This window comes from Physella acuta, unplaced genomic scaffold, assembly GCF_028476545.2.
Source record: "Physella acuta isolate Inbredline_101_S28 unplaced genomic scaffold, ASM2847654v3 ptg000622l, whole genome shotgun sequence".
Lineage (NCBI taxonomy): Eukaryota > Metazoa > Mollusca > Gastropoda > Physidae > Physella > Physella acuta.
This window is the reverse complement of record NW_026732141.1, coordinates 108-120,220: the sequence shown is the minus strand read 5'-3', so window position 1 is coordinate 120,220 and position 120,113 is coordinate 108. Positions and strand designations below refer to the sequence as shown.

General features: G+C 41.1%; 2 protein-coding genes and 1 non-coding gene across 7 annotated transcripts; all 3 read right to left on the bottom strand.

The window, feature by feature from the left end:
• Nucleotides 1-18,583: 18,583 nt before the first annotated feature.
• Nucleotides 18,584-84,640, bottom strand: LOC131948092 (filamin-A). 4 transcript variants are annotated; one of them, XM_059309600.1, is made up of 43 exons: nucleotides 84,541-84,640; nucleotides 58,403-58,861; nucleotides 51,284-51,535; nucleotides 50,532-50,629; nucleotides 43,856-44,122; nucleotides 43,654-43,731; nucleotides 43,215-43,377; nucleotides 42,754-42,960; nucleotides 39,571-39,708; nucleotides 39,244-39,386; nucleotides 38,891-39,011; nucleotides 38,584-38,774; nucleotides 38,175-38,318; nucleotides 37,955-38,068; nucleotides 37,591-37,711; nucleotides 37,204-37,428; nucleotides 36,434-37,006; nucleotides 35,440-35,613; nucleotides 35,094-35,204; nucleotides 34,279-34,491; nucleotides 33,995-34,165; nucleotides 33,431-33,708; nucleotides 32,745-32,934; nucleotides 32,325-32,569; nucleotides 30,248-30,289; nucleotides 29,571-29,694; nucleotides 28,968-29,108; nucleotides 28,671-28,799; nucleotides 28,384-28,557; nucleotides 28,059-28,220; nucleotides 27,625-27,828; nucleotides 27,236-27,388; nucleotides 25,952-26,080; nucleotides 23,562-23,726; nucleotides 23,246-23,347; nucleotides 22,866-23,003; nucleotides 22,561-22,691; nucleotides 22,268-22,385; nucleotides 21,545-21,715; nucleotides 21,166-21,266; nucleotides 20,856-20,970; nucleotides 20,506-20,703; nucleotides 18,584-20,399 (listed from the first exon to the last, which is right to left on the bottom strand). In XM_059309600.1, the coding sequence occupies exons 2-43, from the start codon at nucleotides 58,734-58,736 to the stop codon at nucleotides 20,212-20,214; spliced, it is 7,236 nt and encodes a 2,411-aa protein (XP_059165583.1). In that variant the 5' UTR covers nucleotides 58,737-58,861; nucleotides 84,541-84,640; the 3' UTR covers nucleotides 18,584-20,211. The 4 variants fall into 4 exon arrangements, with proteins under 4 accessions (XP_059165583.1, XP_059165582.1, XP_059165584.1 ...); XM_059309599.1 differs by lacking the exon at nucleotides 84,541-84,640 and adding an exon at nucleotides 69,378-69,493; XM_059309601.1 differs by lacking the exons at nucleotides 30,248-30,289; nucleotides 84,541-84,640 and adding an exon at nucleotides 69,378-69,493.
• A 16,268-nt stretch (nucleotides 84,641-100,908) lies between these two features.
• Trnas-cga (transfer RNA serine (anticodon CGA)) lies at nucleotides 100,909-100,990 on the bottom strand. Its single transcript has one exon. It is a non-coding gene; the product is annotated as a tRNA-Ser (tRNA).
• A 6,658-nt stretch (nucleotides 100,991-107,648) lies between these two features.
• LOC131948069 (solute carrier family 41 member 1) lies at nucleotides 107,649-117,071 on the bottom strand. 2 transcript variants are annotated; one of them, XM_059309557.1, is made up of 11 exons: nucleotides 116,923-117,071; nucleotides 114,165-114,582; nucleotides 112,200-112,343; nucleotides 111,598-111,777; nucleotides 111,274-111,418; nucleotides 110,791-110,937; nucleotides 110,080-110,227; nucleotides 109,593-109,666; nucleotides 109,198-109,335; nucleotides 108,433-108,581; nucleotides 107,649-107,918 (listed from the first exon to the last, which is right to left on the bottom strand). In XM_059309557.1, exons 2-11 carry the CDS (start codon nucleotides 114,552-114,554, stop codon nucleotides 107,733-107,735), a joined length of 1,701 nt encoding a protein of 566 aa, XP_059165540.1. In that variant the 5' UTR covers nucleotides 114,555-114,582; nucleotides 116,923-117,071; the 3' UTR covers nucleotides 107,649-107,732. The 2 variants fall into 2 exon arrangements, with proteins under 2 accessions (XP_059165540.1, XP_059165541.1); XM_059309558.1 differs by lacking the exons at nucleotides 114,165-114,582; nucleotides 116,923-117,071 and adding an exon at nucleotides 113,361-114,013 and having other exon boundaries at nucleotides 112,200-112,310.
• Between the last annotated feature and the right edge of the window lie 3,042 nt (nucleotides 117,072-120,113).

The following is a 120,113-nucleotide window of genomic DNA, read 5'->3' as shown; positions in this document are numbered from 1 at the left end:
CTGGTAACAGCCAGGGACCACAACTCTGGTAACAGCCAGGGACCACAACTCTTGTAACAGCCAGGGGCCACAACTCTGGTAACAGCCAGGGACCACAACTCTGGTAACAGCCAGGGACGACAACTCTGGTAACAGCCAGGGACGACAACTCTAACAGCCAGGGACGACAACTCTAACAGGCAGGGACCACAACTCTGGTAACAGCCAGGGACCACAACTCTTGTAACAGCCAGGGGCGACAACTCTTGTGGTGTAACCACTGTCTGGACACGCGTGGAAAACTGACCGTTCATCAAAGATGTCAAAATCTGGCACTCGTGTCGTCGGAACAATGTAGACGTCACGCTAATTTAACTGCCATCTTGGGAATCGAGGGGGGAGGGTGGAGGTCAGGGGGGGGGGGGGGAAGGATTTATTGGCGATATTTCGGGGAGTTAATTTTGGTTTCGACCTTGTGGTATTAAAACTAATTATCGGATAGAAATGTTTGTTAGAATGTCTAAGACTAATTATCAAATAACATTGATTGACTTGGCTAATGGAAATAAAAGTTGACAGTTTACAGTCAAAGTTAAACCCGCTGGGTGTCAAAGTTTACGGCCCTATACAAGTGTGTAGGGGCGGGGATGGGTGGAATCATAATGGCCGCCCAGATGGAGATAACACATTAATCTAGAATCTTCCGCCCCACGCTTACATTTCATGTCTAATCTTGTCAGAGCAATCTCTGATTGGTCAAAGGGTAGTGTAGACCAAGATCACGTGACATGACGTCACAGGAGAGTAATTATCTCCTCTTAAGTGACGTAATCACTTGACCACTGGGATGGCATGACTGACCGCCCTTAGTTTTATGGCCGCTCGCTGGCCCAATAGGTCGCGTTTGTTTGTGTTTCGACTGGTTCACGCGGGGGGGGGGGGGGAATGGTTGAGGGTGGAGGGGTATTTGAGAAGGGATTATTAGAGGGGTATGTGTATCACTACGCCTGATAAAATCTTAGCATGAAAGTAGACTTGCAACGAAAAAAAGTAGACTTGCAACTAAGCATGAGAAGGGGACGAGCTAAATTAAAGTGTTCAGTTTTAGATGGAAATATTTTTTTTTTAAAGCTCTTGTTTGTTATTATTTTATTTAGTTATACTTTCATAATTAGCGCAGTTTAAAACATTATTTGTTGGGATTTAACTCTTTATTGTTGAATTATTAGCGTTACAAACTATCCTTTGATTGTATTTCTATTTGTTAGCCTTACAACTGTCCATTGAGTTGATTGTATCCCCACGAAGGCAGCAAGGCAGCCAATGGCGTCATCGACTGTGTCAGGTTTGTGTTGTCATGGTAACGACGCCATTCATGGTGTGTATCCAGGGAGCAAATAGTTACTCTATCTAAACCGGAAGTACCTGTCGACTTTGATGCACGAAAAATGGGAAGGGGTGGGGTGGTGGGGGCAGGTAAGCCTTGACCTACATGTGTGGTGGGCTGTAGGCTGGACCAGCGCTGGCCGCCACGGTAAAACTCCCGAGTGTGTGGCCACTGGTCCGTGACGTCCCGGATTGCTGGGGGGTGGGGGCTCTAGGCCCTGGGGCTATCGGACACGGCTCACTGACTCACACGGGACCCACAGTCCAACAGTTCCAGATGGCAGAACTGGTCACGTGGTCAAGAAACTATTCTAGTGCGCCTAGTTTCGATTCTAGTTAGCCTAGTGCCGGCCAGTTAGTCATAGAGTCGAGTGTTAGTCATCGCTGTCTGCTGACCACGGGTTGACACCAGCGACTGCTACAGTTGTAAACATTCGACACATCCCAGAGTTGCCGTAGTCTATTGACACGGTTCATGGGAGAGTTGCTCCATCGGTTTCAGCTGTTATTAACACTTGCTTTTTTTTTAGAATAGCACAGACAAGGGCTATAACTCGGAATTTGATTACAATTATTCGGTATGCGTGGCTTTATGAATGGTTGTATTTATATCTGTATATATAGCTTTAGAAACCTTAGTCTAAAATACCCCCATCCCACTGATATGTGATACAAACGGTTGAGATTTGAGTTGTGTAACAAAATTCTACCTAAATCTATCTCTAGCTGAGATGTGGAAAATATATTTTAAAAGAAACAAACATTGTGTTTACAGGCTCAAATACAAAGAAAATAACGATAGCAGGAAAAAAAAAAGATATATAATTTGATAGAATGTTCCAACCTTCTCGGTTTTCATCGCGTTTTTTTTTTTAAATATTAACTTTAAATTATCGTGCTGCCCTCAACTCATCACAAAAATAGTTCACCTGTACTGCACACATTTTTCTCGCTCATTACATAACAAAGTATAGGCTCTAAACAGAAGGCCGACAGGGTATAAAGGCTGGCATTGACGCAAAACGTCAACAACACACAATATTTATGGACAAGGCCGACTGAGGAGAAGCAGACCAAGGAAAGGGCTTCGGCAAAAACATACGCAAAGCACAAAGATGTGCCTAAATTTCTTATATAACTGATGTTTTTCTACCGCTTATTTACCTAATTACGTTACAAAAGTTGAGGTTGCTGTTCAATTATCTTGTAGTATTTTTACTTATTATTGTTAAAAATTATAATGCTATTATTATATGCTACCACAAAAACACAACCCACATCAATTAACTCCCAAATTTTACAATTCTCAACAATCAAATCAAAATGTTTCTTAAAAGATTTTCTGTGACTTTTTTCCGATAAAACTTTTCCTTTATGACTTATTTCCTGTGACTTTTTTTTCTTTCACCACAATGACAACAACCGTTTCGGCCTAAGGTCTTCCTTGTGTATTTACCTAAATGTGACAAATCACCAAAGTTGCACCGACTATGCCGACAGTCCTAAAGTAACAAGGCCGGTAACTCTGTATGATGTGCCACGCCCACGCCCTGCTTTGTCTGGCCCTGTGCACCACTCCCTGCCCACCTCCCTGTGCACCACTCCCTACCCACGGGCAGGTTCACGCCGGTGTCAAGGTTAATGATGTGCACATGCAGGAGTGTTGTCCAGCGGTCGTGCCATTCTGCACGCTGGTGGGACAGTGGACCGCCGACTTTATGACTGGACTGGACCGCTCAAGGCCCAGCATTTGTTCCATGTCTGATGAACTGACTCCAGTCTGTTACATGTCTGATGAACTGACTCCAGTCTGTTACATGTCTGATGAACTGACTCCAGTCTGTTACATGTCTGATGAACTGACTCCAGTCTGTTACATGTCTGATGAACTGACTCCAGTCTGTTACATGTCTGATGAACTGACTCCAGTCTGTTACATGTCTGATGAACTGACTCCAGTCTGTTACATGTCTGATGAACTGACTCCAGTCTGTTACATGTCTGATGAACTGACTCCAGTCTGTTACATGTCTGATGAACTGACTCCAGTTTGTTCCATGCCCGGTCAACTGACTCCAGTCTGATGAAGTGACCGAAGTCCAGACATTTGAATTGTTCAAGACATTGCTGTCCATTACTTCACAACAACCTTATCTCATACACCAACAAACTTGAACCGTCTGGAGTTTATAAAACGTTGGATGCCAAAGTGCCGCCCCCACAATATCGTCTGCATGTCTTCAGGCTGACTATCAGGAGTTTAGTGCGACCCCCCACTCCCAGATGTCTTGTTGACAGGTCAAATCTGCAGGTCAGGAAAGTATGTGCTATTAATAACATTCTTTATTTTAAAGTTTATTTGTGTCGTTTTAACTGAGTTATAGATAATATTAATAAAGATAACAGTTGGATATATCAAAGATTCTCAGTAGACCACTAAAACTGATTTCTGAGGGATCGAAGACTTAATCCTGTTATCATAAATAATATAGATCTAGACTCATGTTATCTTTTAGATCTAGACTCCTGTGTCACATAGATCTAGACACCTGTTATCATATAGATCTAGACTCATGTTATCACATAGATCTAGACTCATGTTATCTTTTAGATCTAGACTCCTCTTATCACATAGATCTAGACTAGTCCGTTCCCCGTGAGTTTAGACCAACTTATAATTTCAAATAAGAAACCTCTGATATTTATGCATTTAATAAGTTAATATTTTTGCTCTAAACATTCGTCACAACAAACAATAACAGCAACAATTCTAGCAAAATATTGTTTTTTTTTTTTTGTTAATAAAATATGACAAAACACGTGACGTCGAATGTTTTTAAAACGATTTTAAAAAAATGTTTTACTACTGTTTGCAACTAAAGATTTGGACCAATCATCGTCTCTTCATGCCAACACATTGTTTTTCAATTGGTCATGTAGATAGAAGAAATGTATTCTCAAAAAACAAATGACATAACAATTGACAAAAGTCATGTGACGTAAATTGTCAGTGGTTATCGAGCTTTCCCCAATGGTGATGTCAGTGACTGAACATTGTTACGGGAACCACGTGATATTCTTGTGGTACATTTTACGTGAGTTCACGCCTGGATGAGCACATCAATGGTGACATTTGAAAGTGACGTCAGAGAAACATCTGCGAGTATGCAGACCTAAGTGGCTGGAGATTTGCACCAATCGCTGGCCAGCCGGGGATTTGAACGTCTGCTACCATCACACTGCAGCAGACAAAGACATGCAGACACACACAAAGCCCGAGGTGGGGGAGGGAGGGTGAGTTGAGGCGGTTTTAGAAAAGTTAATTCAACGGCCGCCCACTGAACAGTACAACACACCCCATCAAACACTGAGTAGAGGTCTGGTCAGTGGTGTAAATGGTTGACACTGAGTAGAGGTCTGGTCAGTGGTGTAAATGGTTGACACTGAGTAGAGGTCTGGTCAGTGGTGTAAATGGTTGACACTGAGTAGAGGTCTGGTCAGTGGTGTAAATGGTTGACACTGAGTAGAGGTCTGGTCAGTGGTGTAAATGGTTGACACTGAGTAGAGGTCTGGTCAGTGGTGTAAATGGTTGACACTGAGTAGAGGTCTGGTCAGTGGTGTAAATGGTTGACACTGAGTAGAGGTCTGGTCAGTGGTGTAAATGGTTGACACTGAGTAGAGGTCTGGTCAGTGGTGTAAATGGTTGACACTGAGTAGAGGTCTGGTCAGTGGTGTAAATGGTTGACACTGAGTAGAGGTCTGGTCAGTGGTGTAAATGGTTGACACTGAGTAGAGGTCTGGTCAGTGGTGTAAATGGTTGACACTGAGTAGAGGTCTGGTCAGTGGTGTAAATGGTTGACACTGAGTAGAGGTCTGGTCAGTGGTGTAAATGGTTGACACTGAGTAGAGGTCTGGTCAGTGGTGTAAATGGTTGACACTGAGTAGAGGTCTGGTCAGTGGTGTAAATGGTTGACACTGAGTAGAGGTCTGGTCAGTGGTGTAAATGGTTGACACTGAGTAGAGGTCTGGTCAGTGGTGTAAATGGTTGACACTGAGTAGAGGTCTGGTCAGTGGTGTAAATGGTTGACACTGAGTAGAGGTCTGGTCAGTGGTGTAAATGGTTGACACTGAGTAGAGGTCTGGTCAGTGGTGTAAATGGTTGACACTGAGTAGAGGTCTGGTCAGTGGTGTAAATGGTTGACACTGAGTAGAGGTCTGGTCAGTGGTGTAAATGGTTGACACTGAGTAGAGGTCTGGTCAGTGGTGTAAATGGTTGACACTGAGTAGAGGTCTGGTCAGTGGTGTAAATGGTTGACACTGAGTAGAGGTCTGGTCAGTGGTGTAAATGGTTGACACTGAGTAGAGGTCTGGTCAGTGGTGTAAATGGTTGACACTGAGTAGAGGTCTGGTCAGTGGTGTAAATGGTTGACACTGAGTAGAGGTCTGGTCAGTGGTGTAAATGGTTGACACTGAGTAGAGGTCTGGTCAGTGGTGTAAATGGTTGACACTGAGTAGAGGTCTGGTCAGTGGTGTAAATGGTTGACACTGAGTAGAGGTCTGGTCAGTGGTGTAAATGGTTGACACTGAGTAGAGGTCTGGTCAGTGGTGTAAATGGTTGACACTGAGTAGAGGTCTGGTCAGTGGTGTAAATGGTTGACACTGAGTAGAGGTCTGGTCAGTGGTGTAAATGGTTGACACTGAGTAGAGGTCTGGTCAGTGGTGTAAATGGTTGACACTGAGTAGAGGTCTGGTCAGTGGTGTAAATGGTTGACACTGAGTAGAGGTCTGGTCAGTGGTGTAAATGGTTGACACTGAGTAGAGGTCTGGTCAGTGGTGTAAATGGTTGACACTGAGTAGAGGTCTGGTCAGTGGTGTAAATGGTTGACACTGAGTAGAGGTCTGGTCAGTGGTGTAAATGGTTGACACTGAGTAGAGGTCTGGTCAGTGGTGTAAATGGTTGACACTGAGTAGAGGTCTGGTCAGTGGTGTAAATGGTTGACACTGAGTAGAGGTCTGGTCAGTGGTGTAAATGGTTGACACTGAGTAGAGGTCTGGTCAGTGGTGTAAATGGTTGACACTGAGTAGAGGTCTGGTCAGTGGTGTAAATGGTTGACACTGAGTAGAGGTCTGGTCAGTGGTGTAAATGGTTGACACTGAGTAGAGGTCTGGTCAGTGGTGTAAATGGTTGACACTGAGTAGAGGTCTGGTCAGTGGTGTAAATGGTTGACACTGAGTAGAGGTCTGGTCAGTGGTGTAAATGGTTGACACTGAGTAGAGGTCTGGTCAGTGGTGTAAATGGTTGACACTGAGTAGAGGTCTGGTCAGTGGTGTAAATGGTTGACACTGAGTAGAGGTCTGGTCAGTGGTGTAAATGGTTGACACTGAGTAGAGGTCTGGTCAGTGGTGTAAATGGTTGACACTGAGTAGAGGTCTGGTCAGTGGTGTAAATGGTTGACACTGAGTAGAGGTCTGGTCAGTGGTGTAAATGGTTGACACTGAGTAGAGGTCTGGTCAGTGGTGTAAATGGTTGACACTGAGTAGAGGTCTGGTCAGTGGTGTAAATGGTTGACACTGAGTAGAGGTCTGGTCAGTGGTGTAAATGGTTGACACTGAGTAGAGGTCTGGTCAGTGGTGTAAATGGTTGACACTGAGTAGAGGTCTGGTCAGTGGTGTAAATGGTTGACACTGAGTAGAGGTCTGGTCAGTGGTGTAAATGGTTGACACTGAGTAGAGGTCTGGTCAGTGGTGTAAATGGTTGACACTGAGTAGAGGTCTGGTCAGTGGTGTAAATGGTTGACACTGAGTAGAGGTCTGGTCAGTGGTGTAAATGGTTGACACTGAGTAGAGGTCTGGTCAGTGGTGTAAATGGTTGACACTGAGTAGAGGTCTGGTCAGTGGTGTAAATGGTTGACACTGAGTAGAGGTCTGGTCAGTGGTGTAAATGGTTGACACTGAGTAGAGGTCTGGTCAGTGGTGTAAATGGTTGACACTGAGTAGAGGTCTGGTCAGTGGTGTAAATGGTTGACACTGAGTAGAGGTCTGGTCAGTGGTGTAAATGGTTGACACTGAGTAGAGGTCTGGTCAGTGGTGTAAATGGTTGACACTGAGTAGAGGTCTGGTCAGTGGTGTAAATGGTTGACACTGAGTAGAGGTCTGGTCAGTGGTGTAAATGGTTGACACTGAGTAGAGGTCTGGTCAGTGGTGTAAATGGTTGACACTGAGTAGAGGTCTGGTCAGTGGTGTAAATGGTTGACACTGAGTAGAGGTCTGGTCAGTGGTGTAAATGGTTAACATTGAGTAGAGGTCTGGTCAGTGGTGTAAATGGTTGACACTGAGTAGAGGTCTGGTCAGTGGTGTAAATGGTTGACACTGAGTAGAGGTCTGGTCAGTGGTGTAAATGGTTGACACTGAGTAGAGGTCTGGTCAGTGGTGTAAATGGTTGACCAGCGCTGGCCGGCTATCTCTGGCCGGAGTACGCCCCACCCCCTTACAAATATTACGGAGAAACCCCCCTATCCCATTTTAGAACTGTAATAGCAAGTCCAAAATCACGGGGGGGGGGGGGGGGACAAAACAGTTACAGGTAAAACTTTCCAGGGGAGAAAATCACAGGGAAAAAGTTGCAAGAGTTTATTCACGGGTGAAAAATGTACACGGGAGAAAAGCACATAAAAAATGAAAGAAAAAAGATTACATCAATTGTATGTACAAGAAATATACTGTAGTTTATTATGAGAACAAATATTAACATTTAAGATAAATTCGCCCTATTTACTTTGCTTTACAAAAGAGATGTTGGCCAAATAGAGGACAAAAGAAATAGGCCCTGCTTATGTATACATTGAGATCTATTAAAACCTCTGGTGGGGAATACAAACTTAATGATTCCAGCCAGCGATGCCAGATAAAAGACCAGTGAACTCGAACTTGTGTGCCAGGTCAGATTGTCCCTCGGTCTCAATCTTGACCAGACGTCATTTGGTCCCTCAGTCTCAATCTTGACCAGACGTCATTTGGTCCCTCAGTCTCAATCTTGACCAGACGTCATTTGGTCCATCAGTCTCAATCTTGACCAGACGTCATTTGGTCCCTCAGTCTCAATCTTGACCAGACGTCATTTGGTCCCTCAGTCTCAATCTTGACCAGACGTCATTTGGTCCCTCAGTCTCAATCTTGACCAGACGTCATTTGGTCCCTCAGTCTCAATCTTGACCAGACGTCATTTGGTCCCTCAGTTTCAATCTTGACCAGACGTCATTTGGTCCCTCAGTCTCAATCTTGACCAGACGTCATTTGGTCCCTCAGTTTCAATCTTGACCAGACGTCATTTGGTCCCTCAGTCTCAATCTTGACCAGACGTCATTTGGTCCCTCAGTCTCAATCTTGACCAGACGTCATTTGGTCCCTCAGTCTCAATCTTGACCAGACGTCATTTGGTCCCTCAGTCTCAATCTTGACTAGACGTCATTTGGTCCCTCAGTCTCAATCTTGACCAGACGTCATTTGGTCCCTCAGTCTCAATCTTGACCAGACGTCATTTGGTCCCTCAGTTTCAATCTTGACCAGACGTCATTTGGTCCCTCAGTCTCAATCTTGACCAGACGTCATTTGGTCCCTCAGTCTCAATCTTGACCAGACGTCATTTGGTCCCTTAGTCTCAATCTTGACCAGACGTCATTTGGTCCCTCAGTCTCAAACTTGACCAGACGTCATTTGGTCCCTCGGTCAATTTGACCTGAGGTCTGCGTGAAACTTGGTCGTATGGTAGAAATGTTGATATGTGAAATGTTAATTAGGTAGCATCTGTGGTCTGATTGATTCACGTTGTTGAATACCACCTGGGAACCCACTTTGATGAATACCACCTGGGGACCCACTTTGTTGAATACCACCTGAAGTTATAGGCTTTTGAAAAATTGAAAATAGAAAAAGTTCCACTTCCGGTTATCGGAAATCGCTGAAAAGTTATACGGATCTACAAATTTGATATAATACTTATATATGAAATTTCATCAACCTAGCAGTAACGGTACTCAATTTATCGTGTTTACAGACACACACACACACACACGCGCGCACATACACACACACTGACATACGGACAAGATTGCAAAACTATGTTTTTCCGACTCAGGGAGCTGTAAAATGTCGAGATTTGCAAAATTCTCGATTATTATTTTTTTTTTTTGCACGATTACAAGACTTTCTCTATACTTCGTTTATACGAGAAAGTAAAAAAATGATCAGTAGTAGAGTCACACAATATATACTCCCTGCCAATAACATGGATCTAGTCCATAATGGATTCCAGATTTTGTTTTAAGTCATTGGAATAGGCTTTGTCGTCAACAAAAGTCAACATTTTTTGTCGTCAACAGAAGTCCACGGGTTTTGTCGTCAACCGAAGTCCACGTTTTTTTACAAACGCCACTCATGATATACTGAGGGAATACAAATTAAAACATTTACGTCATGTTGTATGTTTAAGCTGTCGGGGCCTATGTATGTTGTATGTTGGTGGCTGTATGTATGTTGTATGTTGGTGGCTGTTGTTAGCTGTCGGGGCCTATGTATGTTGTATGTTGGTGGTTGCATGTTGATTTATGTTGGTGGCTGTATGTATGTTGTATATTGGTGGCTGTATTTAATGTTGTAAGTTGGTTGTTGTATGTGGTATATGACTGTCGGCCAGCTGTCAGTCAACCTTACATACGCTTTATATATGTTGTCGGGATCTTTCCGACCGGTCATTTATCCATATCCAAACCTAGTGGATTGTAATTAAGTGTGGATAGTTGTCATATGATATGCTTTATATGTTGTGTTGGCGTATAGTGTATTAAAGGACCGGTACGATGAAAAGACAGAAATCCAGAGTTCAACTACTAGCCACATACTACCGATTGCTAAGTTTGTTAATGACATACATCCTGGGATACAGACAAATAAGTTCAAAATGTGTTTTCTCATGTGCTACACCCCCACCCCTTGTAACACAATTGGTAGAATAAGGCCTTCTCCCCCCCCCCTTTTGCTACACCCCCACCCCTTGTAACACAATTGGTAGAATAAGCCCCCCCCCCCCCCCAATAAAGTTAAAATTGGAAACAATGAGCACCAGTTCAACAGCCATGGACCATTCCTCGCCCCTAGTTTTCATCTACTTAAAAAAAAAGTCAATTTGTGTAGTTTGTTGTTTACGATGTGAGAGCGAGTGTCAAACGGTTGAACATTTCCCACACCGGCACGGGGCTGTCACCTAGTGGTGGGACCCACTGAGCTAGAGTTCAGATCCCCACTATAACACGGCTGTGCTCCTGTGAACCACTCGCAACTCGACCACCGAACAACGCTGAACCTCTCGACCAGGTGCCGTGGTTTCTATCTTCTGCTCCTGGCTAGTGGGTCAAGCCGACCTTGAGCACACACCGACCACGTCATGGCGTGCTGGTCTGCTAACAAGCGTGGGCTTGTCCAGTGGTCAGTCCGCTGGTCAGTTGAGCCGTGTCGACCTGACCGCTGTGCTGGTTACGCCGGCGTGCAAACGCCGCCTATCGGCGTCATGCTGGACTTAATGACGCAATCAAGGTCAGTACGGAGGGTTCTGATTGGCTACTTCCAAACTGGACTTTACGTGGCCGAGACCGAAGTTACGACCATCTGACGTAGGGCCTTCAGACAGTGGAGCGAGCGTCAGACAAGCTGAGCAAGTCGAGCAAGAATTAAAATTACAGCCTGAACTAGAATTGTTCAAGACTTTTTAAAATTACAGCCTGTACAAGAATTGTTCAACTTGTATCCAGTTGCAAGATTTGACAACCTCCTGCTCGTAAGTAATTTTAAATTTACGTCACAGCAAGGTTTTGTGTGCATCTGGTTTGTTACGTTTTAGTCTTATAACTTGTCCATTGTATTTCTGTTGAATAGTCTAAATTTTGAGCTGGTTTCGGATTGAACATTTAACTTGTAGGTGTACTCTTGGCTAGCTATTAGTACAAAGTGTATAGTCTAGTCTTCTTATATCGTGTATATACATTGTGTTACTTGAATGTTTGAGTTTAACTAGGACGTACTTGTTCCCTGTGCTTGTCAATGGAAGGTTATTGAGGCTACAAGAGTGGACGAGATGACGTCACCTGTCGGTCAATGGCACTGGTAGAATTCACGGGTGTTGATAAACCGCCGTGTTCTTCCGGTACCATCCATGGGCAGTGACAATTCTTCAGATACCAGCACCAGTCTGTACATCATAGCATCATCGGTTTTGTTGTCAGCAGAATATTCATTAGTTTACAAAGAATGTTCAAATGCATAGAAAGCCGTGAAGCTAGGTAGTAGAGTAAAACGAGTAACTACCATGCCAAATGAGGGTTCGATCCCCTCAACCATTTTTGCCGTTATTCATTAAGGGTTACTTTCCTTTTCTAGTTCGTGACGTAATTGCAGGCAATACAAAACACGTCCACTAGATTTTTTTAGACAGAATTATTTGCACGTCATTTAAGAAATCTTTTTCAATGTTGTTGGGCAAGTTTCGTTGTATATAACTCCAAATTAAAGGAATAAGTATCCCCTAATGCTTGTTTATTGCATCTTGTAGGAATTTCCTAGAGTCCTTGACCTTTTGTAAATTAAAATAGCTTATGTGCACACGTCATGAGTAGTGTGATGGTTACAGAAACTTGGGTAATTAAATGTTACAGTAACATTCGTTCGGTTATCTTACCGTGTTGACATTAATTCATCTAATTAGTACTAATTACGATTATTTTAGAAGCTATGACGTAGTCTTATATCGGAAGTTTGAATGTCATATCACATCTCAATTGTTAACTAATGGACACGCTTTGAGATGGTTTCTAGATTCTATATTTTGTTAACATTGATAGGAAACTTTTATCAATGTTGTCAGCAGATCGGCAGTTATTTTTTAAAATCTTGAATAAATATATATTTCAGAATTTTTAGACCCTACCGTTTTTTAATTTTATTTTCAAGAATGATTTATGAGTTTAAAATGCGGTGAAGGTTAAATCCATTTTTGTACGTCCTACCCTTCCATTTATTTTCAACAAACCTAAGTTATACCAAGAAGTAAAGACAAGACATTGATTGGCTCTTAAAAATAAACTTTGTAGGCGTAATATTCAAACTTGTGCCGATAATTTTCTAAACCTTGATTCTATGCTAATTGTTTTTTATTTTAAAAATAAACTTGATTAGTTACCGAAAATACCATAAATAAATGCATCCATCCTATCTCCGATAAAAATCATTCTAACGCCAAACACTTTTTATAATTAAAAAATCATTAGTCTTCTCGTTTGGTCCACTCTAATCAACCTAGCGTTTACATCTATAAATGACTAAGGCAAGTAGCGAACACAATCAGAACTATAAGAGCTGCGAAGGTTGGTCAGTATAGTTGAGGAAATAGTGTAGACTAATATAGATCAAAGGCGATTGCTATTGGTCTATTTCTAAGAGTATAACTCAAGATTAAAAGATTTAATTTCTCTGCAATTTTACGTAGAAAACCGCATCTATATATTAAGACTATATTTGCCTCTAATTTATTTGAAGAAACTATTTTTGTCTGGGTGTTCAGCAGACTACATCCGGGCCACTCTTAATATTTAGCATCGATCTGTCAAGTGAAATATCACAAGTTATCTCTCCTGGCAGGTCCAGTTGCCTGTCTGGTTGTCATGCATGTCTATTTTCAAAACGTTCAGTTCCGAATGAGCTAACTAGTTGACTTGAACAAATTGATGGTGAATGTTGAATACAAGAAATAGCTGAAACGACACAAGTGCACGAATGTAACATACACAGGCATGATTAAATTTAAAATCCGCGTGGTCAGACCTCCACTACCCCATCGCTGCTTTACTAGGCAAACTGTTGATCTCAAAATGTGAGTGCTGCTTATCATTAAGGGATGTCTGGTAAATTTTAGTTAAAAGAAAAATAACCCCTCAAGTCCGAAAACCCTTGCATATGGTCAGACTGACGTCATAAATCCCCATATAACGATGGCCAGAGTGACGTCATAAATCCCCCATACAGCGATGGCCAGACTGACGTCACAAATCCCCATACAACGATGGTCAGATTGACGTCACAAATCCCCATACAACGATGGTCAGACTGACGTCGCAAATCCCCATACAACGATGGTCAGACTGACGTCACAAATCCCCATACAACGATGGTCAGACTGACGTCACAAATCCCCATACAACGATGGTCAGACTGACGTCACAAATCCCCATACAACGATGGTCAGACTGACGTCGCAAATCCCCATACAACGATGGTCAGACTGACGTCACAAATCCCCATACAACGATGGTCAGACTGACGTCGCAAATCCCCATACAACGATGGTCAGACTGATGTCACAAATCCCCATACAACGATGGCCAGACTGACGTCACAAATCCCCAGACAGCAATGGCCATAAAAACCCATTTATGAGTTGCACATTGACCTCTGACGTCACAGCTGCAGACGTACAGCAGAAGACCGACGTCAAAATGACAGAATAATCTTGTCGCCCCACCCGCCCCTCCCCGGAACTTGATACTTGACGTCTGAATGTTCATCATCGCCGCCACTGGTCAGATGTGGTCACGTGACACAAGCGCACGAGATCTCCCAGCAACAGATTTTTGTTTTGTTGTTTTAAACGTGTTTTAACGGCCAGCGGTAACAAGACAAATATTGATCTGCGGCCAGTATGTCGTGTGCCCACTCGCTCATCCCCCGCACTACCCCCCCCCCCCCCCCACCCCACCACGCGGGTGGGTGGATTTACTACTCACAACTTTATGAATGAAACTCGCGCGTAACCCAAGTCTATAAATGAAGTCTGCTCACACGACTTGTCCTAGTTAAACAGCCGCTGTCATTGATGTCGTAACGGGCAGATTTGTGATTTCCTTGCGAAGAGTTTCTGCAGCTCAGCACTTCGCACTCATGCTGCATGTGGCAAACAGTTTCACTGTTTCAACTTTCATTCATTTAATTTTTCGTTCATGAAATTTTCTAACGCGGAAATGTTTTATTTGCCCAGTTAGCATTATTACGACACGGTGTAGTGTAAAATAACGCCCGTGTTAATTTAACCACTATGAGTTGTCAGTAAATTATTATTAAGGCAATGTATTTTTAACAAACGATTCACCAAATTAGTCAAAACCTTAGTATTGGTTATAGTGGTGCCACCTGGAATAATTTAAAGACAACCACCGTACCTTACATTGCCCGATGCCCATCTACTGTCCGGTGTGCAGTAAGTTATTTGAATGTAGTGTGTATATGTTGACCAGTAAAATATCGATGTGCAATGTTTGTGGATAAGGTTTACTCTTTTTGTCCGATTTTACGATAATTGGTTCTAGCCTAGCCAATTAGCATATTATTATTAATTTGTACCAGATACAGCATAACGATTTGATTAACCATCAATATTCTTTCATCAAAGGTATTACATTTTCCCCCAATAATAGCTTGTTTTAAACGAGAGGCATTGTCTTCATGATGTAAATTAAAATGTAGCTTACGTTGTGCTTTTTATTATGTAACTATTTACAAGTGACATATTTGTTGCTTAAAATTGATTTCAACCACTGTTCCCCCACCACCGTCGCGACAAGACAGACCAGTGGTCTAACTTTTCATTCACTGCTGGGTCTATTTGTTTCTCGGGCAACCGTAGCCCATTTTGGCCATGGTATAGATCTAAACACCAGGTATAGGGTTAAAACTTTTTTTTTTACATCGAAACTAAGATTTAGAATTTTTTAAATTAACAGAATTTAAATGAATAAATTTCCAAATGCATTAATTTTTACTTGCTTACTACATTGAATATTGTATTTATATTTTTAAAAAAATCATTGGTACTTGGATCGTATCCGATGACATACAAGTTCTAAATGACTGAGCTACAGTAAGAAATATGCAATTATTTGCAAATTAGTTCCAGCAATTGTTAATTTCTTTTTTTTTAAATTGAGGTTTTAAAAACTTGTCATCGCAATTTTCAATTTTCTTTTATTGAAATTAAACTTTGTTAATGGTTAAATCGGCAAACCTGAATCGTTCCCCCCTAAAAAACAATGAGCTGAATAAATATTGATTACTTCAACAATAGTAGCCTAAAGTCGATATCTACTGTATAAATGTTAATTTCCGATTTAGAAATTTATCGGCGCAAAATAATGTTGAAAAGAAACTCTTGAGAGGAACGCGCTAGAGAGCGATCACGAAGAAGCCATGAAGATGTGAAACTCTAGACTCGTATCTAGTTGCAGCTGCAGTTTGAAATATCGCAAAAGTTATTGAATGGTTTTTATGTTGTGAGAAATTGTTTGACTGTGGGTTACTTTGTTTCTAATATTAACTAACTCACGCCTAAGACGCGGTTTAATATTTTTCTTAAAATTCTCAACCTTTAACATCGACATAGGACCTACTGTTTACTACTGACTTTAATTTTGACAAAAGGGCTGTTCAAATATAGTTTTAATTTTAGACAGACTGTGGATGCAGCAGGTTTCACTTTTTAAAAATGAAATCTAAATCTAATAATGAAATTAAAATACGAAAAGATAATATTTATCAAATAAAGGGCTACTACTCGTTTCTCCAAAAGCTCTAAACGCACTATTAAAATATCGCACCTTTACTTGGTTTCTTTTCCTTTTGTTAGAATTGTCAATCCAATAACATTACTGCTATTATTATAAATTCAATTAATCTACTAATCTTCTCCGTTTCCTTTTTTTTATAAAAGTTAAATTTAAAAAAAAAACTAACTGCTTTCATTAATAAAAGGCATTGATTTCTCACATAATTTAGAGTCCAAAGAAAGCAAATACGTTTTATTTTCTTATTTTCAGTGCATTAAAAAGCTTATTATAAAATATTCAATTTATTTTAAGTGTTGTATTTTATCAAAGTATGTGCTTAGTAGAATTGCTAGTGTTTATTTTTTTTTGTACAAGATTTTAAAAATCAGTTTTATTTTTGTCTGTCGTCATGTGTGGAAACACATTTTCCTCCACTTCACGCCAGCAGATTTGATTCAAGATCCCGTAATACAATGTGGCATTATCTTAGTTAGATGTTTCATTCATTATATTTTTCAAATTTGCTATATTATTATGAAGTACCAAAATGTTCGCGTTTTAAAATTTTCTTGATGCCAAAAGTAAAAATAAAATAGCCTATATTAAACGTTTTTAATAACAGGATTTTATTTATGCACCAAAAATGTGAATAGATTCAAAGAATTATATTTTAATCTTTTAGCTCATAAATAAAAGCTTGTTGTTATAAATGTTTTTGAATATTTTAGTCGAGTTCTAAGCCAGACATAAAACTTAAAAGCCAGTTCTCTTTTAATGCATCCGTCGGCTTTGTATGCTGCTAGTATTCATATCATCTCTAGCTATTAGTGAGGAAGGGGCGTCAACAAACCCTGTTTAGTCCACTGTTAACACTTGGACAGTGGACAGTCGAACCTTTTTGTACAGAGATTCAGATATTTGAGAGGTGTACAGTAGATATTTGAGAGGTGTACAGAGATTCAGATGTTTTAGAAGTGTACAGCAGATATTCAGATAATTGAGGTGTGCAGATTCAGATAATTGAGAGGGGTGTACAGCAGAGATTCAGATATTTGAAAGAGGTGTACAAAGATTCAGATAATTGAGGTGTGTAGATTCAGATATTTGAGAGGGGCGTGCAGATTCAGATATTTGAGGTGTACAGCAGAGATTCAGATATTTGAAGTGTCCATGGGGGAGCTAGGAAAATCGCTTGCCGAAAAACTGCAACTGTTTAAGGAACTCAACTCTTGGCACCAAAGAATTCACTGTAATTCTATGAATCCAGTGGTTTTCTGGTTCCATTCTTTGTGTTCCGAATGTCAACCCTTGGTGAGCAGCACACGGTATTCCTATCTTTGAGGATCATCTGCACAATGTGTGTGTGTGTGGGGGGGGGGGTTGCATTACTGAAAAATAATTGGTCCGGAGTTTCGGAGCAGATACTTCTGGCCATTAGACGTCCACTCTGGGCAGACAGGGCATGGAGGTAGGAGGACCAGGGCATTAGACGTCCACTCTGGTCATTAGACGTCCACTCTGGGCAGACAGGGCATGGAAGTAGGAGGACCAGGGCATTAGACAGATGGTTGTTGCCCAGATTTCAAATACTTTGTGTGTTACACTACAGAGATCGCTACCTACGATTCTAGGTAGGAGAAAAAAGTCAAATACCCAGTAGCGTTTGTAACCATTAGTTTACCCAGCGTTATGCAAATATCCGCTCATTGAAATTCTCGCATGCCGCGCCCTGCAGACAATCCGGATAGGCTTGACCCCCCCCCCCCCCCATCCACTGACGCTGGTTATCTGGGGTGCTGCCCCACCCTCCCCTTTTGTTGGTATCTGGACAAAGCGAACCTCCGCGTGCTCCAAAGGTCAGATTACGGCGGGCCCCAGGGAACATCCGCTGACCAGCAGTCCGTGCATCAAAGAAACATTCCTGGTGGATGTAACCTCTGTGTGTGTAGCCTGACACAGCGTGTAGCCCCGACACAGCGTGTAGTCGACACGCACGAAAACTGGAGAGTTTGGACACATTGTGACGTAGTCTGGTATTTTCTTGCTGGGCTGGTCACCGATACGGTTGGGTAGATAGAACAAGTCATGTGCAAGAAGGGATGTTTGGGGGTGGGAAGGGCGGGGCGATTTTAGACTGACCATAGACGGAAATGTTGCCAAAACTAGATCTAGCTCCATCAGTTATCTTTTAAATGTTGCACTAAGCATCACCTCACTAAACTATACCTTCACCCCTAACAAACGTGAAGACAAACAAGGGCCTATAGTATAAATTTGATTGTAGGAACAAGTCACAAATATGTATTTGCATGGAGTGTGTGAATACTTATTAAATATTACAAGAGTGCAGATCATTTTATATATAATAGATTGTTCCAACCTTTTCACTGTTTTTTAAATAATATTAACCTTTTCGTATTTTTTTTTCCAATTTAATTTTTCTTTTGTGGCTTTTTTCTGACTTTTCCCTCCCAGAGCCCCTATATTTGCTTTTTAAAAATTAATGTGGTAAACTGTTATGTTAGTTCACTATGAATCTAAATTAGTCTACCCTATGAATCAATAACACAGAGCCCAAGTTTACAAAAAAAATTTAATAAAAGAGCCTATAGTTTGAGAAATATATGCACTTTAGCCAACAGACTAGCAGTCAAACACAAGATGAGTAGAATATTGAGCTGATGGCCAGCATGAGATTTTGATTGGTTTCTTCATGGCAATAAACCACACATCCATTACAGTACATTCACAGAAACCACTCTATGATGTTGTTACAAACATTCACAGAAACCACCCTATGATGTTACAGCAGGATGTAGTACATTCACAGAAACCACCCTATGATGTTACAGCAGGATGTAATACATTCACAGAAACCACCCTATGATGTTACAGCAGGTTGTAGTACATTCACAGAAACCACCCTATGATGTTACAGAAGGGTGTAGCCACAGTCCCACGACTGTCTTCTATGATGAGTTACAAAAACCTCACAACAAAAGCAGAAGTTGATTCCCAGGAAAATACAACTGGCATGTTTGTATCAGAGCAAAAAAAATGAAAGATATAGCAATATGCAAATTAGGACAAGTTTTATACAAAAAAAAATCACAAGCAAAAAGTTTTTTTTAAACGTAACAGCCACATATTTACAGGGACTGAATGCAAAACATTTTTCTTTGCTACACGAGGCAATAATAAATATAGATTTATATATTATATGTGTTATGTATAGATAAAAAAACATACAGCACAAAGATCTATATCATTTTAAATAACAAAATTGTTAATTAAAAATCTAATATACGCCAGCGCATGCACACACAGCAGGCGCTGAGATGTGCTCACGCTTTAGACAGTAAAATGAAAGTCGGACTAAACCACCATAAATAAAGTTCCAGATTGCTTGAAATAGCACCTTGATCTAACACAGAAGTAGGAGCGAGTAAAACAACAGTACTCACCAGATAAGTGATGACACAAGACATGAAAGAATACATGAATCAGTCAGAGCTCACAAAAATAATCTACTATTTACATTTTTTTATTTTTAAAATCTGATAAAAAAAACTAGATAGAAAAAACATTTACTAGAAAACTCTTCATGTAATTATTTTGTTTAAATTAATTTAAACTCTTCTTTTAGTTAATTTTTTATTATAAAACCCAATGGTTATGTATCTTGAAAATTTCACAACCAGTAAAAATTTTAATTTTGTTATCAAAGAGTTAAAAAGTTATATCAATAATAATTCATTGTAACTTCTAATAATTTAAAATTTTCATTAAAAAATATCACACCGTGAAGTAGGCACTTTGAACTGGACGTGCTAGTCTTTCATTCAACAAAGATTTATACAGTTTTAAAAACTTGAAATACTAGTTTTCATCAAATTATTTGTTATTCTATGTTTAGACAGCCCCTAGAGATACTAGTAGCAGAGTGACAAACTATCTTCAACTACACTTCTCTTTTATAAATGCATGAAAGCACCAAATACAATTACCAATGTTGATTCCAGAACGTCGTGTTTACAAGTGATGACCAGTGACCACTTGTGTCCAGTGGTACCTAGCTAAAAGCAATCTGTCACTGACTTGTACGCTCAGCATTTCATCATCAACACACATCAAGGAAATTCATGTTTCAAATCAAATGCACAATAATTTGCATTAGTACTAAATGTTATTAAATGAGAACGGCATCCTACTGGACCTCGACAGCGAAGGGGCTGCCAGGGATCTCCTGGTCACCCCACTTGATGATGAGCATATAGCGTCCACTGTCCTTGACTATGTAGTTGACTGAGTACTTGAGGCTGCCCTGGTGCTTGACAATGAGTTCCTCACATGGACCTTTGGGTCCCATCATGCCAATGTACATGATGTTGTTACCTGAAACACAAACACATCTCTTGAAGGCTCACAGCACAACTAATTCCCTAATAGATAAAACTGATTCAAAAGTTGAACTATACAATTAAAGAAAAAACTTTCTTACCGGCACCAGAGGCGTCCACTGTGAAAGATGCAGGCTTGCCACGGAAGGCTTGGGTCAACCCACTGCCCTTGGCTGTGACCTTGCTGGCATCAGAGCTGAACCTCTGGATACCGCTGAACCTGGTGGTGGTGCTGGTTTTGGTAACTGTCTCCACAACCACGGACGCGTGTTCTTGCATGGCGCTTGGTTTGCCTTGACCTGCAGGCAGTATGTCAGCCATTAGATCAGTTTGATATCCTACCTACCTAATCTTACAGTCTGATACTAGACCAAACACACAACCATTACATTTTCTTACGGAATTTGTCATTATGTTTTTTAAATTACTATGTTAATTTAGTTGTACTTGCCTTCAATCTTAGCTTTGAAGGGACTGCCAGCAATATTGACACCTGCATAGCGGATACAAATTAGGTAGTCACCTGGAGCAGTTGGACTGTAACTGAACTCATAGCCGTCTTCAACCTAAAGGTCAACATAATAAAACTTAGAATATAGGAGAAAACATAAGGACATTAAAAAAGGGATGGCTAACTAGATTTAATGGAATAAAGTAGAACATTTTTGGTCATTTCAAAACAGGCATGGCTAGCTAGAATAAGACATTGGTATTGAAATGACGGCTGGCTAACTATGAACTTTGGCTACTAAAGAACTGACCTCTCTACACTCCAGTTTGACTTTAGATGGACCCTCCACTGTGACAGCCAGAGAACCTGACCCAGCATTTACTGTATTGACGATGAACTTGGCTACCTGGCCTGGAGACAACAACAAGACACATTACATGAGATTCTCATGTGGGAGGTTGTGTTAAATAGAACTTTGTTTTGTTTCAACACATTTTTGTAGAATCAACATACATGTGCCAAAAGCATTGTGTAAACAGCAAGGGTCTCTTAAGGAGGTAAGTTAGTTTATGATTTCATTGTATAGCAGTATGGAGGTAGTGCCTCATTAATGTACAAATATTTAAAACGATGTTTTTTTGAGTAACTTTAAAAAAATAATTATGTGTGACTATAGCGAGATGGCCGACCTGTTTTGCCTGATACAAGCCCCTCCCCGTATGCCGTCACTTTGCCAGCATCAGCATCAATCTTGCCGACACAGATCTTAAATGGAGATTCTGGGATGTGGTAGTTGTCAAACAGTACGTGGACAAAGTGGACACCATTCTCACGTGGGATGAATCGGACAGCGTACTGACCTGGACACATGTATCAGACAAAGTTAGAATTATGGTACGACAAGAATTATGGTATGACAAGAATTATGGTATGACAAGAATTATGGTACGACAAGAATTATGGTATGACAAGAATTATGGTATGACAAGAATTATGGTATGACAAGTTATGGTATGACAAGAATTATGGTACGACAAGAATTATGGTACGACAAGAATTATGGTATGACAAGAATTATGGTATGACAAGAATTATGGTACGACAAGAGTTATGGTACGACAAGAGTTATGGTACGACAAGAGTTATGGTATGACAAGAATATAATATTTATGACAGAGATTCTTTTAAAATTGATTTCCCTTTAAATTTAAAAAACAAAGATCTTAAAGAAAATGTTAAAAAATACAATAAAATGCATTGGATAACTCATTAAAGTAGCCAAACTTAAAGTATGTGACAATACATATACTTATTAAACCGTACAAAAATGTTTTAGTTCTCTCCACATATATGACCTAAATTGTCCCCCCCCCCCCCCTACTCACAATCCACCCCTCCCTTCAACTACTCACCATCATCAACTTCTTGCACCAAAGCTTCCTCTTCAGATCCTGAAGGGGAGACAACTAGGGCTGTTAACCTTCCTTTGGCGCCGTTGAAATTGACAATAAATGCTGCTGGTTTGCCCACCTGCAAGTACAAGATAAATTTTGAGTATCAGTTTTGTTGGTTCAAAGTTGAAGGGCTTAGCCTTAAAACAAATTTTTTAGCATAAATCTTGTATTTGTATCCCAATGAAATTCCTCCAATGCAATATGAATTATTTGAACAGAGAAAGGCGAGTGAGTGAGGTTTGAACAACTACCTGCAGCCCTCTGTCCTGGAGAGACTGTACTGCCACCTTTCTGGCATCACCAATAGAGGGAGTGATGTTCACGCGGAAAGGTGAGTCTGGGATGTGCTCATCATTGAACTTGACAGACACATAATATTCTCCTGGAGATGAGATAAAAAAAAATACATAGAGGTCAGTTTTTGTCTCAACATTGGTACAAGTGTGGGAATTTCAGGTAGTAGAGGTTACAGGTAGAAAAAGGTGAGTGGATCAACTTTGTATGAGAGGCAGGTAGCAGAAGTTACAGGTATAAAAAGGTGTGCTGATCAACTGACCTGGCTCTGAGACTCTGTATGACACCTGGCAGGATCCATCCTTCTTGTCTTGGAAGTCTATCTCAGCCTTGGATGGACCTTCAACAGCAATGGACAAGCCTCCAGCTCCTGCCTCTCTGGTGTAGATGTTGAACTCATCTGGGGGTAACAACAGTGTGAGATTGTTATCATTGTTAACACACAAAGCCATTGTTAACTCATAGAGGAAATGTTAATATATATAACATAATCAATACTTTTATCCCTTTGTAGATAGAGGTTGAATAAATACATTGATCACAACCAACAGATAGAGCAACAACCGACTTAAGAGGCCACCATAAATACATTGATTACAACCAACAGATAGAGCAACAACTGACTTAAGAGCTAAAACTTACTGGGGACAATGACCTCTCCTCTCTCAAGACCTGGGCCTGATGCATGCACCTTGTGAGCACCTCCTCCAGCGATAGGACCAACTGTAAACTCAAATGGACTTCCTGGAATAAGGATAAATGGATCAGTAAAACAAATCATGTGTCATGTAAACTCTAATGGGCTTCTTGAGGTAAGGATAAATGGATCAGTAAAACAAATCATGTGCAGGCAGCACATAAACTAACAGTGTTGTCACATAATGGTCGGGCACTAGAACGTGAATAACTGTTTTTGCCATTCACCTGGAATATGCATGTCCTTGTGCTTGCTACTCACCTGGAATATGCATGTCCTTGTGCTTGACGCTGACTGTGTGGACTCCCATCTCTTTAGGAACAAACTTAATGCTGTAATGAGAATCGTCCAGGCTCTTGACGTCACACAGCTCTGTGACTCCTGATGGGCTCTTGACTGACGCTGTCATGTCAAATGGTGTGGTGCCTAAAATAAACACATCTTTCATTTACTATGTGTTTGTTGACATTGTTTAAAGAATGTCTGCTTGAAATATATGACAGCAACAACACCAGTGTGACAACAACACCAACACACCTGAATAGGTCTCAGGCCTTACTGTCATTGGTAGCTCAAGATTTAAAGATGGCTGACAGGACCAAAGAGGGTGGGACGAGTGAGTGACAGACATGACCTGAGCTTTTCTTACTTAGACAATTCAAGTCCTCCTTACTAGCTTATAAGGGATAACTTGAGTCAAACATAACCAATTAACTCAAGTCCTACACAACACATAATGGGAAGAACCTGACAAAAGCTACTCCCAAATTTATAACATTCTTTTTTAACACTGTGGAGTTTTTCTTAAGATTGAACATTTCCCAATTAATAAAAATGTATTTTTATCAATTTTAAAATTAATAAAGGTCAACTTTTTAAAAAAGTGTAATTTAAAAAAGGTTATATTAAATTTTAGTATTCCCCTGGCAATGAATTTTGATGATGAATAGCTCACAACCTCAAAAAAAGTGTGCTGAGTCTTTAAAAAAATGTCGTTTTAGAAAAAGCAAGAAAACTTAAAATTGACAAGTTCCTGCTTTAAAAATATAAACGAGAGAAGCTGATATTGATCTTATTTAAAATAAAACAGATGCACTCATCAGTTTTAATATTTCTCTGAATTTGTCTTGGGATCCACAAAAAGAAAAAAAACCCAATGAACTCCTTAAATTACATGCGGGAAAGTAAAGTAACTAAAAAGTCAATGTGTTCCATTTCATGCCACATTTATTCTTTAGAAAATTCCTCTGTGGAAATGCACAGGTTGCAAATTTTACCTGTGCTGAATAAAAGTTGTGAGGGGGAGTTTGAAGTCTACCTGGTAATTCAAAGGTAGGGGGAGGGGTGGTGTAAAATCTAATCAGCTGTTTCTGACCAGAATATCCCAGACACTAGGAATCACAGGTGCTTAAAATATCCCAGGTAATGTAGGTATATGGAACTGTAAATGTACATACACAGGGTATGAATAAATAAAAAACTAAAAAATCACTATAACTTTAATAGAGTGAATACTGAACTGAATGTTTGAATATGGAACTGTAGATCTTAAATAACGTTGAAATATGGAACTCAATGTATAACAGTATACTTAGAGTCAAACAATTATCAAAACTTCAAACTTTTAAGTTTTCTACAGAGACACATTTAACCTTTTCATTACTTGAATTAATGTTGAAAAATCTAATTTCCTTATGTCACTGGCTTATCAAGTGATACCAAATTAGAAGGCAGGGTATTGGCAAGGTATTGGTTTAGACCCCCATAGCTTTTAAATTAGTATTTCATTTCAAACAGTCTACCTTAAAATTAAATTTTTAAAACTACAACAAGTTTTAAAACAAAATAGTTTTTTTTTTTTCAAACTGTGAAGCCCATGCAAAAGTAGGATGACAAAAATAAAGTGTCACTTTCAGCTTAAGCCTACTGCTCTCAGTAAAAGTAGGATGACAAAAATAAAGTAAGTCACTTTCTGCTTAGGCCTACTGCTCTCAGTAAAAGTAAAAAAAAAAAAACCTAATTGACTTGAACAGGTTTTCTGGCTCATCAGTTCTAAATTTAGATTTAGTGAGTAAAAATACTTGAGGTACCCCCCCCCCTATCCACCTGAGCTGATAAGAGACAGCATAAATCAGAAGGAGTGCTGTGCAACCTAAAGTTTTTCACAAGCATCTGATGACTCAGCTTGAGCAGGTCTCTTATCTGTGACCTACAGTCTGATAGCCAGCCAAAGTTGCTGGCTACAGCCAAAGTTGCTGGCTACAGCCAATCCTAGTTAGCTAGCTACTACAGCCTGCCAAATCCATAAAGATAAACATAACTACACCATTGCAAAGTTGGAACACTTTTTTTTTTACCTAGAGCCATTCCATCTATGAATTGTGAAATGAGCCATCACAGATTCAATTACCTTTTTTAAGTGTTTAAAAAACCATTTTCTAGACAGCAAACTGAAAGTAATTGGCATGATATTCCTAGTACTGTAGGCCTATGTCTACATTGACTTTCTACTGCAGATAAATTACTTGTTAAACTAAACTGTAGCTCCATGAACACTGCTGTACTACAGAATCCCCCCACCATTCTGCTGAGTCTGAATACAACTGGCATGATATGAAGACAAGTATAGATGTAGGGTAGAGGAAACTCACCAGGGATCTTTAAGCTCAGCTCACACTGGCTGCCTACATGGGTCACATCTGCAGCTTCTTTGTGACGGGTGATACGTTCTGTGATCTTGGCTGAGGGTTCACCTCCAATCTTCACAGTGAATGGACTGCCTGGAAATCAAAGAGTGGCATGTTTGAACAAGCTTGTGACACACTGGACAGATGACCACAGCAAGAGCTACTAGACCAAGTACTGGAGGGTTACTGTAACACTGGACAGATGAGGTTTGACCACAACAAGAGCTACTAGACCAAGTACTGGAGGGTTACTGTAACACACTGGACAGATGGGGTCAAACTTTGACCACAACAAGAGCTACTAGACCAAGTACTGGAGGGTTACTGTAGCACCCTGGACAGATGAGGTTTGACCACAACAAGAGCTACTAGATCAAGTACTGGAGGGTTACTGTAACACACTGGACAGATGAGGTTTGACCACAACAAGAGCTACTAGACCAAGTACTGGAGGGTTACTGTAACACACTGGACAGATGAGGTTTGACCACAACAAGAGCTACTAGACCAAGTACTGGAGGGTTACTGTAACACACTGGACAGATGGGGTCAAACTTTGACCACAACAAGAGCTACTAGACCAAGTACTGGAGGGTTACTGTAGCACCCTGGACAGATGAGGTCAAACTTTGACCACAACAAGAGCTACTAGACCACGTACTGGAGGGTTACAGTGGTAGTGACTTACCAGGGACATGCTGGTCAGCAAACTTAATGTTAATGATGTATGTCCCAGGGTTACTGTGGTAGAGACTTACCAGGGACATGCTGGTCAGCAAACTTAATGTTAATGATGTATTTCCCAGGGTTACTGTGGTAGAGACTTACCAGGGACATGCTGGTCAGCAAACTTAATGTTAATGATGTATGTTCCAGGGTTACTGTGGCAGTGACTTACCAGGGACATGCTGGTCAGCAAACTTAATGTTAATGATGTATGTCCCAGGGTTACTGTGGCAGTGACTTACCAGGGACATGCTGGTCAGCAAACTTAATGTTAATGATGTATGTCCCAGGGTTACTGTGGCAGTGACTTACCAGGGACATGCTGGTCAGCAAACTTAATGTTAATGATGTATGTCCCAGGGTTACTGTGGCAGTGACTTACCAGGGACATGCTGGTCAGCAAACTTAATGTTAATGATGTATGTCCCAGGGTTACTGTGGCAGTGACTTACCAGGGACATGCTGGTCAGCAAACTTAATGTTAATGATGTATGTTCCAGGGTTACTGTGGCAGTGACTTACCAGGGACATGCTGGTCAGCAAACTTAATGTTAATGATGTATGTCCCAGGCTCTGTGGGCTTGTAGGTCACACGGCAGGTGCCGTCCTCGTTATCATGGCATTCAATGTCAGCCTTGCTTGGGCCTTCAATGGACAGTGACATGCCTCCATAGCCTGAAAAACAAGGTTCAATGGTTAGCTACTACACACTGAACATATTACTTGCTACAACTACGATTCCATAGTCAACATATCATCATCTAAGGTATAAACATTATGTATTGACTAGAGCAATCAGCTGTGAACATAATATTTGCTACAACTACGATTCCATAGTGAGCATATCATCTATGTATAAACATGTATTGACTAGAGCAACCTGCCCTGGCTGGAATCTTCCGGTCACTCACCTGCTTCACGTGTGTCCACAATGAACTCGTTGACCTCATTGGCCATGCCTTTCTCCAGACCTTTGCCATAAACCTTGACCTTGCTGGCATTGCCGATCTCACTCTCACCAACAGTGATTTTGAAGGGAGAGTTGGCGATGTGTTGACCATTGCGGTACACATTGACCAGGTGTTCCCCTGTCTCTCGTGGTGTGAATGTGATACCTAGAGAAAAAAAACACAGGTAAAAATATCTGCAAGTTACAATATTTACAGTTGGCATAGGAGAATAAAAACCACCAGAATTAAAATAGCAAAGGGTTAATTATTTTAAAAATAATTCAATTAAAAAAAATGAGCTTTATAAAAGACAGAAAAAATATATAATAGAGTTCTAAAATACAATATGAACAAATGTAGTAGGATAAATTAAAGCTGCCAGAACTGTGGCCTACCTAAATGACCATTAGCAAGACGTTTGAGGAAACAGGGCTCCTCTCTGCCTGATGGTGATACAATGCTTGCGGTCAAGCTCTCAATGTCCTGCTCTGTGACCTTGAGGGAGACCTCTGAGCTGCTTCCAACCATGATTTGGTTCTTGCGTCTGGGTTCTCCAGCTGAAAAACAAATAAAAATACCACTGAACTATCAGAAGGAAAACCTTTAGCACGAAACATCAGCAATTTCAATATGAGTTAACAAAGTAAACCACTAGAAAGTTTGAGCACATTTATCACTAATGTCTTACGTGTAACTTTGGCAGTGAAAGTAGTGTCTTACGTGTAACTTTGGCAGTGAAAGGTGAGCCAGCGATGTGCTTGTCAGCAAACTTGACAGTGATGAGGTACTCTCCTGGAGCAGTGGGCAGGTAGGAAACAGTGCAGGTTCCATCTTCGTTGTCCTTGCACTGGATCTCAGTCTTTGATGGCCCTTCAATGGCCAGTGACAACCCACCTGATAAAAACAATTCAAAAACATTTTGACTCAACAAGAAGGACAGCAACAGTGAGGTTAGAGCAGTCTGACATCAGATAAAAGGTGTGAAGTGTGACCACTAGATGACCCACCTGCGCCTGCATTCTTGGTGTTGATGGTGAAGACAGCCTGTTCGTGTACCACACCATGGCTGAGGCCAGGTCCATAGGCTGTCACATAGCCTGAGTCAATGGCCTCCACATGGAACAAGAATGGGCTACCTGTAGACAGACAAACATGTTAGTATTGAAGAATTAAAGCAGCTGTTAAATAAACAGGCATCGAGTGGGTGAATATACCAACAAACTGTATTAAGAAAATAAACTAAAACAATGGGTCAAGTGTAGTTTTTAAGTAAGTAACAAGTAAGTTTATCATGTATAAGCTACCTTCAATCTCCTCATTGTTGTACTGCATGTGTAGCTGGTGCAGCCCTGTCTCAGTGGGCTGGTACCTGACAGTCACAGTACCGTCCTTGTTGTCCTCTATGTTGGGGTAGGCACGTTTGCCTGATGGCATCACCACAGTGGCTGGAAAACATTTATAACAATAAACATCTCAGTTTGCCAAAACCAGATATATTAAAATAAGCGTCTAGGTTTACTTAAACTTTTCTCAACTCCATGCCTTCCATAGGGGACGGAGTGGTCTAGTGGTAGATAGCTGGACTTCTAACCCAAGTGTCTCAAGTTTGAATCTGGGTTCAAGTTAGTAGACCGTCCCTGAGTCCACCCAACTCAGATGGGTACCTAACTGATGTTAGGGAAAGTAAAGGTGGCTGGGCATAGTGCTGACCACACTATCTCTTTATATGCCGAGGTCACAGAAACAAGTGAACTCTACTTCACTTGCCCTATAGACCGTCAGGTTTGAAAATGGGAACTTCATGCCTTCCACACTAAAACAGGATAAATGTAAATAACACAAATTGTAAGAGAGCTAAACCTAGGTTTCATGTTTTACTTTCAGCAGAGTAAACAAAGTTGACTTACCAGAGACAAAGTTGAAGATTGGACCAACAGGGAGGGTAAAGTCCACGGGCTGGAACAGGCCAGACCCAGGGGCCTGGGCGTGGAGGGAATCTACAGCGTCAGCCCTCATTAGTTCTTCATCAACCTGAACAAAAAGTTGATGACATTTTAAGACATGACATCTTCAACCATTGACATCTTTAGTTAGTAATATCCTTATAAAATGACATTTATATTTTTTTCCTGCTATTATATTCATTTTAACAGCACTGTTGGTGTTTACAAATATCTCTCAAGTTCAAACAAAAACAACACTTGAAAAATCCTTAAACTTACTTAAATACCTGAGTAGATTTTTAAAACCTGACACATGTGTGTAGTTAAAAACATATCAATAACGGGATGGATTATAAAAACTGCTCAAACACCAAATACCATGCAAGAAATTTAATTTCTTATTTCACTGAATTAAGATAATGGAAGACCTAAAACATTTTATTTTATGTCAGATTAGCTGCTGCTCCTATATATAGAAACATCAGTTCTGTATAACACTAAAAAAAAGAATATCACTTTTTTAATGCTAAGTATTTCTTAGATCCAATAGAATTAATTCATAAAGTTTGTTAGATGAAAAATTTTAAAGTGTAAAAGTAAAAACCTGAGCAAGAAATGAGCTGAGTGGTGCAAGAACTTACCTTAGTGGCCAGGTATGCCTGGTATTCCTCCTCTAGGACTGCCTGATAAGATACATAAAAGGGGAACAACTCATCAACTTCATGCAAATCATGCCAACAGGTGAGAATGAGGGTGTGGGGGTTGAGTGAAGTGGTGAGGGGTGGGAGGGGGTGGGGGTTAGGAGAAGTGGTTTGAAAAAAAATATTTTAACAATAGTGTAGACCGCTTTACACCACAAACACTTGACATATAACTCATGAGGTGGTGTATATTTTGTAAATTGTTATATTTTCCTATTAAAATAATTCAATACAATTCAGTAGAAACTATATTCATGTGTTTAGCATTAGTAAGGAGTTTGTTGAAGTGGATGGGGAAAAATGGTGCATAAACTCATTAGTTGTTAAATTTGTTAAAATAGAATTGGCAGAGATAGAGACAATTTTTCTGGCATCAGTTCTACATCAGTTTGGTTAAAAATGCGAGCCTACAGCCTGGAGCTAACAATGCCAATATTTTAAACTTGACAATTGCCTTTCTCTTAAAGCTATTGCACAAGCAGATGAGTCATAATGAAGCCAACAATCTTAGGGTTGGTAACATTAAAATTACTCTGGTCTCTGGCATTTAACACACAGAAGCTCAAGACTGAATCCCACATAGTAAGAAAAAGTATAAATCACAACATCAAAGATGAACTGAATCAACCATCCTATGTACCTAAAGTACCAGGGAACCAGCTAGCTAACACATGAAACATTTAGAAGCTGTGTAGAGAATAGCAAAGAAGATAGCCAAGCATATCTGATGGTTTGCAGAGATCAGCCTTTATCTCAGTGACACCAGCCAACTGTTGAAGGGGGGGGGGGGGGGGCAGGGGATTCATGGGTGCTTTCAGTGATTTAAAAGGAGGGGTGGGGTGGGTTGGGGAGAGATCGGTGAGACAAACCCTGAGAAAGAAAGTGTGGGTAGGATATTTTATACCCCCTCCTCCCAATCCACTCTATTTCCACATTTTTACCTTAAGTAATGTAAAGAAAATTATCTATAACACTAACAACTAGGATTTTTTTTCATAGTAATGTGCTACAGGTAATAGCACACTGCACACCAGGTAACTACTTTTCAGGTAAAATTTACAGAGGCAGTCTCACGGAGTGACACTTAAATTCTTGGGTATAGAGGCTTTTTAACAACAGGCTAATGTCTGCTAGCCAAAGTTTACAGAACTATCCTGCCACAGAGAACTATCCTACCACAGGAGAACTATCCTGCCACAGAGAACTATCCTACCACAGGAGAACTATCCTACCACAGGAGAACTATCCTACCACAGGAGAACTATCCTACCACAGGAGAACTATCCTACCACAGGAGAACTATCCTACCACAGGTGAACTATCCTACCACAGGAGAACTATCCTGCCACAGGAGAACTATCCTACCACAGGAGAACTATCCTACCACAGGTGAACTATCCTACCACAGGAGAACTATCCTACCACAGGAGAACTATCCTATCACAGAACTATCCTACCACAGGGGAACTATCCTACCACAGGAGAACTATCCTACCACAGGAGAACTATCCTACCACAGGAGAACTATCCTATCACAGAACTATCCTACCACAGGCTGATGCCTGCCCAGATAAGAGAAGTGAAGCACTTTACACCTGTCCTGCCTGGAGCATCAAGTTTCAGCAGCATGATTTAGCAAGTTAAAGAATCATAAAAGTGTCACACATAGACAAATCTGGATCCTAGTATAGCGGTTTCTTTAGCAATAGCTTGCAGTAGTTGCAGCACAAAGTTGCGTGAATGATAGTTAGATAATCTACCTTTATATCAACAGATGGTTCAGTATTTTAAGTAATCAAAAGGAGAACAAAATATTGATTTAATTGTGGACCAGCCAAACCACATTAAAGAAAATCAATTTTTGTCTAGATAAGTGTAGAAAATATTCTCTGATACCCATTTATAGCCATTAAAATAAAAAAAATATTTCCTGCCTATGTAGAACTGCCAGAATGTAAAACTCAAAGATAGCTTCACAACAACCTGCAGGGCATGCACATGTTGACACTGTACTCACCTCAACAGTGTAGCTTCCATTGGGCACCAGCTCCCCACCAAACTTGATCTCAATGGTGTAGGGGCCGGCAAACTGGGGTGTGAACGAGATGGAGAAGGTTCCATCACCTTGGTCGATGATGTCGATGTCAATGTCGCTGCCGCTAGGGGAGCGAATCCTGCATGTCACCTTACCAACTCCAGCTTGTGAGGCATCAACAGTGATGACAGTTTCCTTACCAACTGGGACAGTACGGTCATTTCCATCTGGTGGGAACAAAATAAATTAGTTGTGACACATCTGGCGGGAACAAAATAAATTAGTTGTTACACACACCCCAGCTTTAAATAAAACCCTGCACTGAGTGGAGTTTGAACAATTTTTCTAACTCTACTAACTCCTGGAGCCAGTAAAATTAACATAGATATAGGAAGATCTCACCTGTAATTTTGCACTTAGAGGCATCTCCTGTAGGTGTGGCTTTAACATTGAAAGGTGATCCTGGGGCGTTTTGTCCTCCATACTTGACAGTGACATCATAGACACCCAAATCCTCAGGTGTGTACACAACGTCATAGGTTCCATCATTGTTGTCTTGGATGAAGGGTCGGATGTAGGTGTCATCTGGACGCTGTATTACATTCAGTAAAACTAAAACATTGTTTACTTTACTGATATTACTGGTCATGTAAAAACATTGTTTACTTTATTGATATACTGGTCATTTAAAAACATTGTTTACTTTACTGATATTACTGGTCATGTAAAAACATTATTTCCTTTACTGATATTACTGGTCATGTAAAAACATTGTTTACTTTACTGATATTACTGGTCATGTAAAAACATTGTTTACTTTACTGATATTACTGGTCATGTAAAAAAACATTGTTTACTTTACTGATATTACTGGTCATGTAAAAACATTCTTTACTTTACTGATATTACTGGTCATGTAAAAAAACATTGTTTACTTTACTGATATTACTGGTCATGTTGATTACATAATTAATATTAAAGGTAAGTTGTCAAGAAATATTTAGTCTTTATTATAAATATATAACCAGGTAAACTATCAGCAGTTGGATTGAGAATACTTTTGCTGTTAAGTAAGTTAACCTACATACCCTGACAAGGACTTCCAGGTCGGCATCTCCTGCCCCACGGGTGTCAACTTTGAAATGAGCAGGTAAACTGGCAGGTGTGGTGCCACTGACACCAGGTCCTGTAACCTTCACCTTGCTGGCATCAACACCTGGCTGGGCATTGACCCGGAATGGACTGTGGGGTACCTGCTGGTTGGCGTGCTTGACCTCCACCTGGCATGGTCCTTCAGCAGTGGGGACATAGGTGGCCTCATAGATGCCATCATCCACAGGTACAAGCTGGGCTGGGCGTTTAGCACCTGTGTGGAGTGGTCAACTGATTAGGCTAGAATTTTTAAATTATTTTCACATTTTTTTGTAGAAGTGAATAAATTTACTTCCAAAAGGTTTTAGTTTTGATTCATATGTTTAAAGTTGACATAATAAGTTTAAATTTTTTTTTTAAAGTTTGTTAATTGTTTAAACAGCTAAAAAAATTAAGTCGTACATATTTTAAAAAAACAATTTGAGCACTTGTATGATGTTGTTACCGCTAGTGAATAAATTGAAATGATTAAAAACACATTTTGGTTTGAAATCTTTTACCTGTCTTGTCAGTGTATGTGACCTCAAGAGGGGCTTCCCCTGCCTCTGTGGTGTCTACTGTAAAAGTGGCTGGGGCTCCAGCCCTGACATTGGCACTATCTAGACCTGGGCCGTAGCACTTGACTTTAGCAGGGTTGACAGGGTTCTTGATGTCCACACGGAATGGACTGCCTGTTGGTCAGTTCAAAGGTTCAGTCAGAAATGTGTGAGGGATGAGATATTTAACAGCTAAACCTATTTCCATGTAGGATAAGCACACAGGTACCACAATGTTGAGCCCCTACCTGGAACATGCTGTTCATTAAACTTGACAGTGATGTCATAAGGTCCAGCTTTGGTAGGTTGATAGACCACCTGGCAAGTGCCATCGTGGTTGTCCTGGCACTGCATGGGGGCTTCAACTGGACCTTCAATGCCCAGGCCAAGCCCTCCCTTGCCAGCCCCTTTCATGTCCACAGTGAAAACAGCAGGCTGGTCAGTTATACCACCTTCCAGACCTGTACAATTAATTTCAATGACAACATTTGCTAATATTAGTAATTTTATTTTATAACAAGTAAACATAACAAGGACACATACCTGGACACTAAACTAATGAGATGAGTAAATGAGTGACATGCTAGCCACATACCTGGACACAAAACTAATGAGATGAGTAAATGAGTGACATGCTAGCCACATACCTGGACACAAAACTAATGAGATGAGTAAATGAGTGACATGCTAGCCACATACCTGGACACTAAACTAATGAGATGAGTAAATGAGTGACATGCTAGCCACACACCTGGACACAAAACTAATGAGATGAGTAAATGAGTGACATGCTAGCCACGTACCTGGACACTAAACTAATGAGATGAGTAAATGAGTGACATGCGAGCAACACACTTGGACACAAAACTAATGAGATGAGTAAATGAGTGACATGCTAGCCACGTACCTGGACACTAAACTAATGAGATGAGTAAATGAGTGACATGCTAGCCACATACCTGGACACAAAACTAATGAGATGAGTAAATGAGTGACATGCTAGCCACACACCTGGACACAAAACTAATGAGATGAGAAAATGAGTGACATGCTAGCCACATACCTGGACCGTAAGCCTTGACCTTTTTGGCATCAAAGCCTGGCACAGCTGTGACAGTTAGTGGAGACTCTGGGATGGGGAGGTCCTCATAGGTCACATCAATCTTCTGTTGACCTGTGTTAACACAACATGTATTATCAATCTTCTGTTGACCTGTGTTAACACAACATGTATTAAACAACCAATCTATCAATCTTCTGTTGACCTGTGTTAACACAACATGTATTAAACAACCAACCATTCTTAGGATCTTCTGTACACATCCCATTTTCACACAATTTAAGAGTATCAATTAAAAAGTCTCTAGAAGTTTTTAAATTGATGTTAGACATTTTTTAAAAAGTTTTACCTTGTTCAAATGGTGTGTAGAGAACACTGTACGTGCCATCTCCATTGTTCTTGACCAATGTGTCTGTCTTCTGACCGCTTGGGCTGGTCACTATAGCTCTGACCTTACCCTGGGCATTGGGTGAGACAGACCTGGCATCAACAGTGAACTCGTTGAGACACTCCAGGTAAACTCCTGTAGAGAACACACCTGGGGTTAGCTTGTCAGTCTCAACATGTTAATAAACATTTTTCTCATTTCAACATTTTGTCAGCCTACCACAAACATTTGTCACTTTTTTTTTTAAAATATTATAACTATCTGGAGAAATTTTTTTTTTAAGGTATCTGTTAATGTCTAGTTACACAACATCAAGAGGAAAAATAACTTATAAGTAAATGTAGAGAATATGTGTACATTTGCATAACAATTTGGCTGTTGAAAAAGAAATAATGTGACAACATTCATAAGCAAAAAGTTATTAACTCATGCAGTGTAAAATACAGCATGACTATTACAACACTGACAAAAGGGACATAACACGTTTTAGAGTTAACACTAACACAGGGGAAACAACTTGTTCTTTGTAATCTCAAGTTTGGACTAGTCTGCATTACGCCTCTTTGGTAATGAAATGTTATGTAAAATATGGCAGCTAATATAATCTTAATTCTACCACATTGACCAACTGAATTCTATTAAAAAAAAGTCTCATTAAAGTTAGATTTTGTTCTTTAAGCCATGCATATAAACATGCTCTGTGAGTGAAAAGGATTACACAGATCAACTAAATTTTGGACAGCTAGTTAATCAAAAAAGTTTTTACTTCTAAACCCAGTTATTTAAAATAAAATATACTGAGAAATAAATCTGCTCTGATTAAGATACATAAACAAATCCGAGACATGATATTAGGTCAAGAGGTAAAATAATATAGTTAGGCTGCAGTAGTGAAGAGAGTGTAGGTTAGTCATGGGTCATTCAGACTTGGACGTTCCATGCTCTGGTGGTTTACCAGCTGGGTCAAGTCCTGGTCCATACGCTCTGATGCCACTGACATCTAGGCCAGGCTTGGCGGGCGTGATGTTGGCCTTGAAGGGGGAGCCTGGGATGGGGCGTTCACCGTAGGTCACATTGACATTGTAAGGTCCAGGGACCGGTGGCAGGTAGGTCACCTCGCAGGTGCCATCCTTGTTGTCCTTGCACTGGATCTGGGACTCGGCAGGCCCCTCCACAGAGAGGCCCAGTCCCCCAGGTGTTTTCTCCTCCCTGGTGTCAATGGTGAACACAGCAGGCTGCAGGGCCTGTCCTCCGGTCAACCCTGGACCATAGGCCTTCACCTTGGGGGGACCTTGGATGGCATCGACCCTGAAAGGTGAATCTGGCACAGGTGCGCCACCATAGGTAACGTGCACCTGGTGAGGGCCAGGCTCCAGTAAAGCAAATGTGGCTTTGGACCCGTCACCTGTGGCGGTGGTGGGGACATCCAGGACTTGGTTGGTAGGGGAGACTATCTTTACCTTGGTCTCTGCTTTAGGCAAACCCCTGGAGAGAATGCTGATGTCTTTGGGCACACCAATTGGCATGGCTAGAAAATTGGGTTGTACAAGATATATATAGTTCCACATGGACAACCATCACAATAACATCACATCTTTTTCAGGCTTTTAAAAAGCACTTGGTTTTATTAAAACAAAACCAAAAAACAAAACAAAACATGAACAATTTCAGACATCCTATCTTTTCAGGTAAATATACACATTGGTCAGTGTACGTCAGACTTACTTGGTTCAAGACCAATCACTTTAACCTTGCTGACATCAATGTTGGGCTCAACCTTGACCTTGATCGGGCTCTGGGGCACCTCCTTGTTGGCGAAGTAGACCAGCACGGTGTACGTGCCTGGGCTCTTGGGCTCGTACTCCACGGTGAACGTGCCGTCTTGGTTGTCAATGGTTTTAACTGGTACGTCAACGCCGCGCTCGTCAGTCAGACCAACGGCAACATCACCTGCACACAAGAGAATGTTGAGGTTATGAATCCAAACTTTAACAGCAGTAAATAATAATAATTACAATTTTATATGAACCAAGCGTCTTAGTTTTACCAGATAGTGTATTACTGATTACATTAAAATACAGAAAACCCTTGGTGATTGTGTTCAACACCTACCTGGACCGGCATCTTTACAGTCCACCACAAAGTGAGTTGGTGAAAATGTTTTAACACCTTTCTCCACACCTGGCCCAAAGACCTTCACCTTGGCAGGGTTGCTTGGCTCAGAAACATACACCTGGATGAATGAAATCATTGAACTTAATACAATTTTGGGTCACCATCAGTTGACTGACTGCCATCAAGTAGAAGAGAAATGTAATCACTTGCATTGATGTGGTGCTTTGATTACATATCTGAGCATTAGGTTATAGCACTAACTGGACTTGATGATTGACATTTAAAGGATATTCAACTTAAGGTATGCAGAGTACAACATGACAAGTCCCTCAGACATACCATGATCAAGGTGAAAACTTACCCTGAAGGGTGCATTAGGAATCATGACACCACCAAAAGTAATTGTAACGGTGTGCTTGACATTTCTTGTGGGCTGGTAGCGGCAAGTGTATGTGCCATTGCCATTGTCTTTCACCTGTGTAAAGTTTTAAAAAATAATTACCTCGGTTGGCCATATGTAAGTGAACTGTGAATACAGACAGCGAGTTAGAGACAGCTGATAAATCTGATGTGGTATTTACCTCAACATTAACTGGCTTGTAGTCAACGTCCATGCAGCTGATGACCAGTGGAGCCTTGCCAGCAGCACGTGTGTCAACAGTGAACTCGGCCACTTTGTTGGTCTGGACTCCAGTCTTCTCCAGGCCAGGACCCTTAGCAATCACCTACAATACATGGTTATGTAAATATAGGGCTGGAGTAGGTGATTAGGTCTTGTTCCTATTCATGAAGCATTCTTTCCAACCCTTACACAATGTACTATAGTAGTGGCTAAATAAAACTTTTCATGTACTTTGAAGTTAGATTAATGCCGAGCATATCCTGTTATCCACTTATGGGACTGTGACTTCAGGGAGAAATAGCAGCAGTGGGATTTAAAGCTCCCAAAAGTAACATAAGGTGAGTACAGTTTTAAGCATATCTACACACCTTTCCAGCATTGAAGGGCTGGGCTGGGATGATGTTGGCCATGTATGGAGAGTTGGGGATGTCCTGGTCATTGCACAGAACATGGACAGCATACTCTCCAGCCTGGGTTGGCCAGTAGGTCACATCAGCTGACCCATCACCGTTGTCCTTGCAATCAATCTTAGCCTGAGATGGACCCTCAATGGAGAATCCTATTCAAACAGGTGTTAAAGAGTTTATTTTACATGCCATTACAAGAATTGGTTTAGAAATTTCATCATATTATAAATAAGTTAGAGAACAATAAGTGTGAGAAAAGCCGCCATACCAAGTGCACCAACTTCCCCGTTGGTTTCTACAGTGAAGACTGCAGGCTGGTTGACCACTCCTCCTTCCAAGCCTGGGCCATAGGCTCTAATCTTTGTGTTCCAGAATGGGCCAACTTCAACCTACATTCAACAAACACTTGATATACAAACTGTCTTGTAGAGCTGTACATTCAGTTATAAAAATGTCCACACAAAACTTGTCTATAATGAATTTTTTGATTCAACAATACAAATGGAAAATTTGATTTCACTATTAGCGAACCTTTTTGTTGGCTTTCTTGTGATGTGTGATAGATAAGGGTGACATGGAGGGGTACTTGTTAATGTCTGGTCAGCTGTGATGGTGACCTACCTTGAAGGGGGATTTGTTGATGTGTTGGTCAGCAAAAGTGACATTGATGATGTAGTTGCCTTGTTTGGATGGAACATAGATACATTCATAAACTCCCTCTTCTCCCTTCACTGGCTTGATCTGACACTTCTCTTCAACACCACCTGTTCAACAAATTACAACACCATGTTACATGCAAATTGTACATAATCTCTTTAAACATCATGTATGCTTAAAAGGCAATGTCATTACAACTTTTAAAATCCACTAGTTTCAGATAAGCTGTTAATTTTTTACATTTAAAAAACCTATTTAAGGCAGGTCCTGGTGTCCATTTCTTTAACTCACCTGGTCCAAAAATTTGTACAGCTACCTCCCCATCCCCTGCACCTTTGGTGTGCACGTAGAAGACAGCATTGTCTTTAACTCTGATGCCGCGAGGCTGGATACCACGTCCAGTAGCGTAACAAGCTTTAGCATTGGATGCTGCAAGTAAAGAATTAAGAATAGTCAAACTTTGCATCAACTGGAACTAAATATTGTCAACAACAAAATTAGGATTTTAAAATACGGCAACTACTTTCTAAATAAAAAATTAGTATTTGTTTAATCAGTCTAAAGGCGTTCTTAACAAAAAAAATTAGTATTTGTAAAACATAACTAAGAATTTTCTATCTAAGGCTTAGTCACAACAATACATGCTAAATTGTTTTTTAACTACTTGTGTTCAAGTTACTATTCAACAAATCAGATTTACTGTAGAACTTGTGTTGGTCACTTAGATGATACTTAATTATAAATATGATATTACATTTTATTGTATAAATAGACAAGAAAGGAAAATAAAAAGCATTTTGATAATGCAGAAACAGCATATTACTAAAATAATTTATAGGTGACTAGTGTCACTAATTCATTAAATTCTTTACTTGAAATGGTTAAGTCAAACAAATCTAGAATTGAACATTTAACAGCAAAAAGTTTACTTTTGATAAAGTATGAGATTTGAAGTTAAGTTTTCTTAAGTGTGTAAGAAAATATCTTTAACAAAAATGTTATAAACATTAAAAAAGTGATTGCCAACCAAAGTTTAAACGTCTAAATTAACTAAAGAAAGGCAAGCAAGCAACCATAGAACAAATACCACTGGGTGTTTCATTCAATTGACTCCTCTATTCATTGTATTCTTCCTAGAAACACATCAAGTATTATAGGACACCTCAGTGGCATAGACATAACAACATCTAACAAGAGTAGAAGTATGACAAGGGTATATTCTGTTTGATTATATTAGAGGATTACAAAGGGCAAGAAGTGTGTCCAAAATTGACATCCATCTCAAGCAAGAAGTGGTTGAGAAAGACAAACCAAGCACATTTTTACTATTCCTTTAGGCAAGCAATTTAAGAGATTGTCTTCATATTTTTTTGTTTAAAGAGTTTGATCATATCAAAAAATTAATATCAACCATAAATTTGGTAGTTAACAACATTACAAAAAAAGGTCATAAGTTATGACTGAAATTTTTTTAGGCTTTTGATTTAAATTGTTAGTAGGGTAAATTCCGAATGATGGAATAATGCAAAATATGACAAACATACCAAAGTCTGAAATAAAAGGTGAATAGAACTGATTAATAATAAAGAAATGATGAGACAATGTTTTTGTGGGGTCATGCTGTCCATGTGGAAACACAAGAAAACATAATCGTAATGTTTATAACTTGCTAGCACGTGCAATTCATGTTTAGGTCAGGCCTTTGGGTTAGACAGCTTAAACATGTCTTTTTTATCTTCTTGGATAATATTTAGCTGATGTCTGGGAGATCTCAGTCATGCAGACAATGTTGGTGATGTAAGGGTTGATGCTGAAATTGTTGGACCAAAGACTTCAGTCATGCAGACAATGATGGTGATGTAAGGGTTGATGCTGAAATTGTTGGACCAAAGACGTCAGTCATGCAGACAATGTTGGTGAAAGAATGTTGATGCTGAAATTGTTGGACCAAAGACGTCAGTCATGCAGACAATGATGGTGAAAGAAGGTTTGATGCTGAAATTGTTGGACCAAAGACTTCAGTCATGCAGACAATGATGGTGATGTAAGGGTTGATGCTGAAATTGTTGGACCAAAGACGTCAGTCATGCAGACAATGATGGTGATGTAAGGTTTGATGCTGAAATTGTTGGACCAAAGACTTCAGTCATGCAGACAATGTTGGTGATAGAAGGTTGGATGCTGAAATTGTTGGACCAAAGACGTCAGTCATGCAGACAATGTTGGTGATGTAAGGGTTGATGCTGAAATTGTTGGACCAAAGACTTCAGTCATGCAGACAATGTTGGTGATAGAAGGTTGGATGCTGAAATTGTTGGACCAAAGACGTCAGTCATGCAGACAATGTTGGTGAAAGAAGGTTGGATGCTGAAATTGTTGGACCAAAGACTTCAGTCATGCAGACAATGTTGGTGATAGAAGGTTGGATGCTGAAATTGTTGGACCAAAGACGTCAGTCATGCAGACAATGATGGTGATGTAAGGGTTGATGCTGAAATTGTTGGACCAAATGCAGAAATTGTTGGACCAAAGACGTCAGTCATGCAGACAGTAAAGGGATGAATCTCAAGTCTAAAAATGGCAAACTACTTACTCTTAGCTGTTTTAAGATGATGAAACAAAAAAAATGAAGGATGAAATCAGCTATCCACTTAACAAGCCATAACCTAATCTAATCCAAACCACACACAAAAATTCACCTACCGTGCAGTTTAATCTTTTAATCTACTTAGCATTTTCAATAGTTGTTAAACGACTATGTAAACCTTTGTTATGAAATTGTCATGTGCATGTCTGGTAAAAAATTCATTTTGTTTTCTTTTTGTATTTAAATATTTAGTTCTAATAGCTACTAGTAAATAAAAACTTGTTTAAATAGTGCTGGTACTGGCATGCACAAAACATGGAGGAGCCGACATTTAATGAAACAAAACTGATAGAATTTAAAGGCTTCAAAATGGAAATTTTTAAAAAGAAGTATGAAAAAAAAAACAGTGACATCAAAAGTTGAATACAAAATATGAAAATTGTTTTTACTCACATAATAATATTTTTTTTCTTAAAAATTGTTGAGAATGTTTACATGGAACCAGATGTTTTAAATATTAATGTCATTCATGACAAAAAAATTACAAGTTCAAAATATTTACCTGCTTACTCACATTTCTTGTTAAATAATCATCAACATATTTTTCTAATACATTAATTTAAGATGCTAAAAAAAATTATTTTCATGACACTAGAATTTATTTGTATTCACCGATTTAAAAAGTTATTTCCCTTGCTTCACAAGGCAAACAAATATCTTTGATTATTTAAATCTTTGTTTAGATACATACTCTAGCTTGTGTATCAACCAATATATAAAAAAGTTTCCCAGAATTGTCTCTATTAAAAGAAACCAAGATGAGAAATCCCCTAGATACGAAATGTTTGAACTAATCAAAGTGAAAATGCTGCCATGAATAAACTTACCAGGAGCAATATTGACACCAAATGGACTTCCAGGGATCTGTTGACCAGAGAAGAAGACATTGACTGAATGAAGTCCAGCATCCATGGCGGTGTACTCAACCAGGTAGGTTCCCTCCTTGCCGACCACTGGGCTAATGGCAGGGCGGACTTTGTCCTTGTGGCCATGGGGGTCCAGAATGGCAACATCAATTGTGCCTTTGCCAGCAGCTAATCAAAATTGAGGAGTGTGGTGAATCAATACAATATGCAAGGGAATTTTCACTTTAGTATTACATTTCAAATAACTGAGTTATGTAAATAATATGAAATTTTATTATTAGCTCTAGCATGATTCATAAAGTGAAAGCTAAATTACGGCAGAATTCTTTAACTTTAAGTGGTAAATTTGGTGAAATAAAGAATGGTTTCAAAACTTATTTTGACAACTTAAAAAAAAAAAAAACAAGCAAGACATTCCTTACATTGTGTGTACACCTCAAAGTAGGTCTTCTTGCCAGCAATAACACCAGTCTTCTCAATACCAGGTCCAGCAGCAGTGACCTTGGTGGGGTCACCAGCTGCCCCTTCAACCTGCACAGTGTATGGGGACTTGGGAATCTCCTTGTTGCTGAACTTGACAATCACCTGGTCAATACATGGAGTATTACATAACTTGTGATTCTCTACACTTTATATTTTGTAGCTTTAAAGTAAGGTTTCTGGTCAATACATGAAGCATTATATTAACTTGTGATGCTCTACACTTTATATTTTGTAGCTTTAAAGTTAGGTTTCTGGTCATTAAATGAAGTATTTTATTAACTTGTGATGCTCTACACTTTATATTTTGTAGCTTTAAAGTTAGGTTTACATGTGTGAAATAAGAAGCTTGAATAAAACCTAATAAATAAATGTACAAACCCTGTAAGCTCCCTCTTGTGTTGGTACATACACACATGAGTAGGTCATGTTTCTGTCATTGTTAAACACAACTTCACACTGAGGAAAAACAACTTCTGTTAATACTTGACACTGTAAGCAATTAGATTTTGTACTGGACAATTATCACCTCAGCTACTATAAAAATAAAATACATTTAGATGAATACAAAAAAGGTGCATACATTTTCTTTAGCTCCCTTGGGGTTGAGGACAATGATCTCAAGACTGCCCTTGCCGGCACTGAAAGTTTCCACGGTGAAGCGAGCTGGTGCTCCGACCTGGTTTCCTGTTGGCTCAAGACCTGGTCCGTAGGCTCGGACACGGGATGGGTTCAGTCTTGGCCTGACAGGGGCGCCTGGCTTCAGCTTGGCATTGGGGAATTGGGAGAGATAGGTCATCATACTGAGGTCATCAACCTTAGGGTTGGTCATCTCCTCAGGTCTGATCAGCTGTAAAATACAAACAAATACATGGATTCAAACAGTGGCAACAAAGATACTAACACATACAGAGACTAATGTGTGGCTACACTTATACACAGACATATAGTTAAAATAGACTTATCTGTGGCTACACTTATACACACACAAATAGTTGAAATATCTGAGGCTACACACATTGGAAATAATATATGGCTAAAATAGACTAATCAATAGCAACACCAATGAAAACATCAATGGTTTAGCAACATAAAACAAATATATGACTTTTTACTGAAAAGTTTATCAACCTGGGGAAACCCATGGAATAGATGTGCCAAACTCAAAGTTACAAACTACAAATATTGTAGGACATGAATTTTGTGTAATATGAGTGTCTGTGTATGCATGGGTAGTATGTCTATGACAGAAAGTGCAGCTTACATATTGCTGGGTAGCTTGAATGTAGATTACTAAAAATACATTAAAAAAGTATGTGTAACAATGTGCTTCTACTTAAGACTATATTTCAGAGCTTAAAACTTATGACATCAGTAGCTAAGTAGAAAACTATCAGTAGCTTCCCTTTCTATGGATTACTCCCCATGATTCAATTGACTTTGAAATGGTGGAATTAACTGATTACTCATTAAACAACAGATGGTCCCTGACATTACACGCTGGTGGTTTTACAACCTGCACATAGAGGCCAGCTGTTTTAAAAGGATTTACAAGATTAGCTGGGCCAGCTACTGCTCTAAACAAGTGAATTGATCCCTCTTTTGTCAGATTACTGTAACAATATACACTTCAAGCTATCCACTAAAGAATGAGGGGTTCATTTTCTATTTTTTCTCACAAGTGTGTTAACATTGATCCAAAACCTAACAACATGCATAGGTAGAAATGTAAGTTAACCCCAACCATAACTATGCCCAATCAACAGGTAATGCTAGATGTTTATTGTATAGAAAGAAAAGGTCTGCATATTTAATGTTGAAAGCCTATCTGAGTGAAAACTCTTATGGTTTGTGTGCTGTTTATACAGTCATTTTTTATTTCATAATCTGTTTTCACATCAATCTTTTAACTGTCCTGAGGCACATCTGTCAAGTCCATGAATCTGGATTATTAACACTGTGTAGGCTAGGTAAAACCAAAGGCATGGGTGTGCTTCTACAGGTGGATACACTAGGTTTATATGTGCTGCAGTACAGAGGATAAGTTTTAAATATGCTGTTTACAGAAGATATACTATGTTTTAAATGAGCAATCATTGGTGTATGAGCAATCACTGGTGTGTCAGCAATGTTTAGTACTTGTTTTACCCATGTAGATGGCCACTCCCATTCAAAATTACCTTTTTAGTTGTGAGGAAACTAGTGTGTGAGATGGTTATGTACAGTTGGCAAATAGTGTGTTCATTAACTCTTCTGCCTGTCTGAACTTGCACAGTCAGCAGTTTTTACCCTTAAGATAACATTTTTGTATTCCTTTAAAAACGTAGTGAACAGGCTAGGTAGAGCTTGGTGTAGCCTAGGTAAGCAGTGTAATTAAAAGTGTGGGGATGTTGACAAGACCAGTGAGGGGGAGCTAGTGAGGTTTTACTTGCCACTAGCTGGCTGACAGTGAGCTGTGTGCTGCACACCTGTGCTCTCTTCAGCTGAGACAAGCACAGGTAGATGCTACAGCTCTCATATGGGGCGCCATGTTTGAATAGATGTTAGCCCAACTGGTGGCTACCCTGGGACACAGGTAAAGGTACCCAGGACACAGGTAAATGTACCCGGGACACAGGTGAAGGTACCCGGTACACATCCTGGCACATCTGTAACACATCATCCGCTACTGGTGCGTGCTGCTATTTAAACATCGCTGGGAGTTGTCACCCTTGTTTTAGCGGCTCTACTCTTGTGTGATGCTACCGGTCTTACTGTTGTGTAAAACTATCGACCCTACTGTTGTGGGATGCTATCGGCCCTACTGTTGTGTGATGCTAACGGTCCAATAGTTGTGTGATGCTAACGACCCTACTGTTGTGTGATGCTAACGGCCCTACTGTTGTGGGATGCTAACGGTCCTACTGTTGTGTAACACTATCGGCCCTACTGTTGTGTAAAACTAACGGCCCTACAGTTGTGTGATGCTAACGACCCTACTGTTGTGTGATGCTATCGGCCCTACTGTTGTGTGATGCTATCTAACACTATCGGCCCTACTGTTGTGTAACACTATCGGCCCTACTGTTGTGTAACACTAACGGTCCTACTGTTGTGTAACTCTATTGGCCCTACTGTTGTGTGATGCTATCGGCCCTACTGTTGTGTAACACTATCGGCCCTACTGTTGTGTGATGCTAACGGCCCTACTGTTGTGTGATGCTATCGGTCCTACTGTTGTGTAACACTATCGGCCCTACTGTTCTGTGATGCTATCGGCCCTACTGTTGTGTAACACTAACGGTCCTACTGTTGTGTAACTCTATTGGCCCTACTGTTGTGTGATGCTATCGGCCCTACTGTTGTGTAACACTATCGGCCCTACTGTTCTGTGATGTTAACGGCCCTACTGTTGTGTAACACTAACGGCCCAACTGTTGTGTAACACTATCGGCCCTACTGTTGTGTGATGCTATCGGCCCTACTGTTGTGTGATGCTAACGGCCCTACTGTTGTGTGATGCTATCGGCCCTACTGTTGTGTGATGCTAACGGTCCTACTGTTGTGTGATGCTAACGGTCCTACTGTTGTGGGATGCTATCGGTCCAATAGTTGTGTGATGCTAACGACCCTACTGTTGTGTGATGCTAACGGCCCTACTGTTGTGTGATGCTAACGGTCCTACTGTTGTGTGATGCTAACGACCCTACTGTTGTGTGACACTATCGGCCCTACTGTTGTGTAAAACTATCGGCCCTACAGTTGTGTGACACTAACGGCCCTACTGTTGTGTGATGCTAACGGCCCTACTTTAGCCTGATGTTACCGGCGCGTTGTGTATCCTGTTAGGGACAGTGTATTCTGTAACCGCGATGTCAACAGCAGTAACGTTATCTGTTGACGCGAGCACAATGAGCCCAGTAGATGGTTCCGGCCCGGCAAAGTGCTGAGCATGCAAGTAGCTGGGGTCAGTCAACGAGAGTCTTCCGTCGGTAACATCCCCGCGTCGTCTCAACACTTCAACACCCAAGACATTTCTAATTGTGCAGCGTCAGCTGTTGACATGCAGCAACTGGCGGATAATGTCTCCGTTTACAACCTAAGTGTTGTGTCAATGTTGCTGTACGGCGCAACTCTTGTTTGATCAAAGTAAAAAAAAGTTTCTCTACTACATGATGGTAGAACACAGTGTGTGTCTGTCTGTGTGAGTCTGTCTGTCTGTGTGTCTGTGTGTGTCTGTCTGTGTGAGTCTGTCTGTGTGTCTGTGTGTGTGTCTGTCTGTGTGAGCCGATCACCCAGCTACTGCCAACTTAAGGGCCCGATAGAGCAAACACAGCCCTATAAACCAATCTGGCGACTAAACAATCCTTCAAGATACAATGCAAGACTTAAGGTACAAACTTGCTGGTGGAGACCAATACAACTGAGATGAGATATTTGTTGACAGGTGACTGGACACGGGTCAGACCGGCGACCAATGGGATGATATTCGCTACTGATATGTTGTTATCTATTCCTAAGCCATCTGGCCTATAGCTCCCCCTCATACAAAACATTACTCATCCTATTAAATACAAGCTACATCCCCAGATAACGTTGCATTTTCTTTAGCCTATAAGAACCAATAGCCCCCTCCCCCCCCCCTATTCCACAGAATGATGTAATGACGCTTATGGTGTAATGTCACCTAAAGCCATAAAACTACTACAACCGATAGCTCCCCCCTTCCGTGCAGGAAGACGCTGGCGCTAATGATGTAATGTCACTTAAAGCTCCCAGATGACACTAATGATGTCATGTCACCTAAAGCCCATACACCCAACAGCCCAAGATGACATTAACGATGTTGTGTCACCGAAAGCCCCCAGATGACACTAATGATGTCATGTCACCTAAAGCCCCCAAATGACACTAACGATGTAATGTCACCTAAAGCCCCCAGATGTCACTAACGATGTCATGTCACCTAAAGCCCCCAAATGACACTAATGATGTAATGTCACTTAAAGCCCCCAGATGTCACTAACGATGTAATGTCACCTAAAGCCCCCAGATGACACTAACGATGTAATGTCACCTAAAGCCCCCAGATGACACTAATGATGTAATGTCACCTAAAGCCCCCAGATGACACTAATGATGTAATGTCACCTAAAGCCCCCAGATGTCACTAACGATGTCATGTCACCTAAAGCCCCCAGATGACACAAATGATGTAATGTCACCTAAAGCCCCCAGATGTCACTAACGATGTCATGTCACCTAAAGCCCCCAGATGACACTAATGATGTAATGTCACCTAAAGCCCCCAGATGACACAAATGATGTAATGTCACCTAAAGCCCCCAGATGACACTAATGATGTAATGTCACCTAAAGCACCCAGATGACACTAATGATGTAATGTCACCTAAAGCCCCCAGATGACACTAATGATGTAACGCCACAGAGAGCATATTACAGCGGGAGCATATTACAGCGGCATATTTTCCCGTGAGAACAGTTAGGAGTTTTCATTAGAGGCTTATAAAAACAGTTCATACACAGCTAATGACATGATAAACAGCACAGCTTTTATCAAACACACTTGACTCAGAATCAAAAGAAAACAAACACACTAGTGCACTGCTAGTGACGCTATAATAACAGCACACATTTCAGCAAGGTGGGGCACCATACAACATGAAATGAGACCTATACTAGTTAACAACCAGGCTAGCTTAATACAGTTAGGCCTAGTTGAATAAGATCAAATTTCAAGTTTAATACTGATCATAATTCTAGTTGAATAAAGATAACATTTATATTCGCTTTTAATCCCATTGAACATTCTAGTAGCCTACAAAAACAGCTCTTTAAAATAACACAAGAAAGCGAAAGGTAGGTTAACCTGGTTATAGGGGGGGGGGGGTGTAAGTAAACACGGGCTATATTTGACCTGGGTACTGGAGGGGGCGTGTAGGTGTTTTCTCCACTCCTAGGGTACGCAGTCTAGCAGAAAGCCGCGCTAATGGCCCACCGGCACTAGACCACACCAAACTTGTGTGGAAAGGGATTTATTGCTATACTCTAGTCCAGTATATGACTTTAAAGCTTATACCCGACTAGCATACTAAACAATAATAACAAGTTAATTCACCCCCCCCCCCCTTCTACAATTCTAACAGTAGAACATGAGCCGGCACATTTCTAGCCGCTGTACACTACCCCAAGCTCCCATTAACACCGACCCCAGCACATCAGCAGTTCTCGTGCTAATTTCGTTTGAACTCGCCCTCTCGGGTCACGTGACAGGAAAGTTGTGTTCCACCCCACCTCGTGACAGCCCTGTTATGTGCTACAACCATCCCCTGTCTACACTCCCCGATAACCCAAGACATAAATTCACCCAACGAGGAAACTGCTACCAAAGGAATGAACACGACATTTAAAAACTGGCTCCTTCAGTAGCACTGACGTGTACCGGAGGAAAAAATTCGGTACCGACCCTACTCCCCCCCCCCCCCCCCCCCAACATTGCTACCAAAATGTGTTCTCGGCGTTCAATTATTCCCGTGCCAGATTACTGCTGGAATCAGCTTAGCTGTCTACAGGCTCACACGGGGAGGAATACCAAGGCTAATGCTCTTATTTTACACACCCTCTTTCTACAGGTAGTTTACGTCCTGTGCCAACCCGAACCAACTATGCCAACCTGCTCTAGCTTTTACTGTGCCAACCTGCTCTAGCTTTTACTGTGCCAACCTGCTCTAGCTTATACTGTGCCAACCTGCTCTAGCTTTTACTGTGCCAACCTGCTCTAACTTATGCTGTGCTAAGCTGCTTTAGCTTTTGATGTGCCAACCTGCTCTAGCTTATGATGTGCCAACCTGAACTAACCAGGTGCCAACCTGAACTAACCAGGTGCCAACCTGCTCAGGTTTAATATTTCTGGAATGTTTGAATACACCCAAACATCCTCAATGTACCCAGGACCATTCTACATTCCTAGCTGTTTTTGTTTTCAGATGCTATTGATTGCATCATACATCAATCAGTATTGGCGATTAACTAAAGCAACAGAAAAATATTTCTCCCTCTTATCTCCCCACCCGCCCCACCCCTCTGTGAGCGATTTGTTTACCTGGGCTATTACATTGTGTAAGAACGGTTATCCGCCAGGGGAGGGAACTTGTTTTCTCTTCTCCAACCAAACACAACCTTGGGGTGAGCACATGAACACATACAGGTATAAACAGACAGGTATAGAGAGACAGGTATAGAGAGACAGGTAGGCTTACCTGTGGCACATCCAGCCACTTCTCTGCAGCATCCATGGCCTCTTTAGCATTGGCCTTGTTCTTCTTGGGGTCCCAGTCTTCCCAGTCTGGGCACAGACCTGCAACAACAAACATGCATCAGTAGGGGCACCTCTACAACACCAGTAGGGGCACCTCTACACCACCAGTAGGGGCAACAGTAGGGCACTTCTACAGCACCAGTAGGGCACCCTACAACACCAGTAGGGCACCCTACAACACCAGTAGGGCACCTCTACAGCATCAGTAGGGGCATCAGTAGGGCACCCTACAACACCAGTAGGGGCTGCTCTACAACACCTCTACAGCACCAGTAGGGGCACCTCTACAGCACCAGTAGGGCACATCTACAGCATCAGTAGGGGCACCTCTACAACACCAGTAGGGCACCTCTACAGCACCAATAGGGCACCTCTACAACACCAGTAGGGGCATCAGTAGGGCACCTCTACAGCATCAGTAGGGCACCTCTACAGCACCAGTAGGGCACCTCTACAGCACCAGTAGGGCACCTCTACAGCACCAGTAGGGCACCTCTACAGCACCAGTGGAGCACCACTACAACACCTCTACAGCATCAGTAGGGCACCTCTACAGCACCAGTAGGGCACTTCTACAGCACCAGTAGGGCTCCTCTACAGCACCAGTGGAGCACCACTACAACACCTCTACAGCAGCAGGTCCCAACTAGACTACACAAACAAGCCAGATGCCACCAAGACGAAACAACTGACCTGGTCCCACAGCATCAACAAGAGCACCAATAGCCTTGCCGTCATTCCAGTCGGTGGTGAAGTTGTTGATGGGCAGGTCTGGACACTTGGACTGGATCCAGTTCAGCAGCCTCTGCTTGGGCGTGGGCGCCTTCTCTGAGGGCGTGGGTTCCTCGCCCTCCCACATGGGCATGGAGATGGAGTAGTGGAGAATGAGGGTCCATATCAGACCCAGGATCAGCTTCAGCTTTTTGTCCACAATATCGGTACTGTCTGGGGAACAAAAAGATCATGTATCATACAATCTATCTCAGTAGTGACACAATATGGTACCGCCTGAAGAGGGACAAGTTCACACATAATACAATGTATCTCAGACTCGACAAGACGGAAATATTTTAGCTAAATACCATAGTTAGAGCAAACGATTTCCAAATTAATGTGCCCAGAAAAAATAAATCGGAGCCAGTGAATATTTTCAACACATGAAAATGTGATTTAAATACAAGTTCTACTAATTGATTATCTATACATCTTTTATTACTTCACTCAAACTATCAGTAAGGTAACGTGGTGGTGGGGGTGAGAGAGGGGGGTATGAGGTTAGAATATGGTTATGACAGTGATAAAGTGCAGCAATCACCGGCCCGAGTGTAATGAGTGACCTCAGCGGAAATGTCTTCTAGCCCTGCCCACACTTTAAGCTAGACGACGCGCTGAAAACGCCCTTACAGCGTCAACCATATCGACACCACACTGCGACCGGTGCAGTATAAAAATGTGTATTAACAGCCCACACGGCCCGGCAGCTACATAAGATTAGCCAGCAGAGTTTACGATCATGGGTGGTTCAGCTCTCTACTTCACCTAACTGAGGGGACCCAGTGGAGCACTACTTAACATAAATCTGTCGACTTAGTCGGGCCGAGGTACGCTCGTCGGATCTCCATTCATAACGTCAACAGGTTAGCCGGAACTCGCCGGCTGACAAGAACCGGCTATGTTTGACCGGTGAAGCACTTACGTAGATTAGCACAATATTAGTATTCAACGGTCAAACCTAGACCGTGATTGCCTGCCCCTCAACAGGTGAACGGTCAATAGACAGGTAAGCCGCTGGTCGGCCGGGGGTCAAGTGAAAGCGGTAATGATTGAAATCCTGGTGGACACCACGTCCGTATGAATGGCGTGACGCAACCGTTGAACGTGAAGATCCATACTGCTGTAAAGCTCAGATCAAACAGCAAGTGTCAACATGCCATGTGTCAAACACTGGTTCTACTGCTAAGACTGGTGCCTACAACATCTACACACCACTACCAGTACCATTTGCCCAATGAACCGTGAGGTCTAATCTTTACTTCATCAGTACAAATCACTGGCCTATTCAGGTAAACCAGTGGACATCAGATCACCTCGATGAGGTTGTCTAATAAATGTACTACAGATTGATTGGTAGACGTTTTCTTCTAAAAGAAAAGCCACAAGTATCGTTGATTGTAATCCTTCAATGCTGAGACGCCGAGACCAAGCTAATCTTCTACACCAGTTCAGGGAAAGCCGGAATTTTACACACACGACCGGTTGCCCGTCCAAGGAGCAATGTCTCGTGGTCGGGTGGATGGAGGGGGGGGGGGGGGGGAAGCAGCACGTATATGTATGCGGGCTTACAAAGTGTTGTTGACATGAAAAAATGCCACAGATAAAGTCTAGATAAGATTCTCTAGTCGAAAAGTAATGAAATAGCGACTTATATTTGGCCCGGAATAAATCACAACCTGAAATGTTCGTAGTCATATTAAAATAGTAAGGCAGCAACGCAGTACTGTCCACAACACAATACTGACCACACACTTAAAAAGGAAGTAAATACTGTACTAATTAAACATACCATTATTCTCTCTTTAAACAAAATAAAGATTGTTTTAACTTAATGATAATTAAGAGGGAAAAACTCTAAGCTATAAATTAGATATCATGATAAGCAAGGCTTCTGTACGACATACACCATTATATAAAGTGCATACACCATTGTATAAAGTGTCAACACCAAGTGTCAGCCATACAACGTCCACGTTGGCCACCACTAGGTGGGGCGAGAACTCGTGGGACGGCCAGACGAGTATTTAAACACGGATTCTTAGAATAGTTACGTCCCCTTTTAGCCAACAATTTTTTTTTTATATTGGAAGTTGACAAACAAGTTGGCCCCAGCTTAATCATAAGTGCCCTTATAAGGTTGGTGTGTGAAAGGATGGGAGACCTCGTCATGCGTATGTGTGTGTGTGGGGGGGGGATACACAAATCTGTCAACGTAAAAGTTTGTAGACACAAATCAAAAGGAAGAAGCCCCGAGGTTTAAAGCATAGGCAGGCAACTGGTGGGGGATACTATGAGAATTAACAGCGGGACATAATAATATGCTGACAAACAGGATCATGTGGCACACGCTTCACGCCCTGAATGCTACAGAACTATTTACGACAACCTAAAGTACTATAAGATTGGGTAGAACCAGTTTGTGTAGCTAACACATAGCTGAATGCTACAGAAATATTTACGACAACCTAAAGTACTATAAGATTGGGTAGAACCAGTTTGTGTAGCTAACACATAGCTGAATGACACACACAACACTATTTACGACAACCTAAAGTACTATAAGATTGGGTAGAACCAGTTTGTATAGCTAACACATAGTTGACTGCGGTACCTACAACAATATTTACGACAGTCGAAAGTACTAAAAGATTAGGTGGAGCCATTCTGTATAGAAAACACAGCTGAATGACACACACAACATTACCAAAGCTTTTAGCAAGTGAAACTAGTAGAATTCATAGCAGTCTATAATCCCGAACCAGCTTTCCCCCCCCCCCCCCCAGTTATATCGCCTGAGAACCGTGACTTAATTACCATCTCAAACATCGGCGTTAATTGGCCATGACCTAATTCAATCACGGCACCATACCTTTCCAAATTATTTCCCTGCCTAATCAAACCCAAATCCCATATTGTAGCTACAAGATGGTACCGCCCAGCACCGCCACGGTAGACCGTTACTCCCATACCTAGCAGCCCAGGCCACTTGAGGTGATCTACGGCGCGTGTCGTCCCACCCCGTGCGGACTAGAACAACGGTATCGGTACAAGCCATCAGTCGGGCTTAAAGAACTGGATACGGCAGAGATAACATTCTTCTCAACCACTGTGTGGGACATTGTCAGGCCTAAGCCGGGGCTGATTGGGGCACACACCGCCCCCGACATTTGTAGTGGAATATCAACCCAGCAAGATGTAGGCGCCATAGGGTTAGCGCATTCTTAGTTAGGCCTAATCCTTTGGGCTGTCCCCCATTTCCGGCCCTACACTGGGCTTGACATCACACTTGACGTCACATTCAACTGACTAGGCCCTAGAGCTACCACCACAATCTGGTATACACCTCGACCCAGCCTCGTCAATTTTTTATCAGCCCAGTACAGGCTTGCCGTGTTGAGGCACCTAACTTAACACCACATTGACAGCAACGGCAGTGTCTCTTTCAGGAATCTTTTGGGGGTGTGGCGCTTCCCGAACCAAATAAAAATAAAACAGTATCTGTATAGAAATACATCGCCTACACAGACTCAATGATGTCGCAGATAAAATGATGAGTGACGTACTGAAAACGTTCAAGCCTATTTTAGTCTATGAAGTAAATGTACTTAAACACAAGTAAATAAATCGCAAACAGCGGACAGCGTACTTTAGGGACTATCTCTGAGCGTTACTGTTGCGGTTTGTGTGAAAACTGTTGGCTATGCGCATAATGCATGTAGCTGTGCTAAAGATGTTCATTGATCGCCGATGTTTAGCGAAAGCAAATAATCTCTTATCACATTTCCAGGCTAAAAATAAAACAGCGGACTCGGCTGAAAAACACGCCCTATAGTCGGCCTTTCGAGGCGCCTGTGTGACGGTTTAACTTCCATAACTTTGAATTCTTATGACTTTTACGCTTGACAAATCTGGTCGTGTGAACTAGTAAAGTTGTAATGGGGGAGGGGGAGAATGGGAGTATACACGAGGGCTGGTCCATGAAAGGATTCCTCAGCAAACTACGCCCCATACAAGCTACACGTACTTCAGTACTAGGAACTTGTAGATTAGCAAAGGGACAAGTATAACTATCATATACCATGTTTATAATACGATGGAATCAATTGACACAAGTCTAATGGAGATAGTTTATCGAGGTCAGCAATACTATATTTGGGTAGCTTCATGAATAGCAGTTTCTACAGCTACAGTAATGGGGTGAGAGGTCACACCTCCGATATTTGGCTCGTATAATTTATTTCTCCTAATATCAGAGTGACAAGTTTGTCAAGGCGAAAACAGGAATCTTTAGAAATGGTTTCCAAATGGGGCTTTTTGTGGAGAGTCCTTGTATCAACACGACGCACTCTGTGCTAGTGTTCCTAATATGGTAGGGGAGAAGTCTTTAGGATGTGTGACGTATCTTTACGTTTTATCAAAGACTAGCTTGTACAAAAAAATGTCAGTATACTGGAGCTTGAGAAGCTATAAAGATAGAATATAACCTTTAGTTACCCACACACCAAGTAGAGATATGAGCCTTAAATACCCAAACATCAAGTAGAGACACGAAATCTAGGCTGCACATAACAAGAAGCCTGACAGCAACAAGCATTTAGTATGTGACAACATCAGATTAGACTGAAACATCAGCATCTGTGTGCTAGATGAGGGTGACAAAACCAGCTCCCACTTATCAGACAGTGAGAGAACATCAACAATCACATCCACCTATCTAGAGGACAGTCCACAACAATCACACCCACCTATGTAGAGGGCAGTCCACAACAATCACATCCCCTATCTAGAGGGCAGTCCACAACAATCACACCCACCTATCTAGAGGACAGTCCACAACAATCACACCCACCTATCTAGAGGACAGTGCACAACAATCACACCCACCTATCTAGAGGACAGTCCACGCCTAGGTAATCACATCACTGATATCATTTATCTAGGCCTGCACTTAATGCACCTTGACAAAAGCTATGCCACAAAGGGAAAGTCACTCAGACAATCATGTACAGACATCATCATGACATCACTGTAGGCCATCATTGGCTAAGCTACACATCATGACATCACTATAGGCTATCATTGGCTCAACTACACATCATGACATCCTCATAACATCACTGTAGGCTATCATTGGCTGAGCTACACATCATTTATTTATAGTAGACTCACTAAAACTCTAATAGCTAACAACTACAAATATCCTATACACGAAGAAACAGTAGAGAAATAAACTCTCATAATTTACCAGTAGAAAGAACAGTAGTAGTAGAACAACTTTTGGGGTCAAATTCTCATAGAAATAGGTCATGTTTATATTGCTGTATGAGACTGAGGCTATTTTCAAGCTATTGATTTTTTTAGAGTACCTGTAGCCCACATCAGGCTATGGTTGCAAAATGTTTGTGGCACATATGGACAAACAAAATGGTCAACTTCAACACAACTTATTTTGTTGACAAAAAATTTCCTTTTTTTTATATTTGTTAATATAATTGTGTTAATTTCTAAATATAATGTTTTTTGTAATACAAAGAATTAAGAAAAAAAGTATATATACAAAAAGACTGGAGTCTCTGTCTGCAAATCAATTAAAAATTTACCTATTTTAGGTATTTGACAAGAACATGTCTGAGTTTAACAATGGGTTATACCCAACACAAGCTGTTATGGACACAGATAATAACAGACTTGCAGAAACTTAATTTATTCAACTGACCCTATTCTCAAACATTGCTCACTAATGTTACTTCAGCCTGATGCCTAAATCAAAGAGTTTATATGTCATTGGAATTACTAACATAATCACTTTACGAATTATCTTAATGCTTTAATTAATGAAAGGCACAATTCAATTCTAAAAATAAATACAGGACATTTTCCATATAATTGACAATTATAGTTAATATGCAAGTAGACCTAAAAACAATCTAAGAACTATAATTATTGAAATACAGTGATAGGACCTATCCTTTTTAATTGCCATGATACTACATGTTACCCCTCTGTTAGCATTTATTTTATTTATTTTCAGGATTACTCAACAAGTATTCTTAATTATTAGGCTAATACTTGATCTCAATCCCTGCTGGATGGGCCAAATATAAACTAAGAACTGTTAAATGCTAAAATCCATATGTTGATTATCAGCTTTTAAATGTTTTAGTATAGTAACCATACTTAACAGTATTAGTTTATTTAACACTTTAAGGCCAATACATGAAATATAGTGTCACTCAGTTATTTTTTCGTAAACTATTCTATTAGTTAGGACTAATTAATAAATTATTAATAAAGGTCAATACTCTAAAAGTTGTGATTGACCATAATAATAGTAATATTCTCTAGCCTAGGTAAAATCTATATTTTGGCAGTTAATCATATCTTTATAGATTCTAATATTAAAAGTATTTAGGCTAACATATTTTTATATAGAACCTAGCAAAGCAACAATTCGTAATTATTGAAAACTTAGCCTAGGCCCTAGGCCTATTTACTATTTAATCATATTAAATTTATTATTTAGGCTAGATATTCTAGATCTAATATTCTGAAATTAATTAAATTAGGCCGTATTAAAAGTATTATTATTAAAATTCTTATTAAAAAATATTTTGGCCTAAATAAATTAAAACCTAGGCCCTAAAAATAAATATTAATAATAATAGGCCTATAGTAAATATAGGCCTAATTACACACAATTATTAATTAAGATGTAGATAGATCTATTCTAGATTATTGTAGCAATGTAGATTCTATCACTCTCTAGGCGTCTAGCAGCAGCTAGATCTAGAGTCTAAGTCTAGAGTACTCTAGAGTCTAGCAGCTAGAACGGCTAGAATATCTAGAGTCACAGACAGTGACAGTAAGTCTACTCACTGAGTGAGTAGAGAGTGTGTAGTGTGTAGACTTAGTTAGACTAGTGTAGAGTCACATATAGTCTGAGTAGATCTATACGTGAGTGAAGTACTAGAGATCTACTACTACGCTATACGCAAAGAAAAAGAAAATATGTTCTACTGGATTAGCATAATAACTTACCGATATTGACAATTCGAATTCCTTCATCTTCTTCCAAAAACTTGAGGACCATGGTGACATTCTCAAGCTTTTGGGTTCGGAAGTTGGGTCGTTTGTTGACATGTTTGAATTTTTTTCCTGACAACACTTCGACTAGAGAAACAAGTCGCAATCCATCAGAAAAATCAGACTCTAAATCAGCCAACTGCTTATTAACGGTTTTCAGGTGCTCATTAGCCCACCTAGAAAATGTATTCTTTTGAATTAACTTCCATTGTGCGTCGTCTGCGAGCTCTCTTTCGGTCGTAGTCATCTCTTCCTCCTCGTCCCAATCGGGATCTTCCGCGGTCTGCATGGTGTTTCTGTTTTTATTTCCCTTGAATAAAAGACAAGCGGTGTCCCGTCAAGTTTTGCGGGCTTGTATAACAATCCTACCTCCAGTCGCGTTGGAGAAGTTTTATTTTCTTATCGAAACTCAACCTGCAAAGATAGACAGGTGATATGAAAATATATTAATTGAATGAGAAACTCTTTATGTACACAAAAAACTTCACGTAGGCAGAAAACATGCGTGGTGTATGCGCAGTTCTCCCTGAACTAAAATGAGCTCTAGTTGCCACTGCAAGAAACGGTCAAGTGCCGAATGCTTACTATTTATGTCAAGTTTGCCACTTCAGACCTCTTTCTTTTTTGTTCTACTCCTATTTAGGCGTGATAATAAATACGACTTCACAATTTGACTTAGTGAGTGCCAGTGAAAAAAAAAGAAGGGAGGGGCGTTAACGAGTCTTCCTCTCCTTAACGGGAGTAGGCCTATATCATCAAGTTTAGAAACATGTCAAACAAATCTAAGTAAATACAGATCAGCATATGGGGACTGGGGACTGAATGAATGCACCTGTACATATTGGAGAAATATTTCCAGGCAAACTGATAGGACTGATATATTATGTCACTAAAATATGACTAACCTGTCTAGCATGCATTTAGTTTTTTTAAGCATGCTAATTAGTATGTCAGTGTTAAATTAATTAATTATTTTTTGTGTTTTTAATTTGTCGAGCAATCCCACCCCCACCCCGGTGTTCAACCAATAACAGTTAGTTAATCCCTGTGGTGTCTCCTAGTTCAAGTTATTGTTTACTAAGACGCGGAGTGCATGTGTACAAGTACATAAGCAGTAAAAAAACACCCAATCCCACCGTTTAAACTTGATCGACATACAATCCCAGCGTTATAGGATTAGATCGTCCCATTCATAGCGAGCAGAGACCTAGTACAAAGGTGACGTCACGCCGGGGCAGTGGGACGGTGCCACAGAAAAGATATCCGTTAAGTGTGGGCTGGACACACCTCTTAACTTGGTGCATGAGAAACGTTTGCACCACTGTATTATGTGTGTGTGTGGGGGGGGGGGGGGGTGAGTGAGGTGTGTGCATACATATAGGAATGATTCACCTGTATTGTGTCATGGCCCGCATTGTATTACTTTTTTAAAGTTTCACTATGCTATTCTGCATGAAGATATCACACCACGACAGTGTATTGTAGTTTTGTGCTTCATAAATACACTGAGCACAGGGACTAAGGCCCAGGCCACGTTCGTTAAAACAATATATGTCGGGCTGTTTCAAGGCTCTTTTTATATAACACGGCTTTTTTAATTTAGAGAAAGTTTTTTTTTAATCCGACAGCTTAGATTTAAAGCTGCTGTGATTAAGGAACATGGAGGGTGCAAAATGTATGGTTGATACCTCCACGGAGGTGGCATGCAAGGGGGGTAACTGATACTTGCTTGCATAAGGGGTAACTGCTACTTGCTTGTATGGGGAGAGGGGGGGGGGGGTAACTGCTACTTGCTTGCATGGGGGGGGGGGTAACTGCTACTTGCTTGCATGGGGAGGGGTAACTGCTACTTGCTTGCATGGGGGTGGGGGTAACTGCTACTTGCTTGCATGGGGGTGGGGGTAACTGCTACTTGCTTGCATGGGGGGCAACTGCTACTTGCTTGCATGGGGAGAGGGGGGTAACTGCTACTTGCTTGCATGGGGGTGGGAGTAACTGCCACTTGCTTGCATAAGGGGTAACTGCTACTTGCTTGCATGGGGGGGGGGGAGCTGTTACTTGCTTGCATGAGGTGGCTTAATCATTATGCAAAAGGAGACACCATCGCAGGTGTGTTGCGTATCACTTTTACAATTTAAAGGCTCACTGTAAGGTAGTTGATAAATTAGTGTGCGATACTTCAGCCAAGAATAATGCAGGCCGACATATTATTCAAATGGTGTCTTAGAATCAGCAAGTTTTGAACTGTGCAGGCAGACACCTGGGTTAGGGCTGACACTACACCAACACGTGACAGTATCGAGCTACACATAGACACGCTACACATACATAAAGTACCTACAGCATATGTCATATAGGCTACAACATATTCAACACAAACTTCCTACATTTATATAGGTGCATACGGAAATAAAATGGGCTTTATAACATGGTCTTCATAACATAGCTTAGTTGTGGTGTGTGTGTGTGTGTGTGAGTGAGGAGGGGTAGTTATAGAAGTGTTGTAATACTGTGTGAGTGGGGAGGGGTAGTTATAGAAGTGTTTTAGTGTGTGTGTGTGTGTGAGTGGGGAGGGGTAGTTATAGAAGTGTTTTAGTGTGTGTGTGTGTGTGAGTGGGGAGGGGTAGTTATAGAAGTGTTTTAGTGTGTGTGAGTGGGGAGGGGTAGTTATAGAAGTGTTTTAGTGTGTGTGTGAGTGGGGAGGGATAGTTATAGAAGTGTTTTAGTGTGTGTGTGTGAGTGGGGAGGGGTAGTTATAGAAGTGTTGTAATACTGTGTGAGTGGGGAGGGGTAGTTATAGAAGTGTTGTAATACTGTGTGAGTAGGGAGGGGTAGTTTTTTATCACGATAATTAAAGTTAGACTTTTCAAATTAAAATCATACTAGTCTTCTACTAGTGTTTTTTTTTATTGTATAATATATAATTGTTATCCACAACGTGACTAAGATTTACCTCCCAAGAAGAACAATCTGGATGCGCCCATGTTGTGTAGCCATCCCAAATAAAAATAAGTATTGTTTTACTTAGACGGTTTATTTTACAACAAAGGGCATGTTTTCTGTCAACACCGCTTACCGCTCCCAACAAGGATATGCTTATTTAGTGTAAAAACAAATGACATTAACATTCCCTACGGTGATTTAGATATTATTGTTTTAATTGTTTTCAGCAAAATATGTTTTTTAAGATATGGCTCTAAAATTATTCATTTAATCTAAACAGAAGAGCTAATATAATAATGACTAGCATACAAACATTTAATATTATTTCTGTTTAGATAGTAATAATGGGCAAACAAGACATCATAACATTTTTCAAGACAGTCGTTATACTCTTACGCTATACGAGACAGTTATTCAAATATTACAGCATTTGAGACCGTCGTTCCGATTTAACAGCATACGAGCTGCTGAAGCATACAAAACCTGAATGACAATTGACTGAAATTCAATTAAATTTTTTTTTAAATGGGTAAACTCTACTGGATAATTTTAGTGGATAAATGTATACAAAGTCATAATGTTCTATTGGCTCGGCTTATAAATATAATCCTAAAGTAAACAAACCTGTTGAATAGTTTTTGGTCTATCTTTTAAAATGTACATAATCTAATAGTGAAAAAGTTCTGGAATTCCTCCGATAGTGAAGTCATTTATGGTGAACCATGTAATGTTGTAATATTAAGACTGAGTTGGAATTCAAGTTTTTACAAGTCTGGGGAACCTGTACATAATTTTTACAGCTAAAAGAAGGGGAACATTTTAACGTGACACCGTTGCTAGGGAAACACTCATTAAGACCTTTGCGTTGGTTTTAATTTAAGCTTGTTTGAAATGTGAGGTTAATCGTAGTGTAACAACACTAGATTTGTAGCTTGTAGTCTAACTATAGCAGTAAAACTTGCGGGACTTGCTAAAAAAATAATTTTTAAATAGCAAATATAGAAGTAGCATGAGAATTTTGATACTTCCGGAAACAAAATGTCAGACCCGCCCTCCCCCCCCCCCCCCCCCCCCCTTTAACTTCCCAAATCCACCGGTCCATTGAAGTTCTCAGACCAACGTGTCTAGCCCTGACGTGTAGACGCGTGAGCCCCCAACACACATAGACTCACGCTAATACAGGTAGGGGATGGGGTGGTGGGGGTTCCGCTCTGACGTCACACATAACACACAGCACACCTTCCATAGTGGGAATGTAAATAATTCATGAACTATAAAAAAAACCTTTTAATTTGTCTTAATTTTCCTGCTACTAACTTCATAATAAAACTAGTTTTTAAATGAACTTTTACCTCGTAAGAAAACTCCTATACTAAGCATATTTAAAAAGAGCATATTTAAAGAGCATATTTAAAAAGAGCGAAAAAAATGTATTCGCGGATTTGAGTCGAGGCTTGGCTTGTGCGTATTGACATTTAACGGAAATTGTTTAGATGAGAGTTATCTTCCTTGTGAACGTGAAACCGTTTTAAGAGACACACCCACATTCCCCACCCACCCCCTCACACATACACTCACATCCTCAATCAACTCATCCTCACACACCTACGTTCATAAGCCTGCTCAACCAATCTTTTCAACCAGCACGACTTATTCCGAATATTATCTTGACAAGACAGACTTCTAAAGGGCTGAGTCGATGGTCGCTAGCCCAAGACAGACTTCTAAAGGGCTGAGTCGCTAGCCCAAGACAGACTTCTAAAGGGCTGAGTCGCTAGCCCAAGACAGACTTCTAAAGGGCTGAGTCGCTAGCCCAAGACAGACTTCTAAAGGGCTGAGTCGCTAGCCCAAGACAGACTTCTAAAGGGCTGAGACGCTAGCCCAAGACAGACTTCTAAAGGGCTGAGTCGATGGTCACTAGCTCAAGACAGACTTCTAAATGGCTGAGTCGCTAGCCCAAGACAGACTTCTAAAGGGCTGAGTCGCTAGCCCAAGACAGACTTCTAAAGGGCTGAGTCGCTAGCCCAAGACAGACTTCTAAAGGGCTGAGTCGATGGTCACTAGCTCAAGACAGACTTCTAAAGGGCTGAGTCGATGGTCACTAGCCCAAGACAGACTTCTAAAGGGCTGAGTCGATGGTCACTAGCTCAAGACAGACTTCTAAAAGGCTGAGTCGGGGGTCGCTAGCCCATGACAGACTTCTAAAGGGCTGAGTCGATGGTCACTAGCCCAAGACAGACTTCTAAAGGGCTGAGTCGATGGTCACTAGCTCAAGACAGACTTCTAAAGGGCTGAGTCGATGGTCACTAGCCCAAGACAGACTTCTAAAGGGCTGATCGATGGTCACTAGCTCAAGGCAGACTTCTAAAGGGCTGAGTCGCTAGCTCAAGACAGACTTCTAAAGGGCTGAGTCGATGGTCAATAGTTCAAGACAGACTTTTAAAGGGCTGAGTCGATGGTCACTAGCCCAAGACAGACTTCTAAAGGGCTGAGTCGATGGTCAATAGTTCAAGACAGACTTCTAAAGGGCTGAGTCGATGGTCACTAGCTCAAGACAGACTTCTAAAGGGCTGAGTCGCTAGCTCAAGACAGACTTCTAAAAGGCTGAGTCGGGGGTCGCTAGCCCAAGACAGACTTCTAAAGGGCTGAGACGCTAGCCCAAGACCGACTCCTAAAGGACTGTCGATGGTCGATAGCTCAACGGATAGATTTCGTTCTGAAGTGCTACTGGGTCAAATGGGTTTAGCATACAAGTGCCATCTTATCTCTGCGAGCGGGGACAATTTGGTTTCTTTTGATGTGACTAGCACAAACAGAGCAAGTCATTAACACCCAGGTGTTCGGGAACTTTAGAACAGGTAGATCACGAGCAGATCCTGACACGTGGAACAGAGGTATCAGCTTTAGAGGTGCTGGCATTTATTCTCAGGATTTTTTTTTTACCTGGCTATATGGAACAATGACATGGCTTTATATCTGCTGGGATTTATTTTTATGTTGTTTTTTACGTCAAAAGACCCGCAACTCTGGAGGCAAGCTGGTCACGTGACCAAAACTATAAATAAATGCAAACAGTTTAGTTTTAAATAGAACTCTTGTTATAGAGAAGCGACAAAACATGTTCACACAGAGAACATTTGAATTGAAAGCTAAACAAAACTTGTGTCTCTGTATACACGACAAATGAATAAAAAAAAACTTCGCGGCAAAAAAAATAATTATGATCTGTATTCATGTATTTGATATACAATAGCATACCTATAGAAAAATACTTAATTTATTTAGAAAATATACAACTTTAACAAGTTTCAGCGCCCCCCCCTCCCCCCCGTCAAATTTAAAGTGGCCCTCTTTGGAAGCTTCAAGTGACCCCACCCCCCCCCCCCAACTCGCCGAGGAAAAAAGTGTTTAAAAGAGACCTTGATATAGATTCAATTGACGCATTACTTAATTTAACAATATATATATATATTGAAACGGCTGATCATCAATACAAGTTATTTCTCAAAGATAGCCTCGCGCTGTTAACTTTCAGCTGACGCAGCGGTTCCCCCCCCCCCCCCACCGGTACCAACCGCTGATGGTGAGTACAGTACCATCAGCCTGTAACAAACATGGCGAGTACACAGTGGAAGCCCGACCTTGCCCCTTCACGTGCGACTGGAAACACGTGAGCGTGTGTGTGTGGGTGAGTGCACATGTAAGTCACGAGCAGCTTTTCAATGGTGCAGCGGTAATGCATCACACCTTCGACAGGTGAGGCTCAAATGTTTACCCAGGTCTTTGATCTTGGCCTAATTAAGATTTGGCTGATGAATTTATTTTTAATAACAAAAAAAAATTGTAAAAGAACGCCGCTGTATACAGAAACAATCCGTTAATTTCATCTAATTACCTAACCCGATTATGAAATCATGCTTGAATTCCCCCCCCCCCCCCTCGCCAACCCCCACCCGTCGATTCGTTCCCACAAGTTACACATAAAATATTTGGCAAATAGGGTTTAGGGTAGTAATTAACGGGCGTGACTTAATTTTAAAATAATCAATGCACACCACTAATACCACTAAACAATTAAAACGTGTAACGAAATTGTGAATGATTTAGGTCAAATAAATTCAAATCTAAATTAGCGACCAGTGTGGGGGATGCACCAATGCAATGTGTATCTACATTTCAAAAGATAAAAACGAAAGCAATCTATTCTAATCATTGAACAATACAGTAGCCTTCTCCAGTTTGTTTCTTGATGTATCGTCTTTTTTAGGGTCGACATGATAATTGATTCCCCCCCCCCCCCCCCCCAACTTCACACGAACACGCCAGTTGGGTGACGCACACCACATCAACTGTGTGACGCATCCCTCCCGTCACTGAAGCAACAACCACAACAGTTATTTGACGCCCCCCCCCCCCCCACACACACACCACGTCAGTTAGGTGATGCACCCCCCCCCTCCATTGAAGCAACAACCACACCTGCTCCTGCTGCGTGAAGCACCACCTACAACACACCTGCTGTATGAAGCACCACCTACAACACACCTGTAACATGAAGCACCACCTACACCACACCTGCTGTATGAAGCACCATCTACAACACACCTGCTGTATGAAGCACCACCTACAACACACCTGTAACATGAAGCACCACCTACAACACACTTGCTGTATGAAGCACCACCTACAACACACCTGCTGTATGAAGCACCACCTACACCACACCTGCTGTATGAAGCACCACCTACAACACACCTGCCGTATGAAGCACCACCTACAACACACCTGTAACATGAAGCACCACCTACAACACACTTGCTGTATGAAGCACCACCTACAACACACCTGCTGTATGAAGCACCACCTACAACACACCTGTAACATGAAGCACCACCTACAACACACCTGGTGTATGAAGCACCACCTACAACACACCTGCTGTATGAAGCACCACCTACAACACACCTGTAACATGAAGCACCACCTACAACACACCTGTAACATGAAGCACCACCTACAACACACTTGCTGTATGAAGCACCACCTACAACACACCTGCTGTATGAAGCACCACCTACAACACACCTGTAACATGAAGCACCACCTACAACACACCTGGTGTATGAAGCACCACCTACAACACACCTGCTGTATGAAGCACCACCTACAACACACCTGGTGTATGAAGCACCACCTACAACACACCTGCTGTATGAAGCACCACCTACAACACACCTGCTGTATGAAGCACCACCTACAACACACCTGCTGTATGAAGCACCACCTACAACACACCTGCTGTATGAAGCACCACCTACAACACACCTGCTGTATGAAGCACCACCTACAACACACCTTGTATTTTCTCGACTCCCCACGTTAGGTTGTCGTTATTTAAAAAAAAATAATTGCTGCGGCGGCGATTAGGGGGTGGGTTGGGGAGGAGAAGGGTGGCGGGGGTAAGCGTCTAAACAACAAGTGTACTTGTCCCTTCCTGGCAACCTTAGGATGACTGGCAATGTCCATGTTTACTGCAATATTTTTAAAAACCACCCTCAACCTATTCTTGAAGTCAACCGGAATGGCCAGGGAGAGTAAAACAATGAAAGTCAGATCTACAGTGCATAGCGTAGTATTGTATTTATGTTAAATAATATATCTTTCCCTATCACCACAACATCCTAACTATACTAATCTAAATAAAAAATAAAAGTGTTTGCTAAAATACTGTTATATTACTAGTAATTATTTATATGAATATTTCTTGTCTTAATAAAACCGGAAGTCATCTCGTACTTAATACACAAATGTTCAATTTTGGTTGAAAAATATGCTTTCTGGCAACACAAATTTGGAACCACTTTTCAAGTCTATTTAGCGTCATAAAGATAACCATTTCATAGAATTTTATCAAGAAAGACAGGAGAATGAAAATATTCCTGCTCACTGTAAGTTTACTGTTATTTAACTGTCTCATACTTGAGCTTTTTATTTCAGGAACGTTTTAACTTTTTCTTCGATAAAATAACTTCCTCTGATTCCCCCCCCCCCCTAGGTAAATTTTTTACCTCTTGACGTCACGGGAGCAGAGCGGGTACACAGGTGTGTTGCTGGTGTTTCTGCTTACCTTGCTCATTCCGGAACAGCCAGGCACGTGAATCTGTTGTGTGCCAGAAGGGGCATAACTCTGCCCGTTTCTTCCTGCAACACACGCCTGTACTCCAAAATACGGTTTATTTCTACCTGCAACACACGCCTGTACTCCAAAATACGGTTTATTTCTACCTGCGAAAACACGCTCGCACTCCGAAATGTGTTTATTTTACCTGCAACACACGGTCCTACCCCAACACACGGTCCTACCCCAACACACGGTCCTACCCCACGGTCCTACCCCAACACACGGTCCTACCCCAACACACGGTCCTACCCCAACACACGGTCCTACCCCAACACACGGTCCTACCCCAACACACGGTCCTACCCCAACACACGGTCCTACCCCAACACACGGTCCTACCCCACGGTCCTGACCCACGGTCCTATATCACCCCACGGTCCTACCCCACGGTCCTACCCCAACACACGGTCCTACCCCAACACACGGTCCTACCACAACACACGGTCCTACCCCACGGTCCTACCCCAACACACGGTCCTACCCCAACACACGGTCCTACCCCACGGTCCTGACCCACGGTCCTATATCACCCCACGGTCCTACCCCACGGTCCTACCCCAACACACGGTCCTACCCCAACACACGGTCCTACCACAACACACGGTCCTACCCCACGGTCCTACCCCACGGTCCTGACCCACGGTCCTATATCACCCCACGGTCCTACCCCAACACACGGTCCTACCCCAACCCACGGTCCTACCCCAACACACGGTCCCACCCCACGGTCCTACCCCAACACACGGTCCTACCCCAACACACGGTCCTACCCCACGGTCCTGACCCACGGTCCTATATCACCCCACGGTCCTACCCCAACACACGGTCTTACCCCAACACACGGTCCTACCCCAACGCACGGTCCTACCCCAACACACGGTCCTACCCCACCCCACGGTCCTGACCCACGGTCCTATATCACCCCTCGGTCCTACCCCAACACACGGTCCTACCCAATGGTATATTTTCTACCTGCAAAAAACCCAATCCTAATCCAGAAACACACATTTGTCTACCTATAAACCATGGTGGGCCTATACTCTGTAGATCTATAGAACAACTGCCCATCCTTCCCCCCGTACATAAGTTTCTGGCTATTTAAGAATCCAATTGTGGACTACGGTATTAACAACTGGCAAATACACGGGTAAACAACTGGGTTTTTATTTTATTTTACTTGTTCAGACGGTAAAACCCAAGACTATTGGATGTTTATTTTATTAAAAACCTGAAAGTTATTGCCTTAAAATTATTAAATTTCAAAAACCTTGCCCAAGGAGGAAAAAATGGACAATAGAGAAACTAGAACAATAGAAAATCTAGACCAAGATTTAAACGTATAGCATCGAAGACTGCTGCTAGGGTTAGCTTCGTTTATATGCTGGCTTTTTCTCTCTACCCCTGCACAACTGAACTAAGGTTCATTGCAAATCTAATGTTGATAACTCACTTTTACACATGCACTCAAAATAAACACAAAAATAAAAGATTTACCAGAGATAACCGAACTTTTAAAACAGAAACTACACAAATCCGGAGAGAATAATGTCCCCTCCTCCAGAAATTTCACCACGAATTTATTTAAACGGGTCTTCTTGCCTCGAGCTTTGCCGACTTTAAAGTGCGACCATACACCGTGTTTACTCACCTCAACGCCTAGAGAGAAAAAATACAGGTGCTTCATGAAAACGTCACAACGCAAACAGAATAAAAAAAGGTAAGTTTGAAGTTTAAAGGTTTAGCTTTAACGTCTTAAATTTTAACACTAGGGTATCACGCTAGGCGATAGAAAAAAAATGTATGTACCGGTGTCTCGTCTGCTAAGGTTTCAGTTACGAAGGTGATGGTATCCCAGTGTCTGTGAGGATAGTCAGCCCCGACAGCAGACGATTGCTGGTAATAAGCCTTTGGTACACACAACCACCACAGAAAGTGATGACGTAGTCAGCACTCACCCAAACGGGGCACGTCTTATAGGTAAAGGATGGATAAGATATGATGTGTACGGGGGTGGGGGCGGGATAGGGGGTGGGGGGACAGGATGGAACCAGACAGAGGTGTACATTGTGGGGATCAGACGATAAACAGCCACCCCCACCCCCAGGCCAGGAGAGTGGTTGATTAACCTGCCACGCGCAGACGATGAGATTTCGCGCGCTCACAATTCTAGCGTTTATTACAGGCGGATGGGGCGGTACATAGCTCAGACATGTACAATGTTTCAGGGGACAGAACCCACACTTCAATAATGTTTCAGGGGACAGAACCCACACTTCAATAAAGTTTCAGGGGACAGAACCCACACTTCAATAAAGTTTCAGGGGACAAAACCCACACTTCAATACAGTTTCAGGGGACAAAACCACACTTCAATAAAGTTTCATGGGACAAAATCCACATTTCAATAAAGTTTCAGGGGACAAAACCCACACTTCAATAAAGTTTCAGGGGACAAAACCCACACTTCAATAAAGTTTCATGGGACAAAATCCACATTTCAATAAAGTATCAGGGGACAAAACCCACATTTCAATAAAGTTTCAGGGGACAAAACCCACATTTCAATAAAGTTTCAGGGGATAAAACCCACATTTCAATAAAGTATCAGGGGATAAAACCCACATTTCAATAAAGTATCAGGGGACAAAACCCACATTTCAATAAAGTTTCAGGGGACGAAACCCACATTTCAATAAAGTTTCAGGGGACAAAACCCACATTTCAATATAGTTTCAGGGAACAAAACCCACATTCCAATAGTTTTAGGAAACAAAACCCACATTTGAATAAAGTTTCAGGGGGAAAAAAATCACATTTCAATAGTCTTAGTAAACAAAACCCACATTTCAATAGTTTAAGGAAACAAAACCCACATTTCAATAGTCTTAGTAAACAAAATCCACATTTCAATATAGTTTCAGGAGATAAAACCCATATTTCATTTGATACGAGTAAAAAAAATAAGATTCCTATTTCTAAAAATGTTTCAAAACATCCACTACAAAGATGCTTCTATTCTTGTGCCCCCCCCCCCCCCTTTCCACACACAGATTCGCCCACACTAATTAACTGCCAAGGAGGATCTTTTTTTCTGAACTTATTTTGAGAAGCGTAAGATGATTTTCAGTTTCTTATCCCCGGAATCAGAAGTCAGGTGTAAGCAGATCTGTGATTGGATGATGGTGTAAGCTGATCTCTCATTGGATGAAGCTCAAGTATTACAAATATTACCTGCTGTATGCGTGCAAGTGGGTGTCCAGAATCATCAAAACATTAAAATTTTAAAACTCGCATTTTTCACAGGTAAGTCAACAACTGCAGACCACATTGCAGACTGTCAATAGACAGACTGTAACGGCCGCTAATTTCCATCACTGCAGGGTAAACTTACTGAATGTCTATTTGCATTAAATAAGGCTGGTCACGTTCTAGCAATAGGCAAACAAATTTATTTATCTACAGGAGCCTTTGTTTAGTTAAACTGCTGACAGCGTCGTTTTGTCTACTAGGCCTAACCTTAAACTAAACTCGATTTTGGGGCGTAGTCACAAACTATGTTCATCCAACGTGTTATTTCTTCATATACATTTTTTTAAGCTCATGTGAGTGCCAAGACAGTCGAGAGCTTAGAACCGTGGAGAATTTCTTTCCTGTGCTTATTTTTATATTTCCAGTGTGTGCCACGGATATTATCTTAGTGGCGTCAGTAACACCGCATTGTGACGTGTCGACATTACCCCCCCCCCCCTCCGGCCAATCAACCCTGCCACTACCCCCCCCACACCCTATCCAGTTATGTCCTGCTCCAATCACTAGGGTACGTCTCAAATATACGTCTCAAATCAAACAATATGGCACCTAAAAGAAACAGGGCACCTAAAAGAAACAGGGCACCTAAAAGAAACAGGGCACCTAAAAGAAACAGGGCACCTAAAAGAAACAGGGCACCTAAAAGAAACAGGGCACCTAAAAGAAACAGGGCACCTAAAAGAAACAGGGCGCCTAAAAGAAACAGGGCACCTAAAAGAAACAGGGCTACTATTGACTTGGAGCACCTAAACTTACTCGTAGTACCAAGTCAGATGCACTAAAGACAAAGGTACCTACCTACATACACAGAGAATCGCTAGGTGCACTAAAGACAAAGGTACCTACCTACATACACAAGGAAGAGCTCTAGACATTTGAAATAAGAGTTCCGATCTGCAGCAAATAAAATTAGGACTGCCCCCCTCCCCCATCCGCTCTACCACATCCACCACCACCACCACCACCACCACCATCACCACCATACATCAGTTTAGACGCCCTGACATGTAGATATTTCAAGCATCCTCCCAACAATCGTTCAAGTCCGTCGGCTACACATTGAACTATACACACCATGAAATATGTCTCTTCATACACCACATACATGTACCTTCTATTTACATTAGTCTATGGGCAAATGTGTTTTAATTACAGGATAGGGTGATCGGTCGGTAGAGCGCACGACACAACCCACAAGTCTCGAGGTTCGGATTCTTTACTTCAGTCCGTAGGTCGTCGCTGAGTCCACCCAGCTATAATAGGTACCTGACTCATGTTAAAGAAATTAAAGGCAGCTGGACATATGACTGACCGCACCATCTCCTGAAGGCAGAAGTCACAAAACATGCTCTCAAATGAAAAGCGTAAAACGAAACACTATACTTATATTAAACTTGTTTATGTGGCGCATGTTTTTGGCACATTTGTTCCTGCACATATTTACTGACATACATATGTTTGTGGGCACTTATCTCGCGACAGACGATAACCTGGGGTTGTTTATGATGAGCGTATCGCTAGAAGCTAATCTTTACTCTCACTTACCCACCCCCACCCCACTCCCTACACCACCCCACCCCACTCCCTACACCACCACCACCCCACTCCCTCCATCCCTTCTTTTTTTCACTTATCCTAAATACTCACTAACAGGAACAACACGTTTGGCTTACTGCAACATGTAGACTCTACTTGTGACAATCTTATATCATAAATTTGTGGCAACACCACAACAAGGGTTTTATTCGGACATTGATCTACGGGGGGGGGGGGGGCCTCAAAACTTCTGGTGGGGGGGGGAATAATTAAAGTAAATTTTCTGTATAAATTATATATATATATATATATATATATATATATATATATATATATATATATATATATATATATATATATATATATATATATATGTACTTCGTCCCGGGGGGGGGGGGGGGGTCAGGAAGTTGGGAAGATTCCAGAAAAAAAAAGCTGCTTACAACACATGAGCCAGTGACAATCTTACAACATGAGCCTGTGGGAATTTTACAACTCAGTGCTGGACATCTTCACGGTAAGCCGATCGGACTGTCCAGCTGTTGGGTACAGGGATGTACGGGGACTGACCAGCTGACCAGCCTCGCTACAAACCATGGAGGCATGTGTACAGGGATGTACGGGGGACTGACCAACTGTTAGAGTACAGGGGACTGACCAGCTGACCATCTCGGTACCAACCATATGTGTACAGCAACACACCTGTTTATGTTAGCACCAAACGTTTAAGTTTTGTTTCACATTTTTATTTCCCCACCCCCGCCACCACCACCTTATCAGATTTCACACCCCACCCCCATCAAGAACCATCGGGAACAAGCTCATCGCATTCTGCGCGCGAGAGGCACACGATTCGACACGAGCGCCCCCTACGTGGCAGAGTGCTGCCTAATTTGGAAGACAACTCCAGCCAAGCGGGATTACCCGATGCTGAAGGTGTGGCTCTGGGTAAAGTGCGACCCAGCGCACCTCATCTAAATACAAATCCAATCTTATTCATTTTTTTTTCGTTTTTTTTTCTTTTAACGAAAAAAACAATTGCACATACATAACTTTTAAATCTTTGGAAACATCGTATGTTTTAATTCATGCGGTAAAAAATACAATACAGAATAGATTTCAAGAGTAAATAATTAACCAAGTTTACCCTCTTTTTGCATTTTCTTATTTAAATATAGTACAAGAAGCAATTATCGTCAACACCGTTATCTTTGGCGGGTAAACAACAGAGGTAACAACTGTAAACACAGAAAGCGATGACGTATTGTGGTAAAACAACAACATGTGATTCTCATTTCGGAGATGATTTTTCCAAAACTTCCCGATGCCTACAAGCGATAAAAAATGGCTGACACCCCTGCATCTTACGTACGTCGAGTACAAAAGTTGAAATGGCGGGCTGAAGCGATGTGAAATTGTTGAGATGCCCCACTCTTCACCTGGACATTGCCGTCAGAAGCAACAAAAGGGCAAACGTCGGTAAGAAGGGCTTTCTTTGTTTGCCCGTGGAATGGCTAGCAGCAATAAACGAAAGGGAAACACGAAGAAAGCGACAGCCTTCATTCCAAGAATGTATGTTGTGTAGGTAAACACTGGGAGATAGGTCCTGGCTAGCTGTGTTGGGGCGTTTTCTGTATGTACACATACACGAACACTAGACGAGTACACATATACATAAACACAATACGTGTACACACTTACATAAACACAAGACGCGTACACACTTACATAAACACAAGACGTGTACATTAAAACTAGGTGTATCCACGAAAATCAGGTGTGTTCGTTTTTAAATATTACATAAAAAGGTAAAAACATATTTTGCATGTATTTGGCATTTAAAGATAATTGTTTTACCATAAAAACGTTGACACGTATGATATCAAGTCATGCTATGAAAATGTTGAGATGGAAACATACAACGGGCTAGTGTAAGAGAGCGCCCATCTGGAAATACATCGCCTATATTTGGGTGCTGATATCTAGATTGGTTGAAGCACCGATCTCAAGGTTCACAGCATACAAGTGGATGTCTGGCTACAGGATCAAGGCTCACAGCATACAAGTGGATGTCTGGCTACAGGATCAAGGTTCACAGCATACAAGTGGATGTCTGGCTACAGGATCAAGGTTCACAGCATACAAGTGGATGTCTGGCTACAGGATCAAGGTTCACAGCATACAAGTGGATGTCTGGCTACAGGATCAAGGCTCACAGCATACAAGTGGATGTCTGGCTACAGGATCAAGGTTCACAGCATACAAGTGGATGTCTGGCTACAGGATCAAGGTTCACAGCATACAAGTGGATGTCTGGCTACAGGATCAAAGTTCACAGCATACAAGTGGATGTCTGGCTACAGGATCAAGGTTCACAGCATACAAGTGGATGTCTGGCTACAGGATCAAAGTTCACAGCATACAAGTGGATGTCTGGCTACAGGATCGAGGTTCACAGCATACAAGTGGATCAAGGTTCACAGCATACAAGTGGATCAAGGTTCACAGCATACAAGTGGATGTCTGGCAACAGGATCAAGGTAATGCTATACGGTTTAAAATAACGGTGGATTATTGGCAAAAAATAGGACGCGGTGACTTTGGGCCAACATAGGAAGCATTGAACTCGGTCATACATAGGGCACACTGACCTCGGTCATACACAGGGCACACTGACCTCGGTCATACATAGGACAAACTGACCTCGGTCATACATAGGACACACTGACCTCGCTCATACATAGGACACACTGACCTCGGTCATACACAGGACACACTGACCTCGGTCATACATAGGACACACTGACCTCGCTCATACATAGGACACACTGACCTCGGTCATACATAGGACACACTGACCTCGGTCATACATAGGACACACTGACCTCGGTCATACATAGGACACACTGACCTCGGTCATACATAGGACACACTGACCTCGGTCATACATAGGACCTCATATGACACACTGACCTCGGTCATACATAGGACACACTGACCTCGGTCATACATAGGACACACTGACCTCGGTCATACATAGGACACACTGACCTCGGTCATACATAGGACACACTGACCTCGGTCATACATAGGACCTCATATGACACACTGACCATGAAAGTGCCAACGTGCGACAGACCGGCTGCAGCAACAGGGAGAATAACATGGGATATTTAGACGCTGAAGTTAGTCATAGCTGGGGAAGGTTTGACATAGCTGGAGAGGGTTGGTCATAGCTGGAGAGGGTTGGTCATAGCTGGAGAGGGTTGTAAATAACTGGAGAGTTGGTCATAGCTGGAGAGGGTTGGTCATAGATGGAGAGGGTTGGTCATAGCTGGAGAGGGTTGGTCATAGCTGGAGAGGGTTGTAAATAACTGGAGAGTTGGTCATAGATGGAGAGGGTTGGTCATAGATGGAGAGGGTTGGTCATAGCTGGAGAGGGTTGGTTATAGATGGAGAGGGTTGGTCATAGCTGGAGAGGGTTGGTCATAGATGGAGAGGGTTGGTCATAGCTGGAGAGGGTTGGTTATAGATGGAGAGGGTTGGTCATAGATGGAGAGGGTTGGTCATAGCTGGAGAGGGTTGGTCATAGCTGGAGAGGGTTGGTCATAGCTGGAGAGGGTTGGTCATAGATGGAGAGGGTTGGTCATAGCTGGAGAGGGTTGGTCATAGATGGAGAGGGTTGGTCATAGCTGGAGAGGGTTGGTTATAGATGGAGAGGGTTGGTTATAGATGGAGAGGGTTGGTCATAGCTGGAGAGGGTTGGTCATAGCTGGAGAGGGTTGGTCATAGCTGGAGAGGGTTGGTCATAGCTGGAGAGGGTTGGTCATAGATGGAGAGGGTTGGTCATAGCTGGAGAGGGTTGGTCATAGCTGGAGAGGGTTGTAAATAACTGGAGAGTTGGACATAGCTGGAGAGGGTTATATCTGGAGTGAGTTGATGAGAGTCGGCCATAGATGGAGAGGGTTGGACATAGCTGAAAAGGGTTGGACATAAATATATAAAAGCTGTAGAGCCGGTTATAGCTGTTGAGAGCTGGAGCAGCTGTAAAGACCTGCTTCTATATCTCTCAATAACAGATAACATTCTTGCGTACAGCAGAACCTCTTCCTGAACCGTGACGTCACACTGCTTTGGGGGGGGGGGTCTAGTGGTTGTTTATCTTCACATTTCGACGTGGAAGTTAACGGCAGATTTGTGGTTTAAAAACAAACTACACATTTTTCTCGATATCAACCTGTTCGCAAACTAAACATTTCTCCTTGAAATCTACCTTCTGGCAAAGTACACAACACCTACTAGAGACAGTTGTGTTAGCAAACCAGCCTAGATTCTATATCATTTTTTTCTATCGATAGACGTGAGGCTCTCTAGCTAAACGAAAGATTCATATCTTATTCAGAACTTTGCTGAGCATCAAAGAGGTAGCACTGACTGGGGAATTATTTGGGGAAATGCCAGCCAACATTGTACTCAAGAGAAAAGCCAGAAAACTTCTTACTCAGGAGAAAAGCCAGAAAAAAGCCAGCCAACATCGTACTCAGGAGAAAAGCCAGAAAACTTCTTACTCAGGAGAAAAGCCAGAAAAAAGCCAGCCAACATTGTACTCAGGAGAAAAGCCAGAAAACTTCTTACTCAGGAGAAAAGCCAGAAAAAAGCCAGCCAACATCGTACTCAGGAGAAAAGCCATTCAACATCGTATTCAGGAGAAAAGCCAGCCAATATCGTACATAGGAAAAAAGCCATCCAAATCGTATTTAGCAGAAAAGCCAGCCAACCGTACTCATGACAAAAGCCAGCCAACATCGAACACATGACTAAAGCCAGCCAACATCGAACACATGACTAAAGCCAGCCAACATCGAACACATGACTAAAGCCAGCCAACATCGAACACATGACAAAAGCCAGCCAACAAGCACAACACGGTGAAAGCCAAAACAAACCGTACAAGAACAGAACCTTACTTTAAACAAAATCAGTAAATAGTTCAACCTGGTAATTTGCTGCAATCGTTAACAAGAAATAAAAGTAACCTTAGCAGGTGTTCTGCGCGAGCTTGTCTTGACCTTTAACGAGAAGGTCAAGGCTGTACTGCAGTACAGATGGGAACCAATTTGGAACATCTGAACATGCGCCAAAACCATTCGGTAACGTTTAAAATACATTTGCTATGTCTGTTGTCATTTTATACATTATAACTTTTTTTAAATTTATACATAAAGTTTTTTTAATTCGTCTTATCGTTTGTAATTACCAAAAATAAATATATTCTTAAATAAATAAATTTCGCTAGGTAAAATTAAAATGATGTATTTTCTCTCGAATCTGCGATAATCGAAGTTATCAAAATTGTTGATTTTGATATGGGGTGTTCAACTTTTGAAAGCTGTCGGTGTAGTTTTTTCAGTGCTGCGAGTATTTCAAGAAAGCAGCAAATATGATCTTTGTAGAAAGAGCACATAAGAACTTTCTCTAATCTGTGAGCAAGGAGTTTGATCCTACAGAAAGTGCTCATCGAAATTCTTGCACGCCAAGGGTTCCGTGTGTCCCATAAACAGACGGCAGCCAAAAAAAACACAAACAAGACGGCTTCAATGCTGACTTGAAGTAGGAGGCAATCAAAGCATCGTCTTACATCTCTAGAGGATCTATCTTACACTTCTCGCCCCCCACCCCCACCCTAATGTTCAATCTACCGATCCTTTCGCGTGTCTCTGTCGAGGTGCTCACCACCCCACCCCCAGCCCGTGGGAGGGGCCATTTAAAGATGCAGCATTGAAATGGTTGTGTACAGTGTATAGGAGACTTGGGGCGGGGGGGGGGGGGGGTCATTTTAAGGGTGCAGCCCGTATTGTTTAAACGTTTGAAATTTTGTTTTTATCTTTAGTTATACGGTGAAATTAATTTGAGTTACATTTAATTAAATTAATTTAAATTTAATAGATCCTAATTTAACGAATAAACATTTAAAAAATCGTGTGTATTTTTGCATTTAAAGTTGTAAAATAATCGCATGAATGATTTCAACAGGACAGATGACATGTTTAGCTCAGTACTTTTACTTGGGACGTAACATATGGGTGGGCTGGCCCCACGGTCTGCCTGGGGAAAATCCCGGTGGGCCCCAGTAAAAAATCTTGATGAGCCCCCTGTAAAAAGTCTCGATGGGCTCCCAGTAAAAAATCCCGGTGGGCCCCCAGTCAAAACTCTCGGTGGGCTCCCAGTAAAAAATCTCGGTGGGCCCCCAGTCAAAACTCTCGGTGGGCTCCCAGTAAAAAATCTCGGTGGGCCCCCAGTAAAAAATCTTGATGAGCCCCCTGTAAAAAGTCTCGGTGGGCTCCCAGTAAAAAATCTCGGTGGGCCCCCAGTAAAAAATCTTGATGAGCCCCCTGTAAAAAGTCTCGATGGGCCCCCAAGAAAGATTTTCGGTGGTCGGTGGGCCCACAGGACAAAACCACCATTCCTTCACCCAAAGGCGTTACATTCAACCAGATGGGGGAAGATGCGCAATACAAATTTCAATCTAGAGTTAATGGAGCACTTAAAAAAATTCCCAGGCCTCTTAGACACAGCTAGTCGACCACTGAGTACAGTCTAATCCATATCCACATAATCCGCAGCTTTAAAAGCCTTGGGCAGAGATTAGTGGCACCACAGCGGGGTGGGGGTAAGAAGCGGTGGGGTAAGAGGGGGTGGGGGTAAGAAGGGGTGGGGTAAGAAGGGGTGGGGGTAAGAAGGGGTGGGGGTAAGAAGGGGTGGGGTAAGAGGGGGTGGGGGTAAGAAGGGGTGGGGTAAGAGGGGGTGGGGGTAAGAAGGGGTGGGGTAAGAGGGGGTGGGGGTAAGAAGGGGTGGGGGTAAGAAGGGGTGGGGTAAGAAGGGGTGGGGGTAAGAAGGGCTGGGGATAAGAGGGGGTGGGGGTAAGAAGGGGGGTGGGGGTAAGAAGGGGTGGGGGTAAGAAGGGGTGGGGGTAAGAAGGGGTGGGGGTAAGAAGGGGGTGGGGTGGAATAAAAAGACGTCACTTAAAGCAGCCATACATATGACACGTGACTGTAACTTGGGTAACGGTCCACATCTGGACGTGCGCGGTCGGTTGACCTTGGTCGTCCTCGTGAGCAGTGGAACAACATGATGTTGATGCACGTTTACAACATCACGATCTTATCAACAGTATGATGTTGATACAAGTTTACAAGCACCACAAGCTCATCAACCTGCACCTGTGCCCACACAATTAGCTGTCACACACAAAGGCGTAGCGACCCTTCCCGGCGCCCGGGGACAAACTTTAAATTTTACGCCCCCTCCCCCCGTGGACAAACTTTCAATTCGACCCCCCCCCCAATATATTTTTTATATTTATAATGCAAAACTGCAGCTAAAATGCTAAAATGAGCATTTAATTTTTTAAAATCATTTTGGCGCCCCCTAGGGCTGTGAAGCAGGGGCGTAGCGAGGGGGGGGGGGGGGTGGGGGGTGCGGACCGCACCGGGTGACACCACTTAGGGGGGTGACACCAAGGCAAAAAATAGCTAAAGATATAGAGAAAAACTTGAGGGGGGTGCAAATCGAAAATTCGAAAGTTTGTCCCCAGGAAGGGTCTCTATGCCTCTGGGGGGGTGACACCATTAAGTGCCGCACCGGGTGACACCCTACCTCGCTACGCCACTGCTGTGAAGTGACCAAGGCAACCAGTCAGGTAGATATACCACTACCATACTATGACTCACAGCTGACTCTACATACTATATCATGACTCACAGCTGACTCTACATACCACTACTATATCATGACTCACAGCTGACTCTACGTACCACTACTACACCATGACTCACAGCTGACTCTACGTACCACTACTACACCATGACTCACAGCTGACTCTACGTACCACTACTCTACCATGACTCTTAGCTGACTCTACGTACCACTACTCTACCATGACTCTTAGCTGACTCTACGTACCACTACTCTACCATGACTCGCAGCTGACTCTACGTACCACTACTCTACCATGACTCACAGCTGACTCTACATGTGGACTTGATAAGGACAGTTTCTGTTACTAATGTAGATACCAATGTAGATAACCTTCGTGCCTTAAAAGTATGTCAAGATTTGCTCAATCTGGATTCGATTCAACAGTTATATCGCATTTAAGATAACGAAGCAGAAAACATGCCGTCAGAAAATGTTCAGATATCGTAGAACATTCTAGCTGATTTGTACCGTCTAACATGTACCAACATAGTTGAGTTCATGCGTCATCCTGACTTAGCTGCGTCAGTCTGACTTAGCTGCGTCAGCCTTGAAGACTTAAGTCATGCGACAATTAAATGCGAGCTTCAGATATGTTCGTCGTGTGAATAGCTCAACACTATTTCCCTTATTTGACGTTTCTATTCACACTCTCTAATTCTATTTATGTCCAGAATCCCCTTTTTGTATTCTATTTATAGCCCGTGACAGGCAACATTCATAGTCTAAATATAAATGTTTGTAAATGCTCATATACTCTGTGTATAATGTAGCATTGTTTTTTTTCAACATCTACAAAGGTAAGTTATATTTCTAAAATTATATTAACCGCAAATAATGTTCTAGATTATAGATCTAGAGTTTCGAGGTCAAAAGTAAGAATTTTAATCAGCTGATTACCAGACGATGCAAAACACGAGAGAATTAGGTGTTTCTGCTTTTTATATGCAACATACATATTAAAGTAAACCAGAAAATATTATGTGTTAATGTCGAAATGTGTTGTTCACGTAATATTTACCTGACTTGCCTTAAAAGTACGACTAAACTCGACACCCCCATCTTTATTAAAGTTATTTTTGACATTTCCGATAATGACGGCCCTCCCAATACGAATCATTTAACAGATGCGGCTTATCTTCCAACTAGTTTAGCAGATACCAGCCCGTCGGGAGGGGGGGGGGGGGAGATAGGAGTCGACATACCCTGGATCGCCCAACCCGTGGTGCTTCTAACTTCAACCCGCGGTACGTACGTACAATCCCGTGGTTCGAAGTTCAACCCGTGGTACAACCAACCCGTGGTACGTCCAACCCGTGGTACGTCCAACCCGTACTACGTACGTCCTACCAGTGGTAAGTCCAACCCGTGGTACGTCCAACCCGTGCTACGTACGTCCAACCCGTGGTATGTCCAACCCTCGGTACGCCCAACCCGTGGTACGTCCAACCCGTGGTACGTCCAACCCGTGGTACGTACGTCCAACCCGTGGTACGTCCAACCCGCTGTACGTCCAACCCGTGGTACGTACGTCCAACCCATGGTACGTCCAACCCTTGGTACGTCCAACCCGTTGTACGTCCAACCCATGGTACGTCCAACCCTTGGTACGTCCAACCCGTTGTACGTCCAACCCGTGGTACGTACGTCCAACCCGCTGTACGTCCAACCCGTGGTACGTACGTCCAACCCATGGTACGTCCAACCCTTGGTACGTCCAACCCGTTGTACGTCCAACCCGTGGTACGTCCAACCCGTGGTACGACCAACCCGTTGTACGTCCAACCCGTGGTACGTCCAACCCGTGGTACGACCAACCCGTGGTACGACCAACCCGTGGTACGTCCAACCCGTGGTACGTCCAACCCGTGGTACGACCAACCCGTGGTACGACCAACCCGCGGTACGTCCAACCCGCATACAGCTGACATTTGACCTCATCTTCCCCTGTTTACAAAGACGGCCTCAGCAAACGCCCCGCTCCAATGAACGTTCTTAGATGGGCCAATGTTTACATAGGACTGAACATTGAACTCGGAGCTTTAAGCTCAGTTCTTAAAACACACGGTAATTAACTCTCGGGGGGGGGGGGGGGGTAAATGTAATACCTGCAAATGCAGGTAAATATAGGAGTGCTTAGTCCGCTATTTTTAGATTTTGAACTTGAAGTGCATTAGAAGCCTGAGCTATAATGTGGGTAGCTCAGACATATTAGGATGGCTAAAAGAAAAACAAAAAGTGATCGAAGTACGAACTGATAAAAAAAAAACGGATTGTACTTTAAACCAAACACTGCATCAAACCAAACACTACCTGCATCAAACCAAACACTACCTGCATCAAACCAAACACTACCTGCATCAAACACTACTTGCACCAGACGTATTGAAATCTTCACCAGAAAGCACACATGCCGACACAATCATGACGTCAGCCAACAATCAAACACGACAGGCTTCAAATAGCGGCAGGTACAAAAAATTACCTCAATAGAAAAGGTGTCTGCTTTTGTGTAGGCTCTGGCACGGCCTTACTTTTGTGTGGGGTTAGCGTTAGGCTCTGGCACGGCCTTACTTTTGTATGGGGTTAGCGTTAGGCTCTGGCACGGCCTTACTTTTGTATGGGGTTAGCGTTAGGCTCTGGCACGGCCTTACTTTTGTGTGGGGTTAGCGTTAGGCTCTGGGACGGCCTTACTTTTGTGTGGGGTTAGCGTTAGGCTCTGGGACGGCCTTACTTTTGTGTGGGGTTAGCGTTAGGCTCTGGGACGGCCTTACTTTTGTATGGGGTTAGCGTTAGGCTCTGGCACGGCCTTACTTTTGTGTGGGGTTAGCGTTAGGCTCTGGGACGGCCTTACTTTTGTGTGGGGTTAGCGTTAGGCTCTGGGACGGCCTTACTTTTGTGTGGGGTTAGCGTTAGGCTCTGGGACGGCCTTACTTTTGTGTGTGGTTAGCGTTAGGCTCTGGCACGGCCTTACTTTTGTGTGGGGTTAGCGTTAGGCTCTGGGACGGCTGATCCTTGCTTTTGATAAACTTGTTTAAATTAACCAGATCTAGTAGAAATTATTTCGACCCCTCCCCCCCCCACCCGTAACTCTAGCCCAGGGTTGGGCCTGGGGCATGGTGTCACCTAAATTCTTGTCTACCTCAGTGTTGACACTGTCAGGTCAGCGTGACCCCGTGTAACGGTCCTCCCGATACAAAAATTAAAATTTGAAGTCAGTTTTTTAGTTCATCTCTTAAATGTCTTTCATTACTTTAACTGAACATCGCTCAGATTAAAGCCGTAAAGATCCTATCAAAGATAATCCGTATGGGTCGGCTGGTTTTGTAAACAAATATTTCTCGGTTTCAGATGAGCGCTGCCCAAAGTGCAACAGTTATGCAGTTATGTTGTCTGCTGATGTGACAGATTGTAGAAACTAGTTGAAACAACTGTTACAGTTTTACATGCATATTAGTTCTAGCCTAGGTTAAGTCAGTACGAAGTTCGTAAGCTTGAAAAGATTCGCGTGCGTGCATTCCTTCATAGAGCCTCAATCATTGTTTACAACGCTACAAACAGTCCACAGGGGCCGCCGATTGCCCCCCCCCCCCCCCTTCTCCCCTCCTCTCCCCCACAAAGCTATTTAAAGAAAACGGAGCTTTGAATCGGAAAATAAATTTAAAAAAAAAAACAGCTATCATGAAGAGTGACTAAGTGTGCCGACATGTATTTATATAAGGCTGGCCATTGTATTTTACCTCAATAATGCTTGCTATTGCATTTACTGACTAATTCTTGCTATTGTATTTATTGAGTAATGCTTATCCATGCATTTAATTGAGTAATCATGTGGATATACTAGCCATTTAATTACCTGAATACTGCTAGTTACTGTATTTAACTCAATAATGTTTGATACTTACCATTGTATTTACCTGACTAATGCATATACAATTCTAACAACAAATGAGTCACCACAATAGATCACAACAACAGCAAAAAAAAATTCTATGCTTGCTGATAAATGAAATTAGTTTAACAAAACTGGCCACTGTTTGTGTTGTACTTAGTTACAAACAATTGTCTTACATATAGCATGGTACAACAATAATAATAGATGACCCGTTTAATTGTCAGTGTAATAAACGAAACAGTGAATTACATACTACAGCTAGCACAAAGTGACCGGTGAAATGAAGGAGCTAAATGAAGGAGCTAGATGAAGGAGCTAAATGAAGGCGTTAAATTAAGGAGTTAGATGAAGAAATTAAACGAAGGAGCTAAATGAATGAGCTAAATAAAGGAGTTAAATGCAGGAGTTAAATGAAGGAGCTAAATGAAGGAGCTAAATGAAGAAGCTAAATAAATGAGTTACCTAAAGACTTACCTTGAGAAAGAAGCAACTCGATCTAGTGTCTTGATGCTGAGAATGTCGAGTAAGTTTGCCAACCCAAACCGAAGAAGTCTGTGCAATGACTGGCCCACCTGGGGGCCGGACTAACACCCGAGTACAGGTGAGGATCCGGTGGGGAGTGGGGGGGGGGGGGTAATCTCACGAATTAAGAGCTCATCAATATTCGAAGGTTTAAATATTCCACACTGACGTCCCTCGCACAGCAGGAAAACTCACAAACTGAAGTCATTAACAGAGCAGGATAACTCACAAACTGACGTCATTCACAGAGCAGGATAACTCACAAACTGACATCCCTCACAGAACAGGATAACTCACAAATTGACGTCCCTCCTAGAGCAGGATAACTCACAAACTGACGTCCCTCCTAGAGCAGGATAACTCACAAACTGACGTCCCTCATAGAGCAGGATAACTCACAAACTGACGTCCCTCCTAGAGCAGGATAACTCACAAATTGACGTCCCTCCTAGAGCAGGATAACTCACAAACTGACGTCCCTCATAGAGCAGGATAACTCACAAACTGACGTCATTCACAGAGCAGGATAACTCACAAACTGACGTCCCTAAAACTGTCTCAACAAGTGACATCTCCTGTGTATGAGAGAGTGGGATAAAACGAGGTAGAGAGAGGTAAACAAAAGACCTCTTATAAAGTCAGAGTTGACATATCGTGTCACTATACACCAGTTGGTTGGATACATAGAGGGACTGTTGGTGAGGAGGGGGGGGAACTAAAACAACCGTTGTTTTTTGACTGCTTGACGGCTCAATGTTTAACTGTCACACATTGATTGATCAGGTAACAATCAACATGACACAATGGGGATGGAAAGGTGCAGCACTTGTACGTTAGGACTGACTCCTACACTTCTTAGTTAGGACTGACTCCTACACTTGTACGTTAGGAATGACTCCTACACTTGTATGTTAGGGCTGACTCCTACACTTCTTAGTTAGGGCTGACTCCTACAATTGTATGTTGGGACTGACTCCTACACTTGTATGTTAGGGCTGACTCCTACACTTGTATGTTAGGACTGACTCCTACACTTGTATGTTAGGGCTGACTCCTACACTTGTATGTTAGGGCTGACTCCTACACTTGTATGTTAGGGCTGACTCCTATACTTGTATGTGAGGGCTGACTCCTATACTTGTATGTTGGGACTGACTCCTACACTTGTATGTTGGGGCTGACTCCTACACTTATATGTTACGGCTGACTCCTACACTTGTACGTTAGGACTGACTCCTATACTTGTATGTTGGGACTGACTCCTACACTTGTATGTTGGGACTGACTCCTACACTTCTATGTTGGGACTGACTCCTACACTTGTATGTTAGGGCTGACTCCTACACTTGTATGTTAGGGCTGACTCCTACACTTGTATGTTGCGACTGACTCCTACACTTGTATGTTGGGACTGACTCCTACACTTGTATGTTGGGACTGACTCCTACAATTGTACGTTAGGGCTGACTCCTACACTTCTATGTTAGAGCTGACTCCTACACTTGTATGTTGGGAGTACACCTACACTAGTATGTTGGGACTGACTTCTACACTTGTACGTTTAGACTCTGAAGACTGACTCTACACTTGTGTTGCGGTAGTGGGTAGAGTTGTGATGATGTCGGCTCCTGTCCTTCTTTGCTGACAAGATAGATGGTCTGTTGATCGAAATGTCGTCTACACCACACCTTAAAAACATGTAATCCATCAACAGCATCCATTGTCTGCTGACTACAATCGTCTGATATCATTGTCTGTGTCTCCTGACTGCTTGTCTGACATCACTGCATGTGTCTATGGCTATAATTACACTAACCGTGCTCCGCCACTGTGAATCTTTTTAAATGTGCCAACTTGGGAACAGAACAAAATAAAACAAAAAAGAAAACACAAACCCAAACACAAAAACACAAAATGCAAATATACACTAAAGAAAACACAAATGCAAACAAAAACACAAACGCAACGCAACGCAAATAATTAAGAAATACAAAGAAACTCAAACGAAAACACAAACACAAACGCAAACTCAAAACGTAAACACAAACGCATAAACAAACACACAAAAACACAAACTCAAACGTTAACGTAACACGCCAACACAAACGCAAACACAAACACAACGGAACACAAACTCAAACGCAAACAAACAACAAACAACAAGCACAAACACAAACTTAATAAGCGTAAATACAAACACAAAAAAACACTAACTCTAACGCAAACGCAACACCCAAACACAAACATAAACGTTAACGCAAACACAAAAACAACACAACACAAACTCAAACAAACAAAATGCACGCTTTCTCAAATGGCTTTATGAAATAAGCGGCCGTGTATTCCAACAATAATGCTCTCAAGGGAATGTGCATTAACATTTTTTCCTTTAGTGGCAACATTTGGCGTGAGTTAAAATTATTAAAATGTTGAATTAATTAGGACCCTAGTATTATTAAAAATTTATAAAAAAATTTCTATGAATATAAGAGCAAAAATATGATTTGACATTGAAATATATTTTTTGCAATGTGCGTGTATTTAAAATTTTCTTCACGTTCTTTTGTTGACGTTACGGAAAAGAAAAAAACTTTGCCGAGGATAAAAAAAAATTGAAGTCCTTACATAAATAGACCCTACCCCATTTTAAATATAAAGTTCAATTCTGTATGTGACCGGGAACCGCGGATACCAAAGAAATAAGTTTTTAAAAAAGTAATGTAAAAGTAATTGTGGATAGGTTTGTGTTTTCGTTTGTGTTTTCGTTTGTGTTTGTATTTGTGATTACGTGTGTGTTATGGTTGCGTATTTTTTGTGTTATGGTTTTAGTTGGTTGTGGTTAGGGTGGGCTATTCCGGGTATATGCTGATTACTAAACACACATGTCATTGTCCTTTACAGATAGGTTTTTCACACAGGCCAGTACAGGGCCTGGGGGTGGCCGGGACGGCTAGTTACTTATAATGAGACACTGCGATGCAGGTAAAAGCACGGCATGTGTTGTTGTTTACTTTTATGTTTCTAGATTCTATAGCGATGACTGACTGACTGACACACTACCTATAATATAGATTACTGTCTGTGTCTTCCCTTTCCAAATGTCTAACTGATATCAAGCAGGTAAACTGAGGTGGTTGTGGGAGGGAAGGATGATGTGTTATTTAACTTAGTCATTTTCCATGTGTAACACTAGAACAGACACCATAGACACCACACTCTAATTGATTGGTGGTTACACATTAATGGCTTTTAGCCCACACTCGAATGACTTGAGGCCCACACCCTAATGACTTGAGGCCCACACTCTAATGACTTGAGGCCCACACTCTAATGACTTGAGGCCCACACTCTAATGACTTAAGGCCCACACTCTAATGACTTGAGGCCCACACTCTAATGACTTAAGGCCCACACTCTAATGACTTGAGGCCCACACTCTAATGACTTGAGGCCCACACTCTAATGACTTAAGGCCCACACTCTAATGACTTGAGGCCCACACCCTAATGACTTGAGGCCCACACTCTAATGACTTGAGGCCCACACTCTAATGACTTGAGGCCCACACTCTAATGACTTAAGGCCCACACTCTAATGACTTGAGGCCCACACTCTAATGACTTAAGGCCCACACTCTAATGACTTGAGCCCCACACTCTAATGACTTGAGGCCCACACTCTAATGACTTAAGGCCCACACTCTAATGACTTGAGGCCCACACCCTAATGACTTGAGGCCCACACTCTAATGACTTGAGGCCCACACTCTAATGACTTGAGGCCCACACTCTAATGACTTAAGGCCCACACTCTAATGACTTGAGGCCCACACTCTAATGACTTAAGGCCCACACTCTAATGACTTGAGGCCCACACTCTAATGACTTGAGGCCCACACTCTAATGACTTGAGGCCCACACTCTAATGACTTGAGCCCCACACTCTAATGACTTGAGCCCCACACTCTAATGACTTGAGGCCCACACTCTAATGACTTGAGGCCCACACTCTAATGACTTAAGGCCCACACTCTAATGACTTGAGGCCCACACTCTAATGACTTAAGGCGCACACTCTAATGACTTGAGGCCCACACTCTAATGACTTGAGGCCCACACTCTAATGACTTGAGGCCCACACTCTAATGACTTGAGGCCCACACTCTAATGACTTGAGGTCCACACTCTAATGACTTAAGGCCCACACCCACAATCTAATGACTTGAGCCCCACACTCTAATGACTTAAGGCCCACACCCACACTCTAATGACTTGAGGCCCCCACTCTAATGACTTAAGGCCCACACTCTAATGACTTGAGGCCCACACTCTAATGACTTGAGGCCCACACCCACACTCTAATGACTTGAGGCCCACACTCTAATGACTTGAGGCTCACACCCACACTCTAATGACTTGAGGCCCACACTCTAATGACTTGAGGCCCACACTCTAATGACTTGAGGCCCACACTCTAATGACTTGAGGCCCACACCCCCACTCTAATGACTTGATTCCCACACTTTAATGACTTGAAGTCCACACTCTAATGACTTAAGGCCCACACTCTAATGACTTGAGGCCCACACTCTAACGACTTGAGCCCCACACTCTAATGACTTGAGCCCCACACTCTAATGACTTGAGGCCCACACTCTAATGACTTGAGGCCCACACTCTAATGACTTGAGGCCCACACTCTAATGACTTAAGGCCCACACTCTAATGACTTGAGGCCCACACTCTAATGACTTAAGGCCCACACTCTAATGACTTGAGGCCCACACTCTAATGACTTGAGGCCCACACTCTAATGACTTGAGGCCCACACTCTAATGACTTGAGGCCCACACTCTAATGACTTGAGGCCCACACTCTAATGACTTAAGGCCCACACTCTAATAACTTGAGGCCCACACTCTAATGACTTGAGGCCCACACTCTAATGACTTGAGGCCCACACTCTAATGACTTAAGGCCCACACTCTAATGACTTGAGGCCCACACTCTAATGACTTGAGGCCCACACTCTAATGACTTGAGGCCCACACTCTAATGACTTGAGGCCCACACTCTAATGACTTGAGGCCCACACTCTAATGACTTAAGGCCCACACTCTAATGACTTGAGGCCCACACTCTAATGACTTGAGGCCCACACTCTAATGACTTGAGGCCCACACTCTAATGACTTGAGGCCCACACTCTAATGACTTGAGGTCCACACTCTAATGACTTAAGGCCCACACCCACAATCTAATGACTTGAGCCCCACACTCTAATGACTTAAGGCCCACACCCACACTAATGACTTGAGGCCCCCACTCTAATGACTTAAGGCCCACACCCACACTCTAATGACTTGATGCCCACGCCCACACTCTAATGACTTGAGGCCCACACTCTAATGACTTAAGGCCCCCACTCTAATGACTTGAGGCCCACACTCTAATGACTTAAGGCCCACACTCTAATGACTTGAGGCCCACACCCACACTCTAATGACTTGAGGCCCACACTCTAATGACTTGAGGCTCACACCCACACTCTAATGACTTGAGGCCCACACTCTAATGACTTGAGGCCCACACTCTAATGACTTGAGGCCCACACTCTAATGACTTGAGGCCCACACCCCCACTCTAATGACTTGATTCCCACACTCTAATGACTTGATGCCCACACTTTAATGACTTGAAGTCCACACTCTAATGACTTAAGGCCCACACTCTAATGACTTGAGGCCCACACTCTAATGACTTGAGCCCCACACTCTAATGACTTGAGCCCCACACTCTAATGACTTGAGGCCCACACTCTAATGACTTGAGGCCCACACTCTAATGACTTGAGGCCCACACTCTAATGACTTAAGGCCCACACTCTAATGACTTGAGGCCCACACTCTAATGACTTAAGGCCCACACTCTAATGACTTGAGGCCCACACTCTAATGACTTGAGGCCCACACTCTAATGACTTGAGGCCCACACTCTAATGACTTGAGGCCCACACTCTAATGACTTGAGGTCCACACTCTAATGACTTAAGGCCCACACCCACAATCTAATGACTTGAGCCCCACACTCTAATGACTTGAGGCCCACACCCACACTCTAATGACTTGAGACCCACACTCTAATGACTTGAGGCCCACACTCTAATGACTTGAGGCTCACACCCACACTCTTATGACTTGAGGCCCACACTCTAATGACTTGAGGCCCACACCCACACTCTTATGACTTGAGGCCCACACTCTAATGACTTAAGGCCCACACTCTAATGACTTGAGGCCCACACTCTAATGACTTGAGCCCCACACTCTAATGACTTGAGCCCCACACTCTAATGACTTGAGGCCCACACTCTAATGACTTGAGGCCCACACTCTAATGACTTGAGGCCCACACTCTAATGACTTAAGGCCCACACTCTAATGACTTGAGGCCCACACTCTAATGACTTAAGGCCCACACTCTAATGACTTGAGGCCCACACTCTAATGACTTGAGGCCCACACTCTAATGACTTGAGGCCCACACTCTAATGACTTGAGGCCCACACTCTAATGACTTGAGGTCCACACTCTAATGACTTAAGGCCCACACCCACAATCTAATGACTTGAGCCCCACACTCTAATGACTTGAGGCCCACACCCACACTCTAATGACTTGAGACCCACACTCTAATGACTTGAGGCCCACACTCTAATGACTTGAGGCTCACACCCACACTCTTATGACTTGAGGCCCACACTCTAATGACTTGAGGCCCACACCCACACTCTTATGACTTGAGGCCCACACTCTTATGACTTAAGGCCCACACTCTAATGACTTGAGGCCCACACTCTTATGACTTAAGGCCCACACTCTAATGACTTGAGGCCCACACCCACACTCTTATGACGAGGCCCACACTCTTATGACTTAAGGCCCACACTCTAATGACTTGAGGCCCACACCCACACTCTAATGACTTGAGGCCCACACTCTAATGACTTGAGGCCCACACTCTAATGACTTGAGGCCCACACTCTAATGACTTAAGGCCCACACCCACACTCTAATGACTTGAGGCCCCCACTCTAATGACTTAAGGCCCACACTCTAATGACTTGAGGCCCACACTCTAATGACTTGAGGCCCACACCCACACTCTAATGACTTGAGGCCCACACTCTAATGACTTGAGGCTCACACCCACACTCTAATGACTTGAGGCCCACACTCTAATGACTTGAGGCCCACACTCTAATGACTTGAGGCCCACACTCTAATGACTTGAGGCCCACACCCCCACTCTAATGACTTGATTCCCACACTTTAATGACTTGAAGTCCACACTCTAATGACTTAAGGCCCACACTCTAATGACTTGAGGCCCACACTCTAACGACTTGAGCCCCACACTCTAATGACTTGAGCCCCACACTCTAATGACTTGAGGCCCACACTCTAATGACTTGAGGCCCACACTCTAATGACTTGAGGCCCACACTCTAATGACTTAAGGCCCACACTCTAATGACTTGAGGCCCACACTCTAATGACTTAAGGCCCACACTCTAATGACTTGAGGCCCACACTCTAATGACTTGAGGCCCACACTCTAATGACTTGAGGCCCACACTCTAATGACTTGAGGCCCACACTCTAATGACTTGAGGCCCACACTCTAATGACTTAAGGCCCACACTCTAATAACTTGAGGCCCACACTCTAATGACTTGAGGCCCACACTCTAATGACTTGAGGCCCACACTCTAATGACTTAAGGCCCACACTCTAATGACTTGAGGCCCACACTCTAATGACTTGAGGCCCACACTCTAATGACTTGAGGCCCACACTCTAATGACTTGAGGCCCACACTCTAATGACTTGAGGCCCACACTCTAATGACTTAAGGCCCACACTCTAATGACTTGAGGCCCACACTCTAATGACTTGAGGCCCACACTCTAATGACTTGAGGCCCACACTCTAATGACTTGAGGCCCACACTCTAATGACTTGAGGTCCACACTCTAATGACTTAAGGCCCACACCCACAATCTAATGACTTGAGCCCCACACTCTAATGACTTAAGGCCCACACCCACACTAATGACTTGAGGCCCCCACTCTAATGACTTAAGGCCCACACCCACACTCTAATGACTTGATGCCCACGCCCACACTCTAATGACTTGAGGCCCACACTCTAATGACTTAAGGCCCCCACTCTAATGACTTGAGGCCCACACTCTAATGACTTAAGGCCCACACTCTAATGACTTGAGGCCCACACCCACACTCTAATGACTTGAGGCCCACACTCTAATGACTTGAGGCTCACACCCACACTCTAATGACTTGAGGCCCACACTCTAATGACTTGAGGCCCACACTCTAATGACTTGAGGCCCACACTCTAATGACTTGAGGCCCACACCCCCACTCTAATGACTTGATTCCCACACTCTAATGACTTGATGCCCACACTTTAATGACTTGAAGTCCACACTCTAATGACTTAAGGCCCACACTCTAATGACTTGAGGCCCACACTCTAATGACTTGAGCCCCACACTCTAATGACTTGAGCCCCACACTCTAATGACTTGAGGCCCACACTCTAATGACTTGAGGCCCACACTCTAATGACTTGAGGCCCACACTCTAATGACTTAAGGCCCACACTCTAATGACTTGAGGCCCACACTCTAATGACTTAAGGCCCACACTCTAATGACTTGAGGCCCACACTCTAATGACTTGAGGCCCACACTCTAATGACTTGAGGCCCACACTCTAATGACTTGAGGCCCACACTCTAATGACTTGAGGTCCACACTCTAATGACTTAAGGCCCACACCCACAATCTAATGACTTGAGCCCCACACTCTAATGACTTGAGGCCCACACCCACACTCTAATGACTTGAGACCCACACTCTAATGACTTGAGGCCCACACTCTAATGACTTGAGGCTCACACCCACACTCTTATGACTTGAGGCCCACACTCTAATGACTTGAGGCCCACACCCACACTCTTATGACTTGAGGCCCACACTCTTATGACTTAAGGCCCACACTCTAATGACTTGAGGCCCACACTCTTATGACTTAAGGCCCACACTCTAATGACTTGAGGCCCACACCCACACTCTTATGACGAGGCCCACACTCTTATGACTTAAGGCCCACACTCTAATGACTTGAGGCCCACACCCACACTCTAATGACTTGAGGCCCACACTCTAATGACTTGAGGCCCACACTCTAATGACTTGAGGCCCACACTCTAATGACTTGAGGCCCACAATCTAATGACTTGAGGCCCACATTCTAATGACTTGAGGCCCACACCCACACTCTTATGACTTGAGGCCCACACTCTAATGACTTGAGGCCCACACTCTTATGACTTAAGGCCCACACTCTAATGACTTGTGGCCCACACTCTAATGACTTGAGGCCCACACCCACACTCTTATGACTTAAGGCCCACACTCTTATGACTCGAGGCCAACACTCTAATGACTTGAGGCCAACACTCTAATGACTTGAGGCCCAAACTCTAATGACTTGAGGCCCACACTCTTATGACTTGAGGCCCACACCCACACTCTAATGACTTGAGGCCCACACTCTAATGACTTGAGGCCCACAATCTAATGACTTGAGGCCCACACTCTTATGACTTGAGGCCCACACCCACACTCTTATAACTTGAGGCCCACACTCTAATGACTTGTGGCCCACACTCTAATGACTTGAGGCCCACACTCTTATGAGTTGAGGCCTACACTCTAATGACTTGAGGCCCACACTCTAATGACTTGAGGCCCACACTCTAATGACTTGAGGTCCACCATGTAATGTAAGTAGAGAATTCATGATGCAGTCAAAGATTTGCTTTAAAAAAAATGCAACAAAAAGTAAAGAGGAAAAATAAGTGTGTTCACTGATGCTATGCATTTAATATTGAGTGAATTTTGTTTTCGATAGGTTTAAATGTCGTCTTAAGAAAAAGAAATAAGAAAGCCAAAAGAGCTCTAAAAATTGACGACCATAAGGCCGGAAACCACAGATGCCGTTGTTTTCCTGGTATGTTGTTGATGTAATTACCGCGACGGAAAACGACCCTTGTGATAAGCTGATCTCAAAATGGGACAAAGCTTATGTATTATAAAACAGCCAGCTAAGCAAATACTTTTTTTAGCCCTTGTTATGTAATATCGTTTAAGATTTAAAGATTTCACAACTACATGTTTACACAAATCTACCTAGACATGTAGGAGGAATTCTCGGGTGACAATTTGACTCGACACCGCCGGCACAAAGCCGGTGATAGTTTTACAAGTCGCAGCACACAACACGGTGGCGTTTGTTGACGGTGACGACCGAGCTCTCTCGAGTGGCCGCGCCATCGAATACAATCTCTACAGTAGTAAACTATAGGAAGCAAAGTAGATCTAGATCTTGTAGCTATATGGTCCCGTCTAGTGAATTAACAAGTGGGCGTGCCCCCGATACAATAATACATTTATTGGGTCTTCGCACTTAAAGCTTAGAAAGCCGCTAAGCCCGTATGAAGTTACCCTTTAACTCCTACGTTATCTGTAGAACGATTATGTCCTGCTGCCTGCGCGGAGAACGCGGTGACATTTTTTGACTTCGCGGCAACCAGTGGATAGGCTAGACAACTCGTACCGGCGTCCCCTAACGTCAACAAATCCATATATAGACATGGCAGTTTAGGCACATTTGCATTTTTTTTTCAGGCAGTAAGTACTTTCTAAATTTAGCTAGTTTCACTTTTAATTAAACACCATGTTCCTACAGCAAGGAAAATCATTTGATTGAAGAAATATTAACATTTTTTCCCTTTTTTTCATAGTCTGATAAAGATGCGTCTTTGAAAAAAATAATAATAATCGTTGAAATAATTCAATCTTCGATCATTCTATGCATTCATTCATCCCCCACAAAAAAAAAAAAAAAAAAAAAAAAAAAAAAAAAAAAAAAAAAAACCTTACTTAGAATGACTAATGCACTTTACAAACGATGTTATTACAAGATAAGGTTACTTGGAAATTCCCGATTTTCCAGAATCAAAAGCATTCAATGGAAATCTACGTTAGAGAATGTTGATGTGTTTAACTCTACCTTAAGTTTTGCCACAGGTAAAGTTATGAAGGTAAACGATTCGTGTGAAATAGAAATCTTTGCATGAAAGCGTTTTGCTGTTTGATGAATATGTGTAGGGCCCAGCCGTCTATAGAATATGGAAACCTCAGCAGTGAGAGTCAGAGCATTGTACAGCCTTTTTTTTACTGCAGCTTGCTGATGCTCGCGAGTTAATGGTTTGTTTGGTTTTAAACCTAACACAACAGCAATTATCCAGCAATCTCACCGGATGTGACGTAGCCTCCAATAGTTTACATATCATTAAAAGTTCATTGTTAAACTCCCGGGGCCAGTCTCAAAATGTGACACCCCACACACCCCCAAGGCGCAACTTCAAATTCCTGAAGTCTTAGTGTGTGGTGGTGTGGATCGATGAGGACGTTGCTTAGTCAATGCTTAGACGCCCCTCCCAAGTCTCATATTAAATTTCACAGCACCCCCACCCCACCCCCCGCACACACACACACACACACACACAGCACGCCAAATCTCCCAACTCCAACATTGATCATTGTGTTAGTTACACCACTTACATCATTTTCATACATCACAGAGATCATCAAGAAGAAACAACACAACATCATTTTCATACATCACACGGATCATCAACTAGAAACAACACAACACACAACATCATTTTCATAAATCACACAAATCATCAACTAGAAACAACACAACACACAACATCATTTTCATACATCACACAAATCATCAACTAGAAACAACACCACCCACAACATCATTTTCATACATCACAGAGATCATCAACTAGAAACAACACCACCCACAACATCATTTTCATACATCACAGAGATCATCAACTAGAAACAACACCACCCACATCATCATTTTCATACATCACAGAGATCATCAACTAGAAACAACACCACCCACAACATCATTTTCATACATCACAGAGATCATCAACTAGAAACAACACCACCCACAACATCATTTTCATACATCACAGAGATCATCAACTAGAAACAACACCACCCACAACATCATTTTCATACATCACAGAGATCATCAACTAGAAACAACACCACCCACATCATCATTTTCATACATCACAGAGATCATCAACTAGAAACAACACCACCCACAACATCATTTTCATACATCACAGAGATCATCAACTAGAAACAACACCACCCACATCATCATTTTCATACATCATACGGATCATCAAGAACAAACACAGCATTACCCCCAAATAACGTCGTCATGATTGAAATAATGTGGTGGTCCAGTGGGTTTAGGAGTTAGTGATCTGGCTAGGTTCTCAATGGGAGGGACACCATGGGAGGAGGGAGCTAGAGAGGGGGGGGAGAGGGAGACATGGGGAACATAAATGACACGGGAACATGAATAGCATATAGGAACAATCCTTTAATGTTGCAGTTGATACCATGTCAATAGCACACCATATATTCTTTTTTACTTCAATCCAAATCGGGCCACAATAACGGGGTCAATAGCGAGCAGGTGAAACCATCGATTATTTATTGATATCGATGTGGTATTTGATTAGCCCTCATCGAACTTCAGGCTGCCTCAACACGATCACTATGCGATGTACCACTCCACCCCCCCCCCCCTCATCCAACCTCAACATCCGGTGTACATTTCTCGTTATTTCTCCCACCTCACCCACTAGTTTATATTCCAACCTTTTATCAAACTGTATTAACTAGACCCACAGGCGAAAGTGTATTAACTAGACCCACTGGAGAAAGTGAATGAACCAAACGGTTTGGTTCATTCCTACTGGAGAAAGTGTATGAACTAGACCAGGGGTTCCCAACCTTTTTTTACTCTAGAGCACATTCTAAAATATCGGTAGGGTGGCGGGCACCACCTATTTTAAATCGACAAACTCCTTCCAGAGGCGTAGCGACCCTTCCCGTCACCCGGGGACAAAACTTTCGATTTGCACCCCTCCCCTCAAACTTTCGATTTGCACCCCCCCCCCCCCTAAAACTTTCGATTTGCACCCCCCCCCCCTTTCAACTTTCGATTTTCCATCCCCTTCAGCCTTTCAATAATGTTTATGAAAAAAATTCTGTCTCTGTCGAATAGTGAGAGGCGGGCACATACGAATCGTTCGGCGGGCGCCATGGCGCCCGCGGGCACGGGGTTGGGAACCCCTGAACTAGACCCACTGGAGAAAGTGTATGAACCAGACCCCTGGAGAAAGTGTATGAACTAGGCCCAACCTCGGAGTTGAGACAATGCCTCTTGCCAACTGAGAAACACATTAGTTTCAAGCTGATCTGTAAACACGCAACTCATTTATTGTTATGTAATCCGTTCTACCTGTTCGTGCTTACAACTTGAGATCTAGGCCAAAGAGATCAGACCCATTTTTATCATCTTTAAGTGACTCTTAATTAAGTTTAGGACGAAAGAAAGTAGATAACCACTTCATTTATTTTTTAAAATCTGAGACGCCGCGAAAATGGCTTTGTGTGCAGAATTGAGACCAAAGTTATATTTAGAGCGAAGGGAGCATACCCTAGAAAGAAAAGTGAATTTAAACCAATAACTAACTTAAACAAAACAAAACGTCAATACAATAGCTCTTCTATAATGTTGGCGATTTTTACAGCGATAAAACGCTTAAGATTTTTTAAAAATGTCAGCAACATTATTGCAGGTAGCTTCAATACCTGTTTACCAGTTCGTTGGTTGCGTAGGCTAAAATAATCCTTATGACGTCAAAGTGAGGTCACGGGACGGGCAAGTGAGTCAGCGGAAAGCACCGCGAGGAAAACACCTATGTCACAGCAGAAAAATGTGCGTGGTGGTTTGTTTTTTAAAACACAGTCCCCGGGGTAGTGTTGTGTAATCTGTAGATGTAATGTGGTTAACTGTAGACTTGTGTAATCTGTAGATGTAATCTGGTCAACTGTAGATTGTTATGTAATCTGTAGATGTGTAATGTGGTCAACTGTAGATTTAAGTGCTATGTTCAACTGCCGACGAGGAGATCTATGAGAAATATCTCTGCTGTCATTTGTAATAATCTCCCCACCCCCATGTCAAAATCATCCTCTCCCCCATATATATACATTAATGTGCGATCCCCCCATCCCACCACTTACACATGACTGTCAACACACACACACACTCGCACACACACACTACTCTCACTCAGTGCATAACTCCACCATGAGATCACTTCGATTTATCGATTGATGTCTGATGATCACCACCAACAAAAACTACTAAGTGGGAAACACAAGAATGTAAAACATTAACTGAATGACCAGTGATCTCATAAACATCCCCTAACTGTCACTAACTTGAATACTTTACCAGATGAAATTAGCGGGTATTTCGATAGGTAGATGTAGTGGTTTTTTATTTTGGTAGGTAGGGCGGGTAGCTTTACTGGTTATTTTTTTTTTCATGTTAGGTGATGTTATCGGCCAATGTAATGGTGATTGTAATGATGAAGTTGATGATTTTTTTTTGTCACGGCGATGATGATACTGTAATATAGATGAATTCTTGTTATGATTTAGACCGAGTTTGTGTTGCTGTTGATCGTGAGTGACCAAGGTCAGTGGAGCAAGTCATGCCACACCTCTGTTGACCGGAGTCTGATTCAAGACAGCAGGTCACAAGAGCAGTGTGAGTACACACAGGGTACTCAGTACCTGTCGTAAGACAGCAGGTCTCACCACCCCCCTCCACACAAGACCAGTGGGAGTACACACACGGTACACAGTACATCTGTCGTGAGACAGCAGGTCGCACCACGCCACCCCCCCCCCCCCCCCACACACATGACCAGTGTGAATAGACACACGGTACACAGTACCTGTCGTAAGACAGCAGGTCACATGACCAGTGGGAGTACACACACTGACACAGTACGTGTCGTAAGACAGAGTGTGTTCCATAAAGGAATCTTCAACCTGTGTCACTTACCTGTTTACATTTCGCAAGAAACTGCGGAGACCTCACCAGTTTCTAGAAGCATGGGGTGAGTCACTGCCTGCTCACGCCGGGAAAACACCTGCACGCTGACTCACGCGCCAAGACGTGTCTATTTTTAGGTCTGGCCGGGGAAATCTGAACTTTTGCACTGTGTGTGTGTTGGTGTGTGTGTGCGCGTGTGTGTACGTGTGTGTGGGCGTGTTTATGTGATTGTGAGTTGCGGGGTAGGGGTGAGTAAGAGGTGACACTCACACCCCCCCCCCCCGAACACTCATCAGTCGAGCTATGTCTCTACACCAACAACGTGGAATACACACAGAAATAAGCAAGTAGGTTTGGTTGCTGTGGAAAGCGTCAAACAGCTTTAACACGACAATATGTTATTTTTAAAAAAAATGTACGTTTTAAATCAAACTCGATATACATAATACATACTTATATGTATATTCCTAAATTATGCATATTTCTGCTGTTACTGCACGGTATTTGAACCCACGACCCTCACCAACTTGAAATACCGTAGACCAATCATCAGACGTGGGCAGACACCCCATGACAACTGGAAGTGCTACCAGTAGCCTACATGACAGCGGCGCCATTAACTTGTATGCCAACATTTCTTAAAGGTTTCTTAAAACTTAAGCTTTCCATCGATATAAATAAATACCTTCTGACATAAAACATTAATAACATAACTCGTCCTACGTTTGACTATACCTCTGGTGCACCCATTTCTAATAAGTGCGATCTCTCTCCCCCCCCCCCCCCTTCCCGTTTCATGTTTTCAGCGTATAGACATCTTATTTTTTTTTTAAAAAAAAACAGCATTAAATACGAGACAACACAGAATTGCCGAGATTACAAGTTTATTTATTTATTTGTCTTCACCTGATACAATCTCATTCCGTGATAAATTGAAAAAGACTAGGCTTACAACACATTTCTAAATTTTACAGTAGGCCTAATATTTGCCTAAAAGTAATTTAACATTAAAACACATACTAGATCTAGATATAAATTCTCACTTCATTTAAAAAAGAAATCTTTTTTTCATTAAATAAATATATAAATATTTGGATCTAGATCTAAATTCTCACTCTATTTAAAAAAGAAATCTTTTTTTCATATAATATAAATATTTGGATCAAACTCGTTTTAAAATAATAATAATTGGATTTAAAAAAAACACGTCACGAGCAGGATTCGAACCTGCGCGGGAAAATCCCATTGGATTTCGAGTCCAACGCCTTAACCACTCGGCCATCGTGACTCGCTCAAATTTGGCATCATCAAATATTATAATGCAATTCCCCCATAGCGATAGGCGGCCTGTGTTATCTTGAGTAATTTAATAAAGCATATACCATAGAAATAAAGCTACCATAGTAAACCCACATCCCTATGATTTGTATTATTACAGAATGTAGTTATTTATGTATAAAGCTTGACTACTAATACTTTTCTGAGCTATAGTTAGTTGTTTTACGTGTTCGCTAACGCTTAATCTATTCATGGTAGGGGAGGTAATTATAATATTGCTTGTTAAATGCCTGTCACGGCTGCTCCCCCTTTATACTTTATAAATACGATCTATTAAAACTATATAAATGAGTCGAATTAAGACTTCTAGTAGATCTATGTCTACAATATAGATAAGCCAGAATGGAACAAAAAAATAACCGTTTTTATATTTTTAAATTTAACTAAGTGAAAACCATTTTAATCTTATGAAAGTTATTATTATATGTAAAGCATAACTTCTGCTATTTGACATATACTTCTACCTAGACCTACGTGATTTAACGATGTTTATACTTTATACTCATATAGACCTACTGACCTATCTACGGCGCTAGATTGCCAACTCACAAGTCATTAGTTCAAATCCGGGTTCAAGTCATTATTACGTCCCCGAGTCAACCCAGCTCTGACGAGTACCCAACTCACATTAAAGAAAGTAAAGACGGCCTGGAATAGTGCTGCCCACATGGTATGCCGAGGTCACAAAAACAGGTGAACTCTACTTCACTTGCCCCATGGACAGTCAGTTTTGAAAAGGAAATTTTACTTTACTTATTCTAAGGTAAAACTAAATAAATAACCAAAATAATTCAGACCCTCAATAGTTAAAATAAATTCACCCTGGTTCAATAATTAAAAAAAAACCTATGAGCCAATGCTATTTATTTCTAGATCTAGACTCTACTTGAATGGTATTATTGAGTTAACATTATTTCTATTGTTGATTAGTTATAGTTTGTTTTAAAAATTAGATTAATAGGCTCAAGTAAATTTTATGTTTTGACTTTTTGTTTCCATCTGTGAAATGTTTCATTGTTTGTATTTTTTCAGGAGTGTAGGGTCTCAGGTTGAATGTATTGATCAAGAGCCAGGTTCAGCCATTAACCTGGTCAATCAGCTGTGGAAGCCAAAGACAGCAAATCCTTTGGCATAGACGTAGAGACAAATCAACTGAAAATTGCAACCATTGGTGGATTAGGATACATCATTAACCAACTTGTATTTGAAACACATATAAGACTCAGGAAAGGGATTTCCAAATGCATTTTATTGCTCTGATTTTCAACAGGGTAAAATAAAATTTATTATTTTCATTTTAATATACATACATTTAACAATAATTTAAGAACATTTCCCCACATTTCAAATGTTTGGTCTAAGCCCTCATTATTTGTGATTCCATATATATTTCTACAGTTCTTTTTATGCCAAATAATCTATGCAAAACATAAATGCAAGATACAATAATTTGTTTGTTTTTAAAAATCAAGAACAATGAAGATGTGAAGACTTGTCAGCTAATTTAATTAAGCTGAAAATTAAAATATCACAAAGTAGATAACCGCGACCAACATTTTAAGAAATAAAAACAATTTAAATAGAAGAGCAACACTACATACAGTTGAAACATGATTACAAGTCTTCCATTGCCAGAATAAAAAAAAAACACGGTTAAAAGTATTTGGCATCATGTTTTGTAAAATGTGATTCAGCTACTATTAGTGTTATGCAGAGTTAAAAGTTGTGTTTGACTTGTAACATTTGTTTAAACTGGCACAAAGATTCAAGCCACTAGGTTCAGCTGGATGTGAAACTAACATGAACAAAACAACTGCCTCAAAACTGGTTTAACACGAATGCTGATCTCATGAACTGGAATAGTGAGGTGACATTTAAAATAATATGAAGACAATTGAATCAACTTGGATTACACAATAGAAAACCCTGTTTGTAACCAGTGTTAATGCTACTACCTGCAACCCAGGTAACTGAGCTGGTAACAACCCAGGTAACTGAGCTGGTAACAACCCTGGTAACTGAGCTGGTAACAACCCAGGTAACTGAGCTGGTAACAACCCAGGTAACTGAGCTGGTAACAACCCTGGTAACTGAGCTGGTAACAACCCAGGTAACTGAGCTGGTAACAACCCAGGTAACTGAGCTGGTAACAACCCTGGTAACTGAGCTGGTAACAACCCAGGTAACTGAGCTGGTAACAACCCTGGTAACTGAGCTGGTAACACCCTCAAAGTTATACAGATAAGTACCAGTTGAAAACTATAAACCAACAAGATATAAGTATAGATCCAAGCCAACAAGAGATAAGTATAGATCCAAGCCAACAGGAGGTAACACTGTAGAACTGAATACTAGAACCATAACATACAAGCAGATGGGCATCAGCTACATGAACCAGAAACTTAAAATATGTGGTCAAAAGTCAAGAGATGATTCACGACAAACAGCACAAACTGCACTGATTGTACATCATAGGGCACAACTACTACTATAGGAATACATAAGTTTCTGATAGTTCAGTCATTATTAAACATCTTAGCTTTCATTGTGCTTCTGTCTTTGACTACTTGGAAACAGCCCATAAAATTGTGAAGTATCCCATTACATAGGCTATAGCCCATACATATGGTGAAGTATCCCATTACATAGGCTATAGCCCATACATATGGTGAAGTATCCCATTACATAGGCTATAGCCCATACATATGGTGAAGTATCCCATTACATAGGCTATAGCCCATACATATGGTGAAGTATCCCACTACATAGGCTATAGCCCATATATATGGTGAAGTATCCCATTACATAGGCTATAGCCCATACATATGGTGAAGTATCCCATTACATAGGCTATAGCCCATACATATGGTGAAGTATCCCATTACATAGGCTATAGCCCATACATATGGTGAAGTATCCTATTACATAGGATACAGCCCATACATATGGTGATATAATAATAATAACATAATTATCTTCTAAGACCCTGCGTAACCCCAGGCTTAAGCTTGTTAAAGCTTTTTGACATACGCAGTTAAAACATAAAACACTTATTTATAACTTAAACCTACCTACGATTTACATGATGAAATCATATCTTAATAAAAATTAAATAAACCTAAAACCATATTAAGTACTACAATTGAGAAAAAATATAACACTCCTCATGGAACAAAACAGTCACACAGGTAGCACACTCAAGTTAAGGTGATAGTTAAAAATGGTCACACAAACTAGCGATCAAAGCCAAACAACATATGTATGTGTCAAAAAGGAGAGCAAGAAAACTTATTGTTAGTGTATATGTGGCACCACAATATATAAGTTATAACCAAGGTAGTTTACCACACAGGTATATGTCTGAAGCAAAAATGTTACACAATAACATAATAGAACTAAACACATTTTTAAGTTAAAACTAGGAAAAAATTATATTTAATTCTAATAACAAAAAAAGAAAATGAAACTATAAAAATGTATAAATGCAGAAAAATTATAAAATTTCCTTAAAATTCCATAAGCTATTGCCACAGTGGTTGTCATATCATCCCATGATAACAATGTTTGTCTAGCCATCTTTTGCGAAATTTGTCAACTGTTGCATCTAAGAATACATACTGATGTTTGTAAATAAGTAAATTTGCAACATTTTGAACAGATAAATAAAAAAGACTTTTTAAGTTGTCTTTTGCAAGTCAGTAATAACCATTTCAATCAACCCTTATCATACTAAAAGCAGATATTTTAATGCATTAGTTGCAGTAGAACACAACCTCAATTTTTGATAACCATACTGCATTATTTTTCTTGCTAAACACACACAAAAATAATGTATCTATACCTTATGAACATTTAATATTAAAGTTGATTTGACCTCATTGATTTTGATATACAAGATATTTAATGAGGTACTTACAAAATTCAAAGTGAATAATTACTGTTGTGGTGATTTATGATTGGTAATGATTTATATGGATAGGCAGAGCATAAATATTGCACATTTTAAATTATGAAGTTCTAGATGGATATGTTTCTAAAACTTACATTTCTATAGAGATAGGTTAATAATGAGAATTATTTTTACATTTAGGATATACTTTTTTAAAAATAAAAACATGTTTTTTTAAAGCTTAGTTCTCTTTCTAATGTTTAGGTCTAGGCCTAAAAGCACATTAGCTCTGTAGGTCTGCCAGGTATAAATGCTAGTCAAATAAAGCCAAAGAAAGATTCTTTAAAAATAAGAGAAAAATTACCACTACATGGAAAGATAACTTGTGAAGGTAGTTGAACATGCAGCTAGCTCCAACAAACAAACCTTCTATAGGTACAAAACACTGAAATAGAAACTAGAAAATATTTTAAGTGATTTCCTAACTCTTCAACACAGGAGATTAAAAACTTTGGCGCCAGATTAAAACATAAAAAAAAAGAAATCAATTAAAACAGACTGGCACTGACCTCATTAACATATTCTCACAAATGACACACCTGTCTTCACAACCATGGAGGTCATAGTTCAACCAGGACCAAACAGTGCTAGTAAGATAAACTGATTTATTTACATGAAATGGTGAATGCCGGGTACCGTTATAGTGTGAGACATGACTAGCATGGTAACCAGCTGGGCATATTCACTTAGCATTGCTATAAACTGTTATCACAGTATCAACAGTTGAACTGTACAAGGCAAACAGTGGCAAACATTCAACTACAACTTTTTAAAGTGGCAAACATTCAACTACAACTTTTAAAAAAACTCTAAATGGTAGAAAGACAGCATGAACAATGACAAAAAATTAAGCAATATTCTTACATCAGTTGTAAATGTCAAAACTAAAAAAACCATGAACGGTTTTTAAAACAAAATTCCAAAATTTAAGTTAGTGTCTGCTTGGCTGTTGCCTGTCATATTGTCATTTATACCAAAAAAAAAAAAAAAAAAAACAAACAAAATTTTTAACACCAAAAAAGTTAAATTAAAAAAAACCAATGTTAAGTTAGATAAATAAGGCTGAAATTGATGAGCATTTTTAATTCACTACAAGTACAGGGTTCTTTATAAGAGCATAGTCAACTATATAAAACCTTTGGTACAAGAAGGGATTTAAATAAAATATTTCTTATTAATGTCATAAATTTCAAGAATACGTGATACATGAAACTTGATTCAGGAAGTTATTTCTATACTGGTGTTTATGGCAAAGTCACTACACATTACAGTTTATAAATTCAACTCCTAATTATGTGATTAATTCAAGTACTAATTATATTTGGTAAATTCACCTACTAATTACTTACAGCAACACATTAAGCATGTAGTTTAGCAAAATAACAACAAGATTCTCAATTTCTATACATAGTAACTTGTCAGTAGAGTGATTTAGAACTCAGTTTTTTTTAAGAAAGGTTGGTAAATGTTTAAATAGAAACATAGGTAAAAATTTCAACAAATTACTGAGTAAAGAAAGTTAGGTTTTTGATTTCATCAATACTAAAAAAAAAGTTAGTTTTACCAATCTGAAAAAAAATCTATTATTTCATCAACCCTAAAAAAGCCCAATAATTTCATCAATCATAAAAAAATCTATAATTTCATCAATCTTAAAAAAACCTATAATTTCAACAACCCTAAAAAAAAACAATAATTTCATTGAACCCTAAAAAAAAATCTTTAATTTCATCAACCCTAAAAAAAACCAATAATTTCATCAATCTTAAAAAAAAATATATAATTTCACCAATTTAAGTAAAAATATGTTTCATCAATTCTAGGAAAAATAACAAAAGTAATTACTTGATTTGGTAAATATTTACAAAGCATGTATCAGTATTGAAATATCCCTGATCTCAACAGACTCTATGGTACTTGGTCAAAAATAAGCAAGTTATAATACGTAAGAAATTAACAGACTCTATGGTGCTTGGTCAAAAATAAGCAAGTTATAATACGTAAGAAATTTAGACACAAAATTCTCCTCCTATATATAAACACATACTGGCACTTAAGTCCATATTGAATTGCTGTCTCTAAAAATATTGTAAAGAGTAAGTAATTTTATGATTTGTAAAACATAATAAGACATTTGAAAAAATGAGCTTTCCACAAAAATTCATGAAATTTTATAACAAGTGTACAATTTTCAAGGATAGGGCTATAAGTTGTACAGAAAAATTTCTAACTGGAAGTCTGTTGATTCAGGTCTCCATGGGTAAATACATTATTGTTTCAATATTTCAACAGGATGACTACAACACAAACTGAAGCAACAGTTTCAAGTCAGTGAGATCTAATTAATTTCAGGTACAACAAACAGCTGCTGTAGTCATTACTTAGGCAATCTATGCAAAATGGTTCTCTCACACATACGAACCAGTAAGTTTAAGTGATCTGTTAACTAGGTTAACTATATGAAGAAAAAATAAAGCCTAAAATATTTAACCCTTAATCCACTGCTTCATGTCAGAAATTTGATATACAAAGATAACAATAACATAGTTTAATAATGCATGGATTTGATGTGTATGTATGTATGTATATGTATATATATATATATATATATATATATATATATATATATATATATATATATATATATATATATATATACTTATTGTACCCATATACATAACATATTTAGAAGAAAGAAAATAAATATATCATTTACAGCTAGGAGTAATAAATACTGAGATTTTCAATCTCCGATATCTGCATCCCTATCACCTAACAAAAATAGAAGATGGAAGGCAGCAGCCAGGAGAGCTGTCCCAAGAAGATCTCCCAGGGCGGTCAGGTAAGGTATAGCAACATTATCAGGGTCAGAACCTAAGACCCATATCACTGGAACTAACCAAGTGGCAATGTAGATCAGCAGGACCACCTGAAAACATAGTGGACATTTTTTAAAGTCAAAACAACAGACAACAAATTGGACATTTTTAAAGTAAAAACAATAAGAGAACAATATAGATAACAAAATGGACATTTCAACAATATAGATAATAAAATGAACATTTCTCGAAACCTACCAACATTCAAGATGAATGAACAAACGTACCAACAAAAAGCTTAATTTTTGTCAGCTATAACTGTAATATGCCTGTTGGTTACTTATTAGGTTTAAACAATAGTATCAATGTTCAATACAATATCCTTGACAGAACCCTTTATTTCAAGAATATACAGAATATATTTGCCAATAATTTAGAATCTAGAATATTATTTTTTTTATCAGAGAACTAGCAGCCAAATCATTTTTTAAATCTGGTTTAAGGTGTATAATCTATGTACATGGCCAAAGTAAGATCACTTAACCTGAGACAGAATAGGTCCCAACCACTAGGTTACCTTATATGAAACATGAAGAAAATTTAAAAAAGAAGTAATAAACCTACCTGCATAAGGGCAGCTGTCAAATAAAAACACTGAAATAAAAGGGAACTTGAGGTGTGGCCAGCACGCAAGTAGAAAATTGTGAGGCTAAAAATTAAGTGTCCAGGGACGACCAGCAATGTGAGAACCCTGGCAGCTCTTGAATGGACAGCTGAAAGCAAAAGTGAATGGGTTATTTCATGGGAAATGGACAGCTGAAAGCAAAAGTGTATGGGTTATTTCATGGGAAATGGACAGCTGAAACCAAAAGTGGTATGGGTTATTTCATTGGAAATGGACAACTGATACCAAAAGTGTATGGGTTATTGCATTTGAAATGGACAGCATGTTTAAGAGCTCATATTTATTCAGTGGCTGTTCAGATCAGTCAATATTAGACTGACCAGTGTGTGTTACAAGCAGTTAATATTGGACAGTCTACTGGGATATAATCTTTCCATTATAATTCTCTAAGTATTTAACATCTGATACTTTATATACATTAAAACACCTACCTGAACCAAAATATACCATAAATATGTTAAAATACCTACCTGCACCAAAATATACTTTAAATATGTTAAGACACCTACCTGAACCAAAATATACCATAAATATGTTAAAATACCTACCTGAACCAAAATATACTTTAAATATGTTAAAATACCTACCTGAACCAAAATATACTTTGAATATGTTAAGACACCTACCTGAACCAAAATATACTTTAAATATGTTAAGACACCTACCTGAACCAAAATATACTTTAAATATGTTAAGACACCTACCTGAACCAAAATATACTTTGAATATGTTAAGACACCCGCGTAGTTTGGAATCTTTCAGCCTTTCGCCTGGCCTTCCTGTCTGGTGGAGAGATGTACTTATCCTGCTGGCATGGACTGCGGCCAAATTGCCCCCAACACCTGAAATCATTCTAAAGATATACTCAGTCTGCCGCACCAATATATAAAATCATTCAACATACAGGAACTTTGAGTAAACAAAAAAAAATCAAACTCAATAAGAGTATAAAAAAAATGTAAGTAAATTATTTTGGTCTAAATGTTTCAAATTCAGCAGATTGTAAATAGTGGTGATATAAAAACAGCTGCACAACTGGTATTGTAAATAGCGGTGGTATAAAAACAGCTGCACAACTGGTATTTGATTTGATGCTTACCATTGATGACAGGTTGGAAGACAGCTATGCCATCATACGCCGCTACTGTGTGGTCTAATATCAAACCACCTATACTGAAATATGGGAAATACAGGACAGTTATTTTAGTTTTATCATCTAGGTACAAGCTTAATTTAGCAGAACACACAACGTTCATAGATAAACCAGTTTACAAGTTTGGATACAAACATTGGTAGCCTGTTCATACATCAACAAATGTCTTTTCTGTTAAGGTGTTTGTGTGTCAGACTAGTTATAAAACATCAGACAGTCTAAGCGAAACATTTTATAATTAGAAAACAAAATATGTATTTTAAAAGAAAGGTGAATAATGAAGAGATTAGATAAGAAATAAAATGACAGCTACCTTGATATCAACATAGCAGGCACTAAGAAGTGATTACATCAGGAATAAAATGACAGCTACCTTGATATCAACATAGCAGGTACTAAGAAGTGATGACATCAGAAATAAAACAACAGGTACCTTGATATCAACATAGCAGATAAGACTGGGGTCCACCCTGAGTAGATGACATCATCGGTGTACTTGTTTTTGACAGAGATGACCACCCACAGGGGCAGCAACAACAGGAAGAAGGCAATGATACAAGGAGCCAACCACACCTGTTTACCTGCGGATTCAAGGGGAAGGTACTCATGAATGGGTTTTTTAATGCAACAAAACTACAAATGGACTGTGAATTTCTGGTGAGTAAATAAACAAAACAGCTGAGACTAACATCCGCTACCTGGTGTTATTTTTTAAATTATTTCACAAATGTCACTAAGTTATTCTAGCTGACCTACTTTTGGTAATCTAGCCAACCTAGTTGAGTTATTCTAGTTGACCTACTTTTATTATTGTATAGAGCCTACAAGTTAAGTTCCTCTAGTTACCCTATGTTCTTCTAGCTGATCTACCTATGTTCTTCTAGCTGATCTACCTATGTTCTTCTAGCTGATCTACCTATGTTCTTCTAGCTGATCTACCTATGTTCTTCTAGCTGATCTACCTATGTTCTTCTAGCTGATCTACCTATGTTCTTCTAACTGATCTACCTATGTTCTTCTAGCTGATCTACCTATGTTCTTCTAGCTGACCTACCTATGTTATTCTAATTTAGCTACTTTTATTATTGTATAGAACCTACATGTTCCTCTAGCTGACCTACCTATGTTCCTCTAGCTGACCTACCTATTGCTGCAAACAAAAGATTCCCCACCCAGGAGAGTATCCCTAGAGTCACCAGATCCCCCAGACTGGCAGCAATGGGCGTGGCAACATTGTCAGGGTTGATTTTAAAAAATCTGGATATCAGAACAACTATCACCATGATGGAACCTGTGGAGAACAACAACATTGGCTGTACTGTCTGACTGTACAGATTGTACTACCAGACTCTACAGACCTTTAAATACCTGTTTTGTTGGAAGACTTAATGGTTAATACATTTACAAAATATTTTAAATAAAAACAACTTCTTTCATTAGAAATGTTTTTATTACCTAAAGCAAAACTAGCCACAGCCGCTGTAAACATGCTACTTACCTAAAGCAAAACTAGCCACAGCCGCTGTAAACATATTACTTACCTAAAGCAAAACTAGCCACAGCCGCTGTAAACATATTACTTACCTAAAGCAAAACTAGCCACAGCCACTGTAAACATATTACCTACCTAAAGCAAAACTAGCCACAGCCGCTGTAAACATGCTACTGGCGCACAAGAGGAAGGCATGCTGGATGTTGAATTCACCCTTGGGGATCCACCCAAGTACCATGGCTGTCAAAGATGACAAGAACCCTACAACAATAGCCTGCGCCTGTGGACAAGAGAAAAATACAACAATAACCTGGGGACAAGAGTAAAATACAACAATAGCCTGCGCCTGTGGACAAGAGAAAAATACAACAATAGCCTGAGAAAATAAAAGATATTTTTAAAATAAAAATAATTCATCCTGTGTTTTAAATGTATTCAATGTTTCTATTCTATGTTTACCTGGACAAGACAAAGGTTCCCTCCAACCATCTTGAGCAGTTCCTTCTTGGTGTCCATGTTCCCCAGGTTAGCCTGTGTTGACAGTCGTGATGCCAAAGTCATCTCCAGGTTCCCTTTCAGCCCCAGTAAAGCTGGCACCAAAATGAAGATCTCCTTAACATCAGTAAACACTGGCCAGTGCTGCAGCAAGGCAAATATTAGGGGAGATTACTAAAAGTTAGTAGTGTTTGGGGAGATTACTAGAAGAGGTAGTGTTTGGGGAGATTACTAGAAGTTATTGTTTGGGGAGATAACTAGAAGCAGTAGTGTTTGGGGAGATTACTAGAAGAGGTAGTGTTTGGGGAGATTACTAGAAGAGGTAGTGTTTGGGGAGATAACTAGAAGCAGTAGTGTTTGGGGAGATTACTAGAAGTAGTAGTTTTTGGGGAGTTTACTAGAAGGTAGTGTTTGGGGAGATTAATAGAAGGTAGTGTTTGGGGAGATTACTAGAAGTAGTAGTGTTTGGGGAGATTACTAGAAGTTATTGTTAGGGGAGATTTCTAGAAGTAAGTAGCAAGAGACCTGTGGACTTAAGGATAAGTGCAGGACTTTGAATCCCTCACCTGGACAATGTCCAAGACCATGCCAGCTCCCACCATTCCAAAACCCGCTATGATGAAGGGCAAGGTCACTTGTGATATAATACTAAGAGATGACTCATCGCCTGGTAGAGACTGCAGCAGTGTGTTGATGTTGACACCATTTGTCTGTTGAAGAGACAACAGCACTGGGGCACACACAAATACGCTCACACACAGCCTCTCCTCTGTCTGCTGGGGGGGGGGGGGATAAGACTGTTTACTGGTGGGGGGGGGGGGAATATGACTGTCTGCTGGTGGGGGTATGACTGTCTGCTGGGGAGGGGGGGGGAATATGACTGCTGGTGGGGGGAATATGACTGTCTGCTGGTGGGGGGAATATGACTGTCTGCTGGGGAGGGGGGGAATATGACTGTCTGCTGGTGGGGGGAATATGACTGCTGGTGGGGGAATATGACTGTCTGCTGGTGGGGGGAATATGACTGTCTGCTGGGTAGGGAGGGGGGGGGGAATATGACTGTCTGCTGGGGAGGGGGAATATGACTGTCTGCTGGGGAGGGGGGGGAATATGACTGTCTGCTGGGGAGGGGGGGAATATGACTGTCTGCTGGGGAGGGGGGAGATATGACTGTCTGCTGGGGAGGGGGGGGGAATATGACTGTCTGCTGGGGAGGGGGGGAATATGACTGTCTGCTGGGGAGGGGGGGAATATGACTGCTGGTGGGGGAATATGACTGTCTGCTGGTGGGGGGAATATGACTGTCTGCTGGGGAGGGGGGGGATATGACTGTCTGCTGGGGGGGGGGGGAATATGACTGTCTGCTGGGGAGGGGGGGGGAATATGACTGTCTGCTGGGGAGGGGGGAATATGACTGTCTGCTGGGGGGTGGGGGGATATTACTGTCTGCTGGGGGGGGGGGAATATGACTGCTGGGGAGAGGGGATATGAACTGTCTCACTGCATCTGAAGGGGGGGGGGGGGAATATGACTATTTAGGGGGATTTGACTGCTGAAGTGATATAACTCTTCACTCAGAAAATACATGATGAACTAGTTTTCCAAACTATCCACCAATTTAACATTGTTAGGGTTTAAACTAAAACCAAAGTTCTTGAAGAGAAAGAACCCCAGCAGAAGCAGAGGAAAGGCTGCAGATCTCCTACAAGAAGACAAACACAGGTCACCTGGGAGGACTTGGCCTTGCTGCCATTGTTAGACCTCAACCCCGAAGAACTTTTGGAACTGCCCAGACTTCTGGAGTCAGACCTAACATTTGACCTGGATCTCACGGAAGATGAACGTGATCTGGATGATCCCGCAGAATGTGACCTAGAACCTAGCCTTGATCCTCTAGAAGTCATCCTGTCCCCTCAAGAATCAGAACTACAGCAGCATTGGAGGTTCTTCAACTAGGTGTACTTGATTCAACAGACTGGACTGCAGGAATCACCAGCACTGAGGCCCAGACATTCCAGCTGACCCCAGTCTCTAAAGTTCTGCTACACTTTCATCAACTGAGAACCCTGACAATGCTCTTTAAGAAATTTTGCTACTTGGCTACTGTTAAAAAAACAAACAACCTAAACTAGAAAGAACCCATAACTTGTTGATGTGGCAATCCACCCATCCTGCACCAGTGCTAAACTGTTCAACATCTCAAATCTTTAAATAAGTCCTTGGTGCGCAAAACAATATGGATCTCTAATAGTTCATATTTCTTTGAACCAAAATTGTTTTTTAAAGCCTGATTTGAAGGATATGGTGTGTTGGACTAGTTTTTGTTCTGCCAAGTTGAACAATATACTAATGTAGTGAGTAATGTCATTGTAACATAGAGAACTATTAAATTAAACTTAATTTTTTAAGCCAGAGAGTTCATGGGTCAGCAGTTTAATCAACTGTACCAATAGTCAGACAACAGAATCATCTGTACCACTAGAATAAAAAAAACTGCCCAGTTGAATCATTGTACAAAAATATCCACTCACCTCATCCACTACAACAATGGGAATACTGTCGTCGTTAACTTCATCATGAGAGGCATTTCTGCCCAGCAGACTTTGGCAGGCGTCCTCCCCTCCACTGGACTCCCCTTCCAGCTCCTCAGGCCTGTCTATATTTGTTGTCTTTGTCTGTGATATATTACCATTTGTCTGGTTTAAGTTGACATTCATGTTGCTATTAGCAGAGCTAGTGGCGGCCATGGTCTTTACCGAGTTGGTGGCGCCCATGGTCTTTAATTCTAGCAGTTCCGGTCTGCTGACAAGGCCTGATTGCAGCCTGTCATCCTCGGGGTACGGGGTCACTCTAGGCACCATGCTGGATTTCTTCCTGCGTCCAGTACGTAGCCTAGGACCATCTAAGCTGGAATCGTCCATGTTCCTTTGTCACCATTTGTAATGTTAGCTGCCAAACATAGAGAGAATTTATATCTTGTAGATTTTCTACTGGATTTTAGTGCTAGAAGAGGGCCTAAATCTAAAGGCCTATTAGATCTAGATTCTAGGGTGTTGGTAAATTGTGACACATATCTGCAGAATTACAGTTAAATAGTGGCTTTATTAGCGAGACATTTGTTTCATGCTTTTACTGGTTTGTTTTTTCACCAGATGTGCGAGAAGAAAGTTATAAACTAAACAAGTAGATAGATCTATATCTTGAGTGTTGTACGTTGTTCTTTTAAAAAAAATTTCTAGACATAGTTTATGTTATTTTAAATATTAAAAAATCTTAACATTATTGCTAATATCAAGGGGTCGGCATGGTCGAGTCGGTAAAGCTCATTGTTGCTAAACTGAAACAGTCTCAAGGTCGAACCTTCAGGCAGATGAGGCTCTTTAGCTGTGGACAGCCACTCTTCTACTTCTAGGAGAGACAATTCCAAAATCAAACAACTGCTACATTGTAGTTTGTTCTTGGTTGGACAAAGGCTATGGGAGCAAATCCAAAAAGAAAAGCAGGCTGAAATCGGAGTAAATGGCCTCAATGGCGCATAACCAGTTGACACGTTTACTTAATTGTGCTGGACGGGATCCCTTCCAATACTAAACGAAGAAGAAACAGGTACAACTCATACCTTATCATTATGTTAAAAAATGATCTTTAAAGAACATAAAAAGCAGTCGCTAATTAAAAAATGTATGATCTAAACTGCAAGACCAATATTTTAGTTATATGTTAGGTAGGTTATTATTCAGAATATGCCACCTTTCAAATTTAGTTTTACTATTGGATTTAAAAAACTATCATTATGCTGTAATATTTTAGCATTTCTGATGACAAAATATTTAATTCTGATTGTAGACAACATGTTTTTGTAAAAACGAATATTAGGCCTACATACTAAAGAAATTATTGTTCTGTTTTGATAGTTTTTACAATTAAATTTGAATTAAATGTGTAGACATATAGGCCTAGCCTTACTAATATACTTTATTATACTATGATATAGGCTACATTTCTAAATTAAGAGAGTGATAATTTCCCCTAGTTCGCTTGTCTTAATTAATATTCCAGGAATCATTGTCAAATTTTTTTTACCAGGATTTCAAAACACATTTTGTTGCGTTAATTGATAATAGGTATAAATTTGAATTTAAAAATAATTCTTTTCTAGATCTAGAATCTAATTTTTAGAATATTAGATTATTATTAGGCCTAGATCATCTAGATCTAGATTCTTAAAGGAAAATTAAAAAAATAATTTTAAAACTATTAGTTAGGCCTAGGCCCTATTAAAATAATAAAAAATAAAATCTCAATCTAGAATCTAGATAAAAATCTAGCCAGGTTCTACCAAAAAAAATATAGAGGAGTCTACCTAGATCTTACTGATCTAGTTATATTTATTATTTAAGGCCTAGGCCTATTATTATTACTAATTATTAGGCCTAGGCCTACTACTAACTAAATTACTAGAGTTAGTAACTAACTACTAGATCTAACTACTAACTTACTAACTACTAACTAGATCTAGATCTAATCTAGATCTAGATTAGGGTAAAATCACGATATAGCGTCGGTTATTATTCCGGAACTGTACAGCAGTAAAAAACAGTAAAACTATGGCGTAGTCTGTCGAGCCGTTCCGGAAACCACCGGAAATACTGTAAACCATCATTTATTTGCCGCCATATTATTTTTAATACATAATGTTGTAAAATGTGCGTGGATTGATTTTAGTTGCATTTTAAATACTGTTTTGCTAATTATTTTGTATTTCTAATTATTTTAAGTGTATGTGCTAATTATTGCTGCTACTAAACATTATTCTAGTTATTCTTACTACTTTTAACTTTAATAAATCTAATCGTCTTATTTACTAACAGAACTAGAGTCTAGAGCTGGTTGTCGCAAATCTTCTGCAGATTTTTTGTTTCTTAAAAAAAAAAACATTAATTAGGCTACTACACTCGACTTTATTAATAATATTTAGATTTACTAATTGTTGCTAATTTTTTGTCAGTTAAACATTAAATTAAGTTAAAACATTAATTTAATGCACTTGACTTTATTTTTCTTTCAACGGTCAAATAAACTATGGTTTACAGTAACGAATGTTACCGAAACTCAACGAACATTACCCAATAATTTCCGACGCTATATCGTGATTTTACCTAGACTAGATTAGATCTAGATCTAGGCCTAAATCATGATTTATTAATTACATGTCATTTAGGCAGGCTAAATGTAATTAATTTATATTTTATATCTTTATTATCTAAGAATCGTAATATTTTTTGTTACCTAGATCTAGTTTACAAATTAAATGTGTTAAAAATAAATTTTGCTTTTGAAAGCTGTAACGTTAATCACAACAAGCAGTATTTGAATTATCAGCTGATTGTTCCATGTGCCAACGTAGCACTGTCCGAACCAGAGAAAAAAACCCAGTTGTAAACATTAACCTAAGCCGGATATAGGAGATAAGAAATGTTATCTTTCACAGGGGAGGCTATTCTAATAATGTGTAAACAAACAATTTCTGTTTTCTTTCCCTTTAATTAAATACATTCCAAAATACAATAATTTATTGTATCAAATCTGGGTCTGGCTTCTGGGATGTGAACATTTTGAAATAAACAATTTAATGGTATAGGCCTAATAAAGACGGATTTATGACTATCATGATAGAAATAAATTGTAAGCATGTGAGCATTTAAATTGAGATTGTTAAAAGGTTTGCAGTAGTTTCGGAAAAGGGGGCGCGGACGATGTAGGGCTGGGGATTTTCAGCATAAGTGCCTTTTTTTGGGAATTCATTCAAATAAATATTTAAAACAGACTGTAAATGGAATAAGACTCGTTTCAAGAAGTGACACACTTCCTAAAGCCATGTTCACCAATAGACCCGCACAACGTTTGATCAATTGCCACATTCTTTATCATATCGTCGTCTATTTTAGCATCGTAATACAAGATATTTTAGAATTTAACCCTGGCTTTCCGTTATTTTAAAAACAATCTTATTATTGATCCTTCAAAATTCCTTTATGTTTTTACTTTCTCGTATATACGAAGTATAGAGAAAGTCTTGTAATCGTGCAAAAAAAAAAAATCGAGATTTTTGCAAATCTCGACGTTTTGCATCTCACTGATACGGAAAAACATAATTTTGCAATCTTGTCCGTATGTCTGTGTGTCTGTGTGTGTGTCTGTGTGTGTGTGTGTCCGTGTGTAAACACGATAACTTGAGTACCGTTACAGCTAGGTTGATGAAATTTCATATATAAGTATTTTATCAAAATCGTAGATCCGTATCAACTTTTGAGCGATTTCTGACAACCGGAAGTGGTACTTTTTCTACTTTGAATTTTTCAAAAGCCTATAACTTGAGTACTATTTCAGATAGATAAATTAAATTTCACATGTAAGTAAAAGATCTAATTCTCTACCTTCTGTTAAATTTTGAGTAATTTCCGTTGACCGGAAGTAGTAATTTACGCTACTTCCGATTTCTCAAAAAACTAATGTAAATTTTTAAAGTAATAATAATATTGCGCACTATTATGCGCTTTTTTATTTCGCGTTCACTTGGTGTGCAATTAATTTGTCTACGAGATTTTATTCTATTTTTAAAACTTTAAGTATTTAAAATGGATTAAAAATCATGTCTATAGCCCGAGTTCCCATCCCCTGTTATTTTATATAAGAATATTCGAGAAAGTTTAGGGGAGATCACTCCCGGTTTATTTTTTTAGGTTTCTAAACATTTGCCTGACTGGTACCTGGTAAATTACCCGCGTATGATGTGCTTACCAAGACTACGTTTACCTCTCTTTCGTATTTCCATTTTTTTAGCGGGCAGTCGACAAGTGAATAATAATTTTTAATAATCGAAATATTTTCATGGTTGTTTCCCTTTGACCATAGTTTATGTGACTTGCAGCACATACCTCGCGGATTTGAAATATTCGCTATTTTACTGTAGTAAGATAGTAAGGGGCACTTACTATCAAGTTTTGAAGTTGCACCAATTTGTAAACAATCAAGTTTAACTAGCTCATTCGCCAGGAGCCACCGTTTATTTTACACCAACCATCATTAAGCAACAAAATATCACCAGTGTCTAGAAAATAACACGTTCAGAAAACACAAGACATCAGAAACCACACGCTACCCCATCATACATCACACCATCTGACCCCATCATACTTCATAACATCCAACACCATCACAATCACAATATATGACCCCATCACAACATTCTCACCACCTGAACCCATCACACCATTCACAACATCTGACCCATTAGACTTCACACCATCTGACCCCATCACACCATCTGACCCCATCACACCATCTGACCCCATTAGACTTCACACCATCTGACCCCATCACACCATCTGACCCCATCACACCATCTGACCCCATCACACCATCTGACCCCAACACACCATCTGACCCCATCACACCATTCACACCATCTGACCCCATCACACCATCTGACCCCATCACACCATCTGACCCCGTCACACCATCTGACCCCATCATAACATCTGACCCCATTAGACTTCACACCATCTGACTCCGTCACATCATCTGAATTCATCACATCATCTGACCCCAACACACCATCTGACCCCAACACACCATCTGACCCCAACACACCATCTGACCCCATCACAACATCTGACCCCAACACACCATCTGACCCCATCACAACATCTGACCCCAACACACCATCTGACCCCATCACAACATCTGACCCCAACACACCATCTGACCCCATCACAACATCTGACCCCATCATACCATCTGACCCCAACACACTTCATACCATCCAACACCATCACACACTTTTGACACCATCTGACCCCAACACACCATTCACACCACCCGACCCCCATTCACCTCTACATCTGACCCCCAGCAGAACATTTATAACGGCTCCCACACACCCCCAAACTATAACCTACTTATTTATGATTACCATTTAACTTATAAATAGTTGTTATTTCAAGTCTGTACCAAGCAACCTATTCACTTGTCCAAACAGCCTATAGCGGCAGGAAACGATATATCGAGAGTATAGCAGGGACCCATTCATTACTCTTCTATTACCGCCAGCCAAACACCCCGAGTTGTCGTCCTTGGCAATAGTCTGTTTGTTTTGTTGCTAAGTAAAGCTAACGTTGCTCTTTAGGCGGCCATTTTGCATTATTGATGTCAAACGTCTTTTTGCCAATTCAAAAAGCTAGAACAAATAAGTTTAATGAAACAAAGTTAATATACAATTTTAACATTTGGCCAGCCTAAAATTTGATTGCAGATCTGAAATGTCATATTTTTTCGTCAACAGTGAACATTCAGTTCAAAATGTATATTAAGTAACAGTACTACCAATAGACTTTTATTTACTTCTACATTAAATATCTAGAACTTTCTTTCTTTCTTTCTTTCATTCATTCTTTCATTCATTCTTTCTTTCTTTCTTT

What these genes read in the sequence shown, in the direction of transcription:
- LOC131948092 (XM_059309600.1), bottom strand. Translation starts at nt 58,736, where the DNA reads ATGCAGACCGCGGAAGATCCCGATTGGGACGAGGAGGAAGAGATGACT. An exon ending in CTACACACCATTTGAACAAG is followed by an intron (nt 35,205 to 35,439) that starts GTAAAACTTTTT and finishes GTGTTAACACAG; the next exon opens with GTCAACAGAAGATTGATGTG. An exon ending in CTTCAAAGCTAAGATTGAAG is followed by an intron (nt 20,704 to 20,855) that starts GCAAGTACAACT and finishes TACTGCCTGCAG; the next exon opens with GTCAAGGCAAACCAAGCGCC.
- LOC131948069 (XM_059309557.1), bottom strand. Translation starts at nt 114,554, where the DNA reads ATGGACGATTCCAGCTTAGATGGTCCTAGGCTACGTACTGGACGCAGG. An exon ending in TGGTCTTGGACATTGTCCAG is followed by an intron (nt 111,778 to 112,199) that starts GTGAGGGATTCA and finishes GCCTTGCTGCAG; the next exon opens with CACTGGCCAGTGTTTACTGA. An exon ending in TCTGCTATGTTGATATCAAG is followed by an intron (nt 109,667 to 110,079) that starts GTACCTGTTGTT and finishes CCCATATTTCAG; the next exon opens with TATAGGTGGTTTGATATTAG.